Source organism: Symphalangus syndactylus, chromosome 17 (genome assembly GCF_028878055.3).
Source record: "Symphalangus syndactylus isolate Jambi chromosome 17, NHGRI_mSymSyn1-v2.1_pri, whole genome shotgun sequence".
In the NCBI taxonomy this organism is placed as follows: domain Eukaryota; kingdom Metazoa; phylum Chordata; class Mammalia; order Primates; family Hylobatidae; genus Symphalangus; species Symphalangus syndactylus.
In genome coordinates, this window is record NC_072439.2 from 43,029,137 (window position 1) to 43,152,545 (window position 123,409).

The following is a 123,409-nucleotide window of genomic DNA, read 5'->3' on the forward strand; positions in this document are numbered from 1 at the left end:
AATACATTTATCATCCACATGAAGCCAATTATGCGCCAATAATCAGTGAAATTTTGAACTTGTAACCTAGACCTGTGTGCAGTAACCGACAGTGAAGGTGGAGACATTTGCTGTAATTGTGCTGTTATTTCTTCTAACAAAATGTTTTATACCTGAAAGGGCAGGCAATGCTTTTAAACCCTCCATTCCAGTCTGGCTCTTTATTACAAATTGCCTTCTGAATCATAAGCTCTTTAGAAGGGTAATGTGAGGTGCAGTCATAGAAGATGGCATGAGTCCATGACTCTGGAGTCGACTAGACTGTGGTTCAAATCCTGGCTCTGCAGTTATTAACCAAGTAACCTTGAGCAAGAGATTTAAGCTCTCTAAGCCTCAGTTTCTCCATCTATAAGGGGGATGGTCATAACTACCTTGCGGGGCTATGGAAAGGTTCACCGTGATGTAGGGCACATGGTGCACAATAAACAGGAACTATCATAACCAAAAGAACGTAACCAAAGCTTAAAAACTGAGATCATGTTTTTAAAAGAATAATTTTTAAACTTCCTATCTAGGCTGGGCACAGTAACTCACACCTGTAATCTCAGCACTTTGGGAGGCCAAGGCAGGCAGATCACCTGAGGTCAGGCACTCAAGACCAGCCTAGCCAACATGGTGAAACCCCATCTCTACTAAAAATACAAAAACTAGCCGGGCATGGTGATGGGCACCTATAATCCCAGCTACTCGGGAGGCTGAGGCAGGAGAATCACTTGAACCCAGGAGGCGGAGGTTGCAGTGAGCCAAGATCATGCCATTGCACTCTAGCCTGGGCAAAAAGAGCCAAACTCCATCTCAAAAAAAAAAAAAAAAGCTTCCTATATAGCTGAATTAATGTTAAGAGAAATATTTAAAACGTAGCACCCATTATAATCAAGTATCTTTTAAAATATTCTGATTACCAGACAACAATTATATGCACTATTTTAATAATATCGTAAAATGGTTGCATTTTGTTCTTTGTTTATTGCATTCTGAAATCCCATGTTAGAATTATAGGCATATAAACCAAGGCTATTAAGAATGCCTGGTAAAAGCACTTACTGATGCATCATTTAGCCTGTATTTTGTCTTTGGAAGAGAGAAATCCAAATAGCTGCTTCTTTCAAATGTCACCCAGATACATACTGTTCATTTGAGATCATCTAAATTGTGGGTGCGTGTGTGTGCATTTTAACTCAACTTTCCATGGCACCCCACAGAAAGTTTCCATCGTCTATGAGACAATTGAGAACACCATCTGGGACAATTGAGAATACTGTCTGGGACTCAGACGAATTATGATGTTGCCAATATGCATGATGTGCATCACTATAGGAGGCTTCCCTTGAGCCTCTTCTCTGGTCCCAAACAGTGGGCCTCAGACCTCATGGGACTGCAGAGTTATTGCCAGATATCCTTGAATCACTATGAGCACAGTCATTCACTGTGTGCAGACTACATACAGCATTTTATCACACATAGATGCGTGTTTCAGATATCTATTACTGTGTAGCAACCCCCCCAACCCATGAGAAGCCAAAAAAAAAAAAAATGTATTCTTCTCTCCTAATTCTGTGGGTGGATTGGTGGTTCCACTGCTCCACATGGTACTGGCTGAAGTGCTAGGATGTCAACAGTCATCTGGGGACATGGCTGGGCTGGAACATTCAAGATGTCATGCTCGTACAATTGCCTATTTTTGGCTCTTGGTGGGAAGCTCAGCTGAGGCTGTCGACCACAACACCTGTATGTGAAATTTCTATGTACATGGGTACATAGCCACTTCTCAGAGTGGCTAGGTTGCAAAAGATAGCACCCAAAAAGGACGTATTTTTAAAAGGCAGAGGAGAGGCAGCAAGGCTTCTTATGCCCTAGCCTTGGAAACCACACAGTATCATCCTATTGCTCAAAGCACTCACAGGACCAGCCTGTGATTCAAGTGGAGGGCAATTAGACCTCACTTCTCAGTGGGATTTCTGCTGTTTTCCATGTGTCTTTCAATTTGTAATTGACAAAATACATATTTATTGAAGGGCATATTGGATTTTTAGTAAATGTCAATCATTAAATATTTTTTCAACTAACTCATAAAAGTGTAAAAGCAATTTAACAAGACGATTAAGCATTCAAGCTATGCAGTTAGATGGGTCTGAATTTAAATCCCTATACCTATTGGCTGTGTAACCAGGAGAACATCACTAAGCCTCAGTTTCTCCACATCCAAATCAGCAATAGAAACAGACTTCCCAGCGCAGTTCTAAAGATTGCACAAAAAAATGCGTGGTAGGTGCTTAGCACTCAAGATAATTAGCTCTTGTAGTTGATGTGATGCCAGGAGGCTGCTCCTGCTGACCATTCTTCCTCCTCTACCTGCCTCCCTGACCCCATCCTTCCCCTCACTTCATCTGATGTTTACATAAACCGATGGGATGGCTACAATGCCCGACATGTGCTATGGCTGGAAAGCGTCTATGCTAGAAACTCACTGGAAAGATCTATTTTAGCACTTGCTTACGCATAATATTTAATAATGACGAACATAATTTAAGGGGCAAAATATTGATAGAAGAAAAGGGAAAAATTTAAAAAGTAGCCCTATTATAATCAAGTTTTTTGTTCGTTTGTTTGTTCATTTGTTTGAGATGGAGTCTCGCTCTGTCACCCAGGCTGAAGTGCGGTGGCACCATCTCAGCTCACTGCAACCACCGCCTCCCAGGTTCAAGCAGCTATCCTGCCTCAGCCTCCCAAGTAGCTGGGACTACAGCTAATTTTGGGGGCTAATTTTTTGTATTTTAGTAGAGACGGGGTTTCACCGTGTTGCCCAGGCTGTTCGCGAACTCCTGAGCTCAGGCAATCCACCCACCTCGGACTCCCAAAGTGTTGGGATTACAGGCATGAGCCACCACGCCCGGTCATAATCAAGTATTTTTTAAAAACTTTTCTTAAACCCCATTGCCTGACAAAGAAGTCAGGAGCTAATCCCTACTTAGTTTAGTAATCACAAGTGATGACTTAGTTCTGGCCTACTTGCCATGTTTCTTGGGACAAAACTGACTGAGCAGCAGAATCCAAGGACTGCGGTGCATAAAGAGTTAAAAGTAGTATCTGAGTGTACAGCGGTTAGATCAGGTTTCAAGCCAAGGAAAGCAGGGCAACACAGAGCAAATAACCAGGAACCAAAAGAATCAGCCTGTGTGCTTAGGGTAACGAGCGAGAGCAGATTAATTAAATGGGGCAGTGGGGACAGGCAGGAAATCCAACTGGATGGAAGCCAAAGTTCAAATCTCAGAAGCATCAGGTCACAGAAAGAATTCTGCAGCTTCCCTGGGGCTGTTCCCCTTACTGTCTGTTCCAAGCAACTCTTTCTCACCTGGGCAGGAAAATGGCCCTGTGTAGCTTCTGATCCAAGTTCAGTCCAATCTAGCCCAAGTTTAGCCCAGTGAAGTTCGTGGTAACCTGAGAGTTTAATGCAGATTTTAAAGTGAGAATTTTGCTCAATTCAAATATTTTCTCAGAAGGAAGTTCTTTGGCCCTGGGCTATTCAAGTGACTATTTCATCAGGAGTGAACTGGCCCTGCATATACAATGTATGAGGTTTCTCCTCCATATTTGGAAGCCAACAAGAGTTATCCACATGAGAGAAGCTGTGGAATCTCGCTCTGTCACCCAGGCTGGAATGCAATGCAGTGGCATGATCTTAGCTCACTGCAACCGTCACCTCCCGGGTTCAAGCAATTCTCCTGTCTCAGCCTCCTGAGTAGCTGGGACCACAGGCACACGCCACCATGCCTGGCTAATTTTTGTATTTTCAGTAAAGACGAGGTTTTGGTCAGGCTGGTCTCAAACCCCTGACATCAGATGATCTGCCCACCTTGGCCTCCCAAAGTGCTGGGATTACAGGTGTAAGCCACCATGCCCAGCCTGAAATCTACTTTATAAAGTGTTTTGGAACCCCTGAGGGTGAAAATATTTATAAAAGTTAAATGAACAGGCCTCCCTCTGGGAGACACACCTCTGGCATGTCATGGTAAAGGTAAAATAGAGGTAAAATAAGGTTCCAACAGAGCTCTCCTGGTGTCCCCAACATAAAGCCTTTTTTAAATGCTGCTGGAAGGATCTGCCTACTTCTGCATTCCACACTGCAGTAGGTGTTGTTATATATTAAGACCCCAATGCACAAAGCATTTTCAGTAATGGTATTTCTCCCAGTCCTTTGTCTATACATACAAATTTGCTGAGCTGCCTGTATTTATCATCTTCATGTTTGGTGCTATATATTAATAATGTTGAACAACAGATTTATAGACAAGGCATTAGACACTGAAATTAGACTCACACTAAGACTTCCATATCTTACTGCAGTATTTGTTATACTTTTGAGAGCAACTTTTATATGCCAACTCTTTCTTAATTTATAAGCTAGAAGAGAGAGCCATCATTTTATATTCCTGGTGGTACATTTTATATTCTGTTAGTGCCACCAAACAAGAAACAGCTTGCTAGGACTCCAGGTCCCTTGGAGAATTCCTCCAAAGCATTGATAGTCAGGGAAGCCCTCTAGTCACTACTCTGACATGTATTGCTTATATACTGAATTTTTGCTTAAGCTCAAGAGATTGTAGTTGGATGATTGAATGGCTCAATGGAATCTCATTGCTTTTTGCCCCCTCTCTCTGAGGGAGATGCTTTTCCAAAAAGCCTCATTGGCTAGACTAAGCCTCATTGGCTAGACTACATTTCCATTGAAAAGAAGGGTTTCCCTTCTCTAATCCATGATACAAGCCTGCTAGTGATCTTTTGATGATATTCAAATGGCTATCCCACACCTTCAGGTAGCCATTTACTGCTTAAAGCCATTGTATCACAGAAAACTTGGTCTATATCTGTTGGTTTCTATTTAAATTCCACTGACTGGCCGGGCGCGGTGGCTCACGCTTGTAATCCCAGCACTTTGGGAGGCCGAGGCGGGCGGATCACGAGGTCAGGAGATCGAGACCATGGTGAAACCCCGTCTCTACCAAAAATACAAAAAATTAGCCGGGCGTGGTGGCGGGCGCCTGTAGTCCCAGCTACTCGGAGAGGCTGAGGCAGGAGAATGGCGTGAACCCGGGAGGCGGAGCTTGCAGTGAGCCGAGATCGCGCCACTGCACTCCAGCCTGGGTGACAGAGCAAGACTCCGTCTCAAAAATAAAAAATAAAAATAAAAATAAAATAAATTCCACTGACTCCACCCTGCCTACTACTTACATTTAAATATGCATTTAATTGGATGGGAGTTTAGCCAAGCAAAGGTGGCAGATCGGTACCCATCAGGCCATGTGGAATTGACTGTCACTCATTAAAGTTATCCTTAAGATAAAGATTTAAATCTATTTCATTTCCTTACTCAGTATCACTAAAGTAAATAGGACTAAGACACGAGTATTAAAGGAGATTTCCCAGCCAAGAACATTGACAGCTGAAATATAATCAGTTTTTAAGATTTATAATGCTATAGACTTTTCTTTTGCACCATAAATTTCACTGCTGACTCTCTGCCTGGGTTTTATTATAATATCATATCATATTAGGGAGATCTGCTTTGCTGTTGATGAATGAAAATCACTGATATGAAAAAAATTCCCATTATCAGCTCATCACCTAATCATATTAGCATCTTTGTATCCTATTATCAATTTTTTTATATAAAGTAACATTTCCTAATGACAGGGATTTCACTAATGCTGTATGAGTGTTGCTAATATCATTTGAGGGTTCTCATCATGCATGTCCTACTTGAAGGCAGAGTATATTTGTTTTCTACACAGACTTTGAAAATTGCAAATAGTGTTTAGCAATTCAGGCAAAAAATTATGTTTTGTGGAAAAACTATCCTCTTGATTAGCATTGAAGGCCCTTCACAATTTTGTCCCAACCTTTGATTGATAGTATGACTCACAAATTTGAAGACAGTTATAACAGATAGAAAAAAAAACACTGCAAACCTGCTGAACGCAAAGTAGAATATATTTAACTTATTTAGTTATCACTTATACTAGTCTCAAAGTCAAAGCACAGTAAAGTTCAGCCAAATTAATTGTTATGTGAAACCTTGAATGTTTTATACCAAGTGTTTGTCAATGTCATCAAGTAAGAGGGTTTTTTACCTACTTTTTAGCAAATGCCCAACTTTCTCAAAATGAATTGAAACTTGGTTTAAAAACAGCACCTTCGTGAAATTCATTTTTTAGAATGTGATCGAGTCATTGGAGTTGGTGGCTATATCTGAAAGATGATGAACCAGCCAATCACCACAGCAATTCAGTTTGACAACCAGTCAATGCAGTGAGAAAATCAATTTCATCAGCTCATTGAACTGAACTGATGCCTGTGGACACATGCAAATCAAAGGCCCTATGTGGCTTCCCCTCACTGCTAAGGCAGCCGCTTCTCTCTTACCATGGTGGGAAAAGGTTCCGACCCAGCTACAATTCCCACAAAAGGGAAGCTTGGCTCTTTTGTGTATTTTTAAGCTCCCCTGGCAGCTGACACCAAGCTAAGAGACACTTGCTAGGCAGCACCAGATACCTCTCCCAACCAACTCCAGCCCAGGAGCACAACCCAGACTCCTTGGTGCTGTTCCCCGCCTACCCTGCTCATTTCCTGTAGAATTCAGGATTCATTTTTGGCTCTGCTGTGAGAGTATACTCTCTCTGTTTCACAAAATGACAGACAGAACAACTCCTCTCCAAAATTTCTTCCAAGGAGCTCTTTTTTTTTTTTTTTTTTTGAGACAGAGTGTCACTCTGTCACCCAAGCTGGAGTACATTAGCACAATCACAGCTCACTGCAGCCTTGAATGCCTGGGCTCAAGCAATCCTTTCTCATCTCAGTCCCCCCTGTAGCTGGGATTACAGGCATGCACCACCATGCCCAGCTAATTTTTTTTAAATATTTTGTAGAGATGGGGTCTCACAATGTTGCCCAGGCTAAAAAGGAGCTTATTTAAAAGGTTCTAATTACAGAGTCTCATACCTCAAAGGTCAGCCAGGAGATTCCAGGATTCCTAGAGTGGTTAGATAATATAACTTGCCTGCTCTGTGGACGCTCCTTATGTGTCTCTCACTGACATGTGAGTCCTTGAAATGAAGAGACTATGTCTTTATAACCCATAAAATGACCGGCAGAGAATTCAAAGAGCTGAGGAATCAAAAAAGAAAAAAAAAACTGGCAGATCACAGAGTTTATTAAATATTGAATGGCGAATGGCTAGATTAATTAATTAATTAATTAGTTGGCATTTTTTTCTTTTCTTTTCTTTTTTGAGATGGAGTCTTGCTCTGTCACCCAGGCTGGAGTGCAGTGGCGTGATCTTGGCTCACTGCAACCTCCGCCTGCTGGGTTCAAGTGATGTCTCAGCCTCCTGAGCAGCTGGGATTACAGGCACACGCCACCCCTTAGAGTCAGGGTTTTGCCATGTTGGCCAGACTAGTCTTGAACTTCTGACCTCAGGTGATCTGCCTGCCTTGGCCTCCCAAAGTGCTGGGATTACAGGCGTGAGCCACCGTGCCCTGCCTAGTTGGCATTTTTTTAATCATCTGAAATCTTTTTAAATACAGATTCCTGGACTCCACCACCCCCAAGATCTTATTTGAGAATAAGAATTTTGGATTGAGTGCAGGTATCTGAATTTTAACAAATAGCCTAACTGACATACTTTGATAAGTATCAGTTGTCTTCCACCAATCTGACCGATCTCTTACTTCAAACAAACAAACAAAAAAAGACTATACAAATATTTGGTAGAAGCCAAATTTTGTACCGAAATTTCTGCTGCAAGTATCTATTTTTGCTGTTGTTTCAATGCATTACTTATTTAAGCCTAGAACGGTCAAGCATTTAAAGCATATTTCCATCCCTGAGTTCCATTGGAAATTAGTTGGGAAGGCATCCCCAGTGAATGTGTGAAAATATTTTCACACAGAATATCAGAGTCTTCATAAATGTCTCCCTTTAGTTGACTTTTTTTTTGAGACAGAGTCTCACTGTGTTGCCCAGGCTGGAGTACAGTGGCAAAATCTCAGCTCACTGCAACCTTCATCTCTCCTCACTGCAACTTCCATCTCTAGGGTTCAAAGGATTCTTGTGCCTCAGCCTCCTGAGTAGCTGGGACTACAGGTGCGCCACCATACCCGGCTAATTTTTGTATTTTTAGTAGAGGCAGGGTTTCACCATTTTGGCCAAGCTTGTCTCGAACTCCTGGCCTCAAGTGATCTGCCTGCCTTGTCTTCCAAAAGTTCTGGGATTACAGGCATGAGCCACTGCGTCCAGCCTTAGTTGGCTTTTTGAGTTACCTCTGCATTGGCATATTTCTAGATGTTCAGCAGAGGAAAACTGCCCACCTTTAGGAAAAGGTGAGAGGAGTCACAGGGAAGCCCAGTTACACCGAGAGGCGAGTGAGCAGCAGAGAGTGAGAGGAAGCAAGCTGAAGCCAGGTGGGAGCAAGACAGTGTAGCCAAGATGAGGAAGCTCAAAATGTCACTGCCACAGCTTGCTCAGCTCCTCCTAGCAAGAGGAGTCACTCCCTGTCCGTGCCCCTATTCTGATGTGGATATGTCTCTATTACAGAGTTTTTTTTACAGCAAAGTGTACTTCACTGTCTCTGCCGGGCAGTAAGCTCCTTCCAGATGGGGCTGTGGCTGACAGTATCATGGTTAAAAGCTTGTTCTCCAGGCAGACCCCAAATTCAAATCCAGATCTGCCACTTATTGGCTGTGAGAGCTTGGCAACTTATCCTCCCAACCTCAGCTTTCTCATCTGCAAAATGGACACAATAATAACTCCCCTAGCGGGATGGTTGCATGGATTAAGTGAGATAATCCACATAAACTTCTTAGCAAGCTTCCATTGTAAGTGTTTAATAAATGTTAGTTCTTATAAATTATTATTTGACATGGTGGATCATGTGATCCACCTGCCTCAGCCTCCCAAAGTGCTGGGATTACAGATGTGCTGCCACTGCACCCTGCCAAAAGTTACTATTTTGAGTTTCTTGTACTGACTGAGGACACTGTCCTCAGTGTTTAAGAGTGAGCAGGGTTTAAGAGTCTGTTTAAAACTCTCCAGGGAGCACAGGTCTCCCCCAGGCTCCCTCCAACCTGAGGAAAAGGGGCTTTGATGAGGCTGTAGGGCTAAAGGGGTTTCCAGGGATACACCTGGGCTGCAAGGCTCCAGGGCAGGGGTGTGGGAATGGTGGTGGGGCCAGCAGGTTACAGCCTCGGGGCTGACTGCTACTGATCCCTGCTAGCCTATGAGGCTGGTGTCATAGGAAGGCTCGAGCTGCTTCCAAGTTGGTCCAAGTTACTTGGAGGAACTCTTGCCCTCTCATGTCTAGGGGCTGGGTAACAACAGAATTTATTATCCAAACCTGGACATGAGTGGGAAAGGGTCTGTTATGAATAATTACACAGGACCGGCCCAGGCAAACCAAGACGGGGGTCAACCTACCTTTGAATGTGGTTTAGGGAAGACCCTTGTGATGAATGAAATAGAAATGAGGACCTCTGGTACCCATCCTACCACAGCCAGCCTCAGCTCCAGCTGGGCACCTGAGGAGGATGGAAGACAAGCCCAGTCAAGGGCTCACTGCTGATGAGTCTAAGTATTTGCTGAAAGCCTTACGTGAAATGCCTAATGCTGTTGCACTTGGACCGGAAGCCCAGGTTGGGAGACCCCTCATGGCCTCTTCCCTGGGTCCACTCTTCTCTTAGCTCTTGGGGTTTCACCACTCTGTGGAAAGATGTAAACAAAAAGGAAGGCCAGGCACGGTGGCTCACACCTGTAATCCCAGCACAGGTGTGAGCTGAGTTGGGAGGGTTGCTTGAGCCCAGGAGTTTGAGACCAGCCTGGGCAACAGGGCAAAACACCGAGTCTGCAAAAAATACAAAAAAATTTAGCCGGGTGTGGTCATGCACGCCTGCAGTCTCAGCTATTCAGGAGGCTGAGGTGGGAGAATCACCTGAGCCCATGAAATCGAGGCTGCAGTGAGCCATGATTGCACCACTGCACTCCAGCCTGGGTGACAGAGCAAGACCCCATCTCAAAAAAAAAAAAAAAGAAAAGAAATAAAAGAAAAAGGAAGCCCAGAAAAAGAGGACCAAGAGACAGGTCTTCCCTAAGCCACACTCATAAGTAGGGTGACCGCCGCCTTGGTTTGCCTGGGCCGGTCCTGTGTAATTATTCATAACAGACCCTTTCCCACTCATGTCCAGGTTTGGACAATAAATTCTGTTGTTATCCAGCCCGCAGACTTCAGAGGGCAAGAGTCCCTCCAAGTAACTTGGACCAACTTGGAAGCAGCTTGAGCCTTCCTATGACACCAGCCTCATAGGCTAGCAGGGATCAGTAGCAGTCAGCCCCGAGGCTGTAACCTGCTGGCCCCACCACCATTCCCACACCCCTGCCCTGGAGCCTTGCAGCCCAGGTGTATCCCTGGAAACACCTTTAGCCCTACAGCCTCATCAAAGCCCCTTTTCCTCAGGTTGGAGGGAGCCTAGGGGAGACCTGTGCTCCCTGGAGAGTTTTAAATAGACTCTTAAACCCTGCTCCTAACAGTGTCCTCAGTCAGTACAAGAAACTCAAAATAGTAACTTTTGGCAGGGCAGGGCGGCAACACATCTGTAATCCCAGCACTTTGGGAGGCCGAGGCTAATGGATCACATGAGGCCAGGCGTTCGAGACCAGCCTGGGCAACATGGTGAAACCCCGTCTCTACTAAAAATACAAAAATTAGCCAGGCATGGAAGCACACACCTGTAATCTCAGCTGCTCAGAAGGCTGAGCTGGGAGAATTGATTGAACCCAAGAGGCAGAGGTTGCAGTGAGCCAAGATCACACCACTGCACTCCAGCCAGGGAGATGGGACAAGACTCTATCTCAAAAAAAAAAAAAAACACCCACAGCTTTTACTTTCCATGGATTTAAGAGCTAATTTGTTTTTTTATAGTGCCAAAACTCTTGGGTGAGGGACAAAAAGACTATTTAACCGCTATTGATTGTCCAGCAGTCACAGAATATTGAAGATACAGGTCAAAAACATCAAAAAAGCACAATCAGCCACAATAACTAACTCCTGTCAAGCAGTTTACATTCACAATGTGCTTCCATACATACGACCTCACTGTTGCCTTTCATCCCCACTGAGAGATCAGCATTGTCAGCCCTAAGTCTGCAGGTTAGAAACAGGCCACTGAGAAAGGTTGAATTGCTCAAGGTCACTCAGTATGTAAGTAGCAGACCTGGAACCTGAAGCCAAGTCTTTTGATTTCAAACCTTGTGATTCTCTCTAATACAGGGAGTCACATATTCAGATTAACTTGAATTCAACTATAAATTTTCCAGGAATGAAAAGAAAAAGAAGAGAGAAAAATACAGAGAGAAAAAAAAGTGAGAGGGAGGAACCATTTAAATAGTACAGGCAACATCTCTGACCCATCCTTTTTTTTTTTTTTTTTTTTGAGACAGGGTCTTGCTCTGTCACCAGGCTAGGGTGCAGAGGTTCACTTATAGCTCACTGCAACTTCAACCTTCCAAGCTCAAGTGATCCTCCCACCTCAGTCCCCAAAGTAACAGGGACTACAGGCACATGCCACTGCACCCGGCTTATTTATTTATTTTTTTTTTTTTTTTTTTTTATTTTGTCTAGTTGGGTTCTCATTACCTTGTCCGGGTTCGTCTCAAACTCCTGGGCTGAAGTGATCTTGCTGCCTAGGTCTCCCAAAATGCTGACATTACAGGTGAGAGCCACTACTTTTGGCCTCTGACCCATCCTTTTAATGCAAACATGGCATGGAATGCGCAAGCAATCTGAAACATGACAACATCGTTCACTCCACGTACTCCATTCTCAGATGCTTTAATCATGAGACTGTCTCGCTTCACTGAACGTGATTCTAGGATTTAAAGGCATGTATTTTTGGACAACACAACCCCTAAACACAAATGAACACCTCTAGGTCATCTGGTGCCCAACCCAAGGAAACAAGCATGCATTAGATGCTGGGGGTGGGACAATGTCAGACCCCACATGGCATCTTCCACAGGTCTCAGCCCCCATAGGAGCTGCGGCTCCCGCAGCGTCCACCATTTTATAACTGAAAAAGTGTTCGCACAGACCCAGCTCACCCAATCCTTTCAACATCCTTGAGAAAGGGAGAGTAGGACAGATGTCATTGTCCCAACCCATAGGTGGGGCAGGATAATATTTTGAAATACTACACTGGGTATTTCCTCTCCGTATTTTATGCTACGGGAAAGGAAGGAATGGAAGTAGTGAAGGCTCATTCAGGTCAGGCCTCTGAATGTGGGGCTGTCTGAGCTGGGCAAGTTTCTTGTGCCTGAGCTTAGCCCAGAAGTCACAGAGCTGCCTGCCACCAAGGCACATGGCTTGGGCAGAGCAGGTGCCAGCTGTGACCATGCTGGACTGAGGCTGGATGATCCTCCCCATAAACTAAGGCACCACTAAGCTACCTTTCTTCTTATATGTGTTAGTCTGTTTTCATACTGCTATAAAGAACTACCTGAGGCCAGGCGTGGTGGCTCATGCCTGTAATCTCAGCACTTTGGGAGGCCTAGGCAGGTGGATTACTTGAGGTCAGGAATTCGAGACCAGCCTGACCAACATGGTGAAACCTCTTCTCTACTAAAAATACAAAAATTAGCCAGGCTTGGTGGTGCACGCCTATAATCCGAGCTACTCAAGAGGCTGAGGCAGGAGAGTAACTTGAACCTGGGAGGCAGAGGTTGCAGTAAGCTGAAATCGTGCCACTGCATTCCAGCCTATCGGGCCACTGCATTCCAGCCTAGGCAACAGAGTGAGACCCTGTCTCAAAAATACAAAAAAAAACCTGAGACTGGGTAATTTATGAAGAAAAAGGTTTGACTCACAGCCCCACAGGTTTAACAGGAAGCATGACTGGGAGGCCTCAGGAAACTTAAACAATCAGCAGAAGTCGAAAGGGAAGCAAGCACTTCTTCATATGGTGGCAGGAGAGAGAGACAGCAAAGGGGGAAGATGTGCCACACGCTTTTTTTTTTTTTTTTTTTTTTGAGATGGAGTCTTGCTCTGTCGCCCAGGCTGGAGTGCAGTGGTGCGATCTCTGCTCACTGCAAGCTCCACCTCCCAGGTTCACGCCATTCCCCTGCCTCAGCCTCCTGAGTAGCTGGGATTACAGGCACCCAACACCATGCCTGGCTAATTTTTTATATTTTTAGTAGAGATGGGGTTTCACCATGTTAGCTAGGATGGTCTCGATCTCCTGACCTCATGATCCACCAGCCTCAGCCTCCCGAAGTGCTGGGATTACAGGCGTGAGCCACCACACCCGGCCATGTGCCACACACTTTTAAACCCCATCAGATCTCATGAGAACTCACTCACTACTACAAGAACAGCAAGGGAGAAATGAGCTTTCATGAGCCAATCACCTCCCACCAGGAACCTCTTCCAATTCAACATGAGATTTGGTTGGGGACAGAAATCCAAACCAATTATACAACCCAAGGGAGTTGGAAGGATCCCCAATAATGACTGTAAATTTCTTCCAAACCCTGGGATATAGAGCACTCACAATCATGTTTCTGTTGAATTTTTTAAATGAAATATGAAATCTCTTGCAAAATGTATTTTGTGATTGCAAATTTTTCCCATTACACAAACAAAAAAAGAACAGGATGACAAACATCCATAAACTATACATTTGAGGTAAATGGACTAGCCTCATCTGGAATAAGACACTTGGTTTATTAAACAGCCTGTTGGCTAATTTTTGGTTTTTCCTTTGTTTCCTGTAGAGACCACAGTTGTTTAAAGTGACTTCAGGGACCCCTGTCCTTCACAGACTTACTGGATTGTCTCTAGCATCAGTTACCCTCCAAAATATATAAAGCCAAAGCAGCTTATGCAGCACCTTGGAGGTCCACAAAAGAAGGGGTTCCAAAAGCATGCAGTCATTAAGCAACTTTTTATGCCCTAGTTCCAGGGCCTTGCATCCAGATATAAAACAAAGCTCAGGTACATAGAATGGCTGCCTGTCCTGTAAGGTTCTATGGATATAAATTCACTTGCAATTCGTCCTGCTGAAAATGTCTCCTTTCCCGCCGCCTACTCGGGTCCTGTTCTGCTTCTACTCTGCAACATTCTGAATTCTGGCTGTTGCTTTTGTTTTGTTTTGTTTTGTGTTTTGTTTTGTTTTGTTTTTAGCATGTAAGGGTGTCTTTTCTCACTTTCAAGCTTAGCTATACATTCAAGGCTTTCTCTTATATTTCCAGCGTGTCTCTATGTCCAGAGCCTGAGGAGGGCTTCTCACCGTACCCTGGTTTGCTATGTTCAAGGTAGTCTCCATCAAAAGTTCATTCATTCAGTCAACATTTCTGAGAGCTTATGAGGTGTCAGGCACTACGCAGGACACAGAGGGCACAAACATGAGTGAGATGGCATGCCTGTTCCTAGCAATCTCATAGTCTAGAGAGGAAACTCCAGCACAACGGGGCTAGTGCCTGGTAAAGGTGTGAACAAACAGAACAGCAGCAAAGAGAACCGAGCCACTGACTCTGATGGGAATGGTGGGGAGGGATTTGCACGTATGACTGTGCGATGAGTGTGACCAATATCCATCCATGATCCGCATGGCAGGGAAATAAATTAACCTTGACATTTATGATCTGTACTTGTTTAAAAATACAATCGAGCATAATGTCAGATGGGTTGTTAGACTGATCCTCAAGAAACCTGGGTCAGAGTTCTCACTCTGCCTCTATGTGAACTGAGCACGGCATTGCACATGGCCAGGCGTCACTTTCTCACAGTATTATTTAATCAGTTGAGTTAAATAATCCCTAAGATCCCAACTAGCTGAAAACTACGTGATTATTATACTTAATGTCATCACTTTCCCACCAAAAAAGCATTTCTATAAAGTTATTTAAGAAAATAAAGCTAACTATATCTGTTTGCCAAGGTCAACACATGCAAATTTAGCCAAAGGAACAGACCTAGAAGAAGAAAGCAGACACAAACCAAAAGACTAAAGAAAGGAGAGATTGCTGGGGAGCCCTGGGCACAATTAGTGGATGAAGCAGGAACACAGAGAAGTGTGGCTGTGGTTGTTTAGTTTTGACTGAATATGTGCAGGTCACCTTCTTGACCACAAACTTCTCAAAGTTCCAAATCACATCTTCTCACTGCAGCGCACTAAAGAGCACCAAGGGATCTTTCATAAATATAAATTGGTTATGATGAAGAAGATAGTGTTGGTTCGCTGATGTTTGTTGAGTGCTGCTGATAACAGTCTTTGAACGTGCCCCGAGCTGCCTTCTCCTGACAAGCAATTTGTAAGACGTAATGAGCCCGGTTAATCCAACACACGCAGCCCCCTGGATCACGGATAACAGAAACTGCGCGTCCTCCAGAGCACAGATCAGTATGAAGCGAGGTAAACTGTGATTCTAAATGCGTAGTTTCCTTTGCTAACCCGGTTCCGAATAGGTCGCTTGCAACCTTCAACTCAGCTCTGCCAAAGTTGGGTTCCTGTCCCGTTACAGAGGCGGCAAAAAGGGAAGCGCAGCGCCATCTGCTGTCCATCGAGGGGAGAGTCGAGGCTGCTACGGAATTGCTACGGTGTATGCAAGAGGGTCCTATCAGTGGGACCCGGACTCCTTTGCAAAGCAATTCTCTCCACTATAAAGGAATACATGAGATTTATTTGTTACAGTGCGAGCTTTTGTATTTATTTTGTTTTCTTTAGGCCTGATAGTCTAGATAAAATTTCTCTGATTTCAGACAAAAATGAAAATAGAAATTTAAACCTAGTGTATAATGTTTTAATGTATGCACTAAACTACGGCATGCATTTCATAATAAAAGTATCTGACCCCAATTACAGAGCTTTCCTTCACATTCACTGTAAGTACCATAAAATTAATGGCGTACACACAAGGTGATATTTATACAAATATAAAGAGAACTATTGAAGAGGAAAATGTATTCAACTATGTTATAAAACAAACAGCACATTTTGAGTTATTAAAGTAAATATTTTTACAGTAACATTAGAATTTAAAGCAAATGGTTCAAAAGAAGTCTTGCTTTCCTAAAAAAGCTGAAACTTCACACCAAGTTGGCTGGTTTGTTCTTAATTGCACTTGGTATGTAATTCTATTTTAATAGTCTGTTTTCAGAGCTGACAGTGGGACACTGAGTTTCTTTCAACTATGAATGAAAACGTGCTGTTTAGGACTAGATATTGGCTTTCTAATGTAGATGACTTGGAGCTTGTGTGTTATGACGAGAAAAAAAAAACGGTGAACAGGATGTCAAGGACAGCCACAAATATCTCGGAAGTCTCACCTACAGTACCGCCATCCCTAAGATTCTGGAAAGATACTATGATGGGGACCTGGACAGTGATACCCAGAGGCAGCTTCCTTGGATCACTTTCTCCCGACATCTGATTCCAGTGGATATTTATTAATTAAGCTTCTATTACTATAATTTCAGGTAGGAGAGACCGAAACAGGTAAACTATGTTTATTTTTTATTACAAATATTCCCAAAAATATTTGGAAAGAAAAAGATGCTAGAAATAGCATCTTCAGGAAACAAAGTATAGGTTATGCCATAAGAAATTGCTGCTGCTGGACTTTTTTTTTTTTTTTTTACCAAAAGCAAAGCAATTTCATATAGTTTACCCTAATACTTAGGAAACTCAAGGGTGCACTGACATGGATGTGATAGGGAATGACATCCCTTGTAAATGCAGTCTTTACCTAGATGTTTCTTCACGTCTGAGGCTAGGTTTATGAGAAGTTATTTGGACAAATGTTTTAGTTTGTGACATGAGTTTTATAAAAGAGCACCATCCCTCAGCAGAATGCAGTAGCTCAAATGAGCTTTCAATAGGGACTGCGATTTGGTTAAGACTTAGATTCTAATCCTTGTTCACCAGTTAAGTCTCTGTCCAACTTTTCTTATTGTAGAGTAGATAAGAACTATATATAAAATTAATATTTTCATGCATTGACTAGTAGACATGCTGCAATACAAAAAGCCCATTTTTAAGTCAGTTGCTTAAATGTAAGCAAGCATTTCCTCAAAGAAATAAAAAGTGGTCCTAAAAAGTGGTCAAGTTTTCAGATCCAGTCATGGGGGTCTACATAATTCACAATTCAGCCACACTCATGTTATTTTACAAATCTGAATTATAAGCCCAGGAAGCAGAAATACAAAAAGAAGAAGAAAAATGATCAAACACTGATAGTATGGTACTTAGTGTTCATGATACCACGTTCAGTATTCTGATAAACTATGATATTCTTAAGTATTGAAACACATACTTAGTTCTGAATGATGCTGATATTTTCATACTTCCAAAAAACATGAAATCTAAATCCTTTATGTATTCAAAAATCAATGACTCAATTTTTGATGTATGCAACAAAACAAATCTGGGTTCATTTTTTTACATCTACACAGATCTACACCCATAAAGGTTGCAATGAGCAACCAGATGTGCCAACTGGAGCTTCCACTGAAAGCGTAAGTCTCAGTCTGTGCATGATGAAAGTAAGAAAAACAAAGACAAGCAGAAATGCTCTCTTCAAAACAAAATAGAACAGCTTACCATAATAAAAGAAGTGTCGTTCTAAAAAAACAAAGTACGAAAATTTTCAAAAAGTACTCTTCAAAGAGATGGGGTGACTTGAAGATAGAGTCGAAAGAAAATGTCTGAGCCAGGAGTAGTGATGTGTACTTCTAGTCCCAGCTGCTTAGGAAGCTGAGGCAGGAAGATTGCTTGAATCCAGGAGTTGGAGACCATCCTGTGCAGTATAGCAAGACTCCATATCTAAGAAAAAGCAGAAAGAAAACAAGACACTATTTTATAGATTTTATTGATGAATAATTTATACTGTTATAATGTATGCTTATTTTCATAAATTTTTATATTACTTGAGGTTTTCTAGGTTTATACATTTTAATATTTGAAATGTATGAAATTTTGAGTCCCACTGAGATTTTTTAGGAATTCTAAAAATGTGTTTTAAATAATTTGAGGCCCAGCCCAATGGCTCCCACCTGTAATCCTAGCACTTTTGGAGGTTGAGGCGGGCAGATCACCTGAGGTCAGGAGTACTAGACCAGTCTGGCCAACACAGCAAAACCTTGTCTCTACTAAAAACTAAAAGATAATAATAATAATACAAAAATTAGCCAGGCGTGGTTGTGGGCGCCTGTAATCCCAGCTACTCGGGAGGCTGAGGCAGGAGAATCACTAGAACCTGGGAGGCGGAGGTTACAGTGAGCCAAGATCACGCCACTGCCCTCCAGCCTGGGTGACAGAGCGTGACTCCATCTCAAAAATAAATAAATAAAATAATAGTGTATATTTCACCATTCATTTCACTTAAAATCAGAATAAATAGTGAAGAAACAGAAATATCATTTTCTCCTGTCTAGTGGTGCTCAAACAGAGATGGCATGTGGAGGAAGAAGGAACAAAGCATTAGGTCAAGAGACCTAGATTTCAGGCTGAACTAGGCCCTACAGAGGCTATAAACAGTGAATGGTGGTCCCTCACCAATATGAAAATAAAAATACAAATGACATTATACCATAAACTAAGTCCAAAAGAGTCCTTATTTTTCCCATAATGAACAGTAAATATTTTTGTTAAATATTTTATTTTTCTCCCCTAGAATTATTCTGGTGCTCCTGATTTGTTAGTTGCCTGAGAATAAGACATGTTCCATCAGACTCCAAAAAGTTCAGTACTCTCAAGCCTGTTCTTCTGGTTGGCTCTGCCCATCGGTCATTAACCTCTCTAGGCCTCTTTCTCCAGCAACACAATGAAGGGTTTTGATCAGGTGGCATCTGGGCTTCCACCCAGCTCTGATGAATTACTCCCTGCTCCGGTCACTGCAGAGCCAGCCCTAGGCCGTGTTTCCTGAACCTCTGAAATCCTGCCACCTCCCTTTTTAAGAGCATGCTGTTGAGCTAACTCATGGGGCTGTGTGAATGAATGATAGAAAGCCTTAACCTTGCCGGGTGTGTCCTTATTTTAGTATTACGAACCATGAGACTCCAGTTAAGGGAATTTCAGACATTTTTAAGAATGATTTTGGTTTTTTTTCCAGGGGCGATAAGCGTGGTGCTTCCTGAGAGCAGAAGCTTTGGAGCATGACTGATAAGGGTTTAAAGGCTGGTTCTACTGAATGGGTAAAGATGCTGATTTGGTAAGGGCATGGAAAAACAGGCACTCTCAAGTATGCCTCTATGGAAAGGAGTTTGGGTTATAGCTTTCAAAATTTCCTGCTTATCTACTGTCAGGGCAATTCCATGTGAGGAATTTTTCCTGAAAATATACTCGAATAAAGGCAAAATATGAGTTCACTGCTATAAAGAACTATCTGTGACTGGGTAATTTATGAAGAAGAGAGGTTTCATTGACTCACTCACAGTTCCACAGGCTGTACAGGAAGCATCACTAGGAGGCCTCAGGAAACTTACAATCATGGCAGAAGGCGAAGGGGAAGCAAGCACATCTTACCACGGCAGAGCAGGAGAGAGAAAGAGAGCAAAGGGGGAAGTGCCACACACCTTCAAACAACCAGATCTCATGAGAACTCACTCACTATCACAAGAGCAGCAAGGGGGAAGTCCACCTCCATGATCCAATTACCTCCCCCCATGCCCTCCCCTGACATGTGGGGATTACAATTCAATATGAGATTTGAGTGGGGACACAGAGCCATACCATATCAGGGCAGAAGAACATGGACGGGTGCCAAGGACTCTAAGGCACAGATTGTGCTAGTCAGTGACCCACTGCTCCTCAGCGCACAGCCACCCTTCTAGACTATGCTTGTACTCCTAGGGCTGGGAGTGTGCAGACCACATTTTTCAGGCTTTCTTGTCAGCCGTTTCCTGTTTGGTTCTCCCAATAACAGACTCTAGTGGTCTTTTCTTGGTCCAAGAAGAGACAAACATTCTGCTTCTGGCCCTGGCAGTGTGGTAGTTGCTGGGGGAGGCCGGCAGGAACTGTAGTGGCAACAGGATTCCAACCCCCCAGCATGATAGGCAGCATCTTTTCAGCTATTTCAGTTCTAATCTAGGTACACCACTCTGGCAGAGCCAGAACCAACTGGCTCAACATTAGCTCCTACAGTGTCACGTCTACCCTGGGGGGATTAGCAGCTTCTGATCTCAGATTATCACACCATCTTCCTTTTTTTCACAGGTCCCCTAAACCTTCCTCCTTTTGCTCTTCCAACACTTCTAAGACCATTCTAATCAGTTACCTATATTGAATTTTTCTCTGTTTGAAATACTAAGTAAATTCTGTTTTTCAGAATGAACTTCAAATGATACAAAGGTCATTCATTCCAGTATTGTATTTAATTTAAAAAATGATTTTATAACAATGTGTCACTCAGTAAGGAACTGGTTAAATAAATTATAGCACAAACAAACAAAAGAATACTATACAGTTGTCGAAAAGACTGATGCAGTTCTATATGTACCAATATGAATCATCTTCAAGTTGTTATAATTAAAAAAATAGGTACAGAATACCACATGTCAGATGCTACCACTTGTGTTGATCTCTCTTTCGGTAGAATTTTAAGTTCACAGGCTCTCTACGCTGGCCAACTGCCACGATTTAATTGGCTCCATGGCCACACTGTGGCCGAAAAAACCTTTCTCATCTTCTTTCCACCATTTCCTCTGTTTACCTTCTTCCTCCAAAAACATTAAGTTTCTGTCATGATCTATGGCTGATAAGATTCATGTAAATCTAAAATGTAATACGATTAGATTCTCAGATCATTTCAAAATCCAGTCAGAGATTAGGAGTCCACACTGTAAACTGCTACTCGAACTTGTTTGATCTGCAGATTTCTTTGTGTTTTTTAAATTCTGTGGGTGGGGACTGATGCAGAGTTCTCATGTGTGCATGACCTATGAGACTAGAAAACTGTAACACATGGAGATCTCTTTTTAAAATTCTGGAACAGATGTAGGGTAAGACTGAGCACCCCATCATGCCTAAGAAGTAGCCAGCCCTCCTCCTGGTCTATGAGGAAGATGCTCAGACTGTGACTGTACAAAATAACATGAAATGGGGGGAGAGAGATTGTGGAGCCATAATTTCATGAAGATGCCAATCCACTTTCTGCACTTTATCTGTTGGAAAAAAACAAAAACAAAAAAAACAGAAGATTGAATAGCCAGGTGTGCTTTCACTTTTGTGGGGAAGAAGACAGTATTAATGAGAGGAAGAAGTTAAACTTCTCTGAGAAATAGAGGGTTTTACTTGACAGGGAAGGAACCTCACAATCAAATTTTGGGTATTTTATATTGCTGGCAGATTGTCCAATGAGCTAGAGACAGGAGAAATGAGTACATTCTCTGGGGTAAAGGAGTTGTGTAGCCTTTGGGTTTACTTACTTAATGTTTGTCCTTGACTCATTTCAGCATTTCTTGGAGCAAAATAAAAGAGGAATTTAAAAAGGCAGTCAGGGGCTCTACTGCATTTTAAATCCTAAGAAGTGTCTAGGATTTTTGAAGTGACCCCATAAAGATCCAAACAGAATTTATCAGTCTGGATTTGGTCAGAAAACAGTTACTACAAGTGTTAAGAAATAAGGGGTTTAACACAGGAATTAAAGACTACAGCTAAAGAAGGAAAACAGTCCCTAACTTCCGTAAAACATTATGAAATTTATGCATGGGCCTTTTTTTTTTTAGCTCATCAGCTATCGTTATTGTTACTGTATCTTATGTGTGGCCCAAGACAATTCTTCTTCCAATGTAGTTCATGAAAGCCAAAAGACTGGACAACCCCACTAGGCCCTAAACTAAAGCAGTGAATGGGGAGAAGCAGCCAAAGCTCACAGGGAAACCCAGGAAACTTCCAGGTTGCACCTGAGCATCACAGCTACCACGCAGGAGCGCTGGAGAAACCTGCAAAGCCATCGCAACTGGCTGCCATGACTTCCTGTGAATAATGGCTTTTGCTTCACTGCCGTCTTCCAAATCTCAATGCAAGTTTCTCTCTTGCCCAACTAAGAACCATACAGGGAAGGGGATTCCAGGGAAATGTAGTTCCAGCTTTACACGATGCCAAGCGGGCAGCGGACAGTCTAGTACGCAGAACTTCACTATTATTTCTTCACTAAAACCTTTAGCAGTCTGGGTGCAGTGGCTCCTGCCTGTAATCCCAGCACTTTGGGAGGCCGAGGAGGGAGGATTGCTTGAGCTCAGAAGTTCGAGACCAGCTGGGCAACATGGCTAAATCCCATCTCTACCAAAAAAAAAAAAAAAAAAGCTGGGCATGGTGATGCACACCTGTGGTCCCAGCTACTTGGGAGGCTGAGGCAGGAGGATCACTTGAGCCCAGGTGGTCAAGGCTGCCCAATCGTGACCATGCCACTGCACTCCAGCCTGAGTGACAGAGTGAAATCCTGCCTAAAAAACACAAACAAACAAAAACCTTTAGCATTTGACATATTGGCTACTTCTTTCTTTTCAGAATACTTTTTTTCCCTTGGATTCTGAAATGCCACTTTCTCTTGGATCACCTTTTACCTGGTTTTTCTTTCTGTCAGCTTTGATGCTTCCTGTTCCTCTCCCAGAGACAGTCCTGGGACCTCCTTGCTGACCTCATTGAGTCTCATGACTTTGAGTAGGTCTGTGTTCTGAGGACTGCCAAATATAGATCCCCAGCTGAGATTCGGCCCCAAAACTCTTGACTCCTGTATTCAAGTGCCCTCTTGACTTCTCTGCTGTCATCTCTAAAGCCAAACCAAACTCTAATCCCCCCACACAAAAAAATTTATCCCTCATTCTTCTCCATCTCAAGAAATAGCAACTTTCTTTTTTCAGTTGCTCAGGTCAACAAAATCATCCTTGATTTTTCTCTTTCTCTCATCCCACATCCAATCCATCACCAAATCCTGTCAGCTCTATGCTCAAAATATATTAAGAATCTGACCACTTCTCATTACCTCTGCCTCTGTAGCCCTTTGCAAATTCCTGCCTGTATTTCTGCAGTGGTCTTCCAACCCACCCCACCTCCAAGTCTATTTCCAATACAAGAGGCAAAGGGATTCACTTAAAACATAGGTTAAATCACATCATTCCTCTGCCCAAAAGTCGACAATGATTCTCCATGTCAGTTAAGACTAAAGTCACAGTTTACAATGTCACACTATCAGAAAGGCATTTCATGACTACCTTACATAACACAGCAGCCCCATCAACACTCTCCTGGGACCTTGCTTTATCTTTCTCCGTAGTGTATATTACCATCTGGCCCATTGTGTACTTGCTTATTTAGTATTTTATATCCCTGCTACGGACAGAATTATGACCCACCCCCAAATTCATATCTTGACATCCTAACCCCCAATGTGATGGTATTTGGAGATGGGGCCTTTGGAAGGTAATTAGGTTTAGACGAGGTCATGAGAGTAAAGCCCTCATGAAGAGATTAGTGCTCTTACAAGAAGAGGCATCAATAAACTTTCTCTCCCTCTCTCTCTCTCTCCACCCCCCACTTCCTCCTATCTCCACACATTAAGAAGGCATTCACCTGCAAGCCAGGAAGAGAAACTTCACCAGGAAAGGAATCATCCTGCACCCTGATCTTGGACTTCTAAGCCTCCAGAATTGTGAGAAAATAAATTTCTGTTGTTTAAGCCACCCAGGCTGTGATATTTTGTTAGAGCAGCTCAACTGCCTTGGTTCAGATTTGGACAATCCCACTGTTTCCAACAAGGTTGTAAGACACATAAAGGACAAGATTTTCTTTTTGTTCACTGCTGTATTTCCAGCCGCTACTTGCCACTCAAAATATAGTATATCTCCACAATGAATAAATGACTGAATGAATGAGTTGCCCAATGTCATGGCTAGAATGTGGCATAGCCTGAGCTAGCTCAGATGCTAGCTCAGATGCTAGCTGATAACTACACAGTGATGTAGGGATAAGTCTTAACCTGAGCCTTAATTGTTTAAGATTAAACAACTGTGTGAACCTGATTTGCAAATAGCAATATAAGCAACCCATCTTCAATATTCTAGTACATTCAGAAAATGCAGATACAAATTCTGCCCCTCCAGGTTTCTCCTAGGTGAAAGGAATGATCATTGACTTAAGAAAATCTTATAGCACATCTGTCTTGACATAATCTTCACCTGGTAAACAGCATTTGGGAATTCAGAAAATACAGCATTAAATTCCGCTCCCCATCCAAACCACAGAAGTGTGTTTATTTCTTGAAGGCTACTGCAGAACTAACTTCCCAGTATAAGGGCCAACCAGCACTCTTGAGGTCTTGACTTTAAAACCAAGGCAGTGCTTTTTTAATTCCCCAAGAGGGAGAGCATGTTGGTAAAGAAACATAACTCACAATGTAAATTAGCTTCTGATAGTAATTCATCTGGTTCCACTAAAACAGAAAGCTCAAAACCATTCAGACGTGTTTCCTTGAGACTGCTGAAATAAGATTCTTTTAAAAGCAGTAAGTAGTAACCATCCCTGAAAATCAAGGCAAAATGGGCCAGAAATGAGAAGCAGTTTGTAAATTCTGAGTTTTGGTCCACTGGAGCCAATTACTCTAACAGGGACAACCTTGGTGTCTTTATTTGGATGTTTGAGATAGCCTGTTTACTGCAAGGTAAGTGATTGATGTGTGCTCTCAGTGTAATTGAGGAGAAACCTCTCAGATCACAAATTCAACCAGTAATTACTGTAGGATTCCTCTGAGAAAGTGTCTACATAATTTCCTTTGTACGTGTTTTCCAAAAGGACTTGTGTCTCCTATCCAGTGTTCTCTAAACCACAAATGTACTCCATTGATTTTCTCAGGCTACAGTGTGTTGATTTTCAGCCCATAGTGTATAAGGTGAAAGGAAACAATAACTGAATATAGAAAATATTGATCTGCAACCATTGATTCAAGGCCCCAGGGTGTCAAAAGATTAGTTACTTTTAAGAGAAATCCTGAAGGTAACTTTCAACTACTTTTTATTGACCAACACAGACCAGGTAAACCCTTCTATTCAAAGCCATAGGCTTTTCTCCAAGAGCCATAATGAAAAACCATTTTACTCCCTTGCTTGAGATCCAGGTAAGACAACATAGTTTCTAAGTACATATAAATGATGTACTGTTACCAAATGATTCATGGTATTCTAATTTAACTATAGTAACAACTAGTACATTTAGTGTTTACTATGTCTCAGGAATTGTTCCAAGTGATTGACATATATTAACTTATGTCATCATCACAACACCCCTCTGAGGTAGGTACCAATATTATCCCCATTTTAAAGAAGAGGAAACTGAGGCATAGAAAGAATAAGTCACTTGTCCAAAGTCAAACAGCTAGTTAGTGTCAGGGCCAGGCTTTGAACTCAAATAGCTTGGCTCTAGAAATTATACTCTTAACCATTGCATGATGATGGCATTCAAATGTTAAGGGAAACCTGAGAAACTTCACTGAACAAAGTTGCAAATGAAAATTATTGAAATATTGGTCATTATTCTGCATCAGCAGAAGGTGAAGAAGGAAAAGCAATACTTTCAATTCTAAGTACTTTTCTGGTTTTTTGTTGAAAAAACAATTTAGAATAAAACTAAATAAATGTATCACCCCATAGCTGACTAAAATACTCTGGGGAGATTTCCTATCATCATTTATACACTTTTAATCCCGTAGACTATAATCAATACATATCAAAACCACAGTGAGATACCACTTCACACCCATTAGAATGACCATCATAAAAAAAAAAAAAAAAAAAAAAAAAAAAAAAACAGCAACTGCCCATCATAGTGGTGTACCTATACTCCCAGCTACTCAGGGGGCTGAGGTGGGAGGATTCCTTGAGCTCAGGAGCTGCAGTTCAGCCTGGGCAATGTAGCAAAACTAGACCTCTGAAAAATATTTATAAAAAACTAACAAAACAGAAAGTAACAAGTGTTAATAAAGATGTGGAAAAATTGGAACACTTGTGCATTGTTGGTGTGGAACATAAAATAGTGCAGCAGCTATGGAGAGCATTATGGAGATTCCTCAAAAAAGTAAATATAGAATTATCATATGATCCAGCAATTCCACTTCTGGGTATAAAACCAAAAGAGTTGAAAGCGGGTATTCTAACAGATATTTGTGCATCTATGTTCATAGCAGCCAAAAGGTGGAAACAACCCAATGTCCATCAACAAATAAATTTATAAACAAAATGTCATATATACATATAATAGAAATTTTATTCAGCCTTAAAAAGGAAGGAAATTCTGACACATGGTACAATACAGATGAACCTTGAAGACATTATGCTAAGTGAAATAAGCCATCACAAAAGAACAAATACTATATGACTGCATTTAAATGAGCATCTTAGAGTGCTCAAATTCATAGAGATAGAAAGTAGAATGGTGGTTTCCAGGGGCTGGGCAAAGTGGGAATAAGGAGTTTTTGTTTAATGGGTACAGAGTTTCCACTTGAGAAGATGAAAAAATTTTGGAGATGGATGGTGCTGATGGTTGCACAACAATGTGAATGTACTTAATGCCACAGAAATGTACTCTTAATGGTTAAAATGATAAGTTTTATGTTATGTATATTTTATAATCAAAATACTATATTTTCTCATGTGTATCTGTGTGCATATATATATGTGTATAGATAGTTACTGTCTTTTTAATACTAATCAAATCTGTAAACACTATTCTCTACCTTTTTTCTTCTTATAACAACGTATCTTAGGGATAATTCCATATTAGTACATTCTTTTAAATAGCTTCCTGATATTCTGTGATATGGGGTACCATAATTTAAGCCACCTGAGAACAATGATTATTTAATTGTCCACAGTCTCATTACAATAAACAATGCTGCAACAATAACTACAACAACAACAAAAATTTTCGAGAATCGAAAGTACATAACAGTTCTTGCATTAGGATAGATGAGGTAATGTGATGCTAAAAAGCATCCCCCAAACCTTCTATTAAATAGGAAAAAACTCTCAAATCCTCTTAACACAAGAGGCTATTATTTACTCATGCTACTTGTCCTGCAGGAGTCAGCAAGGGCCTCTGCTCCACACGGTTCCACCATCTTCTGACTGTATCATCGAGATGTAGCTTCCCTCCCTGATCGCTGGGCTTTCTACTGTCTTGTTCCAGGAGACTCATCTTATTATCCAATATTAGTATTTGCTCTTTGATGAGTATTATGACTACCTCTTCCACACTTCAATCACACAAACAGAAAAATTTTCTCACTATAGGTAAATCAAAGTTTTACAAATTATTTATGGAATTCTGTCTGTAATGCTCCAGTGATAATTTTCACTCAAAAAATATTTCTATCATTCCTACTACATACTAAGTGCTGTCACATGGGAGGTATTCAGTAAATATTTGCTAAGTAAAAAACAAACGATCCCTACTTGTCTAGTAATTGCTGCTCTTTCTTCCAGAGCAATCCAACCACTAGAAATAGGAAAAGTAAATAAGAAATGACTTCCAATTAAATACTTAGAAATTAACTTAACCAAAGAAGTGAAAGATCTCTGTAATGAAAACTGTAAGACACTGGTGAAAGAAATTGAAGAAGACACACACAAAAAATGGAAAGATATTCCATGTTCATGGATCGGAAGAATCAATATTGTTAAAATGTCCATACTATCCAAAGAAATCTACAGATTCAATGCAATCACTATCAAAATACCAATGATATTCTTCATAGAAATAGAAAAACAATCCTAAAATTTATAGGAAACCGCAAAGGACCCAGAATAGCTAAAGCCATCCTGAGCAAAAAGAACAAAACTGGAGGAAGCACATTACCTGACTTCAAATCATACTGCAGAGCAATAGTAACTAAAACAGCATCGTACTGGCATAAAAACAAACACATAGACCAATAGAACAGAACGGAGAACCCATAAACAAATCCATACATCTACAGTGAACTCATTTTCAACAAAGATGCCAAGAACATACACTGGGGGAAGGACAGTCTCTTCAGTAAATGGTGCTGGGAAAATTGGTTATCCATATGCAGAAGAATGAAACTAGACCCTATCTTTCACCGTATACAAAAATCAAAATGGATTAAAGACTTAAATCTAAGTCCTCAAACTGTAAAAGTACTAAAAGAAAACATTGAGGAAACTCTCCAGGACATTGGAGTGGACAAAGATTTCTTGCATAATAACCCACAAGCACAACCAAAGCAAAAATGGACAAATGGGATCACATCAAGTTAAAAAATCTTCACAGCAAAGGATACAATCAATAAAGTGAGCAGACAACCCACAGAATGGGAGAAAATATTCCCATCTGACAAGGGAGTGATAACCAGAATATATAAGGAGCTCAAGCAACTCTATAGGAAAAAATCCATTAATCCAAATAAGAATGGGCAAAAGATCTGAATAGCCACTTCTCAAAAGAAGACATACAAATGGCAAATAAGTATATGAAAAGATGTTCAACATCACTAATCATCAGAAAAATGCAAATCAAAACTACAATAAGATATCACCTCATCCCAGTTAAAATGGCTTATATCCAAAAGACAGGCAATAACAAAAGCTGGCAAGGATGTAGAGAAAAGGGAACCCTCATACACTGTTGAAGGGAATGTAAATTAGTACAACCACTATGGAGAACAATTTGGAGGTTCCTCAAAAAACTAAAAATAGAGCTACCATACGATCCAGTGATCTCACTGCTAGGTATATACCCAACGGAAAAGAAATTAGTATATCAAAGAGATATCTGCACTCCCATATATATTGCAGCACTGTTCACAATAGCCAAGATTTGGAAGCAACCTAAGAGTCTATCAACAGATGAATGGATAAGGAAAATGTGGTGCATATATACAATGGAGTACTATGCAGCCATAAAGAAGAATGAGATTCTGTCATTTGCGACAACATGGATGGAACTGGAGGTCATTAAGTTAAGTGAAATAAGCCAGGGACAGAAAGACAAACTTTACATGTTCTCACTTGTTTGTGGGAGAGAAAAATCCAAACAGTTGAAATCATGGAGATAGAGAGTAGAATGATGGTTACCAAAGGTTGGCAAGGGCAGGGAGTGAGGAAGGGGGGATGATTAATGGGTACAAAAAATAGTTAGAATGAATAAGACTTAGCATTTGCTAACACAACAAGGTGGCCATTGTCAATAACAATTCAATTGTACATTTTTAATTAACTAAAGTAGTATATTTGGATTGTTTGTAACACAAAGGATAAATGCTTGAGGTGACAGATAACCCATTTACCCTGATGTGATTATTACATATTATATGCCTGTATCAAAATATCTCATGTACCTCATAAATATATACATCTACTATGTACCCACAAAAAATTAAAAATTTTAAAATTAAAAAAAAAAGAAAGAAAGGACTTCTGGCTTTCTTCTCACCTAGTCACTTGGCCAGACCCCAAACAAGTTTAACTTCCTCTTTGAGAGTAAACCATTACTGTCGGGAGGAGAACCAGGAATCTAACTGAGCCCAAAACTACAACTAAGTCATAATCACTGCCCAGTTCAAAATTCTCATTGTTTCAAGGTCAAACCAGTGTTTACGGTTGGCACTTACACATTTCAGCTTAGAGCTTCCATTTGCATTTTGCACAAATATTATGCATAGGTGAGAGAAAAGAATATGATACAGGCTAATCCAATAGCTAATCAGCAACACCTGCACCAAAGCAATATTAGCATCTTGCTATTAGGTTACTGTTTGCATTACAGGATAAGTGATTATACCTGTCAAAACTATGACAGAAATTGCTTCATTTTTCAGTTTGTGTATAAATTTAAATGCCATTTTTAATAGCCCCCCAAAAAATTTAGATGTGACATTTTACTATTTTTGAATTTCAGTGAAATGACAGAATTTCAATTCAATTCCTAAAAAATTAGAAAGTCATATTTACATAAATAAACACATCTTTTTAATTATTTCTATCAGGGTATCTCCTTTACTCTATCTACCTGTTCTCCCTGAGCCTCCAACAAGTAGATACAAACTCTAAAGGTAGCAACACATGCTAATGCTCATAATTTCATCCCTATGCTTAACAGAACACCCAGTTTGTGCAGGTGCTCAATACATATTTGTGGTATTAATTAAATTCAATTTCTGCCTCTATGTTGATGACTCCCAAGCCTCCAGCTCCAACCACTTTCCAACCTCCAGGGTCTACTCACTTAACAAAATCTCTCTCTTTGAATATTTTACTATTCCACAGACACTACTGTAATCCCCCAATGGGTTCATTTTGCCAGCTGCCCAGAAAAGATAATGCACTGAGAATAGCAGGGTTTTGCAGCAAAGAAAGAGTTTAATAATCACAGAGCCAGTCGAGCAGAAGGATGGGGCTTACTACTCAAATCAGACTCCCTAAGAACTCAGAGGCTAAGGTTTTTATGGATAATTTGACAGGCAGGGGTTCAGAGATGGGTGCTGCCGATTGGTTAGGAATGATATCATAGGAAGGTGGAAAACAGTCCTCATGCACTCAGTCAGCCTCTGGGTGGAGGCACAAGGGCAATTGATTCATGAGTCACAGGTCCTGGTGGAGTCAGTCGGTTGCCAGAATGCAAAAGTCTGAAAAACACCTCAAAAGACCAATCTCGGGTTCCGCAATAGTGATGTTATTTATAGGAGCAATTGGGAAATTCACAAATCTTGTCACCTCTGGCCACGTGACCCCTGAGCAATAAGGGATTCTTGAAAACTACACCTACATTATAGCAGAATTCAGGCCCCTCCCATAATCTTGTGGCCTTTCATTAGTCTTAGAAAGGCAGCTTCAGACCCCAAACAAGGAGGGGGTCCGTTTTAGAGAGAAAATATTATCATCCCTGCTTCAAAGTTAAACTACAAACTAATTTCCTCCCATGGTTAGCTTGGCCTACACCCAGGAATGAGCAAGGAGAACCAGCCTGTGAGGGCAGAAGCAAGATGGAGTCAGTCATGCTAGACTTCTCCCACTGTCGTAATCTCTGCAAAGGCAGTTTCACTACCTGCTCTATTATGATCAACATTCATATTATTTTCAACATTGATAGTCACTCAGATCAAGATCAAGAATTCACAGTATTCCTTGTCCACACATGAGAAAATCCTTTCTCCAGTCCTGGAAGAAGTGTCATGTTGTGAAATTGATTTTGGAGCAGAAGTCCTAACCTGGGAGCAGAGGAGGGTTCTTAGGGAATGTAGAAACCCCCTAAAATTCACACAAAATTTATGTTGTATGAATATTCTCTCTCCATCTCAGAGGTAGGGGTGGGGTTGCTGTAAGACCCAATGTGTCCTAAAAGGGAGAAGTCGGAATATGACTTTATAGCATGGGGCCTGCCATACCATCGTTAAAATTTTGCATCATTGTATTTGCCTTCAAATGTCTAAAGGGTTTTCTGATATGAAAAAAAAAATGGATCAGATTTGTTCTGGGAGGCTTCAGAGAACAGACCTAGCATGAGGAAGTTAGAGAAAAGCACACATTCACTCAAGAGAAGAAGAAATTCTGCCTCAGCTGTCAAAACCGGCATGAGCTGACTGGTGTGATAGGGAGTTACTCATTGAAACATGTTCAAATGAGGCTTGTCTGTGATCCTTTGGATGGGTGTCTCCAAAGACCTTTATCTAGCATTGACTAGGTGGGGTGGCAATGGGAAGATAAAAAATGGATAAGAGGTATCCTCTGCCTTTAGGAGCTCACAATCTATGACATCATACTCCACGTTCATAGGTACTTGGAAATTAACACGATGTACTAAATTTTTACTTTCCCTCAAAACCATGCTATTTTTGAAATGTTATTTCCCCTAAATACTAGCATTACAACTCCCTATGTATTAAAAAAAATCTTCAAGATATGTTGTATTCCATTTTTGCAGTTAAAATAGCATTGATTTACTTAACATACTCAAACCCACACTTTGAGTCTGAAGATTGAAAAGCTCTTCATTGTGCATACCACCGTGGGAACTAATCTAATGATCAAGGCTCCATGTTTTCTGTGAAATGGACTCAGATTTTGCCTCCAGCTGTACAATACAGAACCCTGTACACAACATTTTTTAAATTACCATTAAAGGTATAAGAACATTTTCCAGACTACAGAAAACTATTCTTTCAGACAATGGGAGTCACTTTTCTTCATAGCATCAAGCTGGAAAAGGTACTATAAGTCAGTCATTATACTCAGAGAGCACATATATGCATTTATTTCAACGTCCATCTAAGACTGAACTATAGCAGTGGCGGCCTACAATTTCTCACAAACAGATTTATCGTGAAAAGATCCAAAATGGCCTTTCTACTCAGCGCACATCTACTCTTCTATTGTGAGAATCTCATCTCTGATGCATACTTTCTCCAGGCTACAGATATTCTTTGCAATATTCACCTGACTTTGATCACCAGTTTGATCATTCAGTCTCTATTGCAGAAAATATTCTTCAGTTTAAAAATATAGTCTTGGCCAGGCATGGTGGCTCACACCTGTCATCCCCACATTTTGGGAGGATAAGGTGGGAGGATTGTTTAAGTCCAGAAGTTCAAGACCAGTCTGGGCAACATAGTGAGACCCTATCCCTACAAAAAAAGTTTGAAATTAGCCAAGAGGGGTGGCTCACTCCTGCAGTCCCAACTACTTGGGGAGCTGAGGCAAAATGAGCGCTTGGCCCAGTAGTTGAAGGCTACCTGCCACTGCACCCCAGCCTGGGCAACAGAGCATTACTCTGTCTCTTAAAAATTAATTAAAAATAATAATTTAAAAATTAAAATTAAATTAAAAAATAGTCTTAAATGAAGATTATTCAAAGCAAGCCCATTTTATATATTTTTAATATTTACAGACTTTTAAGGATATGACATTTTGAACTTACTAATCTTTTTGCTTTTTAAAATAATAAACTGATTTTTATAATATGCTCAACAAAAACAATAGTTTTGTCAACCTTCTCTTTTATATTAGGGAATAAGGAGAGCTGAGGAGGGAAGAAAGAGAAACAATTTTCAATATTTCTCCTGGCTGGGGTGAGAACTTCCTAATGCATAGCTAAGTTCATTTAAAAAAATACAGTTTCCAAAATAAACAAGAAATCTACTTTTCAGAAATAGGCCAAAAATTGGCACAAAGTATAATCAATAGGTTTTGGACATTTTACCCTGATGTGCTGACTCTATGAAATCTCCTTAATTCTATATAATATAAATCATCTAATAGTATTAGAATTAAATATAATTTGAAATTAATGATGTGAGCAATTTATTTCCATTATCATTTAATCAAGCCACTTTCATAATATAACTATTCACCTTGGCTTTCCAGAAACTAATGAAAGAAATAGCTTCTCAAATGGCAAGGGGGATGGACTTGGGCATCTGATCTTTTCCCAGTTGTCACTGACTACTTCTGTAACCTTGGACAAGTCACTTCACTTCTCTAGGCCCAGGTTCTCATGTGAAAATAGGCACAATATTACCTACATCACAGATTATGTTCATCTATATGGCAAATACTTATCAAAAGCTCACTAGGAGCTGCTCACATAGATGTTAGAAATTCAATTAAGAACTAAGAACGAGATAGACATGGTCCCTATCCTCATGGAACTTACAATATAGTGGAACACAAAGATAAGAAAGCAGAAAAAGAAATAATTATATATCATGATGGCTGCTATACAGGAAACACACAGGAATAGAAACAGAGAGTAACAGATAGGGTCCTAATTATACAGACTGATCAGTGTTACAGGAAAGATGACAACAAAATGAGATCACAGAAAAAGCACTTGACACATAAAAGGCATTCAGTAAACAATAGTTTTTATTACGTATTATTGCTTCAGAATAAGACATGCAGAAAATTCTGGAATAAAAATAGGTAGAATGTGAAATTTAAAGGAATGGCAGCCTAGATATTTTCAAAAATACTCCTACAAGATACCTAGATAAATTGAATACAATATAACATCAGTCCTTTCTCATGCATAGTTGAGTTCATTTAAAAAAAAAAAAGTAAAGGAAACTCCCAAGGGCAAAGACTAAGGAGCAAGCTGTAACCCACAGTTATAGACTGACACTGAAGGAGCAGTTGGCCTCAAAGCAATTGCTAATTTCCATTATCTAAAGTCTTGGATTTTAATGGCCACTTGGGGACAGGAAACAAGGCCGTGAACTTGCATAAGGTAGGGATTTGGAATTGAAGCCCCACATAAAGTGTTCACATCCATCTAAGTGCCGTGGCTCACACCTGCAATATCAGCACTTTGGAAAGCTGAGGCAGAACTGCTTGAGCCCAGGAACTTGAGACCAGCCAGGGCAACATAGTGAGGTCCCATCTCTACAAAAAAAAAAAAAAAAAAAAAAAAACACCTTTTTTTTCAATTAGCCAGGCATGGTGGAGTGTGGTTGTAGTCCCAACTACTCATGAGACTGAGGCAAAAAGATTGCTTGAGAGCAACATGTTGAGGCAGCAGTGAGCCACTCCAGCCTGGGTGACAGCGGGAGACCCTGTCTCTAAAATTAAAAATTAAAAATAAAATCCTCACATTCAGCTTAACAGAAGGCTGCAAAAAAGCTGTCTACCCAACAGCAGAAAGGAGAAACAAGATTTGTCAGTCTTGACCCAGATTCAATGTGCTTAAAAATAAAAATCTCTCCTGAGATTTATAACTACAGGCTTAATGTCATGCAGTTAAGGTTAAAATTCTGTCTCTGGTTTTAAAAACTCCAAAACAAGAAATTAACAGATAAAGGTCAGATAAATATGATTTCACAATCCAAAATTACAAACCACATCAGCAAACAAGCCACCATGAGTAAAAATCAGCAGAAATAAGAAATTAGGGCCTCAAGGACTTCAGCTACTGGAAATATCGGATACAGATACAGAATAGAAAATGAGAATTGTAAAAGAAGCATATAGTGACTAAAAGTGAAAATCCATAATAAAAGATTACACTGACGATGGGGTAGAACACAAAAAATAAAGTTAGAAATAAAAACTAAACTGAAATAAAATATAGGGATAATGATCAACTATAAAAATACAATGGAGGCCGGGCACAGAAGCTCACACCTGTAATCCCAGCACTGAAAGGTCAAGAGATCAAGACCATCCTGGCCAACATAGTGAAACCCCGTCTCTACTAAAAATACAAAAATTAGCTGAGTGTGGTGGCGCGTGCCTGAGCAGGACTCCGTCTCAAAATATATATATACACATATGAATATATATATGAATTATCTGAAAAATGCCTGAGATTTAGTCAAATATCCAAAAAGATCTGTAATTGAATAGAATTTATATATCACAAATTTTAGAAAGATTGGGGACTGAAAATACACTGTTGGAATAGTCTCTTCTTTAGTGAAGTAAAGAATTCTTCATAATGGGATGCCTGGAATCTTAGACTTTCATTAGAATTACCTTATGTAGAAATGAAGCAGCTATTCACTTCACAATTTGAACAGGATTAATGTCTGCAAAGAGCTTTGGCTACTTTTTGGTCTCACTCTATCGCCCAGGCTGGACTGCAGTTGGTGCAATCACAGCTCACTGCATCCAGCCTCGTCCCGCCTGGGCTCAAGCGATCCTCCCACCTCAGCCTCCAGAGTAGCTGGGATTTATAGGTGTGAGACACCGTGCCTGACCTGGACTAAATCTCTTTTTTAATAACAAAAAGAGATCTGACAATTTTGGAATCCACCCAAGGTATTGTTAGGAGGTTGTAAAGTGAGATTTGGCATGTGATATAATTGGAATATTTGTCCCCACCAAAATCTCATGTTGAAATGTAATCTCCAGTGATGGAGGTGGGACCTGGTGGGAGATGTTTGCATCATGGGGTGGATCACTTATGGCTTGATGCTGTCTTCCTGATGTGAGTGAGCTCTTGTGAGATCTGGTCATTTAAAAGTGTGCAGCACTTCCCCCTGCTCGCTCTCTCACTCTTGCTCTCTCACTCTTATGCTCTCTCTCTCTCTCTCTCCCTCTCTCTCTCTCCCTCTCTCTCTCTCTCCCTCTCTCTCTCTCTCTCTCCCTCTCTCTCCCTCTCTCTCTCTCTCCCTCTCTCTCTCTCCCTCTCTCTCTCTCCCTCTCTCTCCCTCTCTCTCTCTCCCTCTCTCTCTCTCTCCCTCTCTCTCTCCCTCTCTCTCTCTCCCTCTCTCTCTCTCCCTCTCTCTCTCTCCCTCTCTCTCTCTCCCTCTCTCTCTCTCTCCCTCTCTCTCTCTCCCTCTCTCTCTCTCTCCCTCTCTCTCTCTCCCTCTCTCTCCCTCTCTCTCTCTCCCTCTCTCTCTCTCTCCCCCTCTCTCTCTCTCCCTCTCTCTCTCTCTCCCTCTCTCTCCATCTCTCTCTCTCTCCCTCTCTCTCTCTCTCCCTCTCTCTCCGTCTCTCTCTCTCTCCCTCTCTCTCTCTCTCCCTCTCTCTTTCACCCCTGCTCCCACCATGTGAGAACCTGCTCCCTCTTTGTTTTCCACCATGACTGTAAGTTTTCTGAGGCCTCCCCAGAAGAAGATGCCAGCATTATGCTTCCTATACAGCCTGCAGAACAGTGAGCCAACTAGACCTCTTTTCTTATAAATTACCCAGTCTCAGGTATTTCTTTATAGCAATGCAAGAATGGACTCATAGAGCATAGAATTATTAAAAGCAGTTTATACCCCAATTTATTCCACATCTCACTAATGCAGTTACATATATGTAAAAGGCAGAATAATACAGTACTCAGCTTTCAAGTCCCAAGATGCTTTTCAGACCTGCATTAGGAAAATTAGAAAAGCCACTTTTATTTATGGATAGAAGTTCATAATCTATCCAGAGAGATGGGCTATGCGAACATAAAAAGTTAATGCAAAATACTTCACATAACAACAAATGACTAAGTGCTGACTGCATGGCACAGACTACGAGATGAGAAGGAAAAGCCCTGTGAGCTACTGGTGAGGTTTCACGGCCAACACGGGACCCGCGCTGCACCTGGAAACACGGGTATCGTTTGCATTGATAAAGAGGTGTGTGGGGGATTTTGCAGGTAAAAGGACTATCATGAAAAAAGATGCAGAAATGAAAATCCAGGCATCATGGTCTACCTGACTGCTGTGGAATTCACATGAAGGAACAAAGAGACATATGTTTGGAGAAGGAAAAGGTCAGATTTCAGAAGCTATGACATGTCAGCCAAAGGAATTAAGATTTCATTGGATAAGCAATGAAAAAAAAATAGAGGCTTTGTACAAAGGCTTTTGAGATGATTGGTAAAGGAAGACTCAGAGAAGGGAGCATTTAGAAAAGGAAAGAAAACATTTATTTTCCAAGACAGACGCACTTCAGCAGAACTAGCTAGCCAAATATGAGTATTTACGTTTAAAAGAAGCAAAATTACCCGGGTTTCCAAGTTAGCATTAGTCTGCACATGCAGGAAAGACAGTAGCTTTCTCACATGATTTTCATATTCACAAAGGTCATGATGTATCTTCAGACACCACCATGGCAATTGTCAGATATAAAATGGTTCATGGAAAATATTAAAGGTTTTACCATTATAGAGACCACACCCAGCCAGGGTGACCTTGTTAATTTTGATTTATGTCTGAGAGTTGCATGTTTTCTCTCACTGCCGTATGTGAAGTGCTTAATTATGTTGAAAGCAGGGCAAAGTGTCATTTTTCGCTTCTATATGATCAAAGTAGAAATGGGGATCAATACATTTGACACTGGTATTTAGTTTGGGTCGTTGGGATGAGCAGAACCAGGGAGACCAGAAGGCTACCTAGATGTGAGTTGTATGTGTTTTCCAGCTTCACCACTAAGAAACTGAGGCAGAAGGGTCAACCCACCTGCTCGATAACATATTACACAATATAGTAAGGCCATGGTGCAGAATTGACATTACAGTTTTCAGCCCCAGCTGTCCAGCCCGTCTGATTAGCTTGCTGAATGGTTTTACTCCTCTTTCAATAGCTACCAGTGAATTAATTCAAGTGTGGGTGTGTTTTGGAGTTACTTTCAACAAGACAAATGCTATAGGCCTCACAAGCAGCGCCTACAATTCAATTATTCTTAATTAGGTAGTGCTAATCTAAGAAAGAATCATCGTGCAAGTTCCTTGATGCCTCCCTGGATATCTCAGCATTATTGTCAGAGCATCTGCCTCCTAATTCCAAAACATATGATTTACCTCACATTTTATTACATTTTGGGGTTTTCCCCCTTGAACCTGGAATGTGCAATTGGTGTCTTGTTAGGTTCTTAATCTGACCTCAGAAGGAGCAATGCCAAGTTGCAAATATGCCTCTGTGGTATCATACTGATTCAGCCATTAAGAGATTCCCATTATTTCTGCTACCTGGCTCCATCTGTTTCTATGATGATGGAAGGAGGCACTTTCTAAAATCTTGACTGTTTATCTGGTTTTCACTACATGATGAGCTTTCTGTTGTTCAGTACTCATTAAGCACTTAAAAGAAGTATAATACAGTGCTATAATATAATTTATAAGTAGAGAAATGTTTCCGTATATGTTACCCAAAGACGCAAAATTCAAACCTTCCCAGGTCTTTATTTGTGTCACACAATGATTTTTTTTAACAGAATGTTGGCTGAGACTTTTTCTTTTATCCTGATACTGCTGTTAATTTAGTCCTGCTTTTTACTGGTCTAACATACTCAGGACCATCTGCCAAAATATACACACAGCTCCATAACTAGGCAATTACAATTGTGTTTATGTATAAAAACTGCATTCAGGCAGCAAGTGTTAGTGGTGGAGGTAGGAGGGGAAAAGAGAAGGATGAATTGCAGATGTTTTAGACTTGGAAGTAAAAAGACTAACAAAATGTTCTGAATAAAATATTTTTGTTGTTTTTCTTTTCCTTTTGTAAAATAAGTTTGTCTTTTGAAATTATAACAAACATGGTTACATCACAGTAATAGCTCTGTAAGATTCAGAATACTTCAAAGATAGTTTTGCTCATCAAATGAACTCAACAACTTAATTTTTTAAATGCAATTGTAAATTAATATAAGTTAAAATACAAATAAAACTTTCCCTTCAAAAGTAATTTTTGAGAACAAAGCCTGGCCTTGGAATCTTTGCCTTTTCCTTCCTCTGCTGAAAATGTTCATCTAAGCTGGTTTTATGGCATCTTATTTAAAAAGCATCACTGGGCTGGGCGTAGTGGCTCATGCCAGTCATCCAAGCACTTTGGGAAGTCTAAGCAGAAGGATCACTTGAGCCCAGGGGCTTGAGATCAGCCTGGTAACATAGTCTAAAGAAAATAAAACTTAAAAAAGTAATTAAAAAGCATCATATTATCTAATAGGGTGGTAATGCAGGAGGGACCCTCTACTCCAATTGGATTTCAAAATGAGAAGCTGAAGCTGTATGGATCACTATGTCCTTTTTTTAAAATTGTGTTAAAATACACATACCATAAAATTTGCCATCTTGACCAATTTTAAGTGTACAGTTCAACCGTGTTAAATGTATTCACATTGTTGTGCTATCAATCTCAAGAACTTTTTTCCTTTTGCCAAACTGAAACTCTATACCCATTAAACAACCCTCGTTCCTATCCTCCCAGCCCCTGAAACTATACCCTTTTAAGAAAACCCTGTTTAATTTCCCTTTAGTGCTGTCTCACCATTGCCATCAGTTTTCAGCCTCTGGGAAGTCACATCACCTGTTCTGTCACCCTGCCCTCTCCAGCTCTTAGCTTTGCCACACTCACCTCCATTCTTTTCCTAAACATCAGGCTCCTCCATATTCCCGATCCTAATCCTACTCAATCCTCTCTATCTCCTCCTCAGCATTTGTATTGGCCAGTGTGGCTCTTTCTCTTTTAAAAAAATTTTTTAGATTGATTCTTGGTTGGCATTTTATTTATTTTATTTTTTTTTTTTGAGACAGGGTGACCCAGGCTGGAGCACTGTGGCACAATCTTGGCTCACTGCAGCCTCCACCTCCTGGGCTCAAGCTATCCTCCCACCTCAGCTCCCGAGTAGCTGGGACTACAGGCTCACACCACCAAACCCAGCAACCCAGACACCTCGCCACAAGCTCTCACTCATATTTCCCTGCAAGCTCCAAATTCTTCACCCACACCAGAGCTTAGGGAGAACTGGTTAGTAGCTCTTTCTTGATCCTCCTCCCTTCAGACTTTGACTTCCTCAGCTTCCCTCACAATTGGGCAAGGTCTAATTCATATAATCACTTCCTTATTCTGTGACATTTTTGGTGGCTCTGCTTCCCTGACTGAACACCAACTGATACAATGGTAGAAGAGGAAAAACAATTTCCCTCTACCTTTCTAAGTTCAGCAGCTGGGGCCCTGCCAATAAAACTGACAAAAGACAGATTAATAGGAGAAAAGGCATACAAATGTTATTTGATATTAATATGTTTACATGTACACAGAGGCCTTTGTATAAAAGAAATGAAGATTCAAAGAAGCAAATAGGCATGAGCACTTATATACCACTTCAACAAAGAATGCTAAATTCTGGAGCTATGACACATCAAAGGAAAAGGAGGCAAGGGAATTTCCTAGGGGTGGTAAATTGTGAGACCGTAAATATATGAGGAAATTAATGGGAAATAAAAGTTGTTTAGTAAGATTTGTTCTGCAGATTTGTCTTGGTGCATCTCAGGGCTGATAAGAGTTCTAGAGTCCTCCAAGTAATCAAGAGTCCTGGTGATTAAGAGTTGTTCTCCTGGGAGCTGTGGCTCACACACCTGTAATCTCAACACTTTGGGAGGCCAAGGCAGAAGGATCATTTGAGACCAAAAGTTCAAGACCTGCCTGGGCAACATAGCGAGACCCTGTCTCTACAAAAATAAATTAGCCAGGTGTGGTGGTGCACACCTGTAGTCCCAGCTACTCAGAAGACAGAGCGAGACCCCATCTCTTAAAAACAAAAAGAGTGATGTTCCCCTTCTTGTGTCCATGTGTTCTCATTGTTCAATTCCCACCTATGAGTGAGAACATGCAGTGTTTGGTTTTTTTGTCCTTGCAATAGTTTGCTGAGAATGATGGTTTCCAGCTTCATCCATGTCCCTATGAGTTGATGGGTGCAGCACACCAACATGGCACATGTATACATATATAACTAACCTGCATGTTGTGCACATGTACCCTAAACTTAAAGTGTAATAAAAAAAAAGTTATTCTCTTCTTTCTGGTACAAAAGAGGTAAACACCTTTACAAGTAAAAATTTATGTCCTGCTTTTAGTCAGATGGAGGAGGGCAGAGAGTTTTTTCTGCATAAGCTATTTCTTAATTGCCTTCAGCCCAAAATAATCCTCATGCCAAAGTGGCATATTCTGGTCCCCTTCACAATATATGTATGTGTGTAGAAAAATGTCTGAAAACATACACACCAAATGTAAACCCTGGTTATCTCTGAGCTTATGTGATTTTTTTTACCTTTTACTCATTTGTATTTCCTAGTTTTTAAAAGAATAACTGTGGGTTAACTAAGCTGAAATGATTAAAGACAGAAAAATATCTATTTACATTACAACAATTGAGTAACAACCCATTCTTAAACAAGAACCTTGGTAGGAATGAATGGGACACAAACTGCCTGGCATTCATATGAGAACCTTCTCTTCAATGTAGGCAGCCTGAAGTACTCAGTTTATTCCCTGAGATGACCAAGGAATCTCTGAAATACCGTGGATTTTTGTTAAAAAAGGAAAGAGACAGAATTATTATACCTTTTCATACTTTTGATTCACTTTCACATTTCTTTACTGAGTCTTTTCCCACCCTGGCAAGGTAGATATATACATCTTAGTTTTACAAAGAGATGGACTGACACATAGGACAAAAAAGAGTCAACTAAAGAATTTATAATACAAATGTTTTATGCTTAATGTTTTTATAAAACCATTGCAAATAAAGATTAAAGTATTTGTGAACATATGCAAATTCTGTAGGTGTTTGGTCAATCTTGGCAAGGAAGTGGTTGTCAAGGATTTTTTGTTTGTTTGCTTTTACAAGGCAGACTGATCTATCTGCAGGCAAAGTGGAAGTATTTAGAATAATTGATATGTTTAAAGTATTCATAATTAATAATTATTATAAATTAACTTCATAGATAACATTTTGGCACAAAAAAGTTGGCAAATGATCAGCAGACTTCACAATTCTTTAAAAATGAACATTGTAGCAAATGAATCTGTTGTGTGTAGCATGTAATTACAGCGCTGTGGATAAGGTGCTAAGCTATCAAAAGGAAAAGTATGCTCTAAATTGGCCTCCTGGAGCATGAGGGTCGTGAGAAGCACATTACAACACTCTAATAAATTACCCATGTCACCAGCTTGGGCAACATAGTGTGACTTCATCTCTACAAAAAAAATATTTTCATTAGCTGGGCATGATAGCACACACCTGTAGTCCCAGCTACTCAAGAGGCTGAGGTGGGATCACTTGAGGTCAAGGCTGAGCCGAGATCATGCCACTGTATTCAAGCCTGGGCAACAGTGTGAAACCCTGTTTCAAAAAAAAAAAAATTACCTATGTCAAATGGGCAAATATTAATATAAATATTAATATAAAAGCCAAGAGAAATTCTCTTTAAAAATAAAAATTACATAATTCTTCCAGTAATTAACTACATTTGCCCAAACAAGACAATAAAGCAACAGGGGAAAATGGAAAAACAAAAGGATGCATGTTTGATGTTCTGAGGTTAAGAATAAGACCACTAGGCCAGGCACGGTGGCTCATTCCTGTAATCCCAACGCTTTGGGAGGCCGAGGTGGGCAGATCACCTGAGGTCAGGAGTTTGAGACCATCCTGACCAACACGGTGAAACTCCGTCTCTACCAAAAATACAAAAATTAGCCGGGCATGGTGGCGGACGTCTGTAATCCCAGCTACTCTGGAGGCTGAGGCAGGGAGAATCGCTTGAACCTGGGGGGGCAAAGGTTGCAGTGAGCTGAGATCGCGCCATTGCACTCCAGCCTGGGTGACAGAGTAAGACTCTGTCTCAAAAAAAGAAAAGAGTAAGACCACTAAAGTCTGGTCTTGCCACTTATTGCTTTGTCTTAGGCAAAAAATGTTTCTATCACTCAGTTTTCTCATCTATAAAGTGAGGATAGTACTATCTAACCCATAACACTACCATAAATATTTGATGAGCCAATCAATATAAAGTAAAAAGCATCATACTTACTGCTCAGTAAGTATGAACCATCAGAAAAAGCTTAGCTCCTTTAGTAAACTGGTATGTGTGGGGTAGGGTAAGGGACTTTATGGAAGATAGAGCTTAAAACAGCCAGAGATTAACTAAATGAGTCTTTTGCACATTTTTAAGCTAATATGCTAATTAGCATCTCTAGAAATTAGACAGTAAACTGAGAAGAACAGATAGAAAAGAGAATTAAAACTCCTTATGTTAAAAATAGCAACAAATTGTTGAATTAAACATAGTAAGTTGAACTCACATATTTACCTTTGCTTCTTCACTAACCTCCACTAAAATGAAAGTGTAATGGTTAATTTTACATGCCAACTTGGCTGGGCTAAGGAATGCCCAGATAGCTGGCAAAACATTATTTCTGTGTGTGCCTGTGAGGATGTTTCCGAAAGAGGTTAGCATTTGAATCGGTAGAATGAGTAAGGAAAATTGCCGTCAGCAATGTGGGTGGCCATGATCCAATCCATTAAGAGCCCAAATAGAAAAAAAAATGTAGAGGAAAGGCAAATTCTCTCTCTTCGTGAGCTGGGATATCCATCTTCTCCTGCTTTTAGACAATGGAACTCCCAATTCTCAGATCTTCAGCCTCGGATTGAATTGTACCACTGGCTTTCCAGGTTCTCCAGCTTGCAGAGGGCAGGTGGTTGCACTTCTCAGCCTCCATTATTGTGTGAGCTAATTCCCATAATAAATTTTCTCATGTATAATCCCTATTGGTTCTGTCTGTCTCTCTGGAGAACTCTGATAAACACGGATAGTAAAAGAGGAAAGGCATAAACCCACATGAACAAAGAAAACTGGAAAAGAGATAAATGCAGCAACAAAAATTTGAAAACTGGAAAGCAAATGAGGAAGTTATTATCCTCTTCTCTGCCTAAATGTAAGCAGGCAATGGGGAAATCCCAGAAATAAGCTATTTGAATTTTTAAAATCCCGGGGAAATATCAGGAATTGAAGCACAAGGTGCCACTGAAAGCAAGGGAACTGATAGACTTAATGCATGAGAATTAGCTGAAAGTTCATATAAGATGCTGCTAGACCACAGCCATCTATTTCACCCTTCCTCCCCCTTCACCCCACCCCCCCACTCCCACACCTGCCCTCCACCTTTTGCCACCATACAACGCCATTCCTCCACTACGGCAGAAGCCTGAAGTTTAACTGGTTAGAGAGTTTGACCAAAAAGACTGAATTTGGATACACTGTGCTTCACAGAGAATGAGGGGTATTCTACCAAAAAAAGATGGGGGGTGGTTTAAGTGAAAGGCAACAACCCCTTTCCCCTACTTAGATTCCAAAACATGGCAGTCAGTTTCAAACCACATAAACAAGAGTTTCTTAGGAATCTGACCAGTACTCCTCACCCCCCAAAAAAGACTTATACATACTGAGAGTCAGGGGCTCCCAATAAAACAGCACAAATAGATTACTGTATTATAGCGTATATCAGGTAATAAATGCCACCCATGCATAGAGTTTCCCATCAGCTTTTAGGTAGCTCGATATTAAATATGAGAAGATAGTCAAGAATCATCAGTCTTTAGAAATATTCAGTCTAACATGAAAGACGGAGGTCAAAACAAAGAATAAAAAGAAACTGTGACTGAGCTAATACAAAGTCATTAATATTCGTGGAGAAATAAGTGCATCCTTGAAACAAGAACAATATGCTATTAAAAAGGACATTCAGAGAACAAAAAAAAATTATTCTTGGAAATTAAAAATATGAAAACAAATTTAAAAGTCAATAGAGGCTGGGCGTGGTGACTCACGCCTGTAATCCCAGCACTTTAGGAGGCTGAGGCAGGCAGATCACCTGAGGCCAGGAGTTCAAGACCAGCTTTGGCCAACATGGTGAAACCCCGTCTCTACTAAAAATACAAAAATTAGCCAGGCATGGTGGTGCATGCCTGTAGTCCCAGCTGCTCAGGAGGCTGAGGCAGGAGAATCGATTAAACCTGGGAGGTAGGGGTTGCAGTGAGCCAAGATTGCGCCACTGCACTCCAGCCTGGGCAACAGCGTGAGACTCTGTCCCAAAAAGAAAAAACAAAAACAAAAACAAAACAAAACAAAACAAAACCTCAATAGAAGTTTGGAAGTAGGAGAGAAATGATAGGTTTATTAGAGAACTAGTCCAGGCTATGAAATGTCTGAAAAATACATGTTCCAGAAAGAGAGATAAGAAGTGAAAGGAAAGTATTCAAGACAATTTCCCAGAAATAAAGTTTCAAATGTCAAATGTCCAAATCAAAAGAGTTTTTTAAGTACCCAGCACAACGGAGGAGAAAAGGCTCATCCCCACCTTCATCATCATGAAATTTCAGAACTCCGAGGAGAATTACCCAGCGGAATGAGGACCTCCAGGAGAAAAGACTTTAATGGTTTCCAGAAAGACAGGCCACATACAAGAGTTCAAGAATCAGAGTTCCATCAGACATCTCAATAACAATATTACAATTTAGAAGACAATAGAACATATGCCTTCCAAATTTAAAGGACAGTTGCTGTCCAAATTAGAGTTCTATATGCAGCCAAATTATCCAACAGGCGAACTCTAAAACAAACACATGTTTTAGATGTGCAAGATGGGACACTGATTGTTGCCCTTCAAAAGCTTTCTTCTTTCTGTCCTCCTCTTCCTTCTTCTTTTTCTTCTTCTTCTCCTTCTTCTCCTTCTCCTTTGCCTTCTGTAGTAAATATGACAAATTCTATCTGGACCCATGAAGATCCAGAATATGTAAAAATTTTCCAACTTTCATTGCAGCTAGATGTGTCCATGTGACTAAGCTCTGGGCCAAAAGTATGTTAAGTAGAAGTAATTGATGGTACTCCCCAAAAGTTTTATTAAAAGCTAAAAGCAGGCCCTTTTCCTTCCATTTTTTTCTCCATAGCTAAAAAGGAGATGGTAGATGGAACCAGAATGGCATTCTTATACTACTGGTGGAAGCCATTTGTTAGGAATGACCAAGGAGCAGGCTAGAAGGAGACTGAGTCCCTGATAATAATAGAACTTCCAAATCAGCTTTGACTACATTTATGTGAGAGAATAAGCTTCTATCTTCTTTATTCTCATTTAAAAGAAAATTAAGTTGATCATGTAAGTTTAAAGATGTAACCATCTTACTTTGTTACATCTCCATTAAGATAGTTCAGTATTTAGGTTACAGGTATATGACTGAGAGTTCAATTCTGTTTTGTGATAAGCATGGATTATTCGAGCTATCATTCAATATTCATTTTTCAGATACATGAAGCTTGTTGACTCACATTCAAATTCACATTTGCTACTTTTTAAAATCAATTCTCAGGGCCAGGCACGGTGGGTCATGCCTGTAATCCCAGGACTTTGGGAGGCCTAGGTGGGTGGATCACTTGGGCTCAAGAGTTTGAGACCAGCCTGGGCAACATGGTGAAACCCCATCTCTATCAAAAATACAAAAAATTAGTCAGGTATGGTGGCACACACCTGTGGTCCCAGCTACTCAGGAGGCTGAGATAGGAGGATTGCTTGAGCCAGGGAGGCGGAGGTTGCAGTGAACCAAGATCGCACCACTGCACACCAGCCTGGGTGACAGAGTGAGACCCCCTCTCAAAAAAAATCATTTCTCCTCATTTGTGGCATTAAGCCATATTCCTTATAATATGAAGAGCTGTTGACATCTTTCCTACCCATAAACATGACCATATGACCATCACTTATTCATATTTTCATGCATCCAATTGCATAAAAAGGCAGTAAGTACATTTCTTAGAATATAGCATTAAAAGCAAATTTTAAATCTACCTGTTTTTCTTAACTTCTGTTTGTTTTCTCCCACAATTAAGGAAAGGAATAGTAATTTTTCATTTCATTCTAATCACACTAGTAATTTTTCACACTAATACAATGTGTAATATATTCCCACTGTATTAATCTGTTCTCACACAACTATGAAGAAATACCCGAGACTGGTAATTTACAAAGGAAAGAGGTTTAATTGACTCACAGTTCTGCATTGCTGGGGAGGCCTCAGGAAACTTACAATCATGGTAGAAGGCAAAGGAGAAGTAGGCATCTTTTTCACAGGGTGGCAGCGGAGAGTGAGTGCAAGCAGGAGTAATGCCAGACACATATAAAACCATCAGATCTCTTGAGATTCACTCATTATCATGAGAACAGCATGGGGGAAACATCTCCATGATCCAATTACCTCCTTGACACATGGGGATTACAGGGGCTACAATTCAAGGTGAGATTTGGGTGGGGACACAGAGCCAAACCATGTCACACACCAAAGAAAAGTATGCTCTGGTGCACAGCTGTAAGTTTCCATAAAATCAGGGAAGATCATGAACATTTCAGAAGAGCACTCTTACTAAAGTTTATATTTGAATGACTGGCTGGAAATGCATCAATGTTCAGGGCTTCACCTGCTCTAAAAGTGCACATGTCATATGCCCACACTGTGTCTATACTCTCCCCAGTTACATGGTCTGGGGTCCAGTGGGGAAAAGGGAACCGGTAAGCAATGACTCTGGCATCATCCCCAAGTTCAAGTTTCTTCTCCAACTGCAGCATCATCTGAGAGGCACACCAAAAATAACAGTGTTTGAGTACTATGAAAAAGTAACTGCCCACAAATCTGAAATATAAAATTTGGCAGAGCCATGCACACTTTCTTGCCAAGCATGATACTTGGAATACCAAACTAGCCATGGATTAAATTCACAACCAACTGCCGTGAATCTTTCCTTTGCAGCTGCTATTACTGTGTTATTAATGTGTCCATTGCCATTACCAGTGTCTACCAGGGATCTTCCTCTGCATAGCAACATTTTCACATTTTTGATCTGCGTTGTAGTTGCAGGTACAAAAGGCAAACAGACTTTTGAGAGGATTGGTGCTATAAATGGCATAGCTACAGCATACAGCCACCAGAGCCCCGCCCACAATCTCAATAAATAAAAACCCCTAGTTGCTTTTCTTCAAACGGTTGGCTTCAAAAGTCAAAGGTAGAATATGTCTTGACTGACTTTCTTCTTTAAGTGTTTCTAGGGATGTACCTCCCCCCACTCTTTTGGGAGTTTCTATCTTCTTTAAACCACCATTACTTTGGGTTTCTGTCACTGTAGCCAAACTTATCCTGGCTAATCCTACCTAATGCACAAGTTTTTGAAGGTTTTCTTTGCAAATTATTGTTTTATAAATATGGATATAATATGTATATATATTTGATTGCATTATTTAACTCTTCTGTATACAGCTGTTTTGTCTTCTTGATATGCAAATTATGAAAGAAGTTTATTAAAGAGTGACACTATGATGGTGGCTTTACCAATTTCTTATATTTTGGGGGAGATTTTGCTGTGTGTACACAAAACCATTATAAAATAGTCCTTTGCCCCATTTTAAACTTTGAGTTTTGATTTTTTCTGATAATACTACATTTGATTTCTTCCATTTTTATTTTTCTGCTGTGTCCTTCCCCACTTATTTTCAAACTTCAGTTGTCACTTGCTTGAGTATTGCAGAATTGATCTCAGAGAATTCTGAAGGCTGATTTTATTTTTTTTATTTTTATTTTTGAGATGGAGTCTCGCTCTGTTGCCCAGGCGGGAGTGCAGTGGCGCCATCTCGGCTCACTGCCAGCTCCACCTCCGGGGTTCATGCCGTTCTCCTGCCTCAGCCTCCCAGGTAGCTGGGACTACAGGCACCCACCACCATGCCCAGATAATTTTTTTGTACTTTTGGTAGAGACGGGTTTCACTGTGTTAGCCAGGATGGTTTCTATCTCCTGACCTCGTGATCCACCCACCTCGGCCTCCCAAAGTGCTGGGATTACAGGTGTGAGCTGCCGCACCCGGCCAGGCTGATTTTTTTGAGGGATGCTAGACCTGGGAAATTGCGGTTAGCCTCACCCACTCTCATGGTAAGCATTCAGAAAATGTTGGGATTATTTTGCCTCTGATTTACGGGCAGTTATATAGCTCAAGTCTCTAGAATAGTCAGGTTGTGAGGCAATAGGCAGGGGTTGAAAAAAGAAGGAGATGAAAATCCTGTGAAAATGGTAAGGTGAGATTCCCTTGTGTAGCAGAATCTTCACTCAGTGCTGTTGGTAATAAACACAATTCTATTTCCCTATAGAAATCTTTGGAGACTGGCAAGTCCACACCACCATTAGGTAGCATGTTATGTCATATCCTGCCTTTGTGCAATTGAGTCCATAAGTTTGCATATTCTTTCCTATAAAAAACATTATACCCTTTAATAACACTGGCATTTTTTCCACCAATCACATCATCATTTTGTTATGAAAGTCACCAGGTATGTCTTTTGCAGAGAACATGAAGTTAATTGCTGGATTTTTTTTCCTGTAGTATTACCACATAGTTACCATACCATTTAAAAAATATCTTGCTCATTCTTGGACAGCTCTGTTGAGATCTTTAATATGTTCTGATAAAGCATTTATTACTTCTCATTCATCACATTGAACATTTCTATGTGCCAGATATGTATCAGTGAATAAAACAGAAAAAAAATAAATCCCTGTTTATACTACAGTGAATCGGGGAAAAAGATGTTGACTAAGAGAAAGATAATAAACATGGTAAATAAATATGTTATATGTTAGAAGCTGATAAGTACTATGAAGGAAAAAACAGAGCAAAGTGAGAAGTGAGACATATAGTCACAAATTGCAACTTTACATTAGTAGTCAGGATAAATGTTTTGGTTATTGTTGTGTAATGAACTACCCCAAAACTTTAATGGCTCAAAGCAACAACCGTTTTATTATGTCACATGATTTTCTGGGTCAGGAATTTGGCTAGGGCTTAACTGTGCGATACTTCTGTTCTACCTGGTGTCAACTGGTGGCTAAGCTGGGCTGCAAAATCCAACATGACTTCACTGGTCCAAGAGGGTTCAAGATGACTTCACTCACATGCCTGGAGTTGACAGGGAGGACTAGAAGCCTAGACTCAACTGGGACCCTCTCCTTCCTCCATGGAGTGTCAGGATGTCTCCACGTGGTTTCTAAGCAAGGTATCAGACTTCTTACAAGGAAACTCAGGATTCTAAGAGTCCCAGGTGGAAATTGCTAGTCTCAAAGCTAAGTCCACCAAACTCTATTGGTCCAAGCAGTCATACACCATCCATTATTCAAGGTGATGGGATATGGATTTTTACCTTGATAGGAGAAATGTCAAAAATTTTGTGGCTATGCCTTCACCTAGTAGGCATCATTAGGAAGTGACATTTCACTAAAGACTTGAAGAAGGTGAGAGAATTGGCCAGGGGATATTTGGGAGAATAGAGTTGCAAAGAGAAAACAACAGGGCAACATTCCCTAGTCAGGATTGTGTCAGGCATTTCAATGTGACTGAAATAGAATGCGCAGGGGAAGAATATTAAATGGAATATGAGAGAGAATGGGGAGGGGATGGATTCCCAGCAGATCCTATGAGTCTTGTAGCCATTTAAGGACTTTGGATTTTACTATGAGTGAATGGTGGATCACTGAGAATTGAACAGAGGTATGACATATGACTTATCTTTTAAAAGGATTATTCTAGCTGCTATGTTGATAATAGTCTATTGCACTAATTTAAGCAAGAGATCACACTTGCTTAGACAAGCATAGTAGAAATAGAGGTAGTGATGAGTGATTGGATTCTGGATTTATTAACAATTTGAAGGTTGGTATAGGATTTTTAATGGCTTGAATGTGGAATGTGTATGATCAAGGGAAAAGTAGAGCATGGTTGCAAATATCTTAGCCATACCTGGCCGGGTGCGTGGTTCATGCTTGTAATCCCAGCACTTTGGGAGGCCAAGGTGGGCAGATCATTTGAGGTCAGGAGTTTGAGACTAGCCTAACCAACACGGTGAAACCCCGTCTCTACAAAAACTACAAAAAAATTAGCCAGGCATGGTGTCGCATTCCTATAGTCTCACCTACTAGGGAGGCTGAGGCAGGAGAAGCACTTGAACCCAGGAAGTGGAGGTTGCAGTGAGCCCAGATCACGCCACTGCACTCCAGCCTGGGTGACAGAGACTCATTCTCAAAAAAAAAAAAAAAAAAATTAGCCATAGCAGCTGGAAGAATTAATTTACAATCATCTAAATAAAGAAAATTCCAGATAGAGTAAGTTTAAGAGAAAAATTGAGGATTCTGTTTTGGACATGTTAAATTTGGGATGGATGTTAGCTATCCTAGCAGAGATGTCAAGCAGGAACAAGGAAGAGAGAAGAGTGTGGAATTCAGAAGACACTCTTGACTGAAGATATTAAAAATATGATAGGTGGTCCATGTTTTTAAAGGCATAGACTGGATAAGATCACAGGCTGTGGTATATTTCAGCATTAGGAGGGTGGAAGAAAATGGAATATCAGAATAGAGACGAAAAGAAGTATTGAATGAGGAAAGAGGAAAACAAAGAGTGTGATGAAATGGGGGGTCAAATCAAGAAAGTATTTCAATGAAAAAAGTGCCTCATCAAATTATGTCAAACTCTGCTCATAGGTCAAATAAGATGAGAATTAGCAATTGGATATTGGAATCAACAGCACGCACATCATTGGCGACCTTGACGAGAGGAACTGGGGACAAAGAATATGGATAACTCTTTCAAAGAATTTTTGTTGGGAAAAATTCAGCAGAGTGGAAAAAACTGCAAGATAAGAGAAACAGGGAAGAATTGATGGACAATGTTCTTGAATAAACAGAGGGCTTGAGTCTAGGGCAAAATGAAGAAAATGGCTTTAGATGGGAGCTGTAGTAACATGGGGAAGATAGAATCTATGGGTGCAGACTCAGGAACATGGGTTTTAGTAGATCTAATGCTAGGAACATGTGAAAATTCTAATTATTGAAAGAAGAAACAATGGTGTCAGCTGAATATGAGGATCGAGGAAGAAGCACTGCTTGGTTTGAAGAGAAAGGGGAAGGTGTAAACTATCATAGGAAAGTGGGAGACTGAATAGATCAGGGAGTGGTATGGTTTGATTCTGTGTCCCCATCCAAATCTCATCTCGAATTGTAATCCCCACGTGCCAAGGGAGGGACCTATAATCCTCATATATCAAGGGTGGAAGGTAATTGGACCGTGGGGCAGTTTCCCTCATCCGGTTCTCATCATAGTGAGTGAGTTCTCATGAGATCTGATGGTTTTATAAGTGTTCGACTGTTCTTCCTTCATGCTCTCTCTCCTGCCACCTTGTGCAAAAACTACCTGCTTCCCTTTCCACCATGATTGTAAGTTTCCTGAGGCCTCCCCAGCCATGCAGAACTGTGAGTCAATTAAACCTCTTTCCTTTATAAAGTACCCAGTCTCAGGGAAGTTCTTTATAGCAGTGTGAAAACGGATTAATACAGGGAGATATACAGCATAACTGCTGGCAACATTAAGAGCCACTTGAGGTTGCAAACTACAAAAAAAAAAATCCTAAGCCCTGTACCAACTGAATGTACACCCACCTTGGCCAAGGGGACCCCAGAAAAGCCTTAAAGCAGTTCCCAGCTAAGATGGGACAGGAGGTTGGACATACCTCGTTATACCCTCTCCCTTTTGCAGTTTAGACACAATTGACCAGCATTAGTAAAATAGAGATCACGAGACTGACAGAACAGACTCTTCGTGGCAATAAGATACCAAATTATAAACAGGACCTAAGGCATGTCAGGCAAGGGTTAAGTCATGCACCCCACATTTCCAAGAATAAACTATGTTCTAAAGGCCACAAGGTTTTTTTCTCTAGCAGCTAAACAAGCACTGGCCTTGATAAGCAATATTAAAACAATTGCAGCTGATCCATTGCCAGACGCTGACTGAACCCCTGTTCTGCCAGCCATAACCACCGCTTTTATCAAACAGGAGACAATTTCAGAAACTTTCTCCACGTAAAAAGACCACCAACTAGACCATGGGCTGGTTCTGGAACGTTTAGAGAGGTTGTGCACTTGCATGCCTTCATGTCCTAAAAAGATCTTAAGTCCCCACCCCAAAGTGAACATGGGCCACATATTACATGTATGTTTATTCAATAAAAATGTCTCAGGACCACCTTCATGAACGCTTCTCCAGTAATTTGAATACATATGTTTAGCCAACTGTTCAGCATAAAGCTCTTACCCCAACCCCACCTTCTTTGAAGACTTGTCTCTGATCTTGGCCTGAGGCATGCTTCCCAGCCTGTAGGATGGCAACTGTAATCCTTTACAGAAAATAAAAGTCTTCTTTTTTTAAAATTATATATTGTGTGTGGGTTTTTTTTTTAAATATTTATAAGGTTCATGGCCATGAATTTAAAGTAGGACCAGTAAGCAGTTTTGTTTTTCCTTCAGCCATTTTCAGCTGCACTGGTGCAGGTAAAGGATAGATCTAGAGTTGGATTTAACTAAAGTTGTGGTTTTGCTAAAGTAGTACGACAAAGTGAGAGAGGGCAAAGTTGACTGCATACGCATGTAAATAATTTTTTACTTTTGGAGACAGAGTCTCACTGTGTCACCCAGGAGGCTGGAGGGCAGTGGTGCAATCTCAGATCTTGGCTCACTGCAGCCTCAACCTCCCAGGCTCAAGCGATTCTCCCACCTCAGCCTCCTGAGTAGCTGAGGCTACAGGTCTATGCCACCATGCCCAGCTAATTGTTTTGTATTTTTTTGTAAAGATGAGGTTTCGCCATGTTGCCCAGGCTGGTCTCAAACTCCTGAGCTATGGTGTTCCGCCCACTTTGGCCTCTCAAAGTGCTGGGATTACAGGTGTGAGCCACCATGCCCAGGCACAAGCAAACAATTATAATGATCTAATAGCATGTAATTTGGCAAGAAAGTGAAGAGAGGAGGACATCAAGGGGACAAAGGGCAGTGGAAGTGGTAGATGAGTAGACTAGAATCCCCATGGAACAGGAAAACTGTTAAAGTCAGGATACTAGAGGAAGTGAAGTGGAAAGGAAGGTGGAGGAGGTGGTGATCAGAGAGCGAGATGTACAAGGCCAAAATTATAGAGGTTGCAGCAGTTGTTATGACAAGGTTAGACTGTGACTATGAGTGCTAGAGGTAGGGTTGGGAGGAGTTTAAGGTGTTTAAAAGATCATTTATGTATTTACTGAAATCACCTAGAACATCAGGCATAGTTTTGGTAAGATTAATGAGCCAGACTCTAAAATGATCATGAAATGAGAGGGAAAGGGTGATAGAATGAAGGTCTCCTCCTCCCACTGTATCTGCTGCTATCTGTTGATAGGTTTTCTCTCTTATCAACAGACTGAACACTGGCATTTTGCATCTTATGTACTTTTTCCCTACTGGAAGAAAATCTCAACTCTGGGGAACAGCAGTCTTTATCAAAATCCCAAGGCTCTCCTATGTTCCTGATGTTTCAAATGTCGTTCACAAAGGCCCAGACTTCCTGTTTTCGGAATGCACCCCAGTTCTATAAGGAGTACCTTCAGCCTCAGAACAGTCACCTGATTCACTGGCTCTGGAGCCTACTTTTGTCAGAGGATCCACCCTATTTTTTCATAGTACAAAATTCTCTCACCAACAGCCACTTCCATTACCCTGAAGTCAAAAGCAGGAAGAGATAAGACACCTGCTCAGTTTGCTTATCACCAGCAATGCCATGGTAGAGTCTTAAGCACGACAGGCATGTTTACTAGATTAATGCATTAGGAAGACCATTCTGGTTACATTTTGGAAAACAGCTTAGAGGAGGAAGAATAGAGGCAGGGAGACAAACTAGATGGCTGTTGCTATAACCTAGGTTAAGAGACAGCTTACCTAGATTGATTTAGGTTGGTGGCTGTGGAAAACAGGATAAAGACATTCCAAATTAATTCTAGTTTCCAGAACTCATGTTAATCTTTCTCATCTGGGGATTTGCAGTTAAACCTTCTGCTTAGAAAATTCTTCCTCATTGTTCAATTTCCACTTATGAGTAAGAACACGCGGTGTTTGGTTTTCTGTTCGTGTTTAGTTTGCTAAGAATGATGGTTTCCAGCTTCATCAATGTCCCTGCAAGGGACATGAATTCATCCGTCTTTATGGCTATATTCCATGGTGTATATGTGTCACATTTTCTTTATCCAGTCTATCATTGATGGGCATTTGGGTTGTTCCAAGTCTTTGCTATCGTGAATAGTGCTGCGATAAGCATACATGTGCATGTATCTTTAAAAAATGATTTATAATCTTTTGGGTATACACCCAGTAATGGGATTGCTGGGTCAAATGATATTTCAGGTTCTAGATCCTTGAGGAATCGCCACACTTTCTTCCACAATGGTTGAACACACGGACACATGGAGGGGAACCTCACACACAGGGTCTTGTCGTGGGGTGGGGGGCTAGGAGAGGGAGAGCTTTAGGAGAAATACCTAATGTAGATGACAGGTTGATGGGTGCAGCAAACCACCATGGCACATGTATACCCATGTAACAAAACTTCACGTTCTGCACATGTATCCCTGAACTTAAACCATAATAATAAATAAATAACTGAAAGTTCTTCGTCACCCTTCTTGCCTAGCCCTTACTCTTCCTTTTGATTTCAGTACAGATGTGATTTCCTCTGGGAAACATTTCTTATGCCTCAAGAGCAGCTTGACTTCCCTGTGTGGCTATGGCCTCCTGTGCTTATCTGTATCAAGTCACGTCTTCCAATTATTATTTACCCGTATCCCAGTTTCTTAAACAGTGGCATTGACATTCTTGATTAGCTAATTCTTATTTGTGGGGGACTGCCCAACAAATAAGTTGTTTGGCAGCATTCCTGGCCTCTACCCGCTAGATGCCAGTAGTACTCACCCTTTTCCTTCCTCCAACCTGTATAGTTGTGTTTGCGACAATCATGTCTCCAGACAGTCTAATGTCTCCTGGGGGCCAAAACTGCCTCCAGGTGAGAACCACTGACCTAGAAAAATGTATCGTTTCCTAACAATTGCCCTACCTCTGGACATTTAGGTTATTCCCATGTTTACTACAGATTTGAGATTAACATTATGTGCGTGAATCATCAATAATTCCAAAAAGTGAACTAAGAGGGTACATAAATCATACCAATCTTACCTTTCCATCTGTAGTTCCTGCATAGTAGATTCACCGTAACTTTTCAGTATTGAGCTTTTTCACATTAAAAAATACAAGCTCCACTCATTACAATTTAAAAAAAAATGAAACTCTTCTGGTTTATTTCGCCATCAATGAGGATGGGCATCTTTTGAAGCATTTTACTTAATGTCTTTGTTTTTTAAATGGCTAGAGTTCAAACTTCCAAATTCACAAAAAAATTCTAACACTTCTCAATTAAAATTCAAATGTTAGTGTTTACCATGTACAGTACTGTGGTCAGGGTACTAGGTGATAGATACTACAGTAAAAACAGAAATGGTGTCTGCTTTGAGAGTTTACATTCTAGAGAGGCATGGTCCAATATGATAGCCACCAGCCACAAGTGATCATTGAATACTTGAACTGTGGCAAGTTCAAATTGAGAAGCGCACTGTAAGTGAAAAATATGTGCTTGGTATGGGGAAAAAATATGAAATACCTAACTTTATACTGGCATGTCCATATGATACGTTAGATATACTGGGTTAAATAAAACATGTTTCTGAAATTAATTTTGAATATACATATATATTTTTATATATTAAAAATATCTTTTAACCAGTCAAGTGACTCTCTTATTTTAAATGTTAAAGAACAGTGGGCAAAGCACAGGCACATTTGGTGGTCAATTTTTGTTAATTTTCTCTGTCTGTCTATCTAAAAGGAGACAGGATCTCACTCTGTTGCCATCTATCTATCTATCTATCTATCTATCTATCTATCTATCTATCTATCTATCTAAAAGGAGACAAGATCTCACTCTGTTGCCCAGGCTGGAGTGCAGTGGCATGATCACAGCTCACTGCAGCCTCAAACTCCTGGGCTTAAGCAATCCTCCTGCCCCAGCCTCCGGAGTAGCTGGGATTACAGGTGCAAGCCACCATACCCAGCTCATTTAAAACATTTTTATAGAGATGGGATCTCACTTTGCTGCCCAGGCTAGTCTCAAACTCCTAGCCTCACGCAATTCTTCTGCCTCAGCCTCCTAAAGTGCTTGGGATTACAGGTATGAGCCACCACATCCAGACCACAAATAGTTTTTAAACTGTTCAAAATATTTTAAAAATATATATGGAAAAGAACCTTGAAGTAACATTTATCAGCCACACCAGTTTCACAAAATCACGTATTGCTACCTACTAGGTTGGTGCAAAATTAACTGCGGTTTTTGCCATTAAACGTTAAAAGGGCAAAATAAATAAATAAATAACTTTTGCAAGGACCTATTAGTATGTATCAAACTGTAGAAAATTTCACTTTTAATTTTAAAAAATCTAACATTTATTTTGATGCTTACACTACAGTTTTACTCTAATGTTCCTTCAATCACATTTAAGCAAAAAATGAGAAACTGGTCCGTTTCTACCTCCCCTATCAAGTTAAAACTCATTTACTTACACTTTTGTACTTCAGAAATGTGTCGTCATCTCTACTTAAGGACACTACTATACAATAATCACAGCTATGAAGAATGAGGTGGATCTAATGTATTAAGATGTGAAAAAAGGCAAGTTATAGAACAGTGCATAAAGCAGAAACTATTTTACAGCCACATTTGTGTGTTCCTGTACGTACACGTGCATAGCACAAGACTGGGAAGAAAGATACCAAATGTTTTTCAGTTGTAGATGGTGAGGAAGTTCTTTCATATTTCACATAATATACTTTTAACTTCTGTACTTTTTATTGTTTCAATTGGGACATTTTTTAATTTACAAAAAGAATTTTAAAAACATGACAAAGATTGCCAATAAATACATTTTCATCACAAGAAGCCATCATCTCCACAATCTTTTAAAACCTTTTATGATTGCGACAAAAAAAGTATAAAAATTAAAGTATACAAAACTGAAAACCGTTCGATTGTAACATTACAGAGACTTATTTTTTATTAAATTTTCTTTAGTACACATGATTCTCATCTTGAGACAGGGTCTGGCTCTGTAGCCCAGGCTGGAGTGCAGTGGCATGATCTCGGCTCACTGCAACCTCCGCCTCCTGGGTTCAAGCAATTCTCCTGCCTCAGCCTCTCAAGTAACTGGGACCACAGGCGTGTGCCACCACACCAGGCTAATTTTTGTATTTTTTGTACAGAGGGGAGGTCTCACTATGATGCCCAGGCTGGTCTCAAACTCCAGGGCTCAAGCGATCCTCCCACCTCAAACCTCTCAAAGTCCTGGGATTACAGGTGTGAGCCACCTTGCCTGGCCTTACAGACCTTTTTTTTTTTTTTTTTTTTTTTTGAGGCAGAGTCTTGCTGTCGCCAGGCTGGAGTGCAGTGGCGTGATCTCGGCTCATCACAACCTCTGCCTTCCAGGTTCAAGCTATTCCCCCGCCTCAGCCTCCCAAGTAGCTGGGACTACAGGCGCATGCCACCACGCCTGGCTAATCTTCTGTATTTTAGTAGAGACGGGGTTTCACCATGTTGGCCAAGATGGTCTTGATCTCCTGACCTTGTGATCCACCCGCCTCGGCCTCCCAGAGTGCTGGGATTACAGGCGTGAGCCACCATGCCCAGCCTACAGAGACTTTTAAAAGCAAAACTAGTTCCTGCGATGGAAAAAGGTGCTCTTCTCTAGATCTGAAATTTGACCCGACTGAAAATTATAGGAAATACTTGGGTCAGTAAAACAACACATGGTCTGTTGCCCACCAAACAGCTATCTTCCAAACTCCCTATGAACTCCTACCCACCAACTTCATCCAGAACCTGGAAGTTGTTCCCCTTTTTCTGAGCAGCTATTCATCAAGGGGAGGTCATTCTTAATTTCAAGGGCAAATCTTCATGGTCTAAGCCAATCATAGGAGCTTTATTCCCTTTGAAAAGTGATTGCTTTGGAGATAATACACATTTTGCTGTGGCCACGAGAGCAAGTGAATGGGGGCAGGTGAAATCTTCCTCTTATAAAAAAGAAAAAAAAAAGATATTTCAGCCTCTTATCATCCACCACCTGGAACCTTTGCGGTCACTTTGGAGCCATAAGGGGAGACATCAGACTCACTTGTTGAGAATGGCAGTGAAAGGTAGAAGGTACTAAGGCTCTTGATGACACTGTTCAGCTGCTGAATTAGCCAATCTAGGAACCGCCCTCCACCTAGACTCCTGGTTCTCAAGCACCTCAATCCCAAAGATTCTACAATTGTTTTTGACTGTTAAAATAATCCAGACACAGAATTTGAGGAAATAAAACGTTTATTGAGTAAATGTTTATTTAGTAACAGCAACACATAGTTTCTCAAGAAGAGGGTGAACTGAAAACTCCTCTAAGGCAGGACGAAGCAACTTTCCATTATTCTTAGTTTAGACCAGAATCTTTAATTTTATATTCTCCTTTAATAACTGTCAAAATACACCAAATACTTAGAGGAAAATATTCACAGTATACCAAAACATTTTAAGATAAAGAGCAGTGTTAAGAGTAGTATTCTCTACATACCACAGTATACAATGATGCCTTCCTGCAGGTTTAGAACTATTACTACTCAAAATATTAATACATTTATGCAAAATGATTGGGAAAATTGAAATACCTGCAACCTTTTCCAGTTTCTGACTTCAGGAACAGGCACAAACCACCATCCTCCTCACAGATCTTCTGTTACGGCATCCATCAAAAACCACTGGTCCAGCTCTCAAATATTGATGACAATACATGTGATGCATGCGTGCTCTGCTAAGTTTTGAACAGATAGCATATTCTATAGCAATGCTCAAGCCCTGGATTATTTTTGCCTGACAAAAATAATATTCCAATATTCCCTGAAGAGGTTTTATAAAAACGTTGAAAATGGCTGTTTCTCATAGTCAAAGCCAATTTCCCTTATTTTTTGAGACAGGGTCTCACTCTGTCACCCAGGCTGGAGTGCAATGGTGCAATCTTGGCTCTCTGCAGCCTCAAACTCTTGCACTCAAGCAATCCTCCTGCCTCAACTTCCTGTGTAGCTAGGACTGCAGGCAAACGCCACCACACCGGGATAATTTTTTTTTTGTAGAGATAGGGTCTCACTTTGTCACCTAGGCTGGTCTCAAACTCCTGGGCTCAAGCGATCCTCCTGCCTCGGCCTCCCAAATTGCTAGGATTACACGCGTGAGCCACCACACCCAGCCAATTTACTTTTTAATAGAATATACACTGTTGCATTCTATCTTCATGATTTTTTACAAGAGGTGCTATAGTGTGCTATGTGTGTAAATATTCAGATCCTGTATATAAACTAAATATAATCAAAGGCTCCACGTCAGTTCTTAAGTTTGATATTTAAATGTCTGACCAGGGACCCTCCAAATAGTATTCACAGTATTAATGGTGAGAGAAATTTTCATTTCTATTTTTTCCTATCTTTTCAAAGTCCCATTAAACATTTGAAATTACTGGTAGAAATGACGTGATAATAAATATTTTCTATTTAAAAGCTTGACATTGATTTGCAATCCACTTTAAACTGTTACATCCAATATGCTATTCTGTTTTTCTCATGAGTCTTTCATTGCTAGATATTTGAATAACATATTAATTTGTTTTTTAAAAAAATTTTTCTTGTACTATTTTTAGACTTCTGTCTTAAGTTTATATAATTTAGTTTGTAAAACCTAGTTTCATGTTTAATGAATTAAGAAACAACAACATCAGAACAGTTTAGCCAGACTTTAATAGGCAAAAAAGGGTTGCTTTGGCAATTTATAAAAGAATAACTGTTATAATACAAATCTTTATTTAATCTACTTTATTAAATATTAAAATGCAATAAGGCAATTATTGTTTTAAGACACTTGAAATTGCATTTAATAAATGGATAACTGGCCCCACATCTGACATATTGCACCCCTACTTTTCTTCTCTACTCTAAGGAACCAAAAAAATTATTTTAAAAAATAAATCAGTGGTCTTTCTAAAAACATCTCAAAGAGGTTCTGACTACTACTAAAGTATTTATTAAATACAAATATCTGAAAAATAAGACAACCAATAATATCTTTTAAGGTATTTCTGCTGTCTTTTGTTCTCTTAAATCTACTCAGAACGGTTCAACTGAAAGTATCCAGACTGAGGAATAAATAGGTGTAATTTATTGCTTAATTTGCCATCCAAGGCTGGACAGTGATTCCCAAACCTGGCCTCTCAGCAGTATCATCTGGGAAAACTGCTGCAACACATTCCTGGGCCCTCTTTAGACCTAATGAAGCAGTCCCCTCCACTTCCAACCTCCACTGGGGAATATGTAGTTAGTCTTGCAGTCTAACACTTGCGATGGCTAAAACGATAAAGTTAAAAAGGAAGATACTTGTATTTCCACAGGTCCTAGCTCACAAACTGGGATCCAGTGGCGGGGGGGGGGGAAAGACATAAAATGTTGAATTGGCACTAAATGATCAGTGAGTAGGGTGACTGGGAAACAATTCTAGTACTAACAAACCAAATACAGCAGGCCCTGCTGCCCCATTCCATGGAAGTCAGCACCTTTCCTGACCCCAGAGAGCCTAGGCAAGCAAACTGATGCAGCGTGAGGGCTACAACTCAAAAAGTAAATGTTTCCACACCATTTCTCTCCATCTCTACTTCTCAATTTTCCATACACTCATTCCACCTTTTCTCTTACTCTGCCCTTTACCTTTCCCATTCTTACTCCTTTCTCTTTCCTCACCCCTTTTCTCACTTCCTCTCTTTTCCTTCTTTTTTGATGTAGTTACATCATTCTTTTCTTCTCTACTTTCTCTTCCTGAAAAACTCTTCCTTACATAAACAAATTCATACTGGAGATCCACGTCAGAAAACATTCAGCCTGAGTAAACTGAACGCTCTGTACAGAAAACAACAGAACAAAACAGAACTTCAACAGTAACACTGGCATGGCATAATATAAACCATGCACAATGCTTCCAAATCCATTCTCTTTTCTGAGTCTCATCTTGTGAGGTTTGAAGGGTACACTGATTGTACTTAAAAACCTAAGGCACAGAGAAAGTTAAATAACATGCCTGAGTTACTAAGAGGAGAATCCAGATCTAGTTCACAATCTGGTCTTCTTTTCACTATACCAGTAACATCTGACTGGAGGCAAGATGAGAGAGCAATGAGTAAGCACTAATGTTATTTCAGGGCCTTAAAACCCTTATATATTATGAACTACTCTTCATTAGAAAAAAGTATGCGTTTTCTTAAAGCGTAAATCACAATATACATTTTTAAAGGTTTCCCAAGTTCTTTTCTACTTCATACAAATGAAGTTTGACTGCATTTTAAAGGCATCCCACTTTGGTAATACTGTAGCCCAGAGATAGTTCTGAGGTCAGAATACATAGACTCAAATAATAAATCATGTAATTTATATAAACTGCATAGATACACTATGTTTTATGAAAGACCATTTATATGAAAATGGAATACGTTCTCTAAGTTGTCCATCTATAATTTAACCTCTCATCAACTCCAAGAACTGCATTTCTTTAGAATTCAAAAGAATTACCTTGTCTAAAGATAAATTCAGAAAATTCATTTAAAAATTATCATACATACTTTGTGATACCTTTAATTTTAGGTAGAAACAGTGCCTAAAAGACAGCTTTCACTATAATTCAATTTATGGTAAAATGATCAATTAGGTCAGGTCTAAATAAACCAGATGAAGAACCTTCAAACTGATCCACAATGTAGTGTGTGTGACAGTGTAAATAAGCCACAACATGAGTGAGACTACAGCATACAGTCCAGTTGGATTAAACTGTGACCATGCTCTACACAAGTCCCAATCAATTAGAGCCCATGGGGCTGAGATTCTCCGTTCACTGAGGAAACTGTATCTTATCAAACTTACTAATATAAATTCATATCTTGTCATTAACCCCAAATGCTTCCTCTAATATTTCAAAATCACATTTATAATCCACCAACTGTGCCAAGAATTGTGGTATCCTAACTTCAACTTTCAAGTTGGCAAAATAATTTCCAGTGGTTCTCAAAGTAGCTAACATCAAAGTCGTCTGAGGTGATTGTTAAAAGCAAAATCATCATGCGACTTATATTCTCTTGATTCTAACAAACCAACCAGAAGATGGCATATTTGAGATAATCAGGGAAATTTGCTTAAGGACTGGCTATGAGATGAAGCCAAAGGACTGCTGCTGCCTTTGTTAGGTGTGATATCATGGTATCTACCCAAAGTGTTCACAGCAGTCAAATAACACGATGTCTGGGATTTTAAGATACTTAAGCAAAGAAAAAAATGACAAATGAAGCAAACATGGTAAGATAGTGGTAAGTGTCAGATCTGGATGTTGAGTACCAATGCACTATTCTAGTTTTGTATAATTTTTAAATCTCTTCATTAAAAAGTTTTTTTACAGACTCCCTCCTAGACACAGCATGCCAGAGTCTCCAAAGGCCCAGCTCAGGAATCTATTCTTAAGCTCCCAACAAGAATCTTATATAGTCAGGCAGGCAATGATCATTATTTGAGGACCATCAGAAATGACCTAATACATACCCTCCAAACTTCACATTTTTAGTATTTTCATTTTCTACTCAGTAAGTTCAATTTCACAGTTTCTTATATCCACCATGGCATTCTGCCAAGGAACTACAACTCGTGTTCTCTAAACCCATCTGTTCTAAGAATGTTGGACTGGTTATCAACTTCTAATGCACCCTGCTTAAACTTTCCTCTCTCAATTTGTCCCTGACTGAACTGCAGACGACAGAACAACTGTACTAACCATCTCTTTCTGCATATTCCATGTCTCTCCACAGAGGTCACTCTGTCTTCACAAAGCTAACTGCCACAATTTTCACAAGTGATATTTTTCCTTCATGATTTTCCATTTTCTACTTGAGCATTAAAATATCAGGGAGAAAAAGAAGATAACCATATAGATAATCATATTGTTGGTAAAATATGTGCCCCAGCATAGTATATGCTAAGTATTCAGAATCTATAGTTATATTAGCTAACAGGTCAAGAATGCCAAAGAAGCAATTTCTCAAGATTTAAAAAAATTAACTGTCTTAGGTGATATTCAAAAAAGGAAGATACGCACATCAACCCAATTAAAACCACATTTTCTATAGCTGGATGTAACAATCTTATTCCAAATCATCCACTTAAGTTGTTTAACTTACTTAAAGTAAGGCTCTAGACATTTGCTTCTTCAAAAGTATCTTGCAAGGCTGTTATGAGGTAGAAGACAAGTTTAAATGGACCACATTTTTCTACTCCATTGTAACTAAAATTACTACTCACAGGAAGTATATAGCTTATGCATTTTGGTCCATCACATTTTCCACCATCATATGAGTATACTCTTAAGGTTCTCACTTTATCATTAGCATAATATATTTTGCTTCCAGAATGCCCAGTAAAGCTGACATTTTTCATTTAAAGTGATAAAAAAAAAATTCCCCAAATATCTACTTAACAATCTTAGATCTGAGTTTTGGCAAGACAGTTTAATGCATACAAAATGAAACACTACATTTCTCACTCTCTCTCTCTCACACACAAACACGCACACACAGATTAAAACCCCAAAGTTTTCAGTATTTTTCCTCTACCTTGCACAGCTCAATTTTTAACATGCAGCTTACTTGTAATCTAAAAATAATCTTAAACGTGATTGTCATAAAAATATTTTAAAACAGAGATGAAATGTATAAAGGCACATATAGATTGTCAATGGTTATATCAGTTACATCACATTTCTTTAGAAACAGAACTGTTTCTGCTCCTGTAAACAAACTTTTTTCTCACACATTTAAAGTGAGGTTAGTGCTGACATAAAATTATTGCTCTACTCACAGTCTTGAGTGTTTGCACTGTTTGAGGTACATTTTCTCCATCTACACACCCCTACCACCACTCTTAAGAGTATGAGTCAACAGAAGTCTGCAGGTTAAAACCATTCAATAATATTTTCATCAATACTGGAATGACAGCAAGTAACATTACAAAACATCAGAGATAAAAAATGTTTCATTGTTGAGGCCTAAGATTTTAACTTATTCTTCATTACCTGAAAACACTGCTTATTTAACTTCTTTAGGAAAAAAAAAAATTATTCTGGAGATGAGTAATTCCTTCCTGAATACTTCATCCAAGACGATTCCTTCACACTTATCCTCTGATTCTTTGTCTTCATCCATTTGATTTAGCAGTCACCAAGAATCACTTTTCCTTTGGTGATCTGGCATAACGATCTCTTACACTTTTTGCTAGTTGTTTGATAAATATTTTGTAAATTTTTCCACAGTATGTATGCACTGTTTTTTGTAGTTCCAGTTCTAAAGGTTTTAATAAGGAACGGATGTTGTCATCTTCAAAAGAACACTAGAGAAAGAAAATTTTAAAAAATAAAAAATTTAAAAGGCAAAGGTACATATATAAATTCAATTATTTTCCAAACTTCTTCAATCAGTTTAACATGAACGATCTCCATTTTATGTCTCACAGAAATTAGATGTTTAACAAATATTTTCAATAAATTAAACAGAACTATTAACTCCCATTAAAGAAAGACAGCCACAGTAAATCTCCGGGGGAATCCTGGAGAACATGCGCAAGGACAGAGAAGACTGAAATACTGGTTAAGATGACAACCAAAAGCCCTACAAGTATCTGGACAAAACTAATAAAAGGTGGACTGGCTAAAAGAAGAGCTTTACCACACACCACACCCGCGTCCCACCTTTTAAAAACCACTCTGGCAATAATACTGCTGAGGCTGGAATGGAAGGAAATGAAGGAAAGGCATATGGTGGGAGGAATGCAAGATGATAACATAGCTCAGCATTTCCCACGGAACTCTAACCGCACAGAAGGATCCCAACAATAAACACATTTGAAAACTGCTAAATATTAGGCACTCTTCATGGGGACTCAGACTGGCACAGGAAAAAGTCTAAAAAGTAAAACAGAAAATAAATCTGTTGAGTGTTGTCTGACCTGTTTCTCCCAAGATATATTTTTAGCTAGAGTCCTTCTTTTACTATAAAATATACTAATATTGAGAAATATATTTTGGAAAAGGCTGTGGTAGTAAAGTGGAAATTATATGTAATCTTTGTATTTTCAACCAGGTATTCTGTGATTTAGTATTTTCAACTAGGTGTATTTTCAATTAGAAAGATGGGTGGGGCTTAAAAGTAGAACATTTTATATGGAAGTTGAAGTTGGTGAAAAACGCAAAATCACAAAGGAAATTCAGAACCAGAAATCTCCCAGGTTATCCCTAAGGTTCACTAGCACGCTGAGGGAGAGGAAATGAAAGCACCACCCCAAGCACACTTAGTGAGTCTGCAGGAAGCTACAGTCAATCTACAGAGAAGAGGATGAAGTTGGATGTTTGTTTAAACCATGGGTTTTGTCACTGTAGAGATGCAAAGAGATCCTAAACTTTGGCATCTTTTGAGCAAGAAAAACTGTAAGCATTAACTGCATAAAACCATCACCCTTGGAGTGATTTTTAAAAATCAACCACACATACTCAAGATAAACGCTAAAACTGTTTTGAAGATAAAAGTTTTAAAAAGTGGCGGGGAAACTTAGCCAGGAACAATGTAATAAAAATAACAATAGCACATAGAGTGCTTGCTACCTACATGCCAGGCACCATTCTAAGAGTTGTATATGACCGCACGTTCTCACTCATAGGTGGGAATTGAACAATGAGAACACTCGGACACAGGAAAGGGAAAATCACACTCGGACACAGGAAGGGGAAAATCACCCCACCTGTTGTGGGGTGGGCGGAGCGGGGAGGGATAGCATTAGGAGATATACCTAATGTAAATGACGAGTTAATGGGTGCAGCACACCAACACGGCACATGTAACAAACCTGCACGTTGTACACATGTACCCTAGAACTTAAAGTATAATAAAATATATATATATATAAAAGAGTTGTATATGTATTAACATATTTAAGCCTCATAATAACTTTATAATACAGGTAACATCTCCATCTGACAATGAAACAACTAAGGCAAGGAGAGAGGATTTTCTCATAGTTATAAATCCAGTAAGTGGTTAAGCCAGGATTCCGTCCCAACAGTCTAGCTCCAAAAGTCCATGCACTTAATTAACCACCAGACAGCACTACTTATCCAAACATTAAGCAAACAACACCATGCCAAGTCAGTTCAAAAATCCTGTTGAAGGACGAAGCTCAATGAATGGTGGAAATCTGGGGAAAGTGCTGTATTGTAAATAGATACACAAATTTTGGGAGGTTAAAAGTGTAGCCAGCTTGAAGAAGGTAAACTTCATCAAGTGATACTGTCAAGAAATATTTCAATGTGCACAAAAAACACTTGAACAACTGGTTGAGTGGTGGAAAATTATGGGAAGCCCAAATTACTGTGATCGTTATTTTTACTATATGACAATAAAATGAAAACACCATGAAAGCATTTAAGAATAGAGGAAGACTATTGATTCCCAGGAGTATGTAGTACTCGAGATTTTCTTTGTCTTCATGTGATTTAAATCCCAGTGTTTGTGGTTAAAAAATGTTTTCTTCTTCACTGGAAAAAAAAAAAGCCATTTGATGAATATTTTCTTAAATAAAAACAGTGTCTCATTAGTTAGACCTCTTTCTGTCCATCATATGAAAAAAGCAATTTGACCTTTAAGGAAGAAGATAAATTTCCAAAATTTCCACCTATATAAATATAGCCTAAAGACACTGCATTCTGCCATTTACATAATCTGCAGTGCCTGCGTATTTGTGCAGTACATAACCTACATCTAGGTGTCCCTTTCCCAGAGGCCACACGTGCCCTTACCTGACTCCAGACTTCTTTTCATACTATATACTATGCCTGACTTGTCCTTACCTTTTCTTCTCTGCCTTATCATCATCCTTACAGCTTAGTTCAAATGTCAGCTCCTTTGAGAAGCCTTTCCATGTACAGTTAATCATTCCCTCCTTTCACTGGCACAGGACCCTGTACACTAATTTTTAGGAAGCTCATGCTTTATACTGTCAGTTGAACGACAGGAAATAATAAGGCTGTGATGACCACAATTAGGCAATTTGAGGTATTTTCAAAAAATTGTACATCTTTGAAAAATACAGGAGAATGGCAGTTCAACAAATCCTAAGTGTTAACTACATGCAAGTCAGTACCATGGGAAGGAAAACATTCATGACTGCTTTGCAGAGATAGTTATGCAAATATAAGCAAGGTGTAAAGTAAATCAAAGTTAACAGAAAACATCAAGAAATATAATTCAGAGTGAAATGCGTGACGCAGAAAATACCTTATAGAGCCATAAAATGTTTTGTTCTGATTTTGAATTTGCAATTTTTAAACAATATTTTTATTCACTCAACAACTAATATTTAACAAATGCGCATGGACTATAAAAACAGATTTGCTGGCAGACATAGCCATGAATTCACACTTTAAAGATGGTTCACATTCTTTATAATTCATACTGTTCACTGCATTCCATGGCTATGACTAAGCCTCTGTCTGAAACTTGCATAAATATCCTTGTCTGAATACAATTCTTTTAAAAATTACACTTCTTACTGAATTATAGATAAGGAAATATAAAAACACGAAGCAGGAGCACCATAGAAGACAGATTAACTTCATTAAGTTGAAAAATGAATAGATGTAAGCTGTAGTTAACACAGACCCAAAACAAACACAAAAGATAATTAATCATCTGAAATCCTCTTAAAAATAAGATTTCTTTTTAAAAAATCAAGTGTAATTAATCAAATTAAAACTATTACTCGGATTTTTAAAGGTACACACTTATAAACCAAAGAAAAGATCAAATAAAACCAGGGAAATTTAACTCCCTAATAGATTTTTTTAATACTCAAAGGAAACAAAGGAATCTCAATTTTTATAGGAATGCATTTCTTTTCTATCCTGCAAAGTCTCAGAACCCCATAAGCACTTTTCTTCATTTTTATCACCTTCTGACAACCCCTAATAAAGCATTATTAAAATACAGTATTAATTTCTGAAGGCATACAAGGTCTGCTACATTAAAATGAACATCAACACTAAATTTTATAATTCATCAGTGAATATAGTCATACCATGATAAACTGATTGTTTAGAAGCTGTATCTGTCAAGTTTATCGGACAAGAAACTTAGCTAATAATACACTAAAACTGTAGCCTACATACAATGCTGTTAGCATTTTGTCTACCACCAAGTTTAAGAAACAGATTTCTGGGAGAAAACTTTAATTCCTTTTCATGGCAGATCATCACCTTAACATGGCATACCACCTCCACATCCACTTCATTTCGGCCCCTGCTGACTTTCATCCATCACTCCAGTCACACTGAACAGATGGATGCCTGACCTCTCCCTGGATCTTTTCACAGCCTCTGAACCTTTTTCTTAGGCAGTTGTCAGCCCAGACTGCCTCCACCCACCTGGAAAACTCTTACTCATTCTTCAGGGCCCACTTCAAAAGCCTCCTCTTCAAGGAGGCATTCCCTGGCCCTTCAAGGCAAAACTGAGACACTCTTTCACAGTTCTAGAACAATCTCTGTCACCATGGATTATAGTGAAATGTTTTTATTCTCACTGCTATTGATGAGGCTATATAGATCAGAGGATTTCAGTCACTAACAAATAATGAGAACCTAGTAAATGGGGGTCATCAGCTTTTCTCCTGACCCCCACATTTAAACCAAAGTAGCACTTCTATTATTTGCTTTGTTTCCACCCATGTAAGATTAAACAGTGTGGCAGAACAGACAGCATACCTAAATGAGAGTTGAGTGATCACATGTATTAATACTTCTTCCTTAGTAGCAGTGAAATAGCTAACATGGATAGTGATACAGCTTGTTAAGTAACAGCATAAATCCAAACCTCCCCTGGATTTGCCCCAAGTTTTGGACCTTAACATTCACAGAGATCTGGTTCACGCATCCACCTAGAGGTATACGAAGTATTAATCATGTCCCCCATCAATCCACCCCAATTACATAAAAGGGGACTAATAAGAAGAAGAAGAAAAGAGAAAACGGACAATTGGGGGATGGGGGAAGAGAGGGGCAGTATAATTTTTTTCCAAACTCATTATAAAGCAAATGCTTAAAAGACAAAACTTTACTTATAAAAGCAACAAAAAGATAATACTTAAGCATAAACAAGTTATATTCAAAACCTGTAGCAAAAAAAACTGTAAAGCAGGGGTGTCCAATCTTTTGGCTTCCCTAGGCCACACTGGAATAACTGTCTTGGACCACACATAAAATACACTAACACTAACAATAATGAGCTAAGAAAAAAACACACAAAATAAATGTCATAATGTTTTAAGAAACTTTATGAACTTGTGTTGGGCCACATTCAAAGTCATCCTGGGCTGCATGCAGCTCACTGGCCACAGGTTGGACAGGCTTGCTATAAACATTCCTAAAAGACAAATGTAAAGACAGCCCTTGTTCTTGGTTAGGATGTCTCAACACCATCAAAACGTTAGCAGTCCCTAAGTTAATATATGAAGCTAATAAACTCCTAATAAAAATATCAATTTTTTTGAGATGAAGTTTTGCTCTTTTTGCCCAGGCTGTAGTGCAATGGAGCAATCTCGGCTCAGTGAAACCTCCATGTCCCAGGTTCAAGCGATTCTCCTGCCTCAGCCTCCCAAGTAGCTGGGATTACAGGCACGTGCCACGATGCCCAGCTAATTTTTGTATTTTTAGTAGAGACGGGGTTTCACCATTCTGGTGGCCAGGCTGGTCTCGAACTCCTGACCTCAGGTGATCCACCCGCCTCAGCCTCCCAAAGTGCTGGGATTACAGGCATGAGCCGCTGTGCCCGGCCTAAAAATACCAACACGTTTTTAACTTTTTAATGGAGTTGATACTTATGGGAAAATATACAATAGCTAGGAAAACACTCAAAAAAACAGGCTATAAAGAGGGAGTAGTCCCATCAGATATTAAAACCCAGCAAAGCGCCTTTATAATTAAAATAGTGTGGTATTAGTGTACAAATGAACAGACCAATGGAACAAAACAGAAAATTCAGAAATTACAAATGGAATTTATGATAATGTCAGTATCTCAAATCTTCTGGTTAAAGACAGCCTTTTATTTTATTTTATTTTTTAGAGACAAAGTCTCACTATGTTGCCCAGGCTGGTCTCAAACTGCTGCTGGGCTGAAGGAGTTGCCTGAGCTGGTCTTGAATTCCTGAGCTTGCCCACCTTGGCCTCCCAAAGTGCTAGGATTACAGATACGAGCCACTGCGCCCAGCGAAAGATAGATTTTTAAGTAAATGGTGTAGAGACAAAAGGATAGCCATTTGGAAAAGAGTCAAATAGTATCTATTCCTCACCCAATACAAAAGAGTAAATAAATTCCAAACACAGCAAAGGTCTGAATGTAATAAATGAAACAGCATATGGGTGAATTATCCTATAACCTGTTCTGTAACCCAAGTGTAGATTGGAAAAAGCTTTCTGATTACGACTTTAAAAAAAAAAAAGGCGGGGGGGTGTTAGGCTAGGTGTGGTGGGTTATCCTGGTAATCCCAGCACTTTGGGAGGCCAAGGTGGGAAGATTGCTTGAGCCCAGGAATTCAAGACCAGCCTGAGCAACATGGCAAAACCTCATCTCTACAAAAAAAACACAAAAATTAGCCAAGCCTGGTGACATGCACCTGTAGTCCCAGATATTTGGGAGGCTGTGGGAGGATCAACTGAACCCAGAAGGTCGATGCTGCAGTAAGCTGTGATCGCACTACTGCACTCCAGCCGGGGTGACAGAGCATAACCCTGCCTCAAAAAAAAAAAAAAAAAAAAAAAAAAAAAAAAAAAAAGGGTGAGGCTGGGCTTGATGGCTCATGCCTGTAATCTCAGCCACTATGGAGGCTGACGCTAGCAGACTGCTTGAGCTCGGTAATTCAAGACCAGCCTGAGAAACACAGCAACATCCCCATCTCCATAAAAAATACATAAGTTAGCCTGAGTGTGGTGGCACGTGCCTGTAGTACCAGCTACTTAGGAGGCTGAGGTGGGAGGATTGCTTGAGTCAGGGGACAGGTGTTACAATAAGTCAAGACTGTGCCACTGCACTCCAGCCTGGGTGACAGAGCAAGACCCAGTCGTGAAAAAAAAAAAAAAAAATTGATAAACTTATTACATGAAAAATTTTATACAAACTGAATGGCATCAAATACCATAAATAAGTCAAATTGGTAGAAAAATATTCACAATGTATATCACAGGAAAAGTACTAATATTCCTAACATACAAAGAACTTTTAACAATTAAAGGGAGGAGAGGGCGAGAAAGCCCAAACGCCCTCATGGTAATAATGATGGTTGTACAATTCTGCAAACATGCTAAAAGCTACTGAATTATACATCTGAAATGGGTGAACTCTGTGGTATATAAATTATGTTTTATTAGTTATTTTTTAAAAACCTATAGAAGAATAGGCGAAATATTTAAAAGAAAATTCACTCCCCAAAAAGATATAAAAATATTTCATAAATATATAAAAAGATTAAACTTCACTTATAAGAGAAATGCAAATTAAAACTACACTAAGATACCATTTCTCACCCATCAGAATGACAAAATTTTAGAAGCTTGATACTAGACTCTGTTGATGAGGATGCGGGGAATAGACTGTCTCACAAATCATTGGTAGGAATACAAACAATCCCTGTGGAGGAACACAGGTAATAATTTCAATCCAATAATCCCACTTCTAGGAATTTACCATGAAGATTCACCTTCCAACAACACAAGTATATATATATATATATATATATATATATATATATATATGCACACATATATATATATGACACAGCTAACTATACATTGCTGCATTATTTATAATTCAAGCTATTGGAAACTACCAAAATGTCCAAACATAGAGAATGGTTGAATAAACTCTGGTACATACATAAAATAAAGTACCATACAGTTTAAAAAAAAATGAGGAAAATATCTCCAGAATATTTTAAATATAAAAAGCAAAGAATGAATGAAGATATACACTAAGCTACCTTTTGTGTAAGAAAATGGAAATTACAAAACATGCATACATCCGCTCATCTTATTGAAAACACAGGAAGGATAAACCAGAAAACAATGAAACTGGTACCCGATAGAGGTAGGGGGCAGTTAGGATGAATGGGCTAAGATAACAGGTTACATCTGAGTAAACCCTAATTCTGACTTTGTGAAGTATATTAATATTCCCCTATCAAAAAAATGCAATTATATCAACAAAGATAGTGGAAAAAAACTAAAACTGAAAGCATACGGAAACGAATGAATCCAACTGTATTTCAAATGAATAAAATAATCACACTGAAAGATCGGAAAAAATGAACTAATCCAAGTAACTTCTGAATACAGTATTGAGTACACACCCTTGTCTGGGAGCATGGGAGAGGAAGAGGAAGGACTGAAAACAAATCCTAAGCCATTTTTAGTAAGCTGATTTGGGGGTGGAGACAATGGTATGAATGGAACATTTCTGAAATTATTTTAAGTGATTGTAGGATTAAGCAAATGACAAAATGTGTTGATGACAGAAGTCAGGATTCTAACTGGGGAAGAAAGGAGATATAATAGAGAGTAGAAGAAAGCAAGGAAGAGTCTTGGAAGAATGGCATGGAATTAGAGAATCAGGTGTGAACACATTAACATCATGTGTGCACGCTTATACTTCCTAGCTCTGCCACTGAAAAAGCTCAGAAGCAATGAGACCCTGGTAGCAATAAACATGCCTAACATCCAGAGCCTACTAAAGGGAACCAGAGCTCCTTTGACAGATGACTAATTTCAACGGTAGGGCAGGGAAAGTATAAAATAAACCTGGAATATTTTGTTGGAACAGAAAATAAAAGAGGTACTCAAAAAAGTGATGAGGACATGTAAAAGGGGCACAAGAAGTAGCCAGTGGGGCTCCCAATGGCCATATCTGGAACAACTTTAGCATCAACATAATTAGAAGGAAATAATGAATTATAAATCATTGGAGGAAAGTAAGTATCAAAGGGGTCATACTGATTATACAAACATCAATATATGTGCCAAAGGGAGGGATCTTCCTTATAGACACATGCCAAGTGTCAAATGATGTATGTGGAAGGAGTGCTAGTGTTGAACAATCATCAATTTGCAAGTAACATAGTGAAGATTGTTTTGGGCAAGAACCAACGATGGATGCTAAATCTTGTAGGAAAATTTTAATGAGAAGCAGAGTGTTTATTACATGATTTTAAAAGGTTCTCCCCATAGGCTGCTTGTAAGAGGAAAAATAACTACACTATGGAGAAAATAAACGATATTTTGACTGACTGACCAAAATCAACATCACCAGTGAAGGGCAGACAAAGGGGACTATGACTATGAGAGCCTGAGAAGGACACATCACCATCTATACAGTATTCTGAGCAGGCATGTATATCCTGAACCTAATCGTAAGGAAACATTAGACAGGCCAAAATGAAGAACATTCTAATAAAAAAAGGGGTGAAGAGGCTCTACTGTCCAAATATGCCAATGTCATATAAGACAAAGACTGAGAAACTGTTCTAGATCAAAAGAGAGTAAAGCCATATGGATGGCAAATTAATGTATTCCATCAGTATTAAATTTTCTAGCTTGACATATATACTGTGGTTAATAAGAGAGTGTCCTTATTCTTAGTTTAAAAAAAAAACTAAAGTTTTTAGGGGTAAAAGAACTTAATGTATGCAACTTACAATCAAATTTGAGTTTTCTGAAAAAACAACTACATTGTTTTCAGGAAAAAAAAATGTAGAGAGAAAACCAACGACAAAGCAAATAAGGCAAAATGTTAATAACAGATGAGGCTGAGTGTGTGTAAAAATTCTTTGTACTATTTTTGTAAACTAACCATTAGCTTGAAAGTATTTTCAAACAAAAAGTTAAAAAAAAGAAAAGGCAAATCTTACATTTCTCAGTGCTTCATAAACAGCTCTAAATGCTGGTTGCTTATCATCATGGTAAACACCTCTGTTCCCATGAAGAATAAAGATTCCTTCTTCTTCTGCTTCTTGGCAATTGCTTCCATATATACAATGATCTGGTCGATAATTCCATTGACACGGAAAAACAAAAAGGCTTTCTACATAAAGAAAAGACCAAACAATGAAGCAAATACCCCTAATTCCACAGATGTAACATTATGCAAAACTTTCAGTTAAAAAATACAGCTCTTACAAGTAAGAATTAATGAAAAATGTTTGGCATTTAGATCTCTTCCAATTAAAGCAAAATTCAAGAAAAGTTTTACTCTGTCTTAAACATAAATAGCAATAATCATTAATATAAGACAGAATCAGATAAGTGCCTGTTTTCCTTTTTCACTAAGTATTATCTGTGATTTTTTAATGCAAATAAAAGGAATTTAAATAATTACCTGGATTATGAAAAAACATGATATTCAACAGATCTTGATCACCCCATGTGATGTTTAGTTTGTATTTTTTAAGCAATGGCATAAGTATATCTCCCCATTGTAGTCGTACAGTTGTCATATCATTCTGTTGATAAAAACATTCAAAAGATCTTCAGACTTTCAGGCTTAAAATGGCAGCATGATGACAGTTCCTCATTCTTCCCACAGCAACCATTACAAATCCACAAAGAGAAATGCAAACTCCTCACAATATCAAGTGATATTTCTAACCCTAAATGTGAGAAGGGCTGTACAGTAAAAGACAAAATAACAAAAGGAAGTTGTATGTGGCAGTGATAAAACTAGTAAGTCAGGAAAGAAAGCGAAAGTAACTGTGTCCTTATCTTAAAATGAAGATAGTTTTGGTACCTATGACTGTGCCTACATCAGAGTTGTTGATGATTAAAATTGTTAATATATAAATTTAAGGTGCTTGGAATAGCACCTGACACGTGGTAAATATTCAGTGTTAGCTATTATTATTTTTTACCACGATGGCTATTATTCTCAGATTGATTTGCTTAACTTCTATAATTGGCAGTTCAAATAGATCATTTTGAAATTGATAAATCAAATTTAAAAATGCATACACAACTAAAGTTAAACACTAAAAAACAATATGATTGACAAAAATCAAGGCTGCAGAGGGAGTGGGGAAGATGAACAAAGAAGCAGAAATGTATGAGTTTTGTGTCTACTTGTAGTAAAAAATTCTCACAGAGAACTGGCCTTTTTATGATGGATTTTCCTATCCAAAAATATACTATGTCTTTCTACTTATTTAAGTGTTATCTTATTAAATTTAAAATATATATATATAATATATGTGTGTGTGTATATATATGTATATATCCTGCCAATTTCTTTCAAGTTTGTTCCTATGTATGCTATTTCTTTTGAGGGTCTTCCATTTTATATTCTAAAAGGTTGCTATTTGTACATTAGAAAACGCAAGCAAAGAATTCTGTAAAGAGGCACCATGAATGACATATAAAGTCAAAGAAGATTTGCTGAGGAAAATAACTGGGTCCAGTCTAGCAGATGCATGCAGTCCCATAAACTCTCACCGTCCCAGAGGGAGGCAAGTTAGGACTGGCATCTTTGGCAATATTAAGACTGCACTCCAAGAAAGAGACCCTAGTCTCCTGATGCCTCTCATACTACTGAAGAGCTGACAGATTCACCCAACCCATTTTAACAACTGTAAGCTTTGCTATCAGAAATACACCCTGCTAGCAAAAGTATTTTCCTATTCTTGGATATCAACTAATTGGCATATCAACACTGTTTTCAGGAGAAGACCATACTAGGCTACTTAAGAACCCCTGGAGTCAGCCAGCACAGTAAATGGTTTGACTCTCCTTTTAAAAGCAGCAATTTCTGTATTTTAATTTTCAACTCAGCCAAATTAACTATATATCCTTAATGTTTATAGTAGTTTTAATAGGTTGAGGTTTTCCAGGGATATAAATATGTTATGCAAATAATAATTTTACATCCTAATTTTTATACCTATTTCTTTCATTTGTGTAATATGGGGGCTTGTTATTCCTCCATGCTGAGAACCATTATTTAAATATTACTTAGTAGTTATGATGCCAGGCACAATGGCTCACGGCTGTAATCCTGGCACTTTGGGAAGCCGAGGCAGGCTGAGCAGTTGAGTTCAGGAGCTCGAGACAAGCCTGGGCAACACGATGAAACACTGTACCAAAAGCACAAAAAATTAGTCACGCATGGGGGTACACGCCTGTGGTCCCAGCTACTTGGAAGGCTGAGGTGGGAGGATCACTTGAGCCTGGGAGGTGGAGGCTTGCAGTGAGCCAAGATCATGCCACTGCACTCTGGCATGGGTAACAGAATGAGACTCTGTCTCAAAAAAAAAAAATAGTTATGGTAATATTAATAGATATCTTCATTTTAACTGGAAAGCTCCTACTGTTTAGCCATTAAGCACAATGCTGCCTTTTGAAATGAGATAAAAATATAATACTAATAATCTATCAATTTATATTTTATGCTTTTTTAAAATAAAAAAGATACGGAATTTAATGCTTTTTCAGATACTGAATGTAATGCTTTTTTCTTAATGCTCAAAACTTGTTATTTGAAAACCCAAAGTTAAATATTTAAGGAAACAAGTAACTGAGTCCAATGAGAAGCTGGTGTTGGAAGGGGTAGAAGTCAATACCGGGCCTTTTAGATCTATGTGACTCGGGGACTATCCAGAGTAAAAACCAGTATTCTTCGTAGTGCAGTTCACATAGTGTGCTACTATGTAAATTTTTTCTATGTCTTCAATAAGATTAAGTAATTAAGTATAGAAATTAAGAGTAAGATTTAGAAACTTTTACAACAAGTTAATAGTTTTATGTCTACTTAATATATTTCTCTAGTGATCTATCTTTTACGAAAGTATTAGCTCATAACACACTGAAAATTTTAAAAAAAATCTTTTGCCACAGTTTGAGAAACATTGTTATAAGCCATTTTATAATTTATATTAAATTCAGTGACGATATAAACAATCTATCCTTTAAAAAAGAGAAGACCAGAATTCATGAAAAAAAAAATCCACATACTTAAATTGATCTGCTACAATTGATTATCCTTGTGTGAAATTTCTTAGAACACAGTAAATAGTAATCAGAATTTTTTTAATCTGGAAAATGACTAAAACAAGTTTTACTTAAGGAAACAATGTGAAAAGGTAACTCTTAGAAATAAGTCATTGAGTATGTTAAGGAAATATTCTTAGGATCTGAAAAGAAAAACATCAATTACACAAGGACAAAAACCAGCAACACTTTCAACAGACAGAACTGGTGGAGCCCTTGTACAACACCATGTTAAAGTCTTCACATGATTCTATCTATTCAAATATACACAGAAATATAGATACATATTTAAATTTTAAAAACCAATATAAATCAAATATATATATTTGAATATATGTCTTACAAGAAATGTACCTATTCAAAGAACATCAATGAAATACAAAATTAAGAGTTCAGTGCAGTCTTGGGAAAAAAATAAAAAGGGAAAAAAACCTTAAAGAAAAAAGTCCTATTAGAAAACTATTTGGAAAAGAAGCGATAACACTAGTATTATTTGCTAATGATATAACCTAAATTATCCAAGACAACCAATGAAAAGCTATGAGAAATGAGTTGAATAAAGAGGCATTACATATAAAAGGAGTTCAAGTCAATAAGAAAGAGAAAATCACGAAGTGGGCAAAGGATATGGGCAAGCAGCCATTCACAAAAGAAGAAACAGAAATGGCTATAAATTATAAGAAAAGATTTTTAACCACACCAGTAGTATAGTCAAGAAAATACAAATTTTAAAATATATTTTCAGCCATACAACTACATATCCATACTAGGTACACACAAAAAAAGAAAATAAAATCATCCATTCTCCACATCATACACACATTAAAAATGTGATTATGTCTAATGACACAGAAGTCAGTCAACTATATATTTACTAAACGAAAAAAGCTGAGGATGTATAAAAGAATCCTATATCTAAATGCTAATGCACAGGTATGCTTGTTTCAAAATACTTTTTTTTTTTTTTTTTTTTTTTTTTTTTGAGACAGAGTCTCACTCTGTCGCCCAGGCTGGAGTGCAGTGGTGCAATCTTGGCTCACTGCAACCTCCACCTTCTGAGTTCAAGTGATTCTCATGCCTCAGGCTCCCGAGTAGCTGGAATTACAGGCACCTGCCACCATGCCTGGCTAATTTTTGTATTTTTAGTAGAGACGGGGTTTCACCATATTAGCCAGGCTGGTCTAGGACTCCTGACCTCAAGTGATCCACCTGCCTCGGCCTCCTAAAGTGATGGGATTACAGGCATGAGCCACTGCACCCAGCCTCAAAATACACTTTTTAAAAGGTCCAAAGAACACATAGCCAGGTTTACAGTGTCACTCTGGGTGGAGGCATGAAAGTGTGGAGAGATATGTCAAGGGGAGACCTGTCTTCTTATTCTACATACAATTAATGTTTTGAATCTTTATAAGCACAATTTAGTTTCATAACATTTAAAACAGAAAACTGTAGTTCTAATTTTACAAAATTTAGCAAACCTATGACCAAATACATGTTACATAAAGATCAATTAGTTTCATTTTTTAAATTAAGCATGCTTTGAAAATGAATGGACTGTCATTATCAGCCTGTCCTATAAATACATATAAAATTAAAGAGCATTCACATTATGCTCCAACAAAAAAGTGGGAACTCATCAATTCCCAAAGATTAGTTACTTCACTTTAAAAAGTTCTACCCCTTTGGCAAGATGTTCGTTGTTATTATTCTGCTCTCATAAGCTATGTACTAACACAAGAAAACTCTTCTATCACATACATCTTACAAATATGTAAAAGCATTGTATCTACTTCATACAAAGTGTTCCCTTTTCCAGTATTTTTCAATTTATTAATGGCCTAGTTTCTAAAACCATCTGACTCTCCTTTGCTAGCAATTATCAAGTTACTACTTTATGTCAGACACCATGCTAAATATTCTTAATATAAAGCTGTATAAAAGACACATCCTGCCCTCAGTAGGTGGAGCAAACAGACAAAAAAATACTTTACAAAGTAATATATAGAAAGCTGAAAGGGCAGAGTAAACAAAGAAAAAATTCCCACCATGTCTAATTTATACTCTTTGGTTTTTTCCTAATAAACAGGAAAAGGTTAAGAAATACAGTAATACATTTTTTAGAAGGAGAGAAAATAAATACCCTACTAGGGATTCAACACTGCAAATATGATACTGCAAAATAGAATGTAATCGTTTAACCAATGTTATTCATTATCTAACAAATATACAATTATGAGATTAAAAATTATGATTTTTAAAAAAAAATTTAAAATTTAAAATTAAATAAATTTAAAATTAAATATTCATCTTTATATTAATTATATTAAATTAATATTAAACTAATATTATATTACTATTAACATTATATTGATATATTAATTAATATATTAATATATTAATTAACATATTGATTAATATATTATATTAATACTAATATTAAATATTTAATTTTATATTAAATTTATTTAATTTTAAATTAAATATTTAACTAAATTATTTAACTAAATGATAACTAATTATTAAATTAAATATTTAAATATTAAATATTTATTAAATAAAATAATTATTTAATTAAATAATTATTTAATTATTAAATAAAATAATCATTTAATTAAATAATTATTTAATTATTAAATAAAATAATCATTTAATTAAATAATTATTTAATTAAATAGTTAATTATTAAATTATTTGAATTTAAATTTTTTAATTTTTTTTTTCTTTTGAGACAGAGTCTCACATTGTCACTCTGCAGCTCAGGCACTGGAGTGCAGTGGTGCAATATCAGCTCACTGCAACCTCTGCCTCCCTGGTTCAGGCGATTCTGTCTCAGCCTCCCAAGTTACTGGGAATACAGGCATGCACCACGATGCACAGCTAATTTTGTCTATTTTTAGTAGAGATGGGGTTTCACTGTGTTGGTCAGACTGGCCTCACACTCCTGGCCTCAAGTGATCCACCCACCTCGGCCTCCCAAAGTCTTGGAATTACAGGTGTGAGCCACCACATCTGGCCCTATTTTAACTTTTTAATATACATAACTATAATACATCAGGTTTGAAATGAACAGCCATGAGTGTTAAGAACCAGGTGACAGCAAGGCAAATAAACTATGACCTTTGTCCTAAATTTTTATTGTGGCTGTACATGGGTTAAGAACCATGAAGCAACAGTCGTGGATCTGTATAAAACAGTTTGGAAAGTAATTATAAGTAACTCAGTTATATTGCTAAATTTCTAAAATTTAAGATCTAGGCTAGAAACTGTAAAACTGGTAGGAAAAACCAAGACAATGTTTGCTATAGATATAGAGATCAAGAAAAATAAAAATATATGAGAAAAGGAATTAACAATCAATAAATTTTGTAGGACCATCTCGACAATCCTAAGTATAATAAAATATTTGAAAACAAAGCAAATCTGAGTATGTTCCCAAGGAGCAAGAATAGGGTTGTTTGTAACATAGGAAGAGTAGGTGTGAAGTAAATTATACCTGCCAATCATCTTGTGTTTTTTTCATAGTCATTAACGTGCAGAAGAAAAAAAGGTTTGAAAGTTTAGAAATTATTCCAACTCCCATAACTACATCTCTAGGTAGCTTAGAACATGTCACAGAAAAAAAAAAGAAAAAGGGAAAGGGAGAAACTATTAAAGCATTTATGAATGATATTTAAATAATAGGTAAGTTAAAAACAGTAAATCTGGCCAAGTGCAGTGGCTCACACCTATAAACCCAGCACTTTGGGGGTTTGAGGTGGGAGGATCACTTGAGGCCAGGAGTTCAAGACCAACCTGGGCAACTCTTTTTCTGCAGAGACTGTTCTCTACAAAAAAGTAAAATAAGAACAAAATAATTTTAAAAACAATGGATTTGAACTATATAGCTATTTTTAAGTTGTAATCAAATGGTATTATCTCTATAGTTCTTTGCAACACTAAACTATTAATTTCACAAATTTCAAATGCAGTTATTGAGAAGTCACTTTTTTTTGCAGATAATCTTACAGCACCATCTTCTGGTATAAGATCACTGTGCATAGTCTAACAATCAGAAAATAACAATCATGTTACTATCCTATTTTTATTATATTTAGTAAAACTTTACAGTACATGAAATTTAAAAATTCAAGATAGAATAACAAACTTGGTAACAAAGAGAGATGTTCTCTGTTAAACAAGAGCAGAGGTTACTAACACTGGGCTTATTAATGCAATCAGTTGTGGGAGACAAAACTAAATTTAAATCAGAATTTTAAAAAGATTCAGAAAAGGGAAGGCTAAAAAAAAACACTAAGTTTACATCTTAAACTAAGTTTAAGATCAACAGAATAGAAGAGTGACAAGTAATAGCTGTCAGACTCTTAAGACTGAAGTGTTGGCATATGGTAATGACTACAGCAGTACTGATGCCTATACCAAAGGTAAGAGCAAACAGTTCCAAATGAGGCAAAGACTTAAATCAGACATGTAGAAAGAATAAATTCTGTTCCACCAGATACCATATGAAAAATACACGACAAAAACACATACATATAAATGTACACATATACTCATATCATAAAAGACATGATATCCGTTAATTTAGTCCTAATGAGATACAAAGGAATAAATAGTAAGTCTATACCCCTAGAGGGTATAGTGTTTGCTCAGAAGTCACTGTTTTTAGCTAACATTTTACTGCTTACTTCATGTCAGGCTCTACTAAGAATTTTCAACAGATCGCTTTTAAATTAACTTAGTTAAGTCTGTTTATTATCTTATTCAGCTGAGAGAATTTATACTTGAAAGTTAACTAAATGGCTAGTAGTTAAGTACTGCACAGGAGGCAAAGCTACACAGAAAGCCAGTCTGATTCCAGAGCAAGCAAACTACAGTGACTTGCAACTTAGATATACAGCTAATCTACATGAAACTGGTAAATGGTAGTACATACTGACGTAGTCTAAATGCACACTCAGATAATTTAAATAGTCTGACTTTTCTACTGACCCCACAATTTGAAAGACTGGAAACACGCAGGAATTTTTAAAGTTAACTTCCAATAACACCATAATAGCTAACATTTACTATGTGTCAGCCACTGTTCTAACTCATTTACTCCTCACAAAAGTCCCAAGACATTGTTAGTGCTATCATTTCCATTTTACAGGTGAGAACAAACAGGTTGCAGAGTCTATGCTCTTAACTGCAACGCCATGTTGTCCCTAAGGTATATCATAATTTAGATTCTACGTATTCTATGAATGTACAACTACAAAATAACATCTGCTTCCTGGAATGGCAATCTAGGGAGAAGATGTTCACTACTTAGGGCATTGTTATTTTACTTCATTGTCATGTCATCTGGTTTGACCTACTGTAATGCTCTGTTAAACAGAATAATATAAACACACTTCTAGATAAATCTAGATATGTAGATTCTTCTAATGTTCTAGATTATTCTAAATAGAAAAATTCTTTACAGTTCAATTTAGTTTCTAAGAAAACTTAGTTTTTAAGAAAACTAAATTGAAAAGCAAACATTTAGAAGGTTTTTAGAGAAATGTTAACTACCTGTATTAGTGACTTACCTTGAAATACTTCCTTCTCATTCGAGTCATGTTCATCAACATAACTCCAGAGTTTACTCCAGTTTTTCCATAATATGGATGCCTAGCAAAGCGATTATACCATCCTATTCGAGGTTCCTCATGTTCTGGTGCCATTGCAGCAATTTGTGTGGAATTAAATTTCTTTAGTAAAGACCAAATATCATCAATTGGTCGTAAAAAAAGGATATCAGTGTCGACATATAATAGTGAGTCAACTTCTTTCAGGATTAACTACAAGGAGAGATATTTGAATGATTAACTATAATTCTATTTTTAAAAGAAACATAAAAGCACCTCTAATTTTGTAAGATACACCTGAGATTGGCTAATTTATATTATTTTATTTTAAGGCAATCTTTCCTAAATCTGTCATTTTTAACAATAGCATATATATAAAGATACTATGCTAACTTCATATTAACTTTCAGAGAAGATATGAAAACAAACCAAAACAAAATACTCAATTATAAAAATTGAGAGAATAATATGAAATCTTCAAAGATCAGGGAGGAAATGTTTTTCATAATGGACAATAACATTAACTTAGGTAAATTTATATCTTGAATCCTAATTTCCTGAGATAAATACAGAAATACACCAATACAAATAAAGATCTTCTGAACTTATTCCCCTTGGCCCGTAACACTGGCATCTTTACATCATTTCAGTTTCAACTAGTAAGTGGTAGAGCCAAATTGGAACCCAGGCAATCCAGATTCAGAGTCCATACTCTTATTTCTAGGCTGTCTCCCAATGAATCAAAGCAAATGTGCACCTAGCAAGGGTAAAGGCTTGACTTAGAAGAAAGACTGGCTATGTTGCGCTTTCTAAGAGATAAATCTCCAACATGTGCCTTCCCTGGGGAATTTTAAGGATAATTATTATTATTTTTCATTTTTGTTTTTATTTTGAGACACAGTCTCACTCTGTCACCCAGGCTGGAGTGCAGTAGCGTGATCTCAACTCACTGCAACCTCTACCTCCTGGGTTCTAGCCATTCTCCTGCCTCAGCCTCCTGAGTAACTGGGATTACAGGCATGCATCACCACACCCGGCTAATTTTTCATATTTTTAGTAGAGACGGGGTTTCACCAAGTTGGCCAAGCTGGTCTTAAACTCCTAACCTCAAATGATTCACCCACCTCGGCCTCCCCAAGTGCTGGGATTACAGGCAAGAGCCACTGCGCCCAACCAAGCATAATTTTTCATTTCTGCCTTACCCATGAACTTTAGGTTCTGACTCCTACAAATTTAATTTTACTGCCTATCCTGGTCTATTAGTAAGATTCAATAAATAGGTGAATCTAAACCTTTTTAGTTAAGAATATAATAGGAGCTTGATCCTAGTTCTGCTACTTTTCAAAGCTGCTACTTCCTCCTGCAACTAAAGCCATCACCTTAATGAGCAGCTACTAGGCTGAAATCACCTCATTCCTCCCTTATCTCACTATCAGCTGATTTAATATCAGGCTGGGGAAAAAAATCTGATGGTTGACTGCAGGGCCTGAGTAGGGATGGTTCACTTGGTCAAAGACCTCAACTAGAAGGCAATCTGTGGTCAGGCATGGTGGCTCACGCCTGTAATCCTAGCACTTTGGGAGGCTGAGGCGGGCAGATCGCCTGAGGTCAGGACTTCGAGACCAGCCTGGCCAATATGGCAAAACCCTGTCTCTACTAAAAATACGAAAATTAGCCAGGCACGGTGGCGCATGCCTGTAATCCCCAGCTACTCGGGAGGCTGAGGCAGAACTGCTTTAGCCTGAGAGGCAGAGGTTGCAATGAGCCGAGACTGCGCCAGTGCACTCCAGGCTAGGCAATAGAGCAAGACTCTGTCTCAAAAAAAAAAAAAAAAAAAAAAAAGGTGTGTCGGGGGAGTGTGGAGTCTGTATGTCTATCTCACTTTTTTGAGGGGTAGTGGAGTTAGAATTGTTTTTAATAGCAACATTCTACATCTGTGTCACATCTGTTTACAGATTACTATACTCTTAGCAGAGCAGGAAGAAGCTGCATAAAGCTTCAAGTTCAATGCTGGGAGCCACTACCAGCTGGAAATCAGACATATGGTTAAATAATAATCACCTACATATAGTTCTGATTCCTTTCAGGTGAAAAAGGCATTGGCACAGTTTACATTAGTTCTTTTCATGCATCTATTTTAAAGGAAGAGAAACTCAGCAGAAAAATTTATCACTATAAAAAAATAAAGCACCAATTTACTTAAATCTGGTTAAAAAGATTAGAATTAACAATAAAGTATGAGGTCAATTTGACAGGTTTCAAGTAGTTCTTGTACTTAAAATTCCATTTAGGGATTTAACTAGATTACATCATTAAATGATCTGGCAAATTTCATGTAACAACATCAACAATTAAACTTGTTAATAAAGTGTTAACAAAGTGCCATGGTGCCAAGTGTTAATAAAGTGCCATAACAAAATGGCAGAGAAATGGCCAAAACCTCAGGTCTTTCTTTCATCTCTTATTGTTTTTTCAATATATTTGTGTGATTATTTAATGTCTGTCTCCCACATCAGACAACAAGCTCTATGAAAACAGGAAACCTGTATGTTCTATTCATTCCTATATACCCAGCATTTCAATATAGATGACTGACAAAAACTAGGCACTCACACATTAATTAAATGACTGACACTGCAATCATCCAATATAAAACTTATTTCAAAAACTTATAAAACCTACATGAAGTACCTAAAACTTTTTTTTTTTAACCAATCTTAATCCCTTATTTGTGTGCTTTTTACAATGGAAGAGAAGAGAAAGATCACAGGATACAACTTTTTAAAGCGAAGCAACAAAGATACTGGTTTAGACAGACTTTTTTATCAATATTATAACTTAATCTTACAGATATCCTGAATTCAATACACCATATTCTTAATAAGCTAGGGATTGCCTTAATCCACTTAGCAATAAGAAGTAACTGAAGGTTCTTCCCTATAATTTATATACTTTCCGGAAACTTGTGTGCTTCTTAAATTCAGCATTTCTACCATAGGTATTCTCCATGTGTTTAGGCTGCAAAACTGTAAGTATTTAAATATCATACTGGTGTAAACAACTACTGTGAATTTTAAAACTGGGTAAAATCAAATCAAAATGAAAGAGGTAACCTTGCTTCAGAACATTTGTATATAAAAAAGAAAAAAAAAAAATCAAGGTTTATCACCATAGAACATTACCAAAGAACAGCCCCCACTGAATAAATAGTTCCTATTTTCCCTTTGAGTTGATATGCCTTAAATTTGTTTCTGTTTAAGTATCAGTTACAATAGATAAATTGGATTGGTATAAGACACAAACTGCTATTTAATGATGCACTCTACCTCATTTCTCAAACTCTAAATGCTGCCTACAAGTTGAAGGTGATAATGCCACCTCATTTCTGCTGGCAACAGACTTGGCTCCATTAAGACCTGGCAACCTCTATTCCTTCTTACAGATAAAAGAGTTCATGGCAACTGAATATATTAAAGTGGTATCTCAACAGAAATTACTAAAAATTTTTCATTCTTAACAGGGGTTTTTATTTTACTTGTTCCACAGGAATATTTTTTCATGTTCAAAAGGAAAATAGTACACACATTGATTTCTGTTTATTAATTTATTTAACTGGAATTATATGCAACTCTTCAGAGACTCATATGTGTAAAAGTAAGGTTCAAATTTAAAAAAAAAAAAAAGACACTAGGGGAAAAAACTTACCGGTAAGAACAATCTCTGCGAAGCACATGGTTTAAAGAGTTTTTTCCACTCTGCTGCATTCTCACTTGGAAAGGTTATGGGGTATAACGTATAATTAAATGTTTGTAGAAATGACCAGTCGTCAAGCTAAAACAATTAAAAAAAAAAAAAAAACAGTTTAGTTTCACTCTGAATTTTCTCTGTAAAATCATAAAACAACGGATTATAAAAGGAGCTAAAAATTATGATGATATACATTTTATGCTGTAAAATTAAGGGAAAGATTCTTCTGTTCCACCACTGTATTTCTTTTCATTTAAAATCTAAAAATCAAAATAAGATCCCAGAAAGACTTCACCATTAAGATCTGAAGCATAATGAAAGTTATCAGGGTTCAACTCCCAAAATCAGAAAGGTGAAAGACCCTTGCAAGTTTGTCTTCCTCAACTTTACCTAATGTGTAAATTCTCTTAATCCATCAACAAGCAAAAATCAGAAAAATTAAGCACTAATTTTATTACCACTGTATATATGATATGAAAGACGCTTACATTCAAAGTCAGACCAAATATGAAACTAGTTAAAAAATATTTGTCCATCAATGCATAGCTTTAATATGCCTAAATATTTCTGATAATAAAATATTCTGATAAATACATAGCCAATGCCAATTTTTAAAAAATTATTACAAAAAGCAAAATGTATCTGAAAATCTATGATGAACATGTTTACACTTAGTACCCTAAATGCATTTCAAGATACTGAATTGTTTCAAATTCAGTTTATCTCTCATTCTTACTTCAACAGAATTACTGATTCAAATTTCCTAAGGAGCATTAAGAAAAAATCTATGGGGGGGGGGAAACTAAGTAGTTTATGTACAGGCTGAACATGATCTCTTTTGAATTATGATAGTGTTTAAGTCATTTTTAAAACATTAATATCTTCCAACATAGTTTAAGGGAATGCCTTTACTTCCAACACTCTGCTTTGGTGTCTCTGCTTATTTTATTTTATTATTTTTTTGAGAGAGGGTCTCACTCTGTCACCCAGACCGGGCTGAAGTGCAGTAACATGACTATGGTTCACTGCAGCCTTGACTTCCCAGGCTTGGGTGATCCTCCCACCTCAGGCCTCCCAAGTAGCTGGGACTACAGGTGCATGCCACCACACCCAGCTATCTACTAACTATTTTAAAATACTAGCACTCTTATTTCCCTGCTCCACTTATTAATCACTTAAAGATCTTTTCAATACCAACTTCAAAATAAAATCTTAGTCACTTTCATTTAACATATAATAGTGTTCTTTCATGTACTAAAAGCATGTTCCATAAAATATTTGATATTCTTTCATCAAAAGCAAAACCAAACATTCTCAGGGATTATTATAGTCAAAGGAAAACTAAGTTCAAAAATATAGTATATGTTACACAAACAATAATTCGGCCAGGTGTAAACACAACACAGAGGCTGCACCTAAGATAATGCAATAAATGTTTTACTTTTCTATTATATTTTCAAAGATTTCCCAAACTGGCAGCAGTCTATTACTATTCTCTTAACCCCTAGGACAAGATTAATTCCTCAATATTTTAAAAAACAATCCACATAAAGAGATCAAGATCACAAAATTATCTAACAAAAATATAGATACTAAAAATATTTTTAAACAGTAAGTAAGAAGGTATACTTTCATATACCACTTAAACAGTAAGAAAACTTTTATACCTTTTAGTTTTCTGCCAAAAAGTATAAACGTTTTTGGCAGAAAACTAAAAGATCTGAGCTCATAATTAGTATTTTTGCACTTGATACGCAAAATGAACTGATTTAACCTGAAAAAACATCAAATATATTTTTTACATAGTTAGACCAAGCATAAAAATCCAAATGAATTTAAAAGCTTAATTAAGTGGATAGATGTAAACAGATGATAGAGAGGGAGAGGGAAAATACGAATGATCATTAGCATCACCTTTACCACCATCTCAAAACAAAACGTAGTGAGATTTCAGATGAATTTTCTTTTTCTTATATGTTCTTCTGCCTGTATGTGTTCTCTTATTGTACAATAATATTTTGTTGTTGTTGTTGTTAAGGAAGTTACAAGGCTGGCCTGATTAAACAGTATATATTCCACTGTAACAGATAGGCATGGTCATATGACTAAATTCAGACCAATGGGATACTGGCAGAAATGTCACAATGACTTCTAGAAAGTACCCTTAAGGATACTGCCCTTCTTCACTCCCTCTCTGAACAGAATATGGGTGCAATGGTTGGAGTCTGAGTAGTCATCATGGACCATGAAGCAGAAGCCTCATGTTGAAGATGGCGCAGCCACAGTCAGACAAAGCCAGAGTATCTGAAGATAAAGAATTGCCATATAATCCAGACTACCTACTTTTATGGGAGAGAGAAATAAACTTCAATCCTGTTTAAGCCACTGTTATTTTGGGTTTTCTGCCACTGCTGCCAAATTGATTTTAACTAATACAAAACCAAAATAAGTAACTTTCTTATAAGAACCAGAAGCCACTTCCCGCTATATTATTAATCAAGAATTCTCTCCTCTCAAAACAGGATTAAAACCTTTATATAAGCTCTGATTAAGGCACTCCCAAGGAAAGGATATAGACAAAATAAATTATAGGACTTCTTAGTGCTATGACTAAACATCCTGGAACCAGAGTCACTAAAATAAAACCTCCATGTTTGACAAAGAACTTACTTTTAAGTAGCCCACTGCTGTTCAAAAATGAACCTTCCTCTTTCACCTTAGATCTGGACTCAGATGGAAGTGGTTCAAGGTGCACTCTCCACTTAGAAGGGCAGTGTTACAGAATAAATATTTTTGTGTAATGAAGAAATAAAACAACTGATATGGTTTGGCTCTGTGTTGCCACTCAAATCTCATCTCAAACTGTAATTCCCACGTGTCGAGGGAGGGACCTAGTGGGAGATGACTCGATCATGGGGGCCATTTCCTCCTTGCTGTTCTCGTGATAACCATCAGTTCTCACGAGATCTGATGGTTTAAAAGTGTGGTGTTCTTTCTCTTTCTCTCTCTTCTGCTGCCATGTAAGACAGGCCTTACTTCCCCCTTTGCCTTCCACCATGATTCTAAGTTTCCTGAGGCCTCTCCAGCGATGCTGAACTGTGAATCAATTAAACTTTTCTTTATAAATTACCAAGTCTCAGGTAGTTATTTCTAGCAATGTGAACAGACTATTACAACAACATTCTATTAAAGTATATTATTAAATATTCAACTCTACAACCTTGACTACGTCTCAAATACTTACTCTGCCTTTAAAGCTGTGATGTAGCTGATCTTCAGCAAAAATATGGAATTGAAGAGGTTTGATGCTGAAAATGATTGCTGACTTCAACATGGTCATAGTTTCTTCCAGTCTTTCACCACAGGCAACTACAGCTAGATGCATTTTCTCAACAGGCTGTATTTTCAGACTATACCTAATAGGAAAGAAAACCACATTTTTCAACAGTTTTAGTATATGTTTACAACATGGTACTTTCATCATGTTCAAAAAGTGAAGCTCAAGGCCAGATGTGGTGACTCATGCCTGCAGTCCCAGCTACATGGGAAGCTAAGGCAGGAGGATCACTTCAAACCAAGAGTTCAATGCTGCAGTAAACTATGACTGCATCACTATACTCCAGCCTGGGCAACAGAGCCAGACCCTGTGAAAGACAGAGAAGAAAGAAAGGACAGAAAGAGAAGAAAGGGAAAGGGAAAGGCAAACGGAAAGGGAGGGAGGGAAGGAAAAAAAAAAAGAAAGAAAAACTAAAGTTCAAAATTTTTATTTATAAAACAAACTAGGCCAAGTCTGTAATCCCAGAGCTTTGAGAGACCAAGGCAACAGGGTCACTTCAGCCCAGGAGTTCAAGACCAGCCTAGGCAACAAACCGAGATTCCATCCCTACAAAAAATACAAAAATTAGCCAAGAGTGGTGGCGTGCACCTGTAGCCCCAGCTACTCAGGAGGCTGACATGGGAGGATATTTTGAGCCCAGAAGACAGAAGCTGCAGTGAGCTGTAATTGTGCCATTTTACTCCAGACAGAGCAAGATCCTGTCTCAAAAAAAATAATATATTTATTTAAAAAATAAGTAAAGGGCAAACATCAAATTACAAAACATTTTTAAAATGTTGAATCAATCATGTATTTCCACACTCTCAACCAGCTCTTCTCACCAATTTTCCTCCTTTCAAACTACAGAACACACAAAAAATGACTCTTCCTCAATTCTCCCAAGAATACATAACTAGCACCACTGTGGCTGCCAGTAAATAAATTAATTCATTACTCACATAAGATGCCTTAGGAAATTAGAGCTTAATTCTCTCAAGGAACCCATTGAGAAAGATGGATTTGAAGGTCTTTCCTTCAATTTTTTAAAAACATTGTTACTAAAAAAAACCCTTAAAAACATTCTTACTTCATCTGAAACCTCTCCCCATACCACCTCTCACCAACCAACAGTTCACTGTAAAGCAAACCCAGTCATAATTTCATCCATAAATATTTCAGTATTACATCCAATCTTAAACCATGCTGACTACAAGAAAAAGTTTCCTTCACATTAATAATACACATTCAGTCCCATTTACCAAATATCTAGGAAGATGTAAACACTTCTAAGATGGTCTAAAACATGCTAGTCAAACACTAGTATGTCTTTAGAATCTACTTCCAACACAGTGCAGCAGTGGATACCAACAGGCTTAAGTAACCTTTAACACCTCTTGCTTCTGCTGTGCCACTTCTTTCACGTGTCTGGTGTTAGCATTAGCTTCAGTCTGTTTACTTTTTTTTCCTTCTTTTTAGAGACAGGGTCTCACTCTATGACCCATGATGGAGTACAGTGGTGCATTCATAGCTCACTGCAGCCTCAACCTCCCAGGCTCAAGCCATCTTCCTATCTCAGCCTCCCAAGTAGCTGGGACCACAGATGTGCAACCACCATGTCCAACTAATTTTTTTTTATTTTTTGTAGAGATGGGGTCTCACTATGTTGCCCAGGCTAGTCTCAAACTCCTGGCCTCAAGGGATCCTCCCACCTCAGCCTCCCAACGTGCTAGGATTACAGGCATGAGCCAGCGCACCTGGCCAGTTTGGGTCTTTTTAAAGCTCTCTATTATTTTCTGTTGACTGTAATTAGAAAGAAGCAATGTCTCTTCCCTTGTTTGTACACTCTATCCTTTGCCCTCTTTTGTGCTGAGCCCATCAGTTCATAACACTGAAACTAATGATGGAAGGGAGACTTTCTACGCTTTCTACGTCTATAAAGAGGGGACATGAATCCAGTTCATCTCAAGAACAGTGGAAGCCACAATAAGTTAAAAACTAGGCAATCAAGACATGACAATTTTTAGAGAATTCTAAATTACCTCATCTTTCCAGTGACTGCCTCCAGATCCTACTTTTCATTACAGCATCATGATTTAAGAATCAATAATGGGCTCAGATTGCTTTACTGGCCCATAGCTAGATCTTGCCCCAAAGTCAAAGGCCAAGAGAAGATTTTAAAAGTAAGCCATAATAGTCATATGCTGTTTTGTACAGTATCAGCTACATACACAGACAAGAAGTATATTAAACCTTAAGAAACACTAGCCTCAAGTCCGGGCATAGTGGCTAACACCTGTAATTCCAGTACTTTGGGAGGCCAAGTCGAGAGGACCACTTGAGGCCCAGAGTTTGAGACCAGCCTGGGTAACATAGCGAGACCCAGTATCCACACACAAAAAAAAACTAGCTGGGTGTGGTGGTGCATGCCTGTACTCCTAGCTACTTAAAGGCTGAGGTAGGAGGGTTGCTCAAGTCCAGGAGTTCGAGGTTGCAGTGAGCTGTGATCATGTCACACTGCACTCCAGCCTGGGTGCTGGGCGATGTCTTAAATAATAATATACCCAAATGTTTCTCAGTGAAAAAAAAAAATCCCTCTAAAAATCAGTCTCAGGAACTCCTCCCAGGTATTTCAGCAAGGATTGCTTTGGTCACACTGCCAGCACTCCTTTCACCAATTTCTACAGGAGTACTGTCAACTACATCACATTTCCTTTTCTGTTTGGGATCATTTTTAGTGAAAGTATTATATACAGTACAGGCTCAACTCCTAAACTGACCACAAAAAACACAGTTAAAAGATGTCTCTGACAACCACCCTACCCCTAGACCCAAAAGACAGGAAAATCAATTGCAACTGGAAAAAAATCTAAAGTAAGCTTCTATATGATAGGAAGTGATAACTAAAACCTTCTAGGCAGTTACAGGGAAGCAGTCATTCAAATAATGTTGGCCCCAACTGAATGGCGGAATCTTGCCAGGGTCTACAAAAATCTTTCTTTTGATCACAATATGAACAAGAGAAAAGTCCATGTGGATTTAAAGAAATGTAATAGAAAAGGAGATTTTAAAGTCAAACTTATTTTTCTACAGATATACGATTAGAAGAAATTCTTCAGATGATTCAAAGATAGTATCTGAGGGTTCCCATGGTTAAAGCTGGCATAACCTGAGTATGAAAAGTATGACAGTAATGAATGATAGCGTATTAAATTTACAAAGTGAACCCCGGCCGGGCACTGTGGCTCACACCTGTAATCCCAGCACTTTGGGAGGCCGAGGTAGGTGAATCATTTGAGGTCAAGAGTTTGAGACCAGGCTGGCCAACATGGCGAAACCCTGTCTGTACTTAAAATACAATAATTAGCCAGGCATAGTGGTACACACCTGTAGTCCCAGCTACTCGAGAGGCTGAGGCAGGAGAATTGCATGAACCCAGGAGGCAGAGGTTGCAGTGAGCTGGGATCATGCCACTGCACTACAGTCTGGGCAACAGAGCGAGACTCTTTCAAAAAAATAAATAAAAAGTGAACGCATCAGTCAAAAAATGATATTAAATAAAGGGGTAAGGAGAGGGAACTCTTTTTTTTTTTTTTTTTTTTTTAATTTTTTTTGCATACAAAAACAACAAACATTTTCTAAAAATACATACAAACAAAAAGATGCATATCAAACATATCAGGAAGGTTGCACATGGGAAGTCGGGGAATAGAAATGGGGGTGGGAGTTAAAATAAATGAGAGAGGGACTTTATATGGATCAGTGATAATAACTCAATCCTCTATTTGACAAAGAAGAGGGAGAAGGAAGAGGAAGAAAAAGAAAGTGGGATAAAGGATCAGAAAGGGAGGAAAATAGAAAAAATTAGAGTATGACTCCAGGGTAGACCTGTTTTGTTGTCATTGAGTTGGTTGGTTGGTTTGTCTGTTGTATTCTTCATGTTTCGCCAAGTTGGCCAGACTGGTCTCGAACTCCTAGTCCGAAGTGATCAACCCGCCTCGCCCCCCAGAGTGCCGGGACCACAGGCGTCAGCCACCACGTCCAGCCCCCACATTGCTTCTGGCCTCCGTGGTAGACCTCCCAGACGGAGCGGCCAGGCAGAGGAGCTCCTCACTTCTACCCAGACACGGGGCGGCCGGGCAGAGGGGCTCCTCACTTCCCAGACGGGGCGGCCAGGCAGAGACGCTCCTCACTTCTTCCCAGACGATAGGTGGCCGGGCAGAGGCGCTCCTCACTTCCCAGACGATGGGCGGCCGGGCAGAGGCGCTCCTCATCTCCCAGACGATGGGTGTCCGGGCAGAGGCGCTCCTCACTTCCCAGATGGGGCAGCCGGGCAGAGGCGCTCCTCACTTTCCGGATGATGGGTGGCCGGGCAGAGGCGCTCCTCACCTCCCAGACGATGGGTGGCCGGGCAGAGGCGCTCCTCACCTCCCAGACGGGGCGGCCGGGCAGAGGCGCTCCTCACTTCTTCCCGGACGGGGCGGCCGGGCAGAGGCGCTCCTCACTTCTTCCCGGACGGGGCGGCCGGGCAGAGGCGCTGCTCACTTCCCAGACGGGGCGGCCGGGTAGGGGCACTCCTCACTTCCCAGACGGGGCGGCCGGGCAGCGGCGCTCCTCACTTCCCAGACGGGGCGGCCGGGCAGAGGCGCTCCTCACTTCCCAGACGGTGGGTGGCCGGGCAGAGGCGCTCCTCACTTCCCAGACGATGGGTGACCGGGCAGAGGCGCTCCTCACTTCTTCCCGGATGGGGCGGCCGGGCAGAGGCGCTCCTCACTTCTTCCCGGATGGGGCGCCCGGGCAGAGGCGCTCCTCACTTCTTCCCGGACGGGGCGGCCGGGCAGAGGCGCTCCTCACTTCCCAGACAGGGCGGCCGGGCAGAGGCGCTCCTCACTTCTTCCCGGACGGGGCGGCCGGGCAGAGGCGCTCCTCACTTCTTCCCGGACGGGGCGGCCGGGCAGAGGCGCTCCTCACTTCTTCCCGGGCGGGGCGGCCGGGCAGAGGCGCTCCTCACTTCTTCCCGGGCGGGGCGGCCGGGCAGAGGCGCTCCTCACTTCTTCCCGGGCGGGGCGGCCGGGCAGAGGCGCTCCTCACTTCTTCCCGGACGGGGCAGCCGGGCGGAGGCACTCCTCACTTCCCAGACGATGGGTGGCCGGGCAGAGGCGCTCCTCACTTCCCAGACGGTGGGTGGCCGGGCAGAGGCGCTCCTCACTTCCCAGACGGTGGGTGGCCGGGCAGAGGCGCTCCTCACTTCCCAGACGGTGGGTGGCCGGGCAGAGGCGCTCCTCACTTCCCAGACGGTGGGTGGCCGGGCAGAGGGGCTCCTCACTTCCCAGACGGTGGGTGGCCGGGCAGAGGCGCTCCTCACTTCCCAGACGGTGGGTGGCCGGGCAGAGGCGCTCCTCACTTCCCAGACGGTGGGTGGCCGGGCAGAGGCGCTCCTCACTTCCCAGACGGTGGGTGGCCGGGCAGAGGCGCTCCTCACTTCCCAGACGGTGGGTGGCCGGGCAGAGGCGCTCCTCACTTCCCAGACGGGGCGGCCGGGCAGAGGCACTGCTCACTTCCCAGACGGGGCGGCCGGGTAGAGGCGCTCCTCACTTCCCAGACGGGGCGGCCGGGCAGAGGCGCTCCTCACTTCCCAGACGGGGCGGCCGGGCAGAGGCGCTCCTCACTTCCCAGACGGTGGGTGGCCGGGCAGAGGCGCTCCTCACTTCCCAGACCGTGGGTGGCCGGGCAGAGGCGCTCCTCACTTCCCAGACGGTGGGTGGCCGGGCAGAGGCGCTCCTCACTTCCCAGACGGTGGGTGGCCGGGCAGAGGCGCTCCTCACTTCCCAGACGGTGGGTGGCCGGGCAGAGGGGTTCCTCACTTCCCAGACGGTGGGTGGCCGGGCAGAGGCGCTCCTCACTTCCCAGACGGTGGGTGGCCGGGCAGAGGCGCTCCTCATTTTCCAGACGGTGGGTGGCCGGGCAGAGGCGCTCCTCACTTCCCAGACGGTGGGTGGCCGGGCAGAGGCGCTCCTCACTTCCCAGACGGTGGGTGGCCGGGCAGAGGCGCTCCTCACTTCCCAGATGGTGGGTGGCCGGGCAGAGGCGCTCCTCACTTCCCAGACGGTGGGTGGCCGGGCAGAGGCGCTCCTCACTTCCCAGACGGTGGGTGGCCGGGCAGAGGCGCTCCTCACCTCCCAGACGGGGCGGCCGGGCAGAGGTGCTCCTCACCTCCCAGACGGGGCGGCCGGGCAGAGGCGCTCCCCACCTTCCAGATGGGGCGGCGGCCGGGCAGGGGCTGCAATCCCAGCACCCTGGCAGGCCAAGGCAGGCGGCCGGGGGGTAGAGGCTGCCGCGAGGCCAGACCACGCCACCGCCCTCCAGCCCGGGCAACACCGAGCACTGGGTGAGCGAGACTCCGTCTGTAGTCCCAGTACCTCGGGAGGCTGAGGCGGGCAGAGCAGTCGGCGTCAGGAGCTGGCGACCAGCGTGGCCAAGATGGCGAACGCGTGCCTGCATCCAAAGAAGAAAAGGCAGGCAGCGGTGGCGGGCGCCGGCAGTCCCAGGCAGTCCGCGGCGCGGGCAGCAGCAAGCCGAGTAGATTGCAGCCTGGGAAAGAAAAGAAAGAAAGAAAAGAAAGAAAAGAAACAAAGAAAGAAAGAAAGAAAGGAAGAAAGGAAGAAAGGAAGAAAGGAAGTCTTTTTTTTTTTTTTAAAGATGAATACCAACCAATAAATGCAGAAGAAATGAGATAATTATAAAACTCACTATTTTGCAATCACCATTGTAACAGACAATCTGGACAAAAATCATCAGTGGATGCTAAAACTACATACTAACAAAGCATTTCCCCCATATATTCTAAAAGGGATAAAAACACTGTTACAGTGTAGAAATGTGAGAACATCACCTTAACCATGTGATCAAACTTAATAATATTAAACTTAAGGCATCAGATGTCTCCTGATAGCATGCCCAAAGAAGAACACAATATCCCATGCAGTAATCCTGCCAAAAATCCTGAATCTAATAATAAGTAGACAGTCGGCAAATCAAAATTAAGGGACACTCTGCAAAACAAAAACAAAAAAATCACAAAAGATACCAACAACAGCACCCCTTTTCACCCCAAAAAAGGCTGGGGAACAGTTCTAGAATAAAGGAGACTAACTCAACCCGAGTTGAATGCAATGTATGGTCCTTGACTGGGTCCTGAATGGGGAGGAAAAGATACAAAGGACATTAACAGGAAAATAAGAAAATAGGAACAGGAACATATATTCTATGAACAGTGTTAAATAACTTAAAGTGACAATTATGGCTATATTAAAGTATGTCCCTGTTCTTAGGGGATATATGCTGAATCTATGTATTTAGGGGTGTGTCATAATGCCTGCTGTCCCTCATGGTTTGGCAGCAAAAGAAAAGTGGTAAAATGTTAATAATAAATATCTAGGTGAAAAATGTATGGTATGCTTACTGTACTATTCTTGTAACCTTTGCATATTTGAAATTTATCAAAGTAAAAATTTGGGAGGTAGGGATTTATCATAAAAAAGAATGCTTTACATACAAATTTAGATGCAAATATTGTTAACAAATTTCTAAGTCTTAGGAATTGACTTCTTATTTTAAGTAAATTTCTGCTATAAAGGAGTCATAACTTTTTTTATTTTGTTTTATTTCACAGTATAATCTCCAGTGTGTTCTTATAGCCTATTATTAAATTAGTATTCCCTATTTAAAAAGATACATAATTAGACTACAAACTACCATTGAAGTATATAAAGTCAAATTAAACAATTAAATTTCAAATAACCATCTACTCAAACTAAAAAAGAACTGTCATGAAGCTATCTTTAAAAACTTACAGTTGAACAAAATGGAAAGTTTTTTGCTTAACTTGTTTTGCTTAAAAAGAAAAACAACACCTTTTTCTCTTACTATTAAAAGAGGAGTTCCCAGCAACACATAATGGACTAAAAGAAAGAAAAAAAAAAAGAGTTGTGCTAAATTATCATACCAGGCAAAATTACCTTCATGAGTTGCATATAAAACACTTTCAAAACAAAATACTTAAAAAAAAAAAGCTAGGATTTTTATATAAAGCATTAAAAAATAAAATCTAAAAATCCAACATGAAATATAAGTATTAATTTCTAAAATATAATTTTAAATAACCAGTAAAAATATATCTCTTAAAACTGGTATGAACTACTCAAAATAATACAGCTAAGATTAAATTCACCTATGAGCACAGAATTCACAAATCTAAAATCAATTCCCACCATAAAGAAGACTCAATATTTTAAAGAACTGATTTTTTAAAAAACTCAAGTCACAGAAAAATTAGTACATTAAAACAAAATATTTGATATTTTGATAATTCTAAAATTTAGAGTTTGTATAATGAAAGTAAAATAAAAAACAAATTAGAAACTTATTTGCAATCAATGGCAAAACCGAACATATTATTCTAAGAGTTCATAAAATAAATATTAAAAATTCAATAGATAACTATCAATATCAAATAGATGATATACAGAACAAAAGACAAAAGCTAAATAAATGTGGAAATACGTTCAACAAATAATCAACAAAAAGCTATCATTTTAATAAGTGATAAGATTATAATTCCCAATAATGCTAAGGTTATGACGACCCCAAGTACACTCACACAGTGCTGGTGCAGGCTTATAGCCATATAATTTTTATAACACAATTTAGTGATATAATTCATTCTTTTTAAAAAATATTTGGGCCGGGCGTGGTGGCTCACGCTTGTAATCCCAGCACTTTGGGAGGCCGAGGCGGGCGGATCACGAGGAGATCGAGACCACGGTGAAACCCCGTCTCTACTAAAAATACAAAAAAATTAGCCGGGCGTGGTGGCGGGCGCCTGTAGTCCCAGCTACTCGGAGAGGCTGAGGCAGGAGAATGGCGTGAACCCGGGAGGTGGAGCTTGCAGTGAGCCGAGATTGCGCCACTGCACTCCAGCCTGGGCGACAGAGCGAGACTCCCTCTCGAAAAAAAAAAAAAAATTTTTTTGAACTCCTTTCATATAGGCACTGGGTTAGGCAAGAAAGCCACAATCTTCACCTCATACAATCTGTAGCCTGTTGTGAAAAGACAATGGTAATTGTTTTAATAGAAAAAAACTGAGATTGCTAAAGAGGCTCACAACACAAACATCTAACCCAGTGTGACCTAGTCTAACCTGGTATTGGGGAAAGCTTCCCAGACAAATGATCCTGTTAATCATTTGTTTCTCACTGGTTGCCAAACACCTTGCTAGGCATGAGACTTAAATGATAACACCATATGGTATCAGCCTGCAGAGTTAATGGTCTAGAAGTGGATGAAGATTCACAATCACAACAGATGCGGTAAATACAATAACGAAGAGGAGACAAAGAAGGGAGATGAAGTGAGCAGTGAGAGGAGACTACAGTTGTTTGGGAAATGATGAGTACAACAGTTAAGGGAGAAGGAAGGAAGGAAGTAGCCAGGAGCAACAGTGTGAAAGGAGACAAGAAGAGTTAATGCAGACTGACATGTGGAGAAAGTCCGTCGTAAACATGATACAAAACACAGATGAAGGAAAGTCTGAGGAGCTAGAGCATGAGTTCAGGTTTGAACATGAGTCTTTGAGGCATCTGAATCAGAAAGGTAAAAATGACCAATATGCAACTGGAAATACAGGTCTGGCTCTCAGAAAAGAACTGAATTGGAGCAATCAGTTAAACAAATTATCCTGTGACTATTCAGGGAATGGGGAGAGAAAAGAGCAGTCCTAAGAAATGCAGATCATTTAGAAAGCAGCATTAGAGAAGTCCAGGAGGAGAGAGATCAAAGAGCTGAGTAACGGGTCTGGTCTCAAAAGCCAGAGGCTGACAGAGCTGACAGAAAAAGGAAGTAGTAAACAGTGCCAAATGGGTAAGAAAAGTAAAATTAAGCCCCAGAACAATAATTCAGAGGTGGGGTGATGACAATAAGAGTCAGGTGGCAGATAGTTGAGGTGTGAAGTTCTTTTTATTTAAAGAAGTAAACCAAGGCTGAGCACAGTAGCTCATGCCTGTAATCCCAGCACTCTGGGAAGCCAAGGCAGCAGGATCACTTGAGCTCAGTTGTTCATAACCAGCCTGGGCAACATAACGAGACAGCGAGACCTTGCCTTCACTAATACTAAAAAAAAAAAAAAAAAAAAAAAAAAAAAAAAAAAAAATTATTCGGGTATGGTGGCATGCACCTGTAGTCTCAGCTACTTAGAGGACTCAGGCAGGAGGATCACTTGAGCCCAGGAGGTCCAGGCAGCAGTGAGCCCTGGTGGTGCTACTGCACGCCAGCCTGGGCGACAAAGTGAGACCATTTCAAAAAAACAAACCAACCAAACAAAACCCAGAAGCAAAACCAGTAGGTACTTTTTTTTCTTTTTTTTTTTTGAGACAGAGTCTCACTCTGTCACCCAGGCTGGAGTGCAGCGGTGTGATACTGGTTCACTGCAACCTCTCCCTCCTGGGTTCAAGCGATTCTTATGCCTCTGTCTCCCAAGTAGCTTGGACTACAGTTGCGCACCACCATGCCTGGCTAATGTTTGTATTTTTAGTAGAGACGGGGTTTCACCATGTTGGCCAGGCTGGTTCTCGAACTCCTGACCTCAGGCGATCTGCACGCCTTGGCCTCCTAAAGTGCTGGGATTACACGCGTTAGCCACACCCCTCCAGCCAGTAGGTAGGTACTCAAAAGAAGCTTGCTGATGAAGGGAAAGAAAGGATTGAAAACAAACTGTTGTAGGGATTTTTGATTTTGTTTTAAAGACATAAAGCCAGGCACAGTGGCTCATGTCTATAATCCCAGTACTTTGAGAGGCAATGGAATAGTGTGTTGCCATTGACATGAAATATGAAAACCATACTACATTGAAAAGTATTAAAATTTTTTTTTTTTTTTTTTTTTTTTTTGAGACGGAGTCTTGCTCTGTCGCCCAGGCTGGAGTGCAGTGGCGCAATCTCGGCTCACTGCAAGCTCCACCTCCCGGGTTCACGCCATTCTCCTGCCTCAGCCTCTCTGAGTAGCTGGGACTACAGGCGCCCGCCACCACGCCCGGCTAATTTTTTGTATTTTTGGTAGAGACGGGGTTTCACTGTGGTCTCGATCTCCTGACCTCGTGATCCACCCGCCTCGGCCTCCCAAAGTGCTGGGATTACAAGCATGAGCCACCGCGCCCGGCCTGAAAAGTATTAAAATTTTAAGCTCAGAATTCAAGATTAGGCCAGGGGCAGTGGCTCACGCCTGTAATTCCAGCATTTTGGGAGGCAGAGGCGGCCAGATCACCTGAGCTCGGGAGTTTGAGAACAGCCTGAGCAACATGGTGAAACCCCCTCTCTACAAAAAACAGCTGGGCACAGTGGCAGATGCCTGTAGTCCCAGCTCAGAGGACTGAGGCAGGAGAATCACTTGAGCCCAGGAGGCAGTGGCTGCAGTGAGCCAAGATCATGCCATTGCACTCCAGCCCGGGAGACAGTGAAACCCTGTCTCAATAAAAAAAAAAAAAAAAAAAAAAAAATTCAAGATTAGTCTACACCAGAATCACAACTATGTAAAAGCATATGATGTGTATGAATGATGAAAACACTTGTAATAGGAGTTGAGGCCATTTTATTTTTTATATTATTTTATGTTCACTGTATAATAAATTAATTGGGAGAAAATGATCACCCAAATAAGATTTGATCAGTTATACAAACAATTCAAGATGGGAAAGTAAGGTACCCAACTAAGGGCCCCCTGGTGCCAGGCAGAATGTGACATCAAAAGTGGTAGTAAAGGGGGATTCCAAAGAAGCTTTACCAGTATTAAAGTAGATACTGAGATGGAGGGCAAGAATGATTTGGCAGTTGTATGGCATTTGGGCTTGTATACATATTTGAAATAGGGTGATTAAATCTGAGGGAATCCTTAGTTCTAAATAAGAAACTAAGTTTGAGAAATTTTTACATAATTATATGACACAAAATGTTTGCTTTTTTAAATGTAATAGCATGATATAATGGATGCAATATTACGGGTAGAAAGTATAACAGAGGAAAGGCATACAACTTCTGAAGTCTCAAATTTAGGTTACAGGCACAAGGCTTACAACATTATGTATCCATCCACATATAATTTATTCCACGGAATACTTGGGAGCATTAGGAAAATGAGTTAGAGGAGCCAAAACAAAAGGAATGGTAAGCAGAGAGTCCAGGATTCCGACTAGGTAAATTTCCCTGGGACACTCCCGCAGTCAGTAAGGAGGAAAGATTATTATTACTCACGCTGTAATTTACAAAAGGGTCTGGGTTGTATAAATCAGAGTATGCTGAACCTTTCAAGTTTACCCAGCTTCAAGCTAGTGGAATTACGTGGCAAGGCAAAGTGGTTCTTGTCAATACTATATTCATTTGCAAATATTCATAAGAATGAAAACATACAAAGCTTCAATTATCCAAAATTATAACCAATCTTAAGGGTTAGATTATCTTTAAAAGTTAATTTTTAAAAGTTGGAATATTACTTGGCTCATATTAAAATTTCAATCACCCAATCTCTTCCACAGCAACAGGATATAACTAAACTATCTGATTTGAACCTATTCCCCACCACTTCTTCATGGGATGCATACTGTATTGAGAATGCAAGAATTTACAAACATGTACAATTAATAGATACTTAAAATGCAGTTCTTACAGAGAGCAGAATGGTGGTTACCAGGCACTGGAGGTGAAGGGCTGGGAGAGAGTATGTGATGGAAAGATGTTGACCAAAGAATACAATACAAACTTCCAGTCAGAAGGAATAAGTTCTCAAGATCTACTGCACAGCAAGGTGACTACAGATAATTATGTTTATTTCAAAACTGCGAAGAGAATAGGTTTTAAATGTGCCCATTACAAAAAAAAGATAAATATGTAAGATGATAAATATGTTAATGAGCTTGATATAATCAGTCCACAATATATACAGACACCAAAACATCACTTTATGCCCCATAAATACATACAATTATTGCCAATTAAAAATAAATTTTAATTAAATTTTTAAAAATGAAGTTCTTCCTATCTCAAACACTTCACCTCCTGTCCTTGAAACTAGCTAATTTCCAGATTATCATCTAGTCACTCCCTCCAAGAAGTCTTCCCTGATGCTTTAAGATGACTCATCAAAGCCACAACTTGTCACACTCTATTGTAATTTCAGGTTTACTAGTGTGAAACTCCCATCAGAATGTAAGCTCCAAAAGGATGGAGCCACAATTAACCTGACCCAAGGGTCCAGTGCTTACCACCTAGCACAGCGTGTGGCAAATATAATGAGTAGAATTAATATTTATTTTATTTGTTTTTTTGAGACAGGCTCTTGCTCTGGGCTGAAGAGCAGTGGCGTGATCACAGCTCACTGCAACCTCAACCTCCAGGGCTCAAGCAATCCTCCCACCTGAGCCAGCGCATGCCACCATGCCCGGGTAATTAAAAAAAAAAAAAAAAACTGTAGAGACAGCTTCTTGCTTTTGTTGCCCAGGCTGGTCTTGAACTCCCAGGCTCAAGCAATACTCCCGCCTCAGCCTCCCAAAATGCTATTACAGGTGTGAGCCACCATACCCAACCTAGACTATTTAAATGAATCATAAAGATGCAGTAAAAATAGATACTCTTCTAAGGAATTTTACTCTTGGGAAGAGCATTTCAAACCTTTGCCCCACTCTCTTCTGCCACTATATCAGGGAGATAGTCTGAGAGTCACTGCCTTAACCTATTCTTATCAATACTTGTTTCTTTCATTGAAGATTAGAGCAGGAAGGGACCTAAAAGGTCAGGCGACCCAATACCTTCATTATCCAGAAAAGCGAATAAAGCTGAACTAGTCAGTAACTTAAAAGGTCAATAAACATTAAAGGAAGAAGTAGCCAGGAGCTGCTCCTCCATTAAATACTTATCTTTATTCTCCTATTCCCCAGTATTCAATCTCTCTACTAATAACTAATATAATCCTTCTCCAGTTGTTCCCATCCACTACAGTACACAAGCTTTAATTTAGACAAATGCCATATATTTTATATATATATTTATCTGTAAATGTCAGTAGAAGCCTATTTTTATCCCTGTTTATCACTTTATCAACTGTTACCAAAAGTTAGATTATAAATTCTCTTAAGAACAGTGGTTTGTCTTAATAACATCTAAGAAAATTTAAAGCATTTATACACAGTATAGTATGTACTAAAAAAAAGTGATAACAACTACAAAATGGGAAAAATAGAAAACCCAATCAGAAAATAAATTATTTGTATAATATCATAAGAAACATTTTTACATCCTATTACAGTCAAAGGTTTTATTATCAACTATCTAACCTTATCTACACTGATCTACCAATTAAATATTAAGTGCCTACCTAAAAGCCGCTTCCCAAAAGCAGTTCATTCCACAAACATCAGAGGGCAGCATCCAATAGGGATTCCAGTAACACAGAGAGAAATCTTTACACCTAACAGAGTAAGACAGAAATAAGAGTCCTGTGTGAGTATTTTGGTTTGGAACTAACAAGGAATGTACTCAGTAACACGATAACTTACTGTTCTATTTTAAAGCAAATAAAATTGTAAATCCAAATTGCTATGATAAAGATTTTGGAAAACTGATTTCTCCCTTACTTAGGGCACCATTATTTTAAATAGTACTTTAAAACCTTGAAGGCAGACTATACTATAGATTGGGAAACGTTTTTCCGTCGGAAAGTCTCCTGATATATTAAAATCCCCTCCTCAGATAACACAGACAAATATGTCTTCTAAAATTTTCTTCACAGGCTACACATATATACCCCTAGAACAAAACCCATTTGGGACAAACAAAATATTTGCTTATCCTCAAACATAATAAAAATGCCACAAATGCTGGCAGAAAGGGAAAAGAAGATCTTTAAATGCTTTTAAATTAATCCTCAACCCAAACTACTTGTATGGTGTTTTAAACTGAAAAATAAATCATAATGGCCAAGATGTATATGAAAACGGTCAACATCACTAATCATCAGGGAAATGCACATTAAAACCACGAGATAACATCTCACCCAGTTAAAATGGTTATTATCAAAAAGGCAAAAAACAAATCCTGGCAAAGGTATGAAGAGAAACGGAAACACTCATACACTGCTGGTAGGAACATACATTACTACAGCCACTATAAAAAAACAGTATACAGATTCCTCAAAAAACTGAAAATAGAACTACCATATGATCCAGCAACCCCACTGCTCTGTGTGTATGTATACATACATATACACACATACACAGACGGGCACAGTGGCTCACATCTATAATCCCAGCACTTTGGGAGGCTGAGGTAGGTAGACTGCTTGAGCTAGGAGTTCAAGATTAGCCTGGTCAACATAACAAGACTCCATCTCTAAAAATAAAAAATTAGCTGGACATGGTGGCATTTACCTGTAAGTCCCAGCTACTCAGGAGGCTGAGGTGGGAGGATGGCGTGAGCCCAGGAGTTTGATGCTGCAATAAGCTGTGACTGTGCTACTGCACCCCAGCCTGGCTGAACAGAGCAAAAGAGACTCTGTCTCAAACAAACAAAAAAAAATTTTTAACCGCCCTGCCCCCAAAAACCCTGGAAATCATGCTGATATTCACAGCCTAGTATCATTATCTACATTATCTCAGTTCCATATTATACGAGCTAAAATGGAAGATCAAGTCTGGTCTTTCTTGTTAGGTTGCATGTTGGAGCCAAAAAGGAAAAAAGAAAACACCTTATATTACAAAAAAAATTGTTTTCATCGTGATTTCTTTCCAAAATAATAGTCTACAAGTCACTGGGTACTAAAGTATGTATGAAGTCAGGGTGAGTCACTAAACCAGGTCACTTCATTATCTCATCACTATGCAGCTTTGTTTTCTCTCATTATGAATTCAATTATGAGTTACTGTGCTTATATCAAATGGTCTATGAAATTTCTGATTTGCAAAAATCTGATCACATCTCTCACAAGTGGCAACAGTCTAAGGCAGGGGTTCTCAGCCCTGGTGGAGGGTGCCATACAAGACCTATTAAATCAGAATCTCTAGAAACAGGGTCTGGCACTGGTGGTTTTTAAAATGCTGCCTAAGTAATTGTGTATACTACTGCATAAAGAACAACAAGGTTGGAATTTAACAGAAAAAAGTTACATTATAACTTTGTTTTCCTCTAAAGAGACACCATATTCTAGCATAGCACAAAAGGCTACATATCTTCACTTAAAAGGCTGAACCAGAAAGAGAAGAAAATGTGTATATATCAGTAAAACTTATGACTTGATTAGAAAATCTGTGTTTGTACCCTCTCAGGCATGGCTATGTATTTTAAGTCTTTGATTTCATACCACACAGTCAGACTCATTGACGGTAATAAAAACTAACACTTAAGAGTTCTTTTCAGATTCAAGCACTTTCACAACCATTTAGACTCACAAGAAACATTTTAAGGTAGGTATGATCTCCGTCTTTCAGATACAGATCATATCACAGCTTTATTTCAACAAATCCACAATTTATTTACAATCAACACCTAATGTGTACCTCTGTTCTATGAAGAAGATAACTAATCAGGTTATTCCACATCCCCTGTCAAACTCTACAACAGTGAAAAATGGAAATGGAAATCTCAAAAACAAATTCAATTTTTCTATAAAATTAATTAAAATTATATATATTTAACAATACCCTTTGCAGCCTCAACTTGTACTTTAAGTTACAAAACAAATCAGTTATGTGTTGTTTTCCAAACCTGCCTGGTCCTCAGGTCACTTGTTAAAAATACAGATATAGGATCCTATCCCATACCCAGTTAATCAAGACTCCCCAGAGAAGTGGCCTAAGAAACTGAATTTTTCACCAATATCCCCAGGTAAGTCTTAAAATCAGACCTGAATGAGAAACACTGTGTATCAAGGGATAACTAGAGTCAGCTTGAACTTTTTTTATCGAAGTACTGATAATAATTTCTCTTATGATAATCCTGTTTACTACAACTTAAAAATGATTAAATTTTTGAAAATTTGTGTTTCTACGAATATTTCAATCAATACATGTTACTAAGTACCGTTTAGAAAAATTTTTAAAGCCTAACAAATTACCCACCACTATTAACATTTTCATATCTTAACTACCCCATATTTCAAAAATATCTTCCTACAAATATTTGACTAGAAAAGTTAATGTGCATGTTGCCAACATGCAGAAGTTGCTGAAACTATTTGATCTTCATTAGTCTCAAGAAAACGCCCATGTGAGCTAGGGAGCACACCTCAAACTCCCTGTTCTCAGGAAATATCCACCAGGGAGCTTCTAACTCAAAAGACCCTCTTGCAGTATTACAATTAAACTGTATTTGGGGGCAATGATTTGTTTTGTTTTGTTTTTTTAAAGTTGATGCAAGATGACAAAGCCACAGACATGAGAATTAAATTCAACAAGACCAACGTATTGAACAACTTAGTAACGAGTTTAAATTTTATGAAGCTTTGAGCCACACCAAGAGCCCTACACTTCTGCTAGTACCAAACTAGGTGCCAAGTATGGTGGACTAAGGATGATCACACATCTGACACTTCTATTAAGAAGTAGGATCTGCTGCGCGCAGTGGTTCATGCCTCTAATCCCAGCACTTTGGGAGGCCAAGGCAGGCGGATCACTTGAGGTCAGGAGTTCGAGAATGGCCTGGCCAACATGGTGAAGCCCCATCTCTACTAAAAAAAAATCAGTCAGGCGTGGTGGTGGTTGCCTGTAATCCCAGCTACTCAGGAGGCTGAGGCAGGAGAATCGCTTGAACCCAGGAGGCGGAGGTTGCAGTGAGCCAAGATCATGCCATTGCACTCCAGCCTGGGTGACAGAGCAAGACTCTGTCTCAGAAAACCAACCAACCAACCAACCAAGTAGGATCTAACTCCCCTTATCCAGAATCTAAGTGGGCTCTGTGATTGCTCTGACAAATAGAGTACTGAATATAATACTGTACCCTTGCCTTAAGACTTCCACATCCTATTTCTTGGAACACTCTTTGAACCTGATCTTTACGTCGTAAGAAGCCCAAGTCACATTGAGAAGCCACTTGGGAGAATGCAGATCAACAGCCTCCACTGAGCTCCTAGTCAAAAGCCAGCATCAACTGCTAGCCATGTAAAAGAATCACAATGCCACACCACTCTGATCTACCAACCTACTGGTTCCTCCCCAACTCACAGAAAACTAGCATCTGGTTCACAGTCCTCGTCTCAGTACCAAATCCTACTTTCCTCTAACCATTCATTTGGTAAATCAATAAATATTCTACTGAATGACTACCTACACAGGCCAAACACTGGCAACACAACAGTGAGTAAAATGGACATGGATCATACTGTCTAGTGGGGTATAACAGAATGTCATCTCAGATACTGCAATGTGGGAGAGCTAACCAACACCTAGGTTACACAATTCTTTAACTCCAGTAACTCTTACCTCCTTTTCCCTTCAGTGAAAAATGGCAAATGCTGGCCAGGCACAGTGGCTCACACCTGTAATCCCAGCACTTTAGGAGGCTGAGGTGGGTGGATCGCTTGAGCCCAGGAGTTCAAGACCAGCCTAGGCAACATGGCGAAACCCCATCTCTACAAAGAATAAAAAAAAAAAATTAGCCAGGCATGGTGGTGTGTGCCTGTAGTCCCAGTTACTTGGGAGGCTGAGTTGGGAGGATAGTTTGAGCCCAGGAGTTTGAGGCTACAGTGAATTGTGATCATGCCAATGCACACCAGGTCTGGGCGACAGAGTGAGACCCTCTCTGACAAAAAAAAAAAGAGAGAGAGAGAGAGAGAAGAAAAAGTAAAAAATGACAAATCCTGGACCCTGTCATCACCTGAAACTGCAATCCAATACCTCATCTCAGACTAGTCTCTGATCTAATAATTATGGTTCTTTTTTCTGAGACAGGGTCTTGCTCTGTCGCTCAGGGTGGAGTGCAGTGGTACAAACACAGCTCACTACAGCCTCAATCTCCTGGGCTCAGGCTATCCTCCTACCTCAGTCCCCAGGTATCTAGGACTATAAGCATGTGCCACCAGGCCTGGCTAATTTTTAAAAAATTTTTTGTAGAGATAAAGTCTTGCTTTGCTGCCCAGGCTTATTATTTATATCCCATTACATGTGTGGAAATCACTCAGCCCTCCAATCACACGCTTCCTAAGTATAAGCTCCCTCCTTTACCCATTTCCCTCCCTACTCAGACTACATCATATGGTTCATCCATTCATGTTCCTATACCTGCAACTTCCACCTTCTTCTTTCACCGTACCTTTTCAGCACAATCTTCAGTTGAAACTGAGCCGTTCATTCGCATTCTCAGATGAATACTGAAGAACAGTTAATGACATGACTATGCTGATTAGTAGAAATATAAATTAACTGTCTTCCCCTTAGCTAGTCTCATACCTATTACCAACTTCATATGCATCCCCTTGTTGCCCATCTTCTTCTCCGGAGTCCTTAAAGACCTTCTTGCATCAATTAGTCTGTCTTTCTCCTTAACTGGCAATCTCTATTTGTGTAGTAGACTGTATTACTGTTCAGTTATTCACTCCCCACATTTAACTATAAAAGGATTATACAACCCTATTCCTTACCATGGGCCTTGCCTGCCTGATAGGGGAGGCATATATCCCTGCATCATTTATTGACTTTGACCTTATTCAAGTTACTTGCTTTGGCCAAAATAATATAAAAAGACATGATACTGTGGCATCAAAGTAGAAGCTTCAAATGGGACTGTGTTGTTCAATCTGGCTTCTTGCTCATCCGCTACCACAAGACTAGGCATATCCAATGTATGGACTGCTCCTTCAGCTTGGATCCCAGGATGAGAAGATGTATCATATATCAAGCAAAGTCATAGCCATAGACATGTAATGTGTGCAAGAAATAAATGCTTGCTATTGTAAACTGCTAAGATGTATGGGGTTGTTACAAAGCAAAGCAGAATAACACAAACACAATTCCCTTTTAAAGTGTGTAATTCAATGGTTTTTAGTACATTCAGAGTTGTGCAACCATGACTCACCAATTAAATTCCTCAGTATATACTCAAGAGAACTGAAAACATGTTCACAGAAAAACTGTGCATGAATGCTCAGAGCAGCACTATTCATAACAGCCAAAAAGTATAAAACAACTCAAATGTCCATCAAATAATGAGCAAAATGTGGTATATCCATACAATGGACTATTATTCGTCCATAAAAAGGAATGAAATATAGTGATACATGCTACAGTGGATAAACCTTGAAACATTATGCCAAAAAGAAAGCCAGACTCAAAAGACCACATACGGTGTGATTCCTTTATGTAAAATGCCCCAAACAGGTAAACCTCTGCAGACAGAAAGTAGACTCGTGGTTGCTTAAGACTCGGGGACTGAGGAGTGCAAGGTGGGAGTTACTGCTAATGGATACAGGGTTTCTTTGGGGGGTAATGACTTACTTCACAAAGGTTTAATGCAGTCAAAATTGGATGGGAAAAATCAAGTTATAGTTAAACTGATCATAATTCAATGTCAAAAAACACACAGTATATAGGAAAGATGTTTTTCTTTCTTTACTGGAAATATAAGAGCACATGCACTAGTGAATACATATGCTGCATACCATTAAAAAAATCATAAAACACTTAGATACTGCTGTAAGGAGTGAAGTAATTTGTTTATAGTTTCTTAACTCCCAAATATCCATTTTCCCATTTTGAAAAACTGGTTTTGGAGATTAAGACAAAGAGTAGAAACTCACACTGAGAACTTATGACGTATCAGTGGCTTATTAGAAGCAATAAGATAAATTAGCAAAAGCAACTTATCTGAAGACAGCACTTGCACTTTCAGGCCAAAAAGAAAAAGTCTGAAAATATTGGAAAAGTAAAGGTAGTTATCCAGGTTCTGGCTATCAGTTGCTTAAAACTGTTGAAAGCAGAATACTAAACATCCAACATTTAAAGAGGTAACTCTATTAAATAATTTTAATGAGGCAAAGCATTAAAATGAGTTAGGTGGGTATGTCTTCACTATACCCATACTGACATTCAAAAGCACTGAAGTCCTAAAAGGGAATTTTTTCACTGTGGATCAAACTGAAATAAAATGTTACTATGGCTCATCCTTAAGTTTAATAAGGCATAACGCATCTAGCTCTAGGTAGCTTGTCTACAACTGACCAAGGAGTAGCACAAGGTATCTTTGTGGTGATGAAACAATTCTGTATCCTAATCCTAATTGTGGGGGTGGTTACACGTATTTACACGTGATAAAACAACGCTCGGCACAACAATAGTTGTCGAACTTGAAGTTTACTTAAAACCAATTACAGAAGGTTTTTTATACATACATACATACATACATACATACATACATACAAACAAACAAGTCGCCCAGGCTGGAGTGCAGGGGTGCGAACACGGTTCATTGCAGCCTCAACCTCCTGGGCTCAAGCAATCCTCCCACCTCAACCTCTGAAGTAGCTGGGACCACAGGCGCACGCCACTATGCCCAGTTAATTTTTTGTATTTTTGTTGTTGTTGAGAGAGTGTTTTGCCATGTTGCCAAGGCTGGTCTAAAACTTCTGGGTTCAAGCAATCCACCCACCTTTGCCTCCTTGCTAGGATTACAGGTATGAGCCACCATGCCTGGTTGTACTTTTAAGTTAAACTAGAAAAAGTAATTTTCATTTCAAAATGTCCAAGATAGGAAGCTTCCGTGAAAACTATGCAAAACTTATCAAAGAGTCAGTGATATGAGACAAGCCTGACCAACATGGTGAAACCTCGTCTCTACTAAAAATACAAAAATTAGGCCAGGCGCGGTGGCTCACGCCTGTAATCCCAGCACTTTGGGAGGCCGAGGCAAGAGTATCACAAAGTCAGGAGATCGAGACCATCCTGGCTAACAAGGTGAAACCCCGTCTCTACTAAAAACACAAAAAATTAGCCAGGCTTGGTGGCATGCACCTGTACTCCCAGCTACTTGGGAGGCTGAGGCAGAAGAATCACTTGAACTCAGGAGGCAGAGGTTAAAGTGAGCTGAGATCGCGTCATTGCACTCCCACCTGGGCGACAGAGCATCTATTTCAAAAAAAAAAAAAAAAGAAAAAGCGGATCACAAGGTCAGGAGATCGAGACCATCCTGGATAACACGGTGAAACCCTGTCTCTACTAAAAACACAAAAAATTATCTGGGCATGGTGGCAGGCGCCTGTAGTCCCAGCTACTGGGGAGGCTGAAGCAGGAGAATGGCGTGAACCCGGGGGGCAGAGCTTGCCTTGAGCCGAGATCATGCCACTGCACTCCAGCCTGAGTGACAGAGCGAGACTCCGTCTCAAATTTAAAAAAAAAAAAAAAAAAAAAAAGTCCGTGATAAATTTAGGCATATTCAGCATAAATATTTGACAGTATGAATGAAGTGCTGCTGCAAAGCAGTAATGCAACTTCAAGGCATGTATACCCTCCCTGTGACTGTGCAAGAGAAGCAAAGATGCTTATGGACACGTTCAAGGAGGCCATTCCCATGATACTGCCAAATCACTGTTATTTAATTTTCAACTAAATTGTTTCCAAGTCAGGCGCGGTGGCTCACGCCTGTAATCTCAGCACTTTGGGAGTCTGAGGCATGCAGATCACCTGAGGTCAGGAGTTCGAAACCAGCCTGGCCAACATGGGGAAACCCCATCTCTACTAAAAATAAAAAATTAGCCAGGTGTGGTGTCATGCGCCTGTAGTCCCTGCTACTCAGGAGGCTGAGGCAGGAGAATCGCTTGAACCCGGAAGGCAGAGGCTGTAGTGAGCCGAGAGAGCGCCACTGCACTCCAGCCTGGGTGACAGAGACTCCATCTCAAAAAAATAAATAAATAAATAAACAAATAAATAAATAATTTCCAGACAACTTAATTTCTAGCTCTAAGTAAGACCTTCTTTTTCTTAAATTTCTAATTTCATTAATCCTCGGCAAGTAGGAAAAGGACTGCTTATATATAAATGACACTGAAACAATCACCTACCCATTTCAAAGAAAAAGTTAGCCTCACACAATATACCTCCTCTACCACCCCAGCTCCCCTAAAAAGCTGGATTGATTTAAATCTTAAAAAGGGAGGGGAAAAAAACTGGTAGAAAGCTTTCTTATGCATAATAAAGGTAAACACGATAAAGTAAAAAGTAGCCAATCTGAAAACAAAAATCGTAAACCTCATACAGTACACACATTATGAACAAAATTTAAGTTTATACGTAGGGGGAAGTACTTCCAATAAGTACGGCATATAGATAATGATCTTACTGCTTTAAAATAAGATTTTCTAGGCAGGGTATGGTGGCTCATGCCTGCACTTTGGGAGGCCGAGGCAGGTGGATCATCTGAGGTCAGGAGTTCAAGACCAGGCTGGCCAACATGGTGAAACCCCGTCTCTACTAAAACATACAAAAAGAAAAAAAGAAAAAAAAAAAAAAAAAGCTGGGCAGTTGGCACACACCTGTAATCCCAGCTACTTGTGAGGCTGAGGCAGGAGAACTGCTTGCACCCGGGAGGCGGAGGTTGCACTGAGCTGAGATCATGCCACTGCACTCCAGCCTGGGCAATGGAGCGAGACTCTGTCTCAAAAAAAAAAAAAAAGCCAGGTGTGGTGTGCACACCTGTAGTCACAGCTACTCGGGAAACTAAGGTGGGAGGATCACTTGAGCCCAGAAGGTTAAGGCTGCAGCGAGCCATGATCTCAGGCCACCGTACTCCAGCTTGGGTAACAGAGTGAAACCTCGTCTCAAAAATAAAAAACAAGACTTCTAAATCAAAAGTACGTATTATTTTTTCATCAATCAAGTAACTTTCCCCTCCAAAGGCACAGAATATTTTAATTAATTACTAGTATTTATTAAATACTATGTGTCAGGTTTGGACTAAGAATTTGCTATGGTCTGAATGTTTGTGTCCCCTCAAAATTCGTATGTTGAAATCTAATTACTAACATGATGTTAGGAGGCAGGGCCTTTTGGTAGGTGATTAGGTCATGAGAGCAGAGCCCCCATGAATGGGATTAGTGGGGGGCCTTATAAAACGGGCCTGCCTCGCCTCTTCTATCATGTGAGAACACAGGGAGAAGGCGCCATCTATGAACCAGGAAATGGGTCCTCATCAGACACTGAATTTGCTGGTGCCTTGACTTGGATTTCTAGTCTCCAGAACTGTAAGAAATAAATTTCTGTAGTTTCTAAGCTCTCTAGTCGATGGTATTTTGTTATAGCAGCCCGAAACTAAGATAACACTTCACAAATATGTTACATAGATACCACTATGATCCTTCAATGACCTAAAATACAAGGTACAGGGCACTGGTTTTATGTAAGATGTTTTTGCAATAACAAAGCAGAGATTAAAGTGGCTTTAGTAAGTAATTCAACTTTCTTTACTGTTCACTGACTCAACTCTCTTCTTCAAACATAACTGCAGAAAAAAAGAGGGAAAAAGGGCTGGGCACGGTGGCTCATGCCTGTAATCCCAGCATTTTGGGAAGCCGAGGTGGGCGGATCACAAGGTCAGGAGATGGAGACCATCCTGGCTAACATGGTGAAACCACGTCTCTACTAAAAATACAAAAAATTAGCTGGGCATGGTGGCCGACATCTGTAGTCCCAGCTACTCGGGAGGCTGAGGCAGGAGAATGGCATGAACCCGGGAGGCAGAGCTTGCAGTGAGCTGAGATCGCACCACTGCACTCCAGCTTGGGCAACAGAGCAAGACTCCATCTCAAAAAAAAAAAAAAAAAAAAAGGCGGGGTGGGCGGGGGGGAACTTCACTAAAAACAGTAGTGTGAAAATAGTGCCCAAACTATTCTCAATTTTTGGTTTTATAACAAGCTGGAGCACATATCTAAAACATAAATTCCTGGACCCCACTGCCAGGGCATTTTGATTTAACAGGTCTTAACTGGAGCCCAATGACCAGAATTTTTCCCAAAGGTCAGAAATTGGAAGAAAAAAAAATATCCCTACTTAAAATTTAAATTACCAAAATGATATTAGCTAAAATGTTGTTGTGTCAGGCGCCATACTAGGTACTCTATATCAGCTATTTAATATTTAATTTCAATTCTCACAAACAATATCATACTATTCTCTCTGATGAAGAAAACAAGTTCAAGGTCAACACAGTCAGTAAGGGGCAAAGCTGAAGTCTGCCACTCCAAAACTCTTACTTTCTATTCTTTAAGTTCTCAGTATATAACACCAGTGTTCCCAGGATCCAGCAGAAATGATAACTCTATGGCCTAACCAGATCTAAAAAAGAAAGTGAAATAATTACCTCCCTGTGTGACAAGGAGACACATAAGGACACTCCAAGGGCATGATGGGTCCAGAAATGGTATCACTGAAACATTTAGTAATTTCCTGATTCCCCACTACCAATACTGCTGTATAGCCCCAGGCAAAATTTTGATAATCAATGTCAGGACTTATCAGTGAAATATGATAATTTAATCATCCTGAGTAACTAAAATGCAAAAAGTAACTAAAATGCAACAAAGTGGTATGAGGTAGTGATGTCCGGTAATAACTACTGCTTTCTGTCAAACACCTTAATACAGTCTGTCCACACTGAAAAGCCTGAGTCTCTCCTCGTAGAACAGCCACTGCCTACCCAGCATTCCTTCTCCTTTGAGGCACCCCTCCTCTCCAACACCAATCATGTTATTCTGTCTGCCATAGGGATGTGCAAGTGACACAGAGCCAACAAATCAGAGCTCCCCATCCCAAGTAACACTGACTGGTCCACAAACGGGCATGCAATCCAAGCAAGTCCAATGACAGCCTTTTCCTAGGATTTTGTATTTGAGATTAGAGAATAAAACCTGCAAGAACAGAAAAACCCCATGAACAAAGTTTTGTCTTTAGTGGAAAAGAGTCCCCAGTCCTTAAGGTCCTTTGAGCTGCCCTGCTATCTGCAGTTTTTCCTTCATTTTAAAAACTGTATAAGCCTATAAATATGTTCTGCTTGAGATAGTTTTACTGAATTTTCATCAAAGACAACTAAGAATTCTATTACAAATTAAGTAAGGTAATCTAATGTACAGCCTGATGACTATAGTTAACAACGTGTATAGTATATCTAAAATGTGCTAAGACAGTAGATCTTTAGTGCTTTCACCACACCAAAAAAAAACCCTATGTGAGGTGATGATGTTAACTAGCTTAACTGTGATCATTTCTCAATGTATATGTATGTCAAACTATCAAGTTGTATGCCTTAAACATATACAATCTCTATCAATTATACCCTAATAAAGCTAAAAAAAAATGTAAGTATTATCTACATTTTAAAACACAGGCAAGTGACACAATTTAGACAAAGTCTCACAGCAACCAGAGCCAGAATACTGAGAACACGGGTTTATCTGACTCCAAGACCCATGTATTTTCTGATTATTAAAATCATGGCTTCAAACAGAATACACTAACGGATAAGAGATTCCACTGAAAAACTGTTCCTTTCATTTTAAAGTTACTTCAAGGACTCCAAGTCTTTTGTCGTCATGAAATTCTATACTATGAATAGTTTTTATAAGATCTGACCAATGGAACTTACTGGGTACAAACTTAGATTCCGTGTTTAAAATAAAAGGAGAGAAATAATAGTTACAATCTTTCAAGTAAGATGTTATCAAAAAAGGCAAAAATGCAATAACACCTAAGTACTACTGAAAAGAGAAAGCTGCTGGCTTGCCCCATAGCCCCACTGCCCAGAGTCCACTATCTAAAACTAGACCCTTATCTTTCTTTACAGAAAGAGCTCTTTCTTTTATTATTATTATACTTTAAGTTTATAACACTCAAAGGATACACAGTTTCTTTTTTTTTTTTTTTTTTTTGAGACGGAGTCTCGCTGTCGCCCAGGCTGGAGTGCAGTGGCGCAATCTCGGCTCACTGCAAGCTCCGCCTCCCGGGTTCACGCCATTCTCCTGCCTCAGCCTCCTGAGTAGCTGGGACTACAGGCACCCGCCACCGCGCCCGGCTAATTTTTTGTATTTTTAGTAGAGACGGGGTTTCACCGTGTTAGCCAGGATGGTCTCGATCTCCTGACCTCGTGATCCACCCGTCTCGGCCTCCCAAAGTGCTGGGATTACAGGCCTGAGCCACCGCGCCCGGCCAGGATACACAGTTTCTAATCCTCCTCCAAAATTGATTTGCTTTGGATCTTGGCCAAATGATTTATACATGAAGAGGTTAGGGATTTCTATACCGTATCTCATGGTGGCCAAAAAAGTTAATTTTTTTTTTTTTTTTTTTTTGAGACAGGCTCTTGCTCTGTCACCCAGGTTGGATTACACTGGTGCAATCATAGCTCACCATAACCTTGAACTCCTGGGCTCAAGTGATCCTCCCATCTCAGCCTCCCAAAGTGCTGGGATTACAGGTGTGAAACACCACATTGTTAATTTTTTTTAAATTTTTTATTTTTTGTAGAGATGGGTTGTTGACCAGGCTGGTGTCAAACTCCTGGCCTCGAGCAATCAGTCATCCCCACTCAGCCTCCCCAAATTCTGGGATTACAGGCGTGAGCTACTCAGCGTTGCCAAAAGTTGATTTAATTCTATGAGATTTCTATAAAAATGTTATAAATGACGATATGTAAAATAGAGTCCTGAGGTCTTAGTAATTCGCGTGATCTTAATCTAACCATAGGGTAAAACTTCACAATCCAACTTTTCCACGTTGTTCCCCTGCCCAAATGGTTTCTTATGCGCGCAAATGTGGTGACTTTTGTGGTAACAAATGTTATTCTTTTTTTTTTTTTTTGAGACGGAGTCTCGCTCTGTCGCCCAAGCTGGAGTGCAGTGGCGCATCTCGGCTCACTGCAAGCTCCGCCTCCCGGGTTCACGCCATTCTCCTGCCTCAGCCTCTCCAAGCAGCTGGGCCTACAGGCGCCCGCCGCCACGCCCGGCTAATTTTTTTGTATTTTTAGTAGAGACGGGGTTTCATCGTGGTCTCGATCTCCTGACCTTCATCACATTTTTACAAAGAGAGATAGATACACCTGTAGTTCTAACTTAGATGTACACCTTATTTAAAATAAAGAGTAATGCTACTCAAAGGACCTAAAAAAGTACAGCATTTCGGTTGACTCAACCCTGACACATAAAACTTAACATTTCAGTAATGATTCTATTGGATGTTTATTAAAACTGACGCTATTTTCAAAAATTTCAAATAATTTTATTTAAATCAGCTGGTCAAACAAAATTTGTAAATTTCTGTCACAAAATAAAATATCTAAGACCAAGGCACTAAAAATGTAATGCTAACATCAGTCTAATTTCATTCAGTATTTAATTAAAATGTTGCTTCCTTACAATTCAGCCCAATATAAAAATAATTCCCTTTCCATAATTGCAAATGCTTCACAATAACATACAAGGCCATAAACAGTTTAGCTTCAACCTGTCATTTTTCACGAGCTCATTCAAGTCTTCAGTGACTGCTTTCTCCCAGGACAGACAATTGAGGGTCCTGATGTAGGAATTACCCCGACTGTAATCCAATCGCAGGGTAAAAACATGACAAGTCCGCTTTCTACGCTGCTCCTCTGCCCAAACTTTCCCCTTTCATTCTAGGAATGACCATCAACTCTCAAACTGATGTTAAACAACAGCCCACAGCTGACCTATACTCCCTCTTCCGACGAACCCTATACTTCTCTGTATCAAAGCAGCATCTGCCAAGTCCTGGTAGGGAGCACTTCAGGTCGTTCCCAGAGAGGTGCCCATACATAAGGTGGAAGCGTCCATGCTGCAAGGCAGTGCAAACGGTCAGATTTCAAGCATTCATAATGCGTTGACAGAAACATTTTTTTTCTGTTTAAATCTCATGTTGATTCCTACTCCGGCAGTGATTTGTGCAAATCCACCTAAGTCATTACGTCGCTTTTTAAATACCGATTGGTCAAGAAAGGTAACTCCATCCCATCCAACAACAGACTTGAGCACGCCAAGCATCGCTCATTTTTCTTAATTTGCTCTAAGTTTCTTAATTAACTGAGTGTTTCCAAAAGAAAATTTCACGACCCGCACAAATGCCATTTCCAAATTTAACCGTGGCTAATACTTAAAAGTGTAAGCGTTAACACAGGAAAATCAGCATGAGAGACAAAACACACACACATACACACACACACAATCCTTAAACACTGAACTAGGGCGCCAGCCTCATGTTTAAATATCTCAACTTGAACTCCACTGAAACAAGAGGGAATTCTCACTAGCCAGGCAGCAGTAAGCCTTTTGTGGACACCTCTTATTTTCAAAGAACCCTCTTTTTTAAAAGTTGAAAATTAATTTCTAACTGCTTTAAAGGGCGCAAGACTGGGTCAAAAGACAAACACAGAAAAGTGTGGGACACTCTCAGGCGGGAGCAGCGCGGGTTTAGCCCCGGCCGGAGGGGAAGAAGGGAAATGAGGGAGGGGTCAGAGACCGCAGGAAAGACGCGGGAGACGCGGCACCGACCCGCGAGCAGCCCGGGCTAGGCCGAGCCCGCGCCCCGCGCCCGCCGCGTCCCCCACACCGGGAACTGCCCATACCTGTCCGACCCGCCAGGATGCGCTGCGGGGCCCGCGCCTCTCACGGCGCCGCGTCCGCCGCCCGCGAGCCAGGAAGCCACTGCGGCCTGCGGCTTCCCGCCACCGCCGCCCGCTCCTTCTTCCAGGGACACGGCGAGCTGGCTGAAGGCGTAAAGGAGCGAGCAGAAGCCGCAGGCCACACACAGCACCACGACGCGCAGGTAGCGCCGCATCGCCCCGGCCGCGCTCCTCCGTCTCCGCCGCCGCCGCGCCCGCCCGGGCGAACTGGAGAGGAGGGAGCGGCAACGCGCAGCCGCGGGCGCAACAAGTTCCTCCTCCGCCGCCGCCGCCGCCGCCGCCGCCGCCTTGTGCCAGCTCCCTTTCTTCCCTCCCCGCCCACCACCTAGGCGAGCGCAGCCGCGGCTCCGGAGCCGCAGGACTACCCGCCCGGAAGCCTGGACGCCGCCTCTGCCGCCGCGCCCCCAAGGGTCAGCGGCAGCGACGCAGCCCCGCCCCTCCCCCGGGCGGGAGGGCTGGACGCGCCGGCGCAGTTCGCGTGGGAGGGACGCAGGGCTGGCGCGCCGGGGGCGGTGTGGGCGCGCGGAACGCGGCGCCCTTGGGGGCTATAGCGAGCGCAGGCCAATGCGCAGGTGAATTGGAGCCCAGTGGGTCTCGACCGCCTAGAGGTGGAGCGAAAGCTTCAGGGCTCTGGAGGCAGTTGACCTAAATTCTAATTATGGGCCTTCCACATGGTAGTTTGTGACATTGGGCAACCTAAATTCTCTGAGCATGTTTCTTCGTCCCTAAAATGGAGCTACTATCCTCATCATGTGGTGGTCGTAAAGATTAAACTGTTTAACGCTCGAAAACCGCCTAGCACTTAGAAGACACTTGACTAGGCCACTTTCCTCTCCATCCTCCCCCAGCCTGTAAGTTTCTGTGATACTAGAATGTGCACGAGCCATTTTCACCCAGATAATCTCATTGCTTCGTGTGTTTGGTATGCGGACCTTGCCTCCCAGCAGACAGTGAGTTCCTGTAAGGCAGGGCTCTTCCCTTTGACCTTTTTGACCTCCCTCACAGCTCATTATTTTCATGTGCAAAACAATTAGTATTCTTTCCACAGAGCTTCTTTCTTCCCCAGTTCTTCTCCCTCTTTTTCAGCTGTTTCCACTACGTTCATTCATTGACCATTTTATAAAGCAACACTTGTGCCAAGCGCTATGTGAGTACCTAGGGGTATAAAGAAGCCTAACTGGAGCGTGGGTGGGACAGCGGATACTTGTAAATAAGCGCAACACAGCGATACAGACTTAAGATCCAGGCCTGTAAGGGTGTGGGCACACACACAAAGGAACAATCAGTTCTATCTGTGAGTGTGGTCAAGAGAGACTTCATAGCAAAGGTGGCGCTAGAGTCTTGAGTCGGATAAGGGAAGTAATTCCAGGCCGAAGGATCAATAAACAGGCTTTTGTGTAGGGAACTGTGAGAAGTTTGATACCACCAGCTAAGTGAATTCAAGAGAGGGTATGATGAGCGATAAGCGCATAGAAGGGGCCAGATATTTGAGTGCTTTGTTTAGCACACCAAGGAGTTTGAATTTAATCTGCAAGACACTAGTGAACCATTGAAGGGTTTTTAAATAGGGAAGTAACATGATCACATTTGCATTTTAGAGAGCAGATTCTGGCTGTAGTGTGGAGGCTGAAACAGAGAGAGGAGAGATTGGAGGCAGAAAGCAGCACCAGTGCCAAAAAGTGAGGGAAGGGAGGCTTAAAAATACACACACACACACACACACACACACACACACGAACACACATTCATGGGGAAAAATAATGCGTTTAACTGCTGAAATTGTATCTGGGGCGTTGAAAAGTTTGGCCATGAGATACAAGGTGGGGAAATGCTGCGCAATATAGTAGCAGTCTCCGTTTGGATCCTTGGCTCCCTATACCAAAAAAGTAGTGGTTCTGTGACCATGAGAAAGTCACTAAACAAATTTAAGGTTCAACTTCCTCCCCTTCTTGCTTTACTTGATAAAAAATGAAAATTAGCATGCTATCAAGATGTGTAAAGAGAATGAGAACATACATTTATGCATTCGGTAAACATTTATTGAACATACTCTACATGCCAGACAAGGGGCTCTGATGCAGAATATTCAGAAATAAAGGAGTGTACTGCTCTCAAAGGGAAGACAGGCAAATAGAAACCACAAGAATACTAAATTAATACTTCCATTATACCTTACACTTCTTAGAGAAATGAAGATAAACTTAACGAAGTACCCAGAATGATAGGAAAAGCATTGATAAGAATGAAAATACCTTTTGAGAGAAAGCTGAAGGATATGGTACCAAGAAACTAGAGTAAGGGCTAGTACTCAAAAAATGTTTAATTTAAAAGATACTAACTATAACTGCTATTTCAACAAAGAAACTAAACGTAGTAATAATTAAGAATAACCCCCTGACCCACAGATGGTTAAAATAATGGAATGGCAAAAAGAGAAGGCAAGCAGTTTTCATTTCTGCAACAATTTTATGAAAAGAGCATATCGGGAAAAATAGCCACTCATTTATTGACGTCAGGGTACTGGACCATATCATCCCTTTAGATTCCTTCTAATCCTGTAATTTTCTGT

The 123,409-nt window shown here is 39.8% G+C and overlaps 1 protein-coding gene and 1 pseudogene across 2 annotated transcripts; both read right to left on the bottom strand.

The window, feature by feature from the left end:
• Positions 1-20,680: 20,680 nt before the first annotated feature.
• LOC129466849 (ATP synthase subunit C lysine N-methyltransferase-like) lies at positions 20,681-56,164 on the bottom strand (annotated as a pseudogene).
• Positions 56,165-59,597: 3,433 nt separating this feature from the next.
• Positions 59,598-121,253, bottom strand: GXYLT1 (glucoside xylosyltransferase 1). 2 transcript variants are annotated; one of them, XM_055247901.2, is made up of 8 exons: positions 120,784-121,253; positions 105,557-105,649; positions 91,073-91,244; positions 87,787-87,912; positions 84,043-84,294; positions 75,816-75,939; positions 75,349-75,521; positions 59,598-65,740 (listed from the first exon to the last, which is right to left on the bottom strand). In XM_055247901.2, exons 1-8 carry the CDS (start codon positions 120,993-120,995, stop codon positions 65,579-65,581), a joined length of 1,314 nt encoding a protein of 437 aa, XP_055103876.1. In that variant the 5' UTR covers positions 120,996-121,253; the 3' UTR covers positions 59,598-65,578. The 2 variants fall into 2 exon arrangements, with proteins under 2 accessions (XP_055103876.1, XP_055103877.1); XM_055247902.2 differs by lacking the exon at positions 105,557-105,649 and having other exon boundaries at positions 120,784-121,247.
• Positions 121,254-123,409: the final 2,156 nt, after the last annotated feature.

Excerpts from the sequence above, each read along its gene's own strand:
- GXYLT1 (XM_055247901.2), bottom strand. The coding sequence starts at position 120,995 with ATGCGGCGCTACCTGCGCGTCGTGGTGCTGTGTGTGGCCTGCGGCTTC. Across the intron at positions 105,650-120,783 it reads CATCCTGGCGGGTCGGACAG|GTGTAAAGATTTCTCTCTGT; the intron begins GTATGGGCAGTT and ends TTACTCTGTTAG. Across the intron at positions 84,295-87,786 it reads CGCAGAGATTGTTCTTACCG|TTAATCCTGAAAGAAGTTGA; the intron begins GTAAGTTTTTTC and ends CTCTCCTTGTAG.